Source organism: Lygodium microphyllum, chromosome 7 (assembly GCF_053477565.2).
Source record: "Lygodium microphyllum isolate KBCC chromosome 7, Lygodium_microphyllum_v1.1.10, whole genome shotgun sequence".
Taxonomy (NCBI): Eukaryota; Viridiplantae; Streptophyta; class Polypodiopsida; order Schizaeales; family Lygodiaceae; genus Lygodium; species Lygodium microphyllum.
Genome location: NC_141141.1, coordinates 23,199,332 through 23,343,510, shown reverse-complemented (window position 1 = coordinate 23,343,510; position 144,179 = coordinate 23,199,332). Strand labels below are relative to the sequence as shown.

The 144,179-nt window shown below is 42.5% G+C and overlaps 1 protein-coding gene, 1 non-coding gene and 1 pseudogene across 5 annotated transcripts; 1 reads left to right on the top strand and 2 right to left on the bottom strand.

Moving 5' to 3' along the window:
• The first annotated feature begins 74,832 nt into the window (after positions 1-74,832).
• On the top strand, positions 74,833-133,972 carry LOC148033269 (cilia- and flagella-associated protein 99-like). 4 transcript variants are annotated; one of them, XM_087681156.1, is made up of 14 exons: positions 74,833-75,374; positions 99,025-99,188; positions 99,432-99,549; positions 99,689-99,753; positions 99,867-99,993; positions 100,077-100,265; positions 111,623-111,700; positions 111,797-111,925; positions 112,384-112,491; positions 132,419-132,562; positions 132,728-132,868; positions 132,967-133,146; positions 133,291-133,522; positions 133,609-133,972. In XM_087681156.1, exons 1-13 carry the CDS (start codon positions 75,132-75,134, stop codon positions 133,414-133,416), a joined length of 1,812 nt encoding a protein of 603 aa, XP_087537282.1. In that variant the 5' UTR covers positions 74,833-75,131; the 3' UTR covers positions 133,417-133,522; positions 133,609-133,972. The 4 variants fall into 4 exon arrangements, with proteins under 4 accessions (XP_087537282.1, XP_087537283.1, XP_087537285.1 ...); XM_087681157.1 differs by having other exon boundaries at positions 133,602-133,972; XM_087681159.1 differs by lacking the exon at positions 100,077-100,265.
• Positions 87,214-89,905, bottom strand: LOC148033271 (uncharacterized; annotated as a pseudogene).
• Positions 90,148-90,346, bottom strand: LOC148033270 (U2 spliceosomal RNA). Its single transcript, XR_015691530.1, has one exon. It is a non-coding gene; the product is annotated as a U2 spliceosomal RNA (small nuclear RNA).
• Positions 133,973-144,179: the final 10,207 nt, after the last annotated feature.

Here is a 144,179-nt window from a genome sequence, read left to right as displayed (position 1 = left end):
ATCGCAATGCAATCTCACTCTGCTTTCTAGCTGTATTTCCAAGTCTTTCAATAGTTTTATCAACCAAAGTGCTTCGCAAGCCGCTAAGGTAGCTCCTCTGTACTCAACTTCTATACTAGACAATGCAATAGTAGGCTGTTTCTTACTCTGCCAACTAATCATATTGTTGCCCAATCCAAATGCATAACCACTGGTTGACCTCCTGTCATAGGCACAACCAGCCCAATCAGCATCAGTAAACCCTGTCAAGTCAAGAGATTTTCCATATGCATAAAATAGCCTATAATCTGTAGTACCCTTTACATATCTCATGATCCTCCTTACTGTATCTAAATGTGGTTTGCGAGGCTTTTGCATGAACTGACTAATCAACCCCACTGTATAACATAAGTCAAGATGGGTAATTGTTAGGTAATAATCAAGTATATCAAGCTACCCACCATATGTCGATACATGGTCACATTCTCTATGTCATTTCCAACATCAATCTATAGCTTGACATTCTGATCAAGAGGTGTCTCCATAGGGTTGCATTTAGCAATACCATACTTTTGTAACATGTCATGAGCATACTGCTTCTGTAACAGCCATATACCTTGAGGCGTAGAGACTACCTCAATCCCAAGAAAATACTTTAGTTCACCAAGGTCTTTAACTCTGAATTCAGCCTTTAAACATGATTCAATTTTAGCAATGCCCTCTTCATCATCTCTAGTGATGATAAGATCGTCTACATAAACCACTAGAAACATATATCCATGATCTGTCTTCTTCATGAACAGACTGCGATATGCATTACCCAATCTAAATCCATGTAGCTGTAAATAACTACTGATCTAAGCATTCCATGACTTAGGTGCTTGTTTCAAGCCATATAAAGCCTTTTTCAGCTTACATAGCCTTCAGCCTGCTCCATATATACTTCATCAACCAAATCACCATTCAAGAAAGCATTCTTGACGTCCATTTGCCATAATTTCTAGCCTTTGCATGATGCCAAAGTAATGAAAATTCTAACTGTTGCCATTTTAGCCACCGGACTGAAAGTCTCCCCATAGTCAAGGCCATATTGCTATGCATATCTTTTTGCAACCAGCCTAGCCTTATAGCGTTATAACGAACCATTTGACTTGCACTTAACCTTGTACACCCATTTGTAGCCAATAGGGACTTTACCTTCAAGAAACTCAACCAATTCCCATGTCTCATTTTTAGAGAGGGCTGCATACTCCCCATCCATGGCAGCACACCAATTATCATCTGTAATTGCATCATCAAACTTTGTAGGTTCTTTGTAACATGTCACACTAGCCATATATGCATAATGGCGGGCTGAATAACTAGTGTATGTAAATCTATCAACTGGTTTTCTGACTCTCTCAGATCTCCAAAACTTTGTCTCACTCTGAGCTTGCCTCTCATGAGGCGGCACATAATGACTCTGCCTTGCTCTAGGCGCCATAATAGATAGAATGCCCAACTCACTATCCAAACTATCATTGTTAGATGACTCATAACCTGCTGTAAGTGGACCTGTCACACCCTCAAGCATATTTTCTTTTCCCTTATCCAATCTCCCCCTCACTAACATATCAGTGTCAGTGGATGTAGGAGTACGACTCCGCAAGCATCCTGACCAAGGACTTACTATAGGTGACCCATCACCTATAGGACGACTCAAAGATGTACTCACTGTAGGTGTATTTTCAGCATTACTAGTGCTAGCTGATCCATCAGTAGCCACTGCAACAGGATTACCATACCACGATACTAGCTCATCAAAAACAACATCTCTGCTAATCAATGTCTCATGTGTAGATGGTACATAACACTTGTAAGCTTTCCGGTCTTGTGCATAACCAAGGAACACACTCTTGATTGCTTTAGGATCTAATTTCTTTCTCTTTTCATCAAGAACATGCACATATGCAATGCTGCCAAATACCTTCAAGTGTGAAATGTTAGACTTATGACCATACAACCTCTCAGACATATGGAGTTACATTATGAGTCCCTGCTGTAGGGGTTCTATTCATCACATAGACATCGGTCACTACTGCTTCAGCCCAATAACCATTTGGCAAACTCTTCTCATTCAGCATAGCTCTTGCCGATTCCATCAGTACCCTATTTTTCCTTTCTGCTACACCATTTTTCTGTGGTGTATAAGTGCAAATTAACTGTCTTCTAATTCCATGTTTAGCAAGGTACCTGTCAAAGTAATTAGAGACATATTCTCCACCTCCATCTGATCTAAGACATGAAATTTTACAGCTCAACTCATTTTCAGCGTGCTTTTTGAAGTCCTTGAATGCATCAAACACATCATCCTTATGTTTCAGTATGTAAAGCCAAGTATACCTGCTGAAATCATCAATGAAGGATACATAGTAACGAGCACAACCAAACGAAGCATTATGAGACAGACCCCATACATCTGAATGTACCAGCTGCAAGGGTTATGAGCTATTATGTACATGTCTCAAATGGAAATCGTGCTTGCTTTCCAAACTGACATGCATCACATACATGTCCAAAGTCATGATACTTGAACTTAGGCAGTCCAAGCACAATCTCCTTCTGTTGCATAGAGCTCAGATTTTGTACATTCACATGGCCCAACAATCGAGTGTTTATTGAGCTAAGAAGCAACATTCTATCCATTTTGAGTGGATGTAGAATATGTTGTAGAAGTTGTGAGAAGCTATGGAAACTTGACAACATTTATATTTTTGGCCATAACTTTTGCATAGGATATCCAATATAGGTATTCTATAGCTCAAAATGGAGTGTGATGAGAACTATAGATCATTGTGCTACATGGTTATATTGATGCTTGACATTGTTGTTTATGCTCAGACTCTACAACTTGGATTTGAGCTCAATTTATTAAACTTGGATGGCTATTTGCTTCAATGATTTCCACTTGCAAGCTTGAAACTTTTTGAAGGTTTATGCTCCCAAATGTTTACATTATGTACTTTGGGCACCCCCATGCTATGAACTCTATGCGTTGAGCTTTCTTTGCTACTTTGGATACTCTGGATTTTCTCCAATGGAGTACTATGGTATTTTTTATGTAGAGCTTACTTCATGTGAGTCAGTGGGAGACTCTTTTATTCTCTCTTAGATCCCTTAAGGTGATCAAGAACTAGTTGGGCTCTAGTGGTAATACTCAAACCAATCCTAAGATAGGGAAAGAATCCTTGACAGGCATAGGGTACGAGACTAGTGCATTGGAGGAAGAGTGGACACATGGTGGGAAAAGTTCTATATGGAAGTTTCTCTCCTATGCAACAGATTACCAAGGTTCTCCTCATAGTTCGTCCTAAGATGGAGAAGAAATCTCTACAAGTAAAATGCAGTGAGCATCAAGAACCTAGGAATTATGGAATGGTTATTGCCCTAAAGAAGAGAGTAGATTTTTATAAATTTTATTAATGATGCAATTGTTTTAAAAGGATTGTCTTCATTGCTCTCGAGTTGTGCATAATGGAGACATGAAACAAACCTAGTGTTAATAGGAATAATTAAGGAAGCTACTTTTAAATATCAACCCACATGTTAGCTTGCTTTGTTTACAAAACTAAAGAAAACCATGTTTAATTAGAAAGTAGGCAATTATCTTTCCCCAATGGAAAATGATCTTTGGTTGAGTCGATCCAATCAGTTGGGTTCTTTCCTCTTATGGAAATTTTAGGGCAAGAGCTGAATGTTGACTTTCTTAGGATCTGTCTTAGATCTCTATCATGCACTATTTTAAGGGAACTGATATGAGACTTTTCCTTATGGACAAAGGGGTAGAGTTTAGCTCCCCCTCCTCTCTCATTTACTATGAACCAAGTGTGGCAATGGACCTGCTCTTCGTCTTGTAAAGTCATAATGTGATCAACTCAATTGAGCACTAGAACGCTAATAGAGTGAGAGCTGGAGTTTAGGAGCGGTTTTGAGCCAATCTGGAAGCGGTTCGGGTCGATTTTGAAGCAGAAACATGGCCGGGATGTGTCAAAGAGTCAATTTTCATAAAAAATCAAATGATGGCGGATGGCTAAGCTGGAGTTTTCCTAGATGCATTTCAACGTGGGGAATCCAACGCAAGTCTCGATTCGTCCAATCGGAGGTCGTTTGACCCCCCCATTTAATCCCCGCAAGGTTTGGTATTATAAAGTAGCTACTAGATCTGGGAGCCATAAAGTGTACAATGAAGGCTAGGTTTATAGATTTCCATGTTGCGAAGCCGCCTGTCTAAACGAATCTTGAATCCAAGTCTGTTTGCCCATCCTAAACCGAAATATCCACTTGCGAGATAGTGTGAATACAAAAGGCTGAACTGGTTATTTTAATGTTTTAAACCATAGGCTTAATAAGAAGCCTCAAATTAATGCAAAAACAGAGAGGGAAGCATCAATGCGCCTCCTCAAATTTGCCCAATACACATCCGTCTGGAGAGAGAGAGGGAGATCCTCGATCAGGACGACAAAGAGAGGAATGAGATGGCTCTAAGCTTGTCCAATTTAATGGAGGATTTAAAATCTGATTTTCTAGTCTTTCTCTCTCCTCTCTCCTCTCGTGGGTTGTTCATATGCATCAATGAAAGAGAGAAGGGGATGGGGGGTGATGACAATTTTGAAGCAAACGATGTTGATGGAGTGGTAGAGGGCATAGATCGAGGCTGGAGAGTGTGTCAGTAGAAAGAGGGAAGCGTCAGCGGCCTCTCAATCTTGGGATACGCACCTTGAACACGCGCGTTTATATGAGTAACTGTTCTTTTTCTTTGTTTGATGAAAGATAATTTAGGGAAATGATTGATGATGATTGATCTTGGTTGCATATGTTGATTATCTCTAAAATGAAATAAAAAACCAAAAAATTTGATAACATAATACTTTTTCCTCAAAACATGTAAAACCCGCAAAGTGCGGTTTTTGAAAAAATCATGAAAATTGGGGGTTTTAGTGAGTGTTTTGAGTTTCCATGGAATAAAAAATGAATATAAAAATGGGGCTGAGTGCCTTTGATCAGTGAGAGTTCACAATTTTGATTTTTCATAATTTTTTAAAGAAATAAATTGAGAAAAATGGGGAAATTTAGGTTTTTCGTAATAAATAATTAGGAAAAATATGATTAATGTTTGTGAATGTTTAGCAAGGTTGAGGCATAAGATTAAGCCTCATGCCAGTCTTGTTTTTATGTTAGAGTGCAGTTTTGTTGCCTTGTACATGAAAAATGACATAAAAATAAACCCTACACCTATGCAATGTTGCAAAACCTAAACGGTTAGGGAAAAAAGAGATTGTAAGAGTGAGAGATTGTTGAAAATACATTAAATTTTGATTCATTTGGTTTATGCATAGTATATAGTCCGATAAAAATTTAAGTTTAAGGAGACTAGTAGCATGAAGAAATTCAGTGCTAGCCTCTAGCAATGCAACAACAACGAGTAGGTTGAAAATCATTAAAGGATTGTTTGCACACCACATGACTGATTTTCAATCATAAAATGGTTTCGCACAATGATCATACACTTCGGCATTTTACATGCCACATGGTATAAAACCTAAACGATTAGGGGAAAAAGAGATTGTAAGAGTGAGAGATTGTTGGAAATACATTAAATTCTAATTCATTTGGTTTATGCATAGCATATAGGCCGATAAAAATTTAAGTTTAAGGAGACTAGTAGCACGAAGAAATTCGGTGCTAGCCTCTAGCAATGCAGCAACAACGAGTAGGTTAAAAATCATTAAAGTATTGTTTTGCACACCACATGGCTAATTTTTAATCATAAAATGGTTTCGCACAATGGTCATACACTTCTGCATTGTGCATGCCACATGGTATAAAACCTGGATGCATAGCACTTGATTACCTAATAAATGGCCAACGCGGAGTGTGTGAGGATTCATAGGCTGTAGGATAGATGAGCAGTTCCTTGGGGTACGTTTAGTGAGGAAATATCAACTCTTGGATCGTTTGATAAATCAAAGAGTGGAGCTTGTATGTTTGTCCTTTATGTTGGAGCATTGCATCAAGGGGCCAATCCTCGATATGTAGGAGAGCTATAGTGGGGCCACGGTGTTTCAATCGAAAGGTTGCCTCCTATGTATGTGATACATGGTATATTATACTAATGTGTATGGGGTCTCCCTCTGAGGAGTAGGGGAAGGCAGACATTGGATTGTGTCATATTACAAACACAAGATCGATATTAGAGTTTAGTGTAGCGTATCCCTTAGATGCTCCTAGCCACGAGGTCGTGTGGGGTGTCTTGTATGTCTTAGAGGTGTGGGTAGTGCTAGAAAGCCAGTGTCACCTGTTTTAGGTCTAAAGTGGTGCGTTTGCGGGGAGCTACTTATAAGTGGTAGTCTCCGTATCTAGGTCATGAAGGGACCTATGTTTATTGTGTCCATTAGGAGTGTGCTAGGCTGCCCATATAATGGGGTTTGTTCAAGGATGGAAAACCATAGCTTCCCCTATACAAAACTTACTGATGGACTTAGTTAGTTATGTAGAGCATGAGTCCTCTGCAGAATATAATTTAGGTGATGAGAAGAGTAACCAATTAGTGGTTACCCCATACTCTAATGCGATGGCATGGGCCGAGGTTCGCCTTGGTGTGGTCTCTACCCAAGAGAAATCATGTATAACCATCCATCAACCTAGAGGGCATGGAACAAGTATGTTGGAAGCTATGGCGGTCATGGCATCAACAAGTGATTATGCTAAAGCTGTAGTGCCATGGGAAAAACTCGACATAAAGTGGAGTGTAGTTATGGATGAAACATCCCATGTGGTGGGGCATCGTGCCAAAATTTTAGGTATCACAAGGATGTTAGAAGCCCTAGCTGTAAAGGGAAAATCGTTGCTTAAAAGGAATGGTCCCCAAGTCCTAAGTGCTAAGGATAAGTTTTCTTTTGATGAGGGGCAGAAGCTCCTAGATAAAGCCATCATGGAACTGCCTAGGAAGGGGCAAGATATGGAAGATCCTCTAAGAAAGGATCGAAATGACATGCTAAGAGCTTTAGGCCTCCCTAGACCACTTTATGAGTTGGCAGAAAGGGACATTAAGGATAGTATTAACGTTCCTACACTAGTAGAGGTGGAAACAAAAGAGGTCAGAGACCCTAAAAGGATGGAACTAGGTCATGACAAATATGAAGATTTTAATGACCTAGTGCTGATCCCAAGAAAGAGAACTAAATGCCCTCCTCCTTATAGGGATCTCCAAGTGTTTCATGGGCTGGTAAATGAGGACCCGATGTTGCACTTAAAGGAATACCGCCTAAAATGCCTTGCAAGTGGGTTTGATGACACACATCGGATGCTTGTGTTCTCTAGCACCCTGAAGGGAGAAGCTAGGAAATGGTATTGGAGCCTCCCAAGAGAATCGATTAAATCCTTTGATGAGCTATGTGATAAATTTTTAGATGAATATGAAAAGAAGGTGCCTATGACCTAGGTCTTAGGGCAACTTATGCAGATATAAGACGAGTTTTACCCTTCTACTAAAGAATATGCTAAAGCATTTGACGATATTCTTAGGCTTTGGCCAAGAAGGACTACTGTATTGCCAGGTGATGTGCTACGTGATATATTTATGAGCGGCTTAGAGATTAATACGCAAATCCAAGTGAGGATGCAAGATCCTAAGTCATTAAATGAGGCCAAGGGGCATGTAATTGACTATGAGAAGTATATCCAAAGATGTTCGGAAAACTTTTGGAGTTTCCCCCATTTAGTGCAAGTGCATCCAAATATCCAGCCTTTTCTACAAGGAGAAGATTCATTTGCTAATACCAAGACAACCTTGGCAAGGGATCTTGGTAGCCAGAATCTGCAAGCAAGAAATGGCAATTTGATGAGTAGTGATAATATGCCTCTTGGGGATAAAAATTTTCCAAGCCCAGCAAGTCCCATCAAGGCTTGCAATGCTTCCATGAGAGGTAGTTGCAATGGTGGCATTGATAGGCTATCAGGCCTATGAGTATGGATAAGTGTGCTATGAGTGATCCTAGTTGTGTTGCTAGTAAGGCTCTTCAGAAGCCTTTTCAATTTAGTGATGAATCATGCTTTTGAGTAGATGCTATTCCTTTTAGTAAAAGCATGGTTCCTATGGCTAAGCAGTTCAGAGTGGACAAAGGAAAGGGAAGACATCTCATATGAAGAAGATGTACCATGCCCAAGGTCCACCTATGCTGAGTAGAAGCCCTAAGGATGTGAGGCTATCTGACTATAGCAACAAGTTCGCTTTGAGTCCATTATACCAATGCGGAAAAATGAGGCAGTATAAGAATATAAAAAGGAATATGAGATGGGTTTCGAGACCCAAAATAACTAAATGTATGGTTGTTGTGTCAGATGAGGAACCAAGAATTCCATGTGGATATGCCTTGATGATATCCCAAGTGGATGAGATCAACGGCCATAATGACACATCTATCAATATGCACAGCCCTAAGCTACATCTAAGTGATGGGCCTAGGGTTGAAGTTCTACCTAGTTTGGGTTGCAACATTGACCTATGCCAAAATCCAAACAAGGAAGGTTTGGATGAGCACAAAGCTATGATTCAATGAGGTCGTTCATTTAGCTCATAGTAGCCGAGAAGAGATGGCCCTTATTACTGAGATATCAGTAGAATGGCTTAGGCTAGTGGATCTACAAAAGCCCAAGATCAAGCTTTGAGCTTATGTGGCTAGCCCTCACATCTCATGATATCTTTGGTCTCGGCTAGCCAGATAAGATGTAGTATATATGCCAAAAGGACCATCCATTAGATGCAGTCGAATGAGCTATTTCATTAGGCCAAGATGGCCAGTTACTTTGCAATGAAATGTTCTATTTCATTAGGCCAAGAGAGCCATTTGTCTGTTTAGTGCGGATGCGTTTTATGGGTTTTTTTTTTAGTGCTGTGCTAGACAGATTACCGGGAACCTGGGGGGAGCCTTTGTTGCACTAGAGCTTCTTGTGGCCCAATCCACAGGTGATATCTTTCATTTACGATTACCTTATTTTTATGCTACATATGTATGTGTACTTGTAAGGGATTTCTTTTGTTGGGGACCAACAATTAAGGCATGAAGTCCCATGTATAGGTCAGGTATGTCCGAGGGAGGTCTAAGCAATTGTTGCCTCCTGCAAAGGCATTTTCAGGCACTAAAAGACCTAGTTTAGAAGGTAGTTCTAGTTACCATATTCTGCTGACCTACTAGTTAGTTGTTCTAGGGGTTTCTGCTAGTTGTGAGGCAGTTAGGAAAGCCTACTAGAACAAGTATATGCAAAGAAGTAAAATCCCAAATAGCTGAAGAATAAAAATATACGGAGGTGTGTAAAAAGGGGTTCTAACCCCTATAAAAATAGAAAAGGAAATAAAGAAAAATCCTTGAGTAGTTATTCATCACCTTGTGAAGGCCTAGTAGGTTCCTAGGGACAAGACAAGACTCGAGGCCGATGCCTTGTCTTCCTAGGGGTGGAAACTAGCTGAAAAGCAAAGAAAACTGAGGAAGGTTGGAGCGAAAATAAAAGTGATCAGTAGATGAAAAGAAAAAATGATTAAGTGTCACCTTGCAAGGGCTTGGTAGATTCTTGGATACTGAGACAGGACCTAAGACGATGCCCTGTTCTCCTTGGGTCACTATGCTCAGCTCCCTCCTTTTTACACGCCCGAGTATGGAAAATAAAGGTCTAAAAGGACAATGTGCTAAAAGATAATATTTCTTGATCATGCTATAGGAGCCCTCGCCTAGGAGGAGCTCTTGGTTGAGTTGTCCTTAATTAGGAAGGTAGTTCAAACCACCACTTAGGATCACCTCTTTGATAGTTCTTTTTAGCTTGGCCATGTTGGAGCAGTTGGTTAGTGAATAGCTTTGGTATTTTTGTCAGATTATGCTAGGCCTACTCCTCATGGATTTCATGCCTTGGTTTTGACACAGGGTAGGGTGAGAGTTGTGATGTGTTTTGTTGTGTATTTTTTGTATCAGCTTGATGCTCTTTATGGTTGTGTTTATGTGCAGGCTTGTTCGTGGGATTCGACGGGCTGTGAGTCACCCTATCCCATGGTCACCAATGAGAGATGGAGTTTAAGAGTGGTTTTGAGCCGAAGCGGTTTGGACCGGTTTTGAAGCAGAAACATAGCCGAGACGTATCAAAGAGCCAATTTTCATGAAAAATTAAATGGTGGTAGATGGCTGAGGTAAAGTTTTCTTAAATGCATTTTGACATCACGAATCCAACGCAAGTCTCAGTTCGTCGATCGGAGGTTGTTTAACCCCCCATTTAATCCCCCCAAGGTTTGACATTATCAAGTAGCTATTGGATCCAAGAGTTGTAAAGTGCACAATGAAGGCCGGGTTTATAGATTTCGATGGTTTGAAGTCGCATGTCTAGATGGATCTTGAATCCGGGTCCGTTTGCCCATCCTAAACCAAAATATCCACTTGTGGGACAATGTGAACACAAAAGGTTAAACTGGTAATTTTAATGTTTTAAACCTTAGGTTTAATAAGAAGCATCAAATTAATGCAAAAATTGTTGAACAAAGAGGGAAGCATCAATGCACCTCCTCAAATTTTCCTAATGCCTCTCCAATACACACCCGTTTGGAGAGAGAGGGAGATCCTCAATCGGGACAATAAAGAGAGGAACGAGATGGCTGTAAGCTTACCCGTTTTAATGGAGGATTTAAAATATAATTTTCTAGTATTTCTCTCTCCTCTCTCCTCTTATGGGCTGTTTATATGCATCAATGAAAGAGCATCAGCAGCCTCTCAATCTCGAGATACACACCTTGAACACGCACATTTCTATGAGTAAGTGTTCTTTTTCTTTGTTTGATGAAAGATAATTGAGGGAAATGATTGATGATTATTGATCTTGGTTGCGGGTGCTGAATTATCTCTGAAATGAAAGAAAAAACCAAACATTTTGATGACATAATACTTTTTCCTCAAAACACGTAAAGCTTGCAAAGTGCAGTTTTTGAAGAAATCATGAAAATTGGGGGTTTTAGTGAGTGTTTTGAGTTCCCATTGAATAAAAAATGAATATAAAAATGGGGCTGAGTGCCTTGATCAGTGAGAGTTCACAATTTTTATTTTTCATAATTTTTTGAAGAAATAAATAGAGAAAAATGGGGAAATTTAGGTTTTTTGCGATAAATAATTAGAAAAAAAATATGATTAATGTTTGTGAATGTTTAGCAAGGTTAAGGCATGTGGATTAAGCCTTTGGTCAGCCTTGTTTTTATGTTAGAGTGTAGCTTTATTGCTTTATACATGAAAAATGACATAAAAATGAACCCTACACCTATGCAATGTTGCAAAACCTAAACGGTTAGGGGAAAAAAAGATTTTAAGAGTGAGAGATTGTTGGAAATACATTAAAATTTGATTCATTTGGTTTATGCATAGCATATAGGCCGATAAAAATTTAAGTTTAAGGAGACTAGTAGCACGAAGAAATTGAATGCTAGCCTCTAGCAACGCAGCAACAACGAGTAGGTTGAAAATCATTAAAGGATTGTTTTGCACACCACATGGCTGATTTTAATCATAAAATGGTTTCGCACAATGGTCATACACTTTTGCATTTTGCATGCCACATGGTATAAAACCTGGATGCATAGCACTTGATTGCCTAATAAATGGCCAACGTGGACTGTGTGAGGATTCCTAGGCTGTAAGATAGATGATTGGGGTAAGTTTAGTGAGGAAATATCAACTCCTGGATCATTTGATAAATCAAAGAGTGGAGCTTGTACGTTTGTCCTTTATGTTGGAGCAGTGCATCAAGGGGCCAATCCTTGAGATGTAGGAGAGGTACCATTGGGGCCATGGTATTTCAACCGAGAGGTTACCTCCTATGTATGTGATACGTGGTTGTTTACCGCAACACAGAGGAGTGGGAAAATGGAAGAAGAATATAACCGAAAGGGCACAGGACAAAGGAAGGAAAAAGGAACCCTGGATGGAGGTCAGACCCTGAAAATTTTGAATGACAACCTCTCCAAAAGGCCTCAATGTCGCCTCGAGAAAAGAAAAGAGTAAAATCGCACCATTAATTGTGAAAGCGCTCCCGAATCCTTGTAAAAGAGTGCCAGGCTCACTCTTGTGCAAATTGTATGCATCAATTGGGAAGGGGATAAGTTAGAACGATGGAAAATAGGAAAAGAGGGCCTAGGCTAATGGTTGGCCATGTAAAAAGTGGGGATGACTGCCCAAAAAGTAGGGCATATATATAAAGTTCAAAAGTGAATGAGAAGCTCATTCTTGTGTGTGGCCAAAGCTTCTACTTCTTCTTCTTCTCTTGTTTCTTACCTCCTTGCTTGTGCTTGAGTGAGGGATTGAGAGAGTGTAAGGGAGTGAGTGTGTGAGTGTGTGAGAGTGAGGGATCGTGGAGAAGAAGCTCCCCATCTTCTCTTATTCTCTTCTCTTGCGCGGATATGGAGGATGGAGCTTGACGGAGAGGGTTTGAGGTTTCTTGAGCTTGCCACAAGGATCGTGGAACTACCGGAGTGCAAGGGAGAGGAGGGAACTCGATTGAGCATCAAGGTAAGCTCAGTACACCCATAAGATAGGCATTGCACGTCGGCTATGTGAGAGGTAGCCATGGCCGCTCAGCTTGAAATGATTGATCAATAGGCGGTCCATAGGTCTCGGGGTAGAGCTCCATAGCTCCCCTCCATTTTGGTTCCGTTTCCGGGATCGACGGAATCGAGCCGCCGCGTGCATCGAATCGAGCATAGAAGTAGGGTTTGCAGCCCAAACCGCTGCTCGAGATATTTAAGAGATTTAAGAGGTTTTAATCCTTGGAGCAAGTAAGTATTTTGATTTGTTGTTGAATATTAGAGTAGGACCATCCATCTCCATCTCTGGTTTTGATTTTTGTTGCATTAGGTTAAGATTAGGATAGGAAAAAGAAGGAAAACAGAAGGATTCTGCTGCTGCTACTGGAAACATGGACATAGGGGCACAGATTCAGATTTCTGGCTGGAAGAATGTGAGGGATTAATTTCTGAGGTTACATCAGGCTGGGATGGGGCAATAAGAGGACTAAGGAATCATGAAAGACCACATTTGACATTCTGCCTTGTGAGAAGAGAGTGAGCTTGAGAGCGAGGGAGAGAGAGAGAGAGAGAGAGAGAGAGAGAGCTGCAGGGAGATCTTTGAAGTGCTGATCAATTCAAGCACCACATTGATTCCAGGTATTGACTGGCATTTCCTTGTATTGTTTTGCTCCTATTTGGAAGGCACAGGATGATTCCATGGAGTAGGCATTGACCTTGAAGCATCATGCGCAACCCCGGACCGTCGTCTGCACCATCAGACCAGTCCGTCCGACTCCTAGAATAGGACCACCCGATTTCTGGAGTCGGACCATCCTAGACACTGAGCAGACCAAATTTAGAACTTGACTTGACTTTCGGTTAACCAACCAACCAAGCCCGAAGCAGAATAGAGAACGCAGCATGGACTTTCAGTAAGACCTTAGATCAGCCAAAACCTACGCTTAGAGCCATATCAAGCTACGAACGTGAGGGGAAGAGTGGAGTTTGCATTAAGCATTTCCTACATCTGCACCACCTCACTTTTGATTTTATCACCAAAGGTGCACTACAAGAAAAGAAAAAGACTATTTTCGCACTGAGCACTAGAAAGCACGAAGCACAACTTGTGAATAAGATTGACAACTTCTTTCCATAACAAGGAACTCATCAGGAGATATAATAACATCAAGGAACCCACTATTAGGAGAAGATCCCAAAACATAGTTGGGTGCCTGAGAGCCCCATCAGTAGGACCCTAAGAGAACACGAAGATCCAGAAGGTGACAACATAGAGGATTGGTTGTTATCGGAGCTACTCAAATTGATCAACGATCTTGTGGAGTTGGAAATGGGAGCTATGTCAGGATCACGAGGCGGACAAGGAGAGGACCGACTGGACTTGGGAGAATTCCGAGTCTTAGTACATGAGTTAGTCAATGAGTATGACTTGTTGACTAGGATGGTAGTTTAGGGCAGACCATTAGAGGAAGTGGTAGCAAACCTAGAAGAGGAAAGAAAGGCGATTAGAAAGGCGCTAGAGAGCATAATTGCCTATAACCATGAGCAAAAGGCTAGAAAAATCCAATAAGACATAGACATGTACAAGGCCCAGCATGTGCTAGCCTTGGCTCGTGCAACCAAAGCAGGGCCAAATGCAGAGAGAGAACGAGCAGTAGAGGCTGACTTATCATTGAGTGAGCTCGTAGCCAAGCGGCTCATGGAGAATACGTCTGTTGAGCAGAGCGCAACAGTCTTAGCCACAGCATTACTCTCGAGATTAGGGGTCATGCCACAGGGGGCAAAGGGGCAATCTAAAATCCCTATTGTAGCAAAGTAGCTAGACAAGTATGAACCTAGCAATGACCCATATAGCTTTGTGGAGCAATTTGAGCAAGTTTGCAAAGCAAACGGTCTCATGGACCTTGCACAATGCTCTCAAGCTTTCGGTCTGTGCTTAGGTGATAAGGGGAGAATTTGGTACATAGTCTAGATGTAGCTGAGCGCATGAACTTTGCCCATCTTAAGGACCTCTTTATCAAGAGATTCTCTAAGGCAGGGTACTCTGACAATCTCATCGTCCGGTTGATGAATGTCAGTCATTCAGAGGGAAAATGAAGACATGAGGGACTATGTCACTCATATGCGTAGCCTCTTCAAGAGGATCCCTACCAATGAGCGACCTAACGAGAAGGTTGTGTCTACCGTGTTTATAAATGGAATTCAAAGCGAGGACCTCTACAAGGCTTTGGCTAGTAACTCCACTCTACACCGAGATGTGTTAGCTAGAGTCTTTGAAGAGGCAATAAGGGTGGACGATCAGCTTAGGGAGCAAAGCATGAGGAACACCAGTCGGGACATTACAAGCCAGCGAGCTCCAGATCAGTCAACAGTTTCAAGAGAGAGAGAGAAATCTAGCATACAGGAGAAGGGAAAGAGTGTTGACCAAGACCAGGAGCTGGCTGAGGTAAGAATGGAGCTTGCACTATTGCAAGAAAAAATGAGGAAGCATGTGCGGTCGCATGTGCAGTGTATACACTGTGGCGGTAACCACCTCCCAGCCGAGTGCCAAGATCCTAGATCCAGGCTGTGCTCGAACTGTGGTAGGTTCGGTCATGATGCATTACATTGCATATTTCCAAGGAGATTCCCATATGCGCAGCAATACAACCCTCCCTACTTAGGCAACAGGCCACCTAACCTCCTTGGCAGGGGAGCCCAGTTGGCGCTTCCAACACCAAATGACGCAAGACTGGCCATTCCTAGGCTAGAGATAAACCCAACAGGCATACCCAAACCACTAGGGCCTTATGTAACCCATCCACCGAGTGACGCTCCTGTTCACTATGTGGAAGAACCTAGTGAAGAAGAGACCTACGTGAACCCATACATATCCTATGATGAGGAAGGCAATCCAATCCTGATGGACTACCGACCAGTACCGGTAATGGTGCTAGGTAGAGGAAGAGGCAGAGGCTTTGGAGGACCAAGCCAAGATCCAATCTCATGCTGGACTTGCGGTCATCCAAGCCATATTTCATCACGCTGCTCAGAAAGGGAACAGGAAAACAAGGACAAAGTTGACCTTCGATGCACCAAGTGCGGAATCACACACCTATTTCCTGACTGCCCTAGACGGAAGCCATCAACTAGTTCTTTCAACATGCCCTCAGTACCCTTGGAACTATTCGGTGTGGAGACCTTTGGTAGTGAGGATATACCCATCCCACTACATGTCATGATGCAAGCATAGACAAAACAAACAGGCATCTCATTGCCTGGGCCAAGTAACCTGGATGCAGCCTCGTTGGGAAAGAAATGCCAGAGGAGAAGGAGAAAGAGAACGGATGCAAAGATTACCCTTAAGACTGAGGAAGCTACAACACTAGTGACAGGAAAGAGGGTCACTGATGCAGAGGCAGAGACCTCAGCTCCTAAGAGAGCAGAACTAGGGAGTGCCAAGGTAGGAGAATACCCCCACCCCAGATGGCAACTCGAGGCTATAGCCAAAGTCAAGGAGTGGGTCAAGGATGCCCAGGAACACCTTAAGGATGTGGAGCCCATACTGGAAGACCAAATTGAAGACCTCTCCAGTGTGGGTACACCCGTTTCACCATCGCGACCTCAATCGGGGAATGCACCCACACCACATGAAATGCCACAGAGGCAAGACCAGAAAGAAGTATGTCAGCAAGCTAACCAAGACATATGGCCAAAGAGTGCTGACCAAGGAGGAAGGCAACCACCCAGCAACCTCCTCACCACTTTAGTAACCACTCGAATAACCTTGAGCCTAGGAGATCTACTTCGGCAGCACCCTTCCTTATGGCAAGAATTAAAGCACTGGGTGGAGGGAAAAGAGGAGCACACTGCCGCTGACTTGCAAGAGCAGGACGCAGTCATGCACATTCCAAGCCTAACACTACACTCAGTTCCAAGGTCAATGCACATCAATGCTTTCTAGGAAGGCACTGAGATGCATGCATTCTTACCTATCTTAGCCTTGGGGGATGTAACATGAAAAGGAATCGTAGACACAGGCGCTGATGTTAGTGTCTTGAGCCACGCAGTTCTACAGGCCTGGGGAAACCCACCTATGGAGACGGCTAGGTTCAATGTCACATTGGCCAACGGAATGAAAGTCAGACCATTCGGGGTCCTAAAGAACTGGCCAGTGAAGGTCGCAGGGGTGCAATTTTCCGTGAACTTCATTGTCATGAAGGGAGTGGGCTATGACATACTGCTAGGTCGACCCTGGATGAGGAACGCACGAGTTATTGAAGATTGGGGTAACAATCTCATCTTCTTGGGGAATAGAACAGAAGCGGTAAGGGTTGACATGGATACCTGGAAGACTACCCTAGCCGACCTTGATGCTATCTCAACCATGCTAAAAGGTGATGCACAGGCAAGCAAACCCTATGGGTCATTGACCAAGTACATCCCTTGCCCTGAGGACGAGTGGGATTGGATGCACGTGTTGGCAACCATTGACCTACCGTTCTCAGATGAGGAAGAGCTATATAGGCAATCTGCTAAATCCCCAAGCATGCTAGCAAGGGAGCCCATTGTGCCACTCTGCATGATGGCAAGAAGCTCACGTAACCCAAGGAAACCGGTCTCGTTCCATATCCCCACCAACAAACTCAAGCTTCAAGGAATCATAGAGTACCTGACCAATAAACTGAAGGGCAACATGGCTGCCAATCTAAAACCCCTAAGTGATCTTTTGGCTAAGCCTGAGTGGAAATGGACCAAAATTCATGATCTTGACCTGTTATACAATTGGGCTTTAGTCACTGACGAAAAGGAGATTGGAGAGGAAAACCTAGGGGATGACGAGCAGTCAAAGGGGCAAGAATCTGATGATGAGGAGTATGAGGACTGTCGCTCTATTGGAGACGAGAGTGAAGAAGAGTTAGACATGATAGAATATGACGCTGAAGGGAGAGCGATCGAATAGATCAAGGCAGACTCTAGGCCTAGAAGGGAAAGGGCAGGCTGGAATGAAAGAGGAGTCATGCAGATGGAGTGTGATAGATCCTGGTTGGAGCACATAGGAGCCATGGATTACGAGCAGGCAGGGGTGGCGCAACCATTGGTAGTTCTAGTGCTTAAGACGGATACACCTACTGAATTACGACCCCCTGGCAAAACTCCTTCATCAAGCGAGGGATGTGAGTTTAACTCGGAGTCAGAAATCAGTACGGAGAGTGATCCCGAAATACCCCAACCCTCTAAGGTTAGACACACCAAAGGAGACTTGCCAGTCCACCTAAGGTGCAGACGGCTAAAGGAGCAGGCCAGGAAGGGAACTAAGGACTCAAAAGCAGAGATGCAAAAGAAGCCGTAGGATCTCCCCAAATGGTTCACGAAGTTTAAGAAGGGTGATAGAGTGGTGATTCTGCTAGGAGAAAAGAGACAAGGGCAAACCAGTGAGCCAATTGAGGGACCCGCCAAGGTCAAGGAAGTCAACTTGGCAGGGGAAGGCGAGAAGCCTCGACCTATGTTCATTGCTCACGACTTGACCAAGGATGAGGAGGCTGAACTTGTTGCTCTCCTACGAGAGTATGTCGACATGTTTGCCTGGTCCTTGGAGGAACTTAAAGGAGTCGATCCTAGGGTTGTGACCCATAATATCCCAATGGTTCCAGATGCAGTGCCAACAAAGCAACGACCTTACCCTATGAATCCCAAACATGCCCATGCAGTGAAGGAGGAAATCAATAAGCTCATGATGGCGGGATTTATATATGAGATTGAGCACACGGATTGGGTATCACCTATAGTGATCATTATGAAAAAGAATGGTAAAATTCGAGTGTGCATAAATTACAAGAAAGTTAATGCCGCTATGAAGAGGGACAACTATCCCTTACCGTATACCGAGCACATGTTGGAGAGGGTAGCAAGCAAAGAAGCCTACAGCTTCCTGGATGGCTTCTCTGGCTATAATCAAGTGCAAGTGCACCCTAACGACAGGCACAAGACTACCTTCACCACGGAGTGGGGTGTATTTCCTACATCGTTATGCCCTTTGGGCTAATGAATGTGCATGCAACCTTCCAACAATTAATGTGCACCATCTTCAAGGATATGCTTAGACAGGAGTTAGAGGTGTTCATAGACGACTTATGCATATACTCTAGTTGGGCCGGAACACTTAGAAAAGTTGAGAGCTGTCTTTGAATAGTATCGGTTATACAACCTCTTGTTAAACCCCTTAAAGTGCCAGTTCTGGGTGAAGCACATATGTATCCTAGGGCACGTAGTGTCAAGGAATGGCATTGCCACCAACTTCTCAAAAGTCAGGGTCATTGTTGACCTACAACCACCCATTAACTACAAGGGCGTTCAGTGTTTCTTAGGCCATACGGGATACTATCGACGCTTTGTATTGAATTACGCACTGATTGCTAAACCATTGTACAAGCTACTGATTGTATTCGAGTGGATTGAGGAATGCCAGCGTGCATTTGAAGAGTTGAAGAAGGCTTTCACCACTGCACCAATCTTACGAGCCCCAAACTAGAGCATAACATTGCATGTACACATAGATGCCTCTAAGTTTGCTATTGGAGCTGTTCTATGTCAGCCTGGTGAGCATAAACTAGATTACCCCGTGAGTTTTTCCAACAGGCAGCTCACTAAAATGGAGATGAACTATTCCACTACAGAAAGGGAAGGGTTAGCCATGATGTTTGCTGTAAAGAAATTTAGGCATTATATGTTGGCCATCCCCTTCGTCTTTTTCGTTGACCATCAAGCCTTACTTTATCTCGTGAACAAGCCGTGCGCTACAGGTCACATAGCTAGATGGTTACTTCTCCTGTTGGAATTTGATTTTTATGTGGTTGTACATAAGGGAAAGAAGCACTACATGGCTAATCACATGTCCCGCATACCCACAGGAGAAGCTGCTGGACAAGGCATACTTGACGACCTATCGGACGCTCATCTCTTTGGCCTGTCTAGCGAAAGAGACTTGTTTAGGGTCGATCTGACGCCATATTGGGCCGCCGATGATGTAGTTCAAGTGCTAGAGAATGGTCTGCCTGAGAGACTTATTGAGAAAGCCAAGCTAAGGAGACTTATCTTAAAGATCCAGCCATACCAACTGATCATCGGCCAACTCTATAGGCTAAGACAAGATGGTTTGTTGCGTAGATGTGGTGTGAGCACGAGGTGCACAATGTATTGAGAGAAGCGCATGGTGGAATAGCTGGAGAACAATTTAGTGGGGATATAGCAGCCCATAAGGTGCTACAATCCATACTATGGTGGCCCACCCTATTCCATGATGCTGTTAAATTTGTAAAACACTACGATGAGTGCCAGAGGACTAAGGTGCATGTGCGCAAGGATAAGATGGAGTTGACCCCCATAATAGCATGACAGCCCTTCGAAAAATGGGGCATTGACTTCATTGGACCTATCAGTGTTACGGCACAGTACTCCCAGGCACGCTACATCATTGTGGCAACTGATTACCTGACGTAGTGGGCAGAGGCAAGAGCCACTAGGAAGAACGATGCTAGAACCACTGCGAAGTTCTTGTGGGAGCAGGTCCTTTCACGTTTTGGTTGTCCAATTGAACTAGTAAGTGATCAAGGCACGCACTTCACTAATGAAGTGCAAGAAAATGGCCAAGTAGAATCCACGAATAAAATCCTAGTCAACGTGCTTATGAAACTAGTATCCACATCACAAAGTGACTGGGATAACAAATTGATGGCAGCCTTGTGGGCCTATCATACAGCTTATAAAACGACTGTAGGATAGATGCCCTTTAGGCTGACTTATGTAAAGGAGGCCATTCTACCCTTAGAGTTCTTTGTTCCTAGCTTAAGGATAGCAACCCAGGAGCGTTGGGAGGGAAGAGAGGCTTGGATCAACCACTTAGTGGAGTTAGAGCATCTCACGGAGACTCAACTCTTAGCCACCCACGCTCTGATTTGTGAGAAGGCACGATGAAAGATGTGGTTTGACAAGCATGTCAAACAGCGCAACTTTGATCAGGGGGACCTTGTTCTACTATACTCTGTGAAGGGTCACAAACAGAAAATAAAATTTCGAGGACTAGGACCTTTCCGAGTACGTACAATTAGTAGAACAAGCAATGTTGAGTTGGAGATGCTCGAAGGTGAAGGAATAGGCTTCTTCAATGGCAGTCGCATGAAAAAATAATATCCTCCTTCCCATCCATTGCACAAGCCACCTATGTTTGAATCCCCTGTCAACGTCTACATGGCCACAATTACCGAATTGACAGATCAAGATGAAGAAGCAGTAGCACCCGCCTACCTATGAATCACGGTCACTGCTGCAGAAGGGACGTATTCTTTTGATGCCTTGATCGACAAAGGTGCCGACTATAATATCTTGATGCATGACCATTGGACATGCATTGGTCAACCTAAATTACATCCTACAAATGCTAAACTCAGCCCATTTGGGGGCAACACTTACTCACTCTTAGGAAAATGCAAAGTGGCCATCTCTATCGAGTCTTAAAGTATACCAGTCTTCTTTTATGTATTGCCAAACACTAAAGGGGCTGGTAATAAGGCACTACTAGGTCGCACTTTTAAAAAGCAGACGAACTGCAATGTGGACTATAATCTAGATCGCATCCATCTTGCTATAGGCAATGTGCGCATAGTGACTACTTTCAGCAAGGGTTATATTGATCCTTCTACAATTGCAAAGCCACTGATAGAGACCCCTACGACCACGCCCATGACCAAGCCTAGGGAGAAGGGCTGTGATATCTCAACCCACGCTCAAACTGCTAGAACCAAGCCCACCAAGGCCATTCACAAGGCCAAAGAGCCCACGCTCATATGGGTGCCCAAACGACAAGGGCCACCTCCTTGTAAAAAACCACAAAAACGTGCTTCTAAACGCAAAAACTATCAGTCACAGCCTAAGAGGCAGTTCAGACGCTATCAACATAAGCGCACTACTACGCCGTGCTGGATCCCCAAAGATCTCTTGTGAGCACAAGGATACTATGAGGGCAACCCCTGGATATGGGTGCCTAAAATTGGACATTCAAGAGGCTCAACTCTAAGCAACCTCACTCCAGCTAGAGAGGCTTGCACATATAGAGCCTAGGCTGCAGAGCAAGCTGGACCAGTACCGATTGTGATTAATGATTCCCAACACATTTATCGTCCTAAACTAGATGCCCTTGCATTATCCAAGTCAGAGGAGTTGAGCACCCCCATGCCGACTCAGATAGGATGCAGCACACCTCCTATGCCATTGGAGTCCCCTGCAACATCTCGAAGTGCTTCTGAGTGCAAAGTCCCATCTGTGACGCCATCAATGGAGTCACCACTATCCAGCCCAATTGCACCACCACCAGCAGCAAGTCTTAGGCCTTCGTATGAAAGACGTTCCTTTCAGTGGCCAAGGATCTTGTTGAGACCTCGGGAGATGACGTAGTGACATGCATCAAAGAGTTAGATAACACCTTCACCACATTCGCTAAGAGCTATGAGAGGCTTGACCTAGAACTTCTTGATAAACCCCTTGCTTCTGATGTTCATGCGTTGCCACGCACTTGGGAAGACTACGAGTTTATGACTGTCGAATTCCCCAAACTTGCTGCCAAATTAATCGCTAATGGAGAAATATCAAAGGTGCAAGCTGTTCTCAGAAGACTGATTACCTCGTACCGCAAGCCTGCTCGCTCTACACCTGAACAAGAACTGGAGGAGCTCACACAACTTGCCAGCTCTACTTCTTCATTCTTACAACTGTGGTATGCCTTGCGACTCCAATGGGAGAAATAAGGCTATCGTATCATGACCAATGCCGAGCAAAGAAGGGCAATCAAAACAATTGAACACGACCCTACTTGTGTGGCACCTCTTTCATTTAGGGTTTTGGCCATTACACGCAACATATACTTAGACAACCATGTGTTAGCCGCCCACCCTTACATTGACCAATTCCTCACGGAAGAGGAGTCGCACATTGCTAGTTGCCTCAACTCTGGGGACATCTTTCATGATGTCTTGACCTATATCACCCAAGCTTCCATACGACCATGTGAACTTGATCGTCATGCCCAGCTTGAATATAACCCTAATCTCTATACTTGGCTGTTGACCAAGTAACTCGCCCCACAAAGTCCATGCAAGCCCTCCTTCTCCCCTTGCTAATCCTAGGAAGGATTCCCTCAAAACTTAAGGAAAGGGGGGGGGGAGCAAAGTGAGAGCCAAGTGATGTAGCAAGATGTATAATGGATGAAAATGATCAACTAAATTCAAATAGGAAAGAATGCAAGGAGGAAATAGATGTTGCTTTTGAATTATTTCCAAGTTTCATGCCTTTGAATCAGTACGACAAATTGTCACATGCATTCTTTCTTGGGTTTTTGTTAGTGATGAGTCAATTCATAATGCTAATGTTGGCATGGTGTGATGACCATGGCAGGACAAGGTAAACTTCCATTCACTGAAGAGGAGCTGACAAAGTATGGAATCAGCATTGAGACACATGGATTTAGCTAGTTCACGTTCAAGCATACCATGAATTTAGATGAAGCCATCCTGGAAGAGCCGGCAGCGAAGGAGTTGGTGGACAAATGCAACCTCCGAAAGTACATGGAAAAGGTTGGACAGGCTATGGATTACAGCATGTGCACTGACTTCTTAAGGAGCTTTGATGAAGGTAGGAGCTGTGGCACGGTCACAGTAAGAACTAGCGACCAGGAAAGAAGGGTGCAAGTGCCCCTTAATGCAGTTATTGTCGAGAAAGCCCTAGGGCTTGTGTCCAAGAAGGAGAGGCGCCCAAAAAGAGATGTGTATGCCATGATGGGAGTCAAAAAAGAGGACGTGCACATGGTGGATGGAATCAGTTTGGCTGATATTCCAGACCCCGCAACAAGGATGCAGGCTAAAATGGTCCACGCTCTTTTCTCAAGACACAGATACAACACTTTAATGAACAGGATCGGGGCGCTATTGCTAGAAAGTATCGCTGTAGGAGTTCCAAAGGAGGTGGATTGGAACGACTTTGTTCAGAAAACTATCAAGAGTTCAGCCGCACTCCTGGCTCTAGCCGCAGCATCAGCTGGTGGGGAATCTCTAGCCTCTACTGCACAATCCATAAGGAAAAAGCCTGCCACAAAAGCCTCTACAATCAGATACGAAGGTGTCCTGACGGCATTCACCGATGAGGCTATTAAGGATGCCGATGTAGAGGAAGAATGAGCTGTGCACCGAAGCTCACCTCACCGCAAGGAGGAAGGCTTGAGTGAAGACACAATAAGTGACAAAGGAGAGCCGAAGGTACCACCCACTCAAGAGGCTAAACCACGGAAGCAAAAGAAGACTGACAAGAGCGAGAAGAAGAAGGAAGAAAGATTAAGCAAAAAAGAGAGAGCTGAGATGAAGAGGGCACAAGGAGAGTCAAGGAGGGTGGAGGAGGAATGAAGGAAAAAGGAAGAGAAAGAACTTGAAAGAATTAGAGAAGAATCAAGGAGGGAAGAAGAAGAGAGGCAAAGAAGGGCAGAGGAGGAAGCCGACAAGCTAAGGATGAAAGAACTTGTTGAGTTGGCAGAGGCCACTTGTAGATTGGTCGAAGAAACCCATGGGGGAGGAGAAATTGACCCTTTGAGTCCCCGCCATGAGGCTGAAGCAAGTGGCAGTGTGGAAGTGGCCCCAATGGCTGTAGGCAAGGGCAAGTCCCTGTTGCACCCCGTACCTTCCTCCTTTGTACCAGTGCCAACCAACACCACAACTGCCCCGCAACCCACGCCCTCTCTAGGCACAGCCCAACTGATGAGCATGATGCAGATACTTGTCATTAAAGTAGCTGAGATTGTACCAGAAGCCGGAGCGAAAAGGCCCGCTGCCGCAGATGCTAAGTCCAGGAAAGATCCAAAATGACAAAAGCTAGAGGCATCAACCGCTATAGCCCCTACTCCAATGCCGCTTGGTGCTGACTACGACCCTTATGTGGCTTAGCTTCTAGCACAGTTGGACAATGTGAAAGAAGAAAAGAAGGTGGCCCTGGTGGAGCTAGAGAAAGAAAAGGAAACTTCAGCAGCCTTAAGGCTAGAAGTTTCAAAGCAAGGAGCCAACTGAAGAAGGGAGGTGAAAGCGCTATAAGATCAACTGGAAGAAAAAACCAAGGAAGCCCAAGACAATGAGACCCGCCTAAGACAAAGGCTGGAGGATGAAGAGCAAAACCTGGTGGCAGAGCACTGGAGCTTAAAGTTATTAGTGCAAGAGTATGCTGACCTGGAACAAAGAACGGCCAAGCTGGAAAGGTACAGACAGGTAGCAACTTAAGAGGGCGAGCCAAGCGAGCCACAAGAGGATGCCATAGCTTTTCAGCTATGGTATGGACTTGAGAAACAAGACAGGCTGGAGAGAGAGATAGAGCTCCTAGCACAGGAAAGGCTAGCAATCCCCGTAGCAGAACCACAAAGGTTGCAAAATGACACACAACGACTACAAGGTGCATTGGAGATTGCCAAAGGAGACATAGAGGCCCTCATGGCCACGGCCTTCACCCAAAGAATATTGCACCTTGCAGAGATCCAAAGTCATGAGCAGCTTGTGCAAGAAAAGTCAGAACTAATTGCTAAGGCAGAACAGAGATTTAGCATTGCAAATCAGGCAAAAGAAATTGCTGAAGAACAGCTAGCTCGGAAATCTAGGAAAAGGAACCAACTCTAGTTTTTAACAAATGAGCAACAGCAGGTTGTGACAACCGTGGCAAGTGAGCTGGAGGAGGGAAGAAAGAAGATGGACAAGAAAGCCAGTGAGTGGGAAAAGAACAATTTTGAAAGAGTTAGGCATTTAACAGAACGCTTGGCAGTGGTGGCTGAGTGCAAGAAAGTGCTTGCCGAATCCAGGGCAGGGGCTGTTGATGTATGTGCCAATGCACAAAGGCAAGCCTTCCTGAGCACAGTACTACATGTCACCTAGACAGAGGGCAATGATTCAGTGGAGAATGTAAGAAGGAAGCTAGAACTAACTACCCGAGTGCTAAGGTATGGCCTTCAAGAAGGGGAGCTTCCAACAGGCACAAGAATCACAAAAGAGTAGCAATTTCACTACCTACACCGTGCCGGCCTCTCCACTGTTGAGCTTAAGGAACTTGGGTTCGAAGAACATGAGCAGCCGCCACCACCACCACAAGCGGCCCCAGTAGTTGCCGAGCTAAATGTCGAAGAGGGTCCAGACTTTGAGCAAGATGCTGAAGAAGAGCAACAAAAAATGCCCAGTCCGCCTCTACCAGACCTCCCGCCTGAAGAGCCCGAAGATGCCCACATGCCCGAGCGCATTGTGGTAGCCAGAAGAAGAAGACAGGAACTAGTAGAGGAAGCCCAACGTAGAGCATGGTCATTGCCAAGACAATTCCCTAAAGAGCCGGTGCCACTACAAGGGGATCCCAATCCTATCAATTGGCCTCAGGAGTTGGTCATATGGCGTGAACGGGAGTTCCAGATGAGGCCATTTGAGCTTTCATTTGCTTATCCATGCTCTCTCGGCCGTGCATTGCCTCTAGGCATTCTAGCCAAGATCAAGGATCTGGCTAATGATCTTGCAAATAGGTGGATAGAGGAAAGAAGCCTCACAATAACCAAATGGAGGCAAGAGCCTGCAGACTACTGGTAGGACAAGGTAAACAGGGTTCCCAAAACCGTCCAAGGCTACGAGGCACAGCCGAAGTGGCGTAGGAGGATTTGGGATACCAATTTTGACGCCTAGACTGCCTTCTGCAGCTCGCTCCCTGAAGAACGCAACGACCCCATCTACATGCCCTACCCCCGTAGGCATGGAGTTGACTATGATCGAAACATTCATGGGGATTTTGACTTTCCTAAGATATATAACATTAATGCCCAGAGCCCCGAGGAATGCCTAGTCTTTAGGTTAGAGGATCTCCTCCCATCTATCAACCGCTTCCTTGCGGATTTTTCTTCTTGCCCCGATCTAGCCTTCTTAACCACCTATAATTATCTTAGGCTTATCAAGTTCCTATTAATGCAGAGACCCATAGCCGAGGAAGTCCACCTCCCTCCACTCTTTTTTGACATCAACATAGGGATAGATAGTAGATCCATAACTAGATTAATGATGAGGGAAACCCTGCTTCCCTCCTTTTGCCTAGAAATCTTAGAGGATATTAATTATACCCGCTTCACGAGGTGCAATCATCCTTTCTTGTCATCCACACCTCTGAAGGCCTGGGCTGCTATTAAAGAATATCTACAAAGTCACGCATTCCTATCCCAATGCTTGCAACCACCTCGTAATTAGGCTGAAGGTGATAGGCATTAGCCAGGACATCCCCTTGTATGCAATTCTTCAAAAAAAAAAGAGAGAGAGAAAAGAGAAGCACGAGGGCTCACTTCACTCACTACACCTAGGGTTCACACCTAGCCCCTCCCCCACTTCACGCTTAGGGCACATCAAGGGCAGGACTTCCAGACCTATCACCCTAAGTTTTGCACTGCACCTTCAACGACACACGAACTGGGTCCTCAAGTGTGGGACATTACCAAGGGCTTACCCAAGGCTAGACCCATCTCCCAATTCCACTACACATACACTTACACCACACCATGAGACAAACACACCCCTTAGGGAGTGCACAACTTTCACTTACAGGCTATGATGGCGACTCAGTTAATGGCTACCTAGCTAAAGAAGATCATCCATGACATCCACTAATACCCAAGAATTTTTCTCTGAGTCGGACAACACACCGCTACAACAGCTTCAGGAATAACTTCTGCATATTTCAATGGTTGGATGGACTAACATGCTTGATGTAGCCGACCATCTGCCTGTTGATGGCTACCATGACTAAACCGAATCAAGCAGAAGGAAAAATCAGTGATGGACCCACCATTGTCATAGATCTTGGAACCTCATCTTCTCCAAATGATTAGAGATCCCCAGGTTTAACAGCCGTCACAGAATGGGAGCTACAACTGTGTGACAAATGCCAAACATCTTCATGAAGTCTAAAGCACACCGGAGTCTCTCCCGGTCATCGTTAATCAAACTCCATCACCTCTCATTCACAACAACACCTTTTGATTGTGGTCATCTACCCACTAGTTCCACTTAGCAACAACCCCAACTATCCCACTACTCCCCACCACAGTGCCATGGGACTGGCACTTAGCTAAGAGGCGGTAATATTTACCGCAGCACAGAGGAGCGGGAAAATGGAAGAAGGAGATAACTGAATGGGCACAGGACAAAGGAAGGAAAAGGCACCCCGGATGGAAATCGGACCCTGAAAATTTTGAATGACGACCTCTCCAAAAGGCCTCAATGTCGCCTCGAGAAAAGAAAAGAGTAAAAGCGCACCATTAATTGTGAAAGCGCTCCTGAATCCTTGTAAAAGAGTGCTAGGCTCACTCCTGTGCAAATTATATGCATTAATTGGGAAGGGGATAAATTAGAACGATGGGAAATAGGAAAAGAGGACCTAGGCTAATGGCCGGCCATGTAAAAAGTGGGGATGACCGCCCAAAAAGTAGGGCATCTATATAAAGTTCAAAAGTGAATGAGAAGCTCATTCTTGTGTATGGCCAAAGCTTCTTCTTCTTCTTCTCTTCTTTCTTTCCTCCTTGCTTGTGCTTGAGTGAGGGATTGAGGGAGTGTGAGGGAGTGAGTGTGTGAGAGTGAGGGATCGTGGAGAAGAGGCTTCCCATCTTCTCTCTTCATCTTCTCTTCTCTCGCACGGCTATGGAGGATGGAGCTTGACGGAGAGGGCTTGAGGTTGCTTGAGCTTTCCACAAGGATCGTGGAACTACCGGAGTGCAAGAGAGAGGAGGGAACTCGATCGAGCATCAAGGTAAGCTCACTACACCCGTAAGGTAGGCATTGCGCATCGGCTATGTGAGAGGTAGCCATGGCTGCTTAGCTTGAAACACTTGATCAATAGGCAGTCCGTAGGTCTCGGGGTAGAGCTCTATAAAGTAGCTGCCCTCCAGTGGTATATTATACCAATGTATATGGGATCTCCCTCTGAGTAGGGAATGCAAATGTTGGACTATATCCTATTACAAACGCAAGATCGATATTAGAGTTTAGTGTAGCATGTCCCTTAGACGCTCCTAGTTGTGAGGCTGTGTGGGGTGTCTTGTGTGTCTTAGAGGTCTGGCTAGTGCTAGAGAGCCAGTGTTAGGCCCATTTTAGGTCTCGATATAGAGACTATTAAGTCTTCTAGAAACCTTTACATCAATCCTCATGGGTAGAGGCAAAGTTCTTCACAATGAGGTAAAGTCAGGGCTACCCAGTCAAAATAAAGTCTGATTTTTCTTATGAAGTTCGAACGATGGTAAGGGGATATTTCTTAGATATCAGGTTGTAGGTGAGAAAAACTATCATCTTTGGGATACACAAGCTCAAAATTTAATCCATAGCCATGATGTTATCTTCCATGAGGATAAGATATCCATGAGACCAAAGTAGGTGATTGTTATACAAAGGGTGATATTTCAAGAGAAGCCTCATGTCATTGTACAATTGGTCCTAATGAGACACCCTACTATTATTGTTGATTATGTAGTGGCCCAAGATCCACATATTCTGCAAGATCATGATGTTGGACAGAGAGGACATGTCATACAAGCCACATAACCAATTTTGAGACACTTTTCTAGAGCTTCATGTCCTTCTAAAGGTTATGCGACCTCTACAAATTATGTGATGGTGAAAGACTCTGCTAAGCCACTTACCTATGAGGAGGCTATGCACAAAGGTGATTCTCATTCTTGGGAGAGAGTATGAAGTTTGAGTTTGATTTGATGCAAAAGAACCATACACGGGACTTAATTTTCTTTATTGATGGAAAGTTGCATTGCCATGCAAGTGGGTGTACAAGTTGAAGAGTATCCCTAATCACCGTAACCTAGCATATAAGACAAGATTCATTGCTAAGGGCTTTAATAAGTAGGAAAATGGAGTTGATTTTGATGAGATGTTCTCTCCTATGGGTCAAGATGAATACCCTAAGCTTGATCTTGGCCTTGAGCAACCATATGGATGTTAAGACAACTTTCCTACATGGGGACGTATACAAGGACATTTATATGTAGCAACCTAAGGGCTTTGTGAAGAAAAATAAGAGTCTTTATGGGCTTAAGCAGGCACCTAGGGAGTGGTGCTATATGTTTAATGCTTTTATGAATTTGCAAGGGCATTCTTGGAATGATATGGATTTGTGTTTATACACAAAGAAGGCCCATGATGGTAGCCTTATTATCTTGGTGCTTTATGTTGATGATATGTTTATAGCTGGGAGTGCTCATGTTGAGTTGCATGCTTTAAATACTCGAGTCAAGAAGAGCTTTGAGATGAAGGACATGGGATAGACCTCACACATACTTGATATACACATTACATGCAATCTCTCCAAGAAACTTCTCTAGATGTCCTAGAAGGAGTACATACATAGAGTACTTGATTGATTCCATATGCACGACAGTAAGCCTATTATTATCCTTTATCTTCTCATGTGAAGATTAGTCAGGATGAATTTCCATATTTAGATGATGAGAGGGCCAATATGACCAAGGTTCTATAGGCATCCATAGTGATTAGTTTGATGTATGCCATGGTAGCCACTCATCTTGACATAACATTTGCAGTGGAAGGTGATGTAGTTTATATGGCTACACCTGGCAAGCGACATTGGGACATTGTGAAAGATATCATGAGATGCCTTTAAGGCACTATAAATATGTGCATTTGCTATGGTAGCCAGGATGCAGGAGTTGTGGGTTACATGATTCAAATTATGTAGGACTTACAAATAATAAAAAGTTCACCTTTGGATATAACTTTACCTATCATGGAGGTTATGTCTCTCGGATATCCAGGGTACAGAATTAGATAGCCTTATCAACTACTGAGGATGAGTACATTGCAGCCACTAAGGCTTGCAAAGAGGTCATATGGTTAGGTTGTCTAGTTGCAAATCCTAGTACGACCATGATTCTTACACTGCATTCAAATTTGATGAGTACCATTCAATTAGGCCGTAATCCAGTCTTTCATATATAAAGACAAAGCATAGTGAGGTAAACTGTCAATTTGTCAGAGAGGAAATAGTAGACAAGTCCATTGAGCTTGTCAGGATACCTACGAATACAAATCCTACAAATGTGCTCACTCAAAGTCTCCCATTGGAACAATACGTCTTTCTTAGGAGGTTGATGGCGTAAGATAAGATGTCATATTTCTTTATCCTATTGTACTCTATGTACATGTTGTATTTTTTCTTCTTTTTTCCTTCACTCCTCATTGAGGCACATTTTCCTTTAAGTGGGAGGTTGTTGAGGGTTAAAGGTTGCATGTGCCTAGGTGCCTACAATTACTTTTATATAGACCCGCACACATGTACACTACAAGTGGCACACACCCATTACTGTCACTTTATTATTTATTCTTTTTGTGACAAATAGAAGAAGGGAAGGCAGATCACACATTGTGACTATTGAAGTTTCCACATACTAGTCTCTCTCTTCTTGCTTGAATCTTCATAGCTCTTGCACTTTTCTTGCTTCTACTCATGCTTCCACCTTTTGCTCACCTTTCATCCTTCTTTGGAAAATCATCATCCTTGTCAACATTTTAAATTAGCACTTGTATTGATCACTTCATTACCAAAATAGGAAGGGAAGAGATTCTACAAAGTGTTCTCATGATGAGTGTTTTGCATGTCGCCTTGTTTGGGTCATTTACATCATTGCAAAAATCATCACCATGTTTTCCACCTAGAAATTAATGATAAGAACTCATCATATAGTTTTAATAATATGTGGAAGTCTACCCCCATCCTATTTATTGTGTGGACCAATGAATAAGTTGTTGTTAGTTGATGAATAGGTGACCCTTGTGTAGATGATTCCATAGAAAAGCTGATTCTATAGATACTATGCTTATCTTGGGAAAAAATTCACATTATTGCTATAAGTAAGATGCAAAATATAATATTTGACTATATTTTGGGTGAAATATGGCTATAATCTAAAATTGTTGAAAGGTTGTATCACCAACAATCACCTAGATGACCATATATAAAGGAGTATATGCAAGAAATTGATTCTTCTATTCTCTATTCATTTTTCACATCAATTTGGCACAACTTGAGGTACCATCTTTATTTTCTAGGACATTGTATAGCTCATTTAGTAGATACAAGTAAGAGGGTTAAAAATATTGTAAGAGCTCATATAGAGTATGAACACACATATTTTAGGACATTGTATAGCTCATTTAATAGACACATGTAAGAGGGTAAAAATCCTTGTAAGAGCTATATACTTAGTATCCACTTATTTACCTATTTTAGGACATTGTATAGCTCATTTAGTAGATCATGTATGAGGGTAAAAAACATTATAAGAGCTATGTATCGAGTGTCTTCTTATACATTTTCTAACCAAGGATGTAAAGGTAAGATTGGATAAGTTGTTAATTGTCTTTTATATTCCATTCAAGTCTCATTCTAGGACTCATTGTGGTATGTGAAAGTGTATGAAAGATTTAAAAAACCTCCGATTAGAGAGGGGCCCCCAACCTACGAAATGAAGGGCTTATTACTTGTGGCTTGATTGACATTGCCTATGTGAGGCTTGGAGTTGATGGAGCTACATGGAGTGTGGATAATGCACAATGATGGATATATAATATATACACAGAGACAAAGAGAGAGAGAGAGAGAGAGAAGATGTTGCATATATGGTGCCTCAACAGCTCTCATGTGAGCAATACCTTATTACCTTACCATTTAACATATAAAATATAAGTATATACGAGCTTTGTCATGGTTACTGAGTGAGATGGGCAATGTCACATTGGCCTTTATCCCAACAACCTCCCACTTAAAGGCCAATTTGCCTTTAAGGGAGATAGAAAATAAAAGAATATGTGAAGTACCCTCATCCAATGCCCATTAACTCCTTGTTAACCCCAAGTCAAGATGGCAGAAAAAGGAAGGAAAAAGCAGAAAAAAACATGGAAAAAGAGCAAAGACACGCAGGCAACCTCCAAAGCTAAGCCGGGGCAAAAAACACAATTTTAAATGAAAGGCGCCTCAAAAAACTTGAAAAACTCTTGTAAAAGAGCGCCAGGCTCCCTCCTGTGCCAATTGTAAAATATTAGATAGGTGTAGGCTAGAGGCATAAGGCTAGAAGAGGGAAGTGGAAAAAGGACCTTGCCACAATGGCCGGTCATATAAAAAAGGGATGGGCGCCCATGGGGTTTTAGGGTTTGTATATATAAAGTTCAAAAAGTGAATGGAAGCTCATTCTTTGGTGTGTGGCTAACAAGAGCTCTCTTATTCTTCTCTTCTCCTCATCTTCTTGCTTGTGTGTGCTCTTGAGAGAGGGAGTGTGAGAGTGTGAGGGAGTGAGTGTGTGAGAGTGAGGGATCAAGAGGGTGAAGCTCTTCACCATCTCTTCTTCTCTTCTCTTCTCTTTTCTCGCACGTGCGGCTATGGAGGATGGAGCTTGGAGATGGAGGAGGCTTGAGGATGCTTGAGCTCGCATCTAGGATCGTGGAGCTATCGGGGTGTGCGAGAGAGGAGACAACTCATATCGGCATCAAGGTAAGCTCACTACACTCATAGGATCGACGGCGCGTCGGCTAGGTGAGAAATAGCCATTAGAGCTCGCTTGAAATGCTTGAAGCAATAAGCGGTCCATGGGTCTTGGCCGTTGAGCGTGAGCTCCCACTACATTTTGGTTCCATTGCCGGGACCAACAGATTCAAGCTTGAGCACTTCCGCGCCTCATATCGAGCATCGAAGTAAGGGATTCATCCCCGAAACGAAGCTTGAGATAGGTAGGAAGTTTGGGTGTCTTCGATCTTCAAAAAAAGTAAGTATTTTGGGATATTTTGTTTGTTTGATGATTGGGAAACATGGAGAAATGATTTCAGTTTTTTGCTTTCGATTCTTGTTGCATTTAGCGTAGGTTAGGATTAGAAAATTGCACCGGAGAAGGGTAGGGTTTACTGTTGCAAAACAGGGCAAAACAGGGCAAAAATCGTGCAAAAAAATGGTAAAAAGCTCGCTTGTGATACCTAAGATTGGCAAGTGAGTGATTGGGGGCATCAACACCATACCCGAGAAGGGGTATAAGAGCCAAGAGGCCAAGGGAGAGCTCATTTGTGATCATTTCAGTGAGAGAGAGAGAGAGAGGGGGGGAGAGAGCCATCGCACGATTCGATCCGATCGCACCATCGACAAGCCTACCACTCTATTCAAGTATATGAATCCCTTCCCCTATCCCCCTAGATAGGATCTGGAGGTTTATGCTTGCTATGATTGATTAAATTGCAAGAATCAAGTAAAATCGACCTCTCGCTGTCATCATCGCGCCGCGTTCGGCCCATCTGAGCGGTCGCTTCTCGACCGAGTCCCAGAATCGGCCCTCGGCCCTCTTTCGTTCAGCCCACTCGGCCCGAAACCCTAATCGGCCCTCGGCCCAGACCTACTCGGCCTGTCCGAGTAGACCATTCGGACCATCGACTAATTCGGCCCTCAGCCCCCGTCTAAGCCATAGGATTCGGCCCTCGGCCACGTGTCATATTTGGCCCTCGGCCCAAGTGCCTCGGCCCATTCGAGTGACCTCGTCCGAATTGACCATTCGGCCCGTCCAAGCCAACCTGTCCAAGCAACTTTGTCCGAGTCTACGCCTCGGCCCGTCTGAGTCTACCCTGTCCGAGTCACGAATTCGGCCCTCGGCCCATGTACCTCGGCTCGTCCGAGTGACCCACTCGGACCCTGCAATTCGGACCAGCTAGGCCGAGTGTAATTTTTTATCAAATTCTCAAAAATTTGATCTGACCCCCAGCTAGAGCTCAATAGCCCAAACTGTAGAAAGTCCTTCTGACGCTCAGAACTTGATTTTGGCACACGGAATAGACAAAATCATAGGGAGCATTCGCTTAGCAGCTTGAAGTAGGCAGTAACGAGACCCAGAGACCTAGACGCAAAGCGTTGAGCAGTTAAAACCTGATTGACAAAAAAAAAACGAGGCAACATATTAGAAAAACCATGAACCCTGTCAAGGCAGCTAGAAAATTGACCAACAAGTCTATCAGGCCCGAAACAAAGTGAGAGTGCGTAAGACGCTTCGAGATTGTTTGCTACACTCATCTTGAATTTCCACACTTGAATGCACTTAAGGAAATTGAAAGTCTGATTGAGCACAAGTGCACGAGAAGTGACATGCACACTGAGTGACCATAAATTGAGGTTTGTATTCAATAACTGAAGGAACTCACTCAGATAAACCACTCAAGGAACCCACCAGTAGGAGAGGACCCAAGATGTAGACAAACCATCAATGCACGAAGTAGGACCAAGCAGGTGGCATCAATGACATGGATTTGACAAATCTACTCAACCTGATCGACAACTTGGTGGTGCACGACAACACGACTATGGTAGAAGGAGGCTCTGACCATAGGTCTAAAGAGGAACTTGACTTGAACGTGTCTCGGAGGCTATTCAGCAGCAGCTGGTCAGCAGCTACGATGCACACGCCCAATACAAGCACCACGGTAGGATGGCACACGCTATCATCACAAACCTAGAGAAAGAGAGAAAACTAGCCCACAAGGCTTTGCAAAGCATAGTCAAATACAATAGGGACCAGCAGGCTAGGAGCCAAAGGCAAAGCACGAAGTTGCGTGAGGTACAGTGAGTGCTGAACTTAGCAGGTAGAAACCGAACAGATCACGAAAGAGCCCTAGAAGGAGACTTGACGTTGAGCAAGCTTCTCATGAAGTGACTGCTAGATAACACGGCAGTAGAGCAAAGTGCCGCGGCACTAGCGACATCGCTATTCGCAGGATTAGGAGCGAACCAAGGCTCAAAGAGCCAGTCTAAAATCCCTATTGTTGCCAAGCAACTCGACAAATACCAACCCCACGACCATCCATACAGCTTTGTAGAGTAGTTTGAGCAAGTGTGTGAAGCCAACGGCCTCAACAACCTAACTCAACGCTCTCAAGCATTCGAGCTCTGCTTAGGTGACAAGGGAAGGACTTGGTATACAAGCCTAGATACCGCAGAATGAGCCAACTTCAGTGGCCTCAAGGATCTCTTCATTAAGAGATTTGCCGAGCCTGGATACTCTGACAATCTGCTAGTGCAACACCTGGCTGTGGATCCCTAAGGCCTACATGGCCAAAGACACTACTCATATGCCGCCCTCAAGCTTGATCAACCCAAGTCCCATAAACCCTCCAAACCATAAGCCACAGTGCTCTCCAGAACCACAACCATCTGACTCATCCACGCCTAAACCCAAGAGAGTCACACAAGCCTATCGACCCAAACAACAAACTCCATCACAAGAGTCATCACCCGACCAAGTCAATCCGACTCCCCAAATCCAACCTGAATGCAGCAATCCATCCATCATGGCTGCTCCTAATCCACCCATAATCTAAGCAGCCCAACCGCAGACTCAAGAACACTCCCAACTGCAACTCTTTGTTGTCCCAGGCTCTAGTTCTAGCAAACCTCGACCACCCGTCAACCTTACGCCCTCCTATAAACACAAATCCTTTTTAGCGCTGGCCGCTGACCTCGCGGAGGACACTGGGGATGACGTGGTGGAATGCATTAAACGACTAGACACCACCTTCATGTCGCTAGCACTAAGCTATGACCGCTTGGACTTAGGACTATTGGAGGAACCCTTTGCAACTGAAGTTAAAACGATGCCATGCTCCTGGGAGACCTTTGAATTCGCATTTGCAAAAGCTTCTCGCTCCACTGCTGAATTGCTCAACAACAAAATCTCCAAGGAGCAAGCCATCAAACAGCGCCTCATCACGTCATATGATCAGCAAACCACTTATGCTATCACTGATCAAGAAATCACAGCATTATCAAAGCTCACTGATACTGACTCCCCGTTCTTGAGGCATTGGTACACTCTTAGGCTGCAATGGGAAGTTGAAGGGTGCCGCATAATGTGTGGGAGCCTTCGCTCAACTGCCAAGACCCACGGACCGCTTATTGTTTCAAGCATTCCAAGCCGAGCACTAATGGCTACCTCTCACATAACCGACGCGCCAACCATATCTAAGGGTGTAGTGAGCTTACCTCCGTGCCGTTCGAGTTACCTCCTCTCCCGCACCCTCCGGTAGCTCCACGATCCAAGTACAAGCTTCAAGCAAGCTCCATCCTCAAGCTCCACGCTCCAAGCTCCATTTCCACGAGCAAGACAAGAGAAGAGAAAAGAAGAGAAGTAGAGAGGAGAAGATGGAGAGCTTCTCCTCCTCGGTCCCTCACCCTCACACACTCACTCCCTCACACTCTCACACTCCCTCTTTTAAGCACAAGCTCAAGCAAGTAAGAACAAGAAGAAGAAGAAGAAGAGGCAAGCTACTTTTTGCCACACACAAGAATGAGCTTCTCATTCACTTTTCAACTTTATATACAAAACCCTAAATCCCTTTTGGGTGGTCATCCCCTTTTCCCCTTTTTTACATGGCCGACCATAGCCTAGGCCCTTTTTCCTATTGTCCTTCTATCTTCCTAGCTTCCTTTCCACGGCCCGTCTACATTTACAAATTGCACGGGTGAGAGCCCAGCGCTCCTTGAGTTAAACCATGATGCGCTTGCGCTCTTTTACAAAAGTTTTGACTTGCGCCTTTCTCCCTTATTTAGGACTCTTCTCCTTGTGCGTCTTTGTCTTCCATTTCTCTTTGCCTTGGCCTTTGTCTTTGTCTTCTGCTTTAGCTTTTTCGGATTTTCCACCTTCGTTTGTTTGAGGGTTAACATTACCCCCTCCTAGACGAGTGCCAGCCCTATGGCACTCACCGTTGTAGGTAGCAGGGTGTAGCATGCACCGAAGACGTGGGTGACAAGGACGCCTGTGGTTTCCGGGGAGGAGTGTTGGTGGTGGTGTGGAAGAAGGTCCTGGGGGCCTGTTGGTGGCCAAGGTGGCTGGTGGAAGGTTGTTGGAGTTGGTGGTAGGGCTATTCTGTGTTGGGAATTGCATTGATGGCCAGCACAAGTGTTGGTTTGTTGGGGATGCTGCACATGACGATTCTTTGCGGGCTTGTCGGATGGTAAGGGATAAGCATTCAGAGTTGGGTGTTGATGAAGAGCGAACGACACTTTCGTTGGAGTCTTCAACACCTGCAATTGAAAACCTCTCATGTGGTCTCTCCCTAAGGGTTGTCAAGATTGTGGGAGAGAAGGAAGGAGTCTCACTTGTAGCTTTCTTGCTTGCACAATGGGGGAATACACACAAGGGTGGAGGCTGAAAATAGTTTTCCTCTTCTTAGTTGTGTAAGCCAAAAGAACTCTCATACAAAGAAATAGAAGAACCCTATATATGGGTCTCAAACCAAACTCAACTAACTAAGGTGGCATACTAACTGAGCCACGAACTAGAGTAGATAAGGATAGCTATCATGTAGCTATTATTCATGGGCGGTGTACCAACCGCGTCTGCAACTGACAAGTCGGTGACATAAATACACAACGGTCACCCTGGCGTATCACGAGTGGAGCTCGATATCTCAACACTCCCCCTCGAGCTCAATCCCAATTCCTGCACACCAAGCAGGTCTCTGAACTTGCGCAGCTTCTCTGCGCCCAATGCCTTCGTAAATATGTCAGCTACCTGATCCTCTGTGCTGACATAAACTAGATCAATAAGACCTAGTAAAACCCTCTCCCGCACATAGTGATAATGCACCTCAATGTGCTTTGTTCTAGCATGATAGACTGGGTTATTTGCCAAGTGTATACTACTCATGTTGTCACAATAAATGACAACTGGCCCATCTGTAGACTGATGCATATCATAAAGTAGCTTATGCAACCAAGCTACCTCACATGCAGCCATTGCTGCACCCCTGTACTCAGCCTCTGTGCTCGACAAGGCAACTGTAGGCTGTTTCTTGCTGCTCCAAGTGACTGCAGCACTCCCAAAAGAGAACACATATCCACTGGTAGATCGTCTATCAAAAATACTACCAGCCCAATCAGCATCAGTGTATCCATGCAGCTGTATCTGAACCCCAGTCTCATAAAATAGTCCATACTGCAATGTGGACTTCACATACCTGAGTATGCGTCTAGCCGCATCCAAATGCGATTTCCTTGGAGCCTGCATAAACTGACTTACCAATCCAACAGCATAGCTCAAATCTGGCCTGGTAATGGTCATATAAATCAAGGTTCCTACTATGCGTCTGTTGTACATAGTAGGGTCTTCCAGAAGCTCACCTGCATCTGCGCTCAGCTTCACATTCTGCTCCAAAGGAACTAAAATAGGCTTACAGCCTGTCATCCCATATTTGGACAGCATGTCCAATCCATACTGCCTCTGCAAGAGCTGTATCCCACTTGGTGATCTAATCACCTCAATGCCCAAGAAATAACGCAGCTCTCCCAAATCCTTCATCTCAAACTTCTGCTTCAATAGCATTTTCACATGAAGGGTATCTTCATCACTGTCACCTGTCATAATCAAATCATCAACATAAATGACAAGTAGCATAATACCTTTCTCTGTTTTTCTCACATAAAGTGAGAAATCTGCCTTGGAAATCTGAAAGCCAATAGTGACAAGATACTGTCCTATCTTGTCAGACCATGCTCTAGGTGCTTGCTTCAAGCCATACAAAGCTTTCTTCAACCTGCAAACAAACTCAAGATGAACAGCATGCACATAACCTAGTGGCTGCTCCATATAGACCTCTTCTTGCAAATCACCATGCAAGAAGGCATTCTTTACATCCATCTGATGTAAAGACCATCCCTTTGATGCAACCATAGCAATGACTGCTCTTACGGTTTCCATCCTTGCAACCGGATTGAATGTTTCTTCATAGTCAATGCCATATGTTTGTGCATACCCCTTGACTACTAATCTTGCCTTGTATCTGTTTACAGAACCATCTGCATTGTGCTTCACCTTATAAACCCACTTACAGCCAATTGCATTCTTATCTTTAGGCAAAGGTACCAATTCCCATGTAGCATTTGCTTCCAAGGCATCCATTTCTTCATCCATGGCTTTCTCCCATTTTTCTTTTCCCATGGCTTGCTCAAAAGAAGTGGGTTCTGGTTCCTGTATCACCTTGACCATATATGCATAGTGAATGGCTGTAAATCCATCATATTTCAGCCTATCCACAGGATACTTAACTCTGGTAGACCTGCGCAAAGTGGGTTCACTCCCAGGTGCTCTCAAAACATCCCTGGTCTTCCTTACTCCAGGTGTAACAATAGAAGGAATACCCAACTCATCATCAATGCTCTGTTCTGAGCCACTAGATTCACCATCCACATAAGAGTGACCTGCATTCACATCAAACATGGGCTGATCAACCTTCTCTTTTCCTTTTCGTGATACCTGCATACCACTATCTGCATTACTTTGAGAAGATTCTCCTGATCTCAATCTGCCTGTCCATGCCGAAGAATGTGAACCACTGCTAGAGGACGCTCCAGGTCCACTAATATTTTGTGACTGCTGCTGTGAATTCTGTGCAGCATTACCATTTTGTGCATCTACATCATCAATCACATTTACTGGTTTATACCAGCTACTCATCTCATCAAAAACAACATCTCTGCTCACTGTAAACTTACGAGTAGAAGGGTTATAGCATCTATATCCTTTTTGCTGTGCAGAGAGTAACCAATAAAGATGCACTTCTCAGCTTTTGGATCCAACTTGGATCTCAACTCATCTGGCACATGTACATAGACAATGCAACCAAAAATTTTCAAATGAGAAATATCTGGTTTCCTACCAGTATACCTCTCCTCTGGAGTCATTCCATGTATTGCTGCAGTGGGAGTCCTGTTCATTATGTAGACTGCTGTAGCAACTGCTTCAGCCCAATAAAAATCTGGCAGGTCTTTTTCATTGAGCATGGCACGAGACACCTCTCCAATATGTCTGTTTTTTCTTTCTGCAATTCCATTTTGCTGTGGGGTATGACTGCATGAATATTGCTGCTTTATGCCATGCTCCTGCAAGAACCTTGCAAACTCATTTGAGAGGTACTCTCCCCCTCCATCTGACCTTAGGCATTTTATTTGCAGGCCTGTTTCTTTTGCAACCATAGCTTTAAGAGTTTTGAAATGCCCAAAAACTTCACTTTTCTTTTTCATAAAATACACCCAAAATTTTCTGCTATAGTCATCAATAAAAGTAACAAAATAATGACAGCCTCCAAGAGATGCAGCTTTAGTAGTCCACACATCAGAGTGGATTAATTCCAATGGCTTCTTACTCTCTTGAACATGTCTAGGAAATGGTTTCCTTGCCTGTTTTCCAAACTGACAGGCTTCACATACCTTATGCATTTCTGCAACCTTGAATCTAGGCAATCCTGCAACAATATTTTGGGCCTGCATTGATTTAAGTCGCTGTACATTAACATGACCAATGCGTTTATGCCAGATATCAATATCTGCAACTACACCGGTCCCATGTGCAAACATTGCTGCACTCAATTCAGACATGTCTGCATCCAACGTAAACATTATGCCCTTCTTCTTTCCTTTTGCTATCAAGCGACCTTTATTTTTCATATCCTCAACAAAGCATCCATGAGGATTAAATCTGACCTGCAAGCCCTGTTCAACCATTTGACCAACAGAAACCAGATTCTTGGTGATATTCGGGACATGAAATACATCGGACATGTATTTCTTTTTCCCATCCTGCATAGACAAAGGAATTTTTCCAATCTGCATAATCGGATGTACAGTATCATCACCAGTCTCCACAAATCCTAGTTTTTCCATTTTTCTTGCATCCTCCATCCATTCTGCATGACCTGTCATGTGGTTTGATGCACCTGAGTCAACATACCACACATCGTTGCTTTCTTTTGCACTTGTCACAGAATTGTTCATGTGCTGCACCATAAACAAATGCTCATTTCTGTCATCACCCTGTCTACTAGAAGATGCATAATTTCCTTGTTGCAGTTTTCCATTCATGATGTCATTCTGCTTTTTATAGCAGTCTTTAGCCATATGACCCATTTTACCACAATAGTAGCATTCAACATTACTGTTTGCATTTTGGCCTCTTTGCCATCCACCACGACCTCTTTGGCTCCCCCTGCCTCTAGAGTTACCACGTCCTCCTCCATAGGACTGGTTTTCTTGAGTTTGCTGCATATTCTGATTTCTACCACGGCCTCCAAATCGGCCTCCAAATCGGCCTCCTCTACCTCTGCCTCTACCTCTTCCAGCATTTGAGTAGAAGACAGTTTCTTTTGAAGTTCCTCCTGAAGAAGATGCACCACCATTTCTCTGCTCCTCAGAAATTAGAAGAGCAATCAACTCCTCAAAATCAGGAAATCTTTCATGAACTGAAATGGATGTCCGAAACTGTGCATAATCCTTTCCTAGACCATTCAAGGTCACAGAAACTAAATCATCATCTTCCACTGGCGACCCAATGGAAGCAAGTGCATTTGCAATCTTCTTCACCTTCATGTGGTAGTCATTGATGCTCATATTTTCTCTTTGCACATTGTGCAACTCTTGCTTGAGCTGCATTTTCCTGGCTTGCGTATTTGTGCTATACATCTTTGACAGAGTATCCCATGCCTCCTTTGGCGTACTTGCATCCTGAATATGCACAATCATAGAGTCTGAAATGCTGATAGATAGCCAGTACATAACTTTCCTGGCTCTCTCATGCCATGCTTTGAATGCCTACATTTGCTGTTGATTAGGAACATCAGGAAGAACTGGTTCTTCTTCATTTCCTGCAACAAATTCCCAATATCCTTTTCCCATAAGGAAATTCATCATTCTAAACTTCCATGCCTGGAAGTTGTTCTTGTCAAGCTTTTCAGTTACAATCTGTGAAAGAGAATCAGACGCCATTACAGAACACTGCGAAAAATTCTGTCACTGCAAAAACTCAGCTTCACCCTCACAAGGGCAAATCTACAAAACTGGCGAAAGTGGTATTTGACCACACAGTCACTTCCTAGTGACGATTTTGCATAAACAGGAACCAAGGATGATTCTGAAACTCCCAATGTCTCTGCGCACAAGCATACGATGCAATTTCTACAATAACTTTTCACCGACCTGTAGAACAGTGGTCGCACAGCATAAAACAGGGCCTTTTCCTGAGTGCGTGCAGAAAACTTCCTCCTCCAAAACAGGCCCCGAAATGGCCTCAAATCAAAAAAATAGGGTCGCCAAAGGGCTAAAGCCCTTTTCCGCAGCATATACTGCCCTCTTGCTTCACCGCGAAGGGCGTCTCAACCTGAGACAATGCACTCCTGCACTTTCCGGCTGTACTACCTGCAGAGATCTGCTCCCAAAACAGAAAATGAAAGTAACACTGCTCCTCTTACCAGAACACCGCGAGCTTGGCTTGCTTTCTTGAGCTCCTTACCATGAACAAGGCTCTGATACCATGTCAAGATTGTGGGAGAGAAGGAAGGAGTCTCACTTGTAGCTTTCTTGCTTGCACAATGGGGGAATACACACAAGGGTGGAGGCTGAAAACAGTTTTCCTCTTCTTAGTTGTGTAAGCCAAAAGAACTCTCATACAAAGAAATAGAAGAACCCTATATATGGGTCTCAAACCAAACTCAACTAACTAAGGTGGCATACTAACTGAGCCACGAACTAGAGTAGATAAGGATAGCCATCATGTAGCTATTATTCATGGGCGGTGTACCAACCCGTCTGCAAACTGACAAGTCGGTGACATAAATACACAACGGTCACCCTGGCGTATCACGAGTGGAGCTCGATATCTCAACAAGGGTAGTGCTAGTCTTCTCTCTTGTGCACAAGACGTAGTGCAATTAGTTTAGGAGACAGGTCGAACTCTAAGCAAGCTGAGAGTATTGTCCTGCACTTGAGGACCCAAACTGTGTATATACTTCAGTGCAGGTATTATGTGAGTGCTTGTCCATACTTAGATATTACTTAGTTAGAAGATTGTCGGCCTGGTTCCTTGTATAGCAATGGGTCAGTGAAGCAAGGGGCTAAGTTGATGGAAAATTTTGTCGATGAAGATGGGGAGTACACTTGAAGATTGCTTGAGACATCATTATGGTCATGTCAAGGCCATGTAGCATAATTGAGCTCCTTGATGTCTAGCTCTTGGTAACTAGTGACTACTTGTAGTGCTTGAAAAGTATGGTGTACTTTTCCATTGTCTTTCATGTCTTACTTACCACTGTTGATTGTAATGGCATTGAGATGGAGTGCAAAAGAAATGGCAAGTGGTTCAGGGGTGACAGGTCTAACCATAGGCGAGACAAGCTCCCTAGGTATGTCCTGCCCTTGATGTTCCCTGAACAATTGTGGGTGATGCTAAAGGGCTAGGGGACTAGGGACGGAGCCAGTCGACCAAGGTCACTGGACGTACCTAATTTGAGGACCCCTAGGTGATGTGCTGTGATCGTGGGTCTTCTTATCTTTTCGTTCGTTTCTTTTTTTTCTTTCTTTCTTTCTTTCTTTCTTTCTTTCTTTTTGTTTCTTTTTCTTGTGCTTTTTTCTTTCTTTCTTTTTTGTTTCTTTTTCTTGTGCTTTTTTCTTTCTTTCTTTCTTTCGTTCTGTTCTTTTTCTCCTTTTTTTTTTGGACTTGCCTGAGTACAACCATTACAATATGTTGAGGCTATCAGCCTTTCAATGGGTTGAAAAATGTCAAGCTTCGAAGGCTCAGGAAATGGATATTACAGTGATGATTGTGCCCTAGCCTCGTTGTTAGAGAAGCAGTTGTTGAGATGGGGAGATACACTTGAGATATTGCAAACCTCCTTGTGACACACGCGATGTTGATACAATTGAGGTAACGACTACCATGAGCCAACTATAGAGCTTGACCCAGAAAGAGAGCGTAGCCCATGAATATGCTTTGGGCCATGCGATGTGGGCGGTCGGCAAGGGTGATTTTTGCTTTCGGCAGCGTGGCTTTGCCGTGGCTCTTTGTGGGGTCGATGGTCTTGTGGTGATCGGTTTCGCACAAAGACCTGCATCATCCTGCATCCACTCGTCACTTCATGAGAGTACATGCATGGTATATGCCGCAACTATAATAAACCAGTTCAACACAAGGAGACATCACTTATCTAAATTCTAAGGTGTTGACTTAGATATTTATCACCTGCGCTTGATTAGCTTTTCCTTTTGCTAAAGACATGAAATACATTAAATGCAGATATGAAAAGTTCGTACAATTGGGGAACATGTCAACACCTAACCATTTGAAGACAAAGAGTCCTAGCCAGGTAGCTTTTAATAAGCCTTTATACAACATGGGGCTACTCTATTTGTACGAGGCGGGGCGAGTCTAGGTGGTCGGGCATTTGGGGCTCTGCTGGTGCAGGGCTCCCGTGGGGTTGGGCAGGGAACATGTCGGTCGGGACATGAATGGTGTAGTCCCGAGCCACCACCATTTCCAAAATGCCTCTAAATAGTTCATTGAATTCTTCCCTATCTCGAGCTGCCCTTTCTGCCCTTGAGCATCTGGTGCTCGAGCGTACGTTGGGGGTCCGTGCCACTGGTGTTGCCACATTGTGTGCGCCTCCTTGAGCGTCCGCTCCCCTGGCCTACAGCTTCTTCGGCCTCCATCCAGGGTAGTGTCACTAAGGGCCGTGTTTCTTGGCGTACCTTTTAAGAGTGGACACGTAGCGCACCGGCGGAGAGGCGTGTGCTGCATGTTCCGTCGGCTGCGGAGAGCATCCTTGCAAGCTAGCTGCCCTTGGTTCTCCATGTTTTCCTCGCGGGGGGCTTGTAAGATGCGAATCAAGGATTAGGATTTTGTCACATGATAAGACCATTGATAAGACCATTCATATGTAAGGGATTATAGTGCAGGTTATCAAGCACATAGGACGAGAAGGGGAGGGGTGGGGCATGCAGTGCTTGTTGTAGAGGGATGGTCCCCGTGATGTATATTTAGCCTCCTGCCATTAGCAAATCTTGGTTCACACCGAGTTACATCGGCTGGCAGTCATGGATTTAGGCAGGGCTCCTCCTCGAAAGGATAGATCGAAAAGGGAAGAAGGTGTATAGAAAGGGACTACAACCTGTCTACACCATCAGAGTTGTTGGTCAAGGCTTCCTATGTTGGTAATGTGGGTTGCATGCCCTTCACTTGGAGGTGGGGATGGTCACACGGCTTTTAAATGCATGATGAGAGGAGGACTTGAGAAGCTTATCCTGTCAGACCCAACTCTTCTCCCTGCGCTTGACTATCATTGCTTGTGTGTGTTGATATTGTTTATACACGGTGACACAAAAATCAGTGTTTATTTATATACATATTTATGAATCCATGTCACTTCACAAGGATAAGAACCAATTGTAGAACTCGGGGTTGTACTGGAGCGTGGCATACGCATCCAGCACTCGTGTGGCAGCTTACTTAGTACCGATAGATATTTTGCCACATCAAGTAGCATGGACCCTTGTCCGAGTCTACTGGCAACATGTAGCTCCTCCTCAGTGAGAACCTTATCAAACAAAGAGTTTTCTTGGCTAGGTTCAGCCAAGTCTGTACCCCGAATGGCAGTCAGCACGAAGGGAAGTTGGTGCCACATACGTTGGGTCCCTTTGGGATCGCCATTTGGCCAATTGCTCCTCAGAGATTGTCATGATCTGAGCCCCTAGTTCGGTAATTGCAACGCGGTTCTCACACCAACGCTGTTCAAATTGACTTCGGCCCTTTGTTAGTTGCTTTAGTTGCTCTATCTCTAAGAGATTTGGTTGGCAGAGCACATCATTGAACGTGACAGTTAAGCGCAGTTCGTCGGCTTCCTCGTCAAAGATGAGTCGCATACGTTCATGTAGGAGCCTGTCGTAGTGCTCGTTAAGATGTTCTTGCTCTTCCCAGGATAGAGAAAAGGGGAAGTAATCTCCAAGCTTCTCCTTGGGGATTGTGCCCACGTCCGCAAGGATGTAGACTCATGTGAACACCTTGAGCTTAGCATCCAACTCAGCTAAGCATTCTGCGATACTTCTATGTTCAACGAGGGCTTGCTCAGTTGCCATCTCATGCAAGGTTCTAGGAGTTTGTCTAGGCTTTAGCATAGCTGGGGGTTCAGGCCTATATGAGCAAGATTGGTCAATGCTAGGATTGCTCATGCTCTTGGGGTTTCCATGTTTCTCTTGAGACTTCGTTATTGTGTCATGGTTCTCCTTGGGTGTGACTGGTGTGAATTCGTCATCCCGTCATGACAGTGTTGTATCCACTCTTGATTGGTCGATGTGAGTTCTATTGTCAGTGGATTGAGTGTTGAAAGCAACTGTTGATGGCAACGGCTGCTTTGATTTTTCAAAGCACACGGATGTGTCTGAGGTTTCCCCAGCTCTCCAGCGCTCTTGGTCTCAACGTTCTTGGGGTCCACAACCACCTGTGATTATTGTTGTCTTCGTTGTTTTCTCCTCTTTTTCCTGGTCAATGAAGGTGCATCTCTCAACGACTCAGGACCCTGGGCTAGGTCAACCGTTGATGTGCTTGGTTGGGCCTCAGCATTCTCTTTCTCTAGTGTGTCCTTATGGGACATGGCCGTGGCCTGCTGAATAGCCTCGCTAGGTTCTGAGAGCACAATTATCTCCCTTTTCGAAGAGTCTAGCTCTTCAGCCAACTCCCTTGAGTTTAACTCCTCCAGCCTAGGCTTTAGGCACTTTAAAAGTGCTGGAGTTGTCGAGGAAGTTGGTTGCAACACCTCCTCCACAGGTAAACCACTAAGGACACGTTCCACAAGGGGTGTTGTCATGGCCAAAGATTGTGACTGCTGTGGTCCCTGATTGAAAGTAGTGGTGGCTAGTTCAATGGATTGGCTACCATTGGTAGATTGCGGTGTCAAGTCCTTAGGCAAATCAGAAGTGGTCGTGCCTTTTGTTACCCTTTGCACATTCACTTGTGTAGGTTGAGCAGCGGCACGAGGTTGCTGCTGCCGTGCTTCCTGTGCCCATTTAGGTGAAGAGGATGTAGGAGATTTGGGACTCACACCTGGGCTTGGCACTGACTGGAGAATTTACTCGTGATTGTTAGATGATTCTATCATTAGCTTTGTTGAGCAATCAGCCTCATCCTGAGCAATGTTGTGCCTGTGGTGCTCATTATCCTCTTGGGAAGTCAACGGCTCCCTGGGCACTAGTGGACCTTGTGCACGCTCGACGGTTACCTCTGATATCTGCTTGCTAAGTACCCTAGACTGGGGATCCACTTTTTGATAGGCCATGTTTGGTTTCTTGATTTCAATAGTGAGGGGCTCAATCACTCCAATATTTTTGGTTCGAGACTTGGATTTTCGTTTAGGTTTCCTCCTACTCCTCTCTGCTTTGGACATAATTTGGGCTTCTGACAGAGGTAGTTTAGTAGGGGGTTTTGGTACCCAAATCCATCGATTGCCTGCATAATACCCTTGAGCACGAAGCAACGCCTTGGATATCCATCGTGGCATTGTGCTAGCTCTCCATCGATGCCTTCGTCTATAAGGCTTGGGCTTCTTTCGTGGTCTTCTACGATATTTGTAAGTCTAAACCCTATCCATGGCCTTGTCTCCTGACCTTTTTGTTTCAAGTATGGCCTCACTCACTGGTTCTCTTCGTTCAACCTACGCTTGCATCAACTCCTCCCATAACTCCTTGCTCTCATTACTAGGCTTGGTTGTTACGTCAGCGCCTTCCTTGCCTTTCCCCAGAGGTTTGATGAGGTCACCCTTGCTAAAGGTTGTGACTATTCTCACACTCGGTAGCATCAGGTTTATCCTCTGAGCTACGTAGTCAGCCTCACATTTGGTCGCCCTTTTGAAGGGTCTTCCTAGGAGGGTTTCTTTCCTGCAGCTAGCACTATTTGGAGGCCGTTTCAATTGACGCAAGGATTTTGCACTTCCCTATGAGTGCTTGTGGGTGTCCCCCATAAGGGCTAAGAGTTGCACTAGTCGGTGTGAGCTCTAGTTGGCCTAGCAGGGTCCATGATTCATAGGTCAAGATGTTAAAATCTGCTCCTTCAGAGCATCGATAGTATGCTCGCTTTTCGGGGTGAGTTTGACCCTAAGATAGGCAGGTGGTACTATGTCTTCATCTTTCGAGTCTTGGCTTGTAAATTGAAGCCTTCTGACAGATGCCTTTGAGTCCCTAACTGCACAGTCAGACGTGGATTCTCTACTGAGGTCTTGGGTCATTTGTGCAACGTTGCTCAAGGTACATCTATCGTCAGGACTGTCATGTCTAGTCATCCTCGCATTGATAGCTTGATGATGTTGCATTCTACTTCGACTAGACACAGTTTGAACACAATGTACATGTGTTCTTGTGGTGTGGCCTTTTTGCCCTGGATGGCTAGATTGGCCTGTTGAGGTTCTAGGATCTCTATTTCTCTCTGTTCAAGTATGGGCTTTTGGTTGCTCTTTTGCAAGTGAGAATCCATGCTCGTGTAGAGCCATTACCACTCTAGGGTCCAATTTGGAGGACCTGTCATGGCGCGCATTTTCTCTCCAACCTACTTGGGGGAGGTGCGGAGGGGGCAGGGTCGGTCGGACGGACCGAATGAGTTTTTGGGCCGAGTCGGCCGAGGCCGAGGGCCGAATCAGGTGGGCTGAGTCAAGTGGTCCGAGTGGTAGTGGGCCGAGGGCCGATTCTGGGACTCAACCCAGAATCGCCGTCACTCGGACGCGCCGAGCGCGGCGCGTTTTTTGCCGACGTGATGATAAATCGTCCGAATCACACGATTCAGGTCATAGCCTATCATACATATCTCCAGATCAAAGCTATGGATGGAGGGAAGAGTTGTATATACCTGGAATAGCCAATAAACTCCAAAATGCAAATTGGCAAGCAAATCAAACCCTCTTTCCCTGTTTTGACAACAGAAATCCTAATGCTGATTTTCTTTGTTTTCTCCTACTCTAATGCATCCAAATCACAAAGTAAATACCTACACTACTCCATCTCACAACATAAACCTCAAACAAAACAAAAAACCTACTTGCCAAGGAGATCAAATACCATCTTCAACCCCCTCACTTCCTACCTATCTCAAGCACCGGTTCGGGGAAACTCTTACTTTGATGCTCGATTCGAAGTGCGCAAGCACTCAAGGCTTGAATCTGTTGGTCCCGGCAACAACGGAACCAAAATGTGGGAGCCTTCGCTCAACCGCCAAGACCCATGGACCGCTTATTGTTTCAAGCATTCCAAGCTGAGCACTAATGGCTACCTCTCACATAACTGACACGCCATCCATATCTAAGGGTGTAGTGAGCTTACCTCCGTGCCGTTCGAGTTACCTCCTCTCCCGCGCCCTCCGGTAGCTCCACGATCCAAGTGCAAGCTTCAAGCAAGAGCTCCACGCTCCAAGCTCCATTGCCGTGAGCAAGACAAGATAAGAGAAGAGAAGAGAAGAAGAGAGGAGAAGATGGAGAGCTTCTCCTCCTCGATCCCTCACCCTCACACACTCACTCCCTCACACTCTCACACTCCCTCTCTCAAGCACAAGCTCAAGCAAGCAAGAACAAGAAGAAGAAGAAGAGGCGAGCTACTTTTTGCCACACACAAGAATGAGCTTCTCATTCACTTTTCAACTTTATATACAAAACCCTAAATCCCTTTTGGGCAGTCATCCCCTTTTTTACATGGCCGGCCGTAGCCTAGGCCCTTTTTCCCATTGTCCTTCTATCTTCCTAGCTTCCTTTCCACCGCCCATCTACATTTACAAATTGCAGGGGTGAGAGCCTGGCGCTCCTTGAATTAAACCAGGATGCGCTTGCGCTCTTTTACAAAAGTTTTGACTTGCACTTTTCCTTGTGCGCCTTTCTCCCTTATTTAGGACTCTTCTCCTTGTGTGTCTTTGTCTTCCGTTTCTCTTTGCCTTGGCCTTTGTCTTTGTCTTCTGCTTTAGCTTTTTTGGATTTTCCACCTTCGTTCGTTTGAGGGTTAACATAATGACCAACGTTGAGCAACACCACGCTATCAAAATAGCGGAATACGACCCCACATATGTCGCGCCAACCTCATATAGAGTGTTAACCACTCTTCAGGGCCGACCCATGGAAGAACACATCAAAGGACACCCCTACCTCGATCATTTATTGACTGAGGAAGAGTTACACATTGCTAGACATGTCAACTCTGGTGACTTCCTAACAGATGTTCTCACATACATTACGCAAGTGGGGATTCGACCCTTTGATCTGGACCGTGAAGCTCACTTAGAATACAACCCCCAGTTCTATGATTGGCTCCTTCACAAGTAACTCCTACACCACCATGCCGAATGCCCTTGCCCTTCTGACCCTAAATCCTAGAAAGGATTCTTCTCAAGCTGGAAGGGGAGGGGGTAAGGTGAATCAAATCAGGCCAATCAAATCAAAATTAGTGAAACACATAAACATATATTATGAAAAATGGATGGGGTAGGAAAAAGGGCCTGGAAACTTTGAAGTAAAGGGCAAAAAGTCAAAGTCTGAAAAGGAAAATCTATATTGGTTCTTAATGAATTCATTCAAAAAGCATAGAGTTTCTCTTTTTCAGCAATCAGCAAATTACTATGTGGAAAGCACTAATGAAAATTACGGTTTATGACAGGAACATAAAATGTCACAACAAGACCGTGCCCACCGACTCCCGTTCACGGAGGAGGAAAGAGCGCAGTATGGCATATCCCTAAAAAACCGTGCCTACAATCAACTGAAGTTTCGGACCATCCGGAACATTGAAAAAGTAGTGTCGAAGGAGGAAGCAGCCAAGAGAGTCATCGAGCAGTGCAACCTCACCAAGTACCTAGAGAAATTTGCACAAGAGCCTAACCACACGAAGTGTGTGGAGTTTCTCAGGACATACGACCCCGACTAGGAGTGCGGCACCGTGACGGTGGGAAGGGGAGAAAATGCTAAACAGGTATAGGTGCACTTGAACCCAGCCTTGGTGGAGAAGGCATTGGGATTGGAATCGAAGATAGAGAAAAAACTGAAAAGGGATGTCTACACCATGCTGAAAATGAAAAGAGAGGAGGTGCTAACCGATGACAGTATCAGCATCCACGACATCCCTGATGCTGAAGCCAGGCTACAGGCAAAGCTAGTGCATGCGCTCTTCTCTAGCCAGCACTACAACGCCTTAATGCGTCGAATCAGCGTGCCTGTGCTAGAGAATGTAGCAACCCACACCTTATATGAAGTCAACTGGAATGGGTATGTCTGCAAAACCATCGACTAGGCGGCTAAAGCACTAGCTTTGGGAAGTATGCCAACAGGTGGAGAGTCTCCAGCTTCCAAGGCCACAGAAAGGAAGAAGGCCTCGTCCAAGGCCTCATTTATCGGCTATGGAAGCATTTTGACTAAGCTCATCCAGGAGGCAGTAAAGGAGACATAGAATGCAGAAGAAGGAGAAGGAGAAACGCCGGATAGGTCGCCCCCTCACCAGGACAAAGAAGGGTCCATCGACAGATTCGAGACCGAGGAAGAAGGGGAAGAACAGAAAAGCAAGAAGACGACCAAGAAACCCAAGAAGAAAACAGCCCAAAGGAAGAAAAAGGATGACGAAGGCCGCAAGAAGGAGAAAGAGGACTTGGAAAGGGCCAAAAAAGAATCCCTTAAGGAGGCCAAGGAGAGGGAGAATAAGAAGAAACAAGAAGAAGAAAGGAAAATGAGGAATTACAGAAGGCAAAGAAGGCGTCAAAATAGGAGGCTGAGGAGAGAAAAAACAAGGAAAAGGAAGAAAAAGACAAAAAGGAGGAAGAACGTCGAAAAACAGAAGCGGAAAGGCAAAGAAAAACCGCTGAGGAAGAAGAGAAACTAAGAAGAAAGGAGGAAGAAGACCTGGCTAAGGCTACACGTCGGTCTATCGAACAACAAAGCAGGGTAGATGAATTGGGAAATTTGAGCCTGCAAAGAGAAGAAGTGCCTAGTTCTAGCATATAAGTGCCAAAAATCGTGCCGCCCGCTGTCATTGAGGGCAAGGGCAAAACCCCAATTCACCCGATTTCTCCCCTCATGGTGCCTCCCACCGAACCAACCACCATCACCCCAGCATCCCGACCAGTGCGGATGTTTCGAATTTTGTGTCATGGATGCAATAATTCATCAACAAAGAAATGGCCCAGGGACAAAGCACCAAAACTACGGCCACAGGGCAAAAGAGGCCAGCCATTGATGCAGAATCAAGGCAAGACCCTAAACGGCAGAAGGTGGAAGCCTCGACATCACCAATCCACACAACGATGATGCCATCAGCTAACTGCGACGAGTACGTCGCCGAGCTCCTCTCCCAATTGGAGAAAGCTAAGGAGGAACGAAAGATAGCTGTGGCTGAGTTGGCAGCTGAAAAGGAGTCAGTAGTAGCTGCCTTCCAACTCGACAAAACTAGGATGATAGCCATGCAGCAAAGGGAGATCTCGGATCTCAAGCAAGAAATGAAGGTTAAGGACGATAGGGAAGAGCACTTGAGGCAGTTACTAGACAATGAAACATAGGAACTTGTGAAAATGCAGAGAGAACACAAGCTCCTGATCATGCAGTATGAGGAGCTCATTGCAAAAACCACCAAAGTCAAAGCACTTATGGGTAAGCTCAATGCCAGGGACAAGTAAAGAAAACAGAACATGGAGCAACAGCAGCAGAACGAGATCGAGCCCCTGATCAATTAGCTAAACTCCAAAAAAGAAGAAGAGGAGAAACTGGTCAGAGAACGGGAAGACCAAGAACAAAGGCTCACCCTAGCTCTAAGGCAAGGAGAGAGCCTAGAAGAGATGAACAAGAGAGCAGAGGAGTGGGCCACGCAGAATGAAAGAAGGGTGAAAACATTGGCACAACACCTTGCTCTGGTGGAAAAAGAGAAGATCATCGCAGAGAACAAGGCAAAAGCCACCCAGGTGGCCTTCAATGCCCAACAAAAGGCCTTCCTCAAGACAATCATGGACACCACCCACCCAAAGGAGGGAGAATCGTTGGAGGTGGCACAAAAGAAGCTTAACATTGCACGCAGAGCCCTGCATGCAAGACTGCAGATGCCACCCTAACCTGCGGAGGTTAGACTGAGCCTGGAAGAGCAAAGGAAATACCTACTGCTGGCCAGCCTAACCCCTCAGGAAATAGATGCCATAGGATTTGAAGAGGGAGCAAAACAAGGAGACTAGCAGGGGGAGGAAGCAGAACTCAAATTCGACATGGGTAGATTCAGAGAGGATGTGATCCCACAACCCCCCTCGCCGCAGTCTCAAGAGCAACAACAGGAGGACCCATCTGCGGAGAGACAAGCCGCACTTAAAGAGAGATGCAGGAAGTTAGTCAAAGAAGCCAGGAAGCAGTTAAGGGCCAAGCGAGACGTGCAGCCGTCCGCACCCCTCCCACCTTGCCCTGATGACATCCCAGCTGGATTCCACACAGAGCTAGTGGTTTGGGAGAGACAAGAAAAAGAAAAGGATCCATTCACCTTTGGCTTTCTCCTACCCATCAGCCTGCGGAGGGTCTTGCCGCTTAAGGTGATGGAGAAGGTGATTGCGATTGGTGGCCGACTAGGGCAAAAGTGGTTAGAAGAGAGAGAGAAGACCCCCACCTCTTGGGGAACTAAAGAGGCTGACTACTGGCAAAACAAAGTTTTTGAAGTTCCACATACAGTACATGGCTATAAAAGCCAACCCCTGTGGAGGAGGCGAGTATGCGACGTTAGTATGCTTGCCTGGATGGTGTTTTGTAACACACTACCCTTTGAGAGGAACAACCCCACATACATGGCATACCCTCGAAGGGTAGGTGTGGATTTTGATGCCACCCTCCACGGGCATTACGACTTTCCCATTATCTATAACTCCAATGTAGTATCCTTCAAACATGCCCTCCTCTTTAACTCAAAAATCCTAGATGACTCTATGACGTGCTTCGCCGCAGATTTCTCTTCATGCCCCGATCCAGCTTTTGTAACTACATGTAACTACCTTAGATTACTTAAGCTATTACTTAAGCAGGACCTTCACAAGAGCGCGGCCTGCCTCCCCTCTTCTTCGACCCTAACGCCATTGACAGTTGTGCCATGGCTCGTCTAATGATGAGGGCTAGTCTCCTCCCCTCTTTTTGCCTAGCCCTCCTAGAAGACATGAATGATAGCCAGTTTACTAGATGCAATCACCCTTTCCTCTCCACCACCTCTCTCCACGTCTACATGAATCTGAAAGGATACATGCAAAGCTACTAATTTTTTAGTAAATCCATCCGACCTCCTTCCCACTCCTCATTCAGATGAAGAGAATTAGGCCCTGGCTGTCATTCCACTGCTGTAACTACCAAAAAAAAAAGAAAGAAAGAAAAGTAAAGTAAAAGCGAAGAAAAGAACAGCATGAAAGGAAAAGCACGAAAAACACTCTCCACTAACTGGACAATATAGCCCACTTGCAGAAGCACTTACCACCACATAAAGCACGATCACTGCACCTCGGGGTTCTCAAGTTAAGCATGCTAGGTGGCTTCGTTCGGCTGGCTCCACTCCTAACCCCCTAGCCCTTTTGCTCCCCCACTTCATGCTTAGGGCACATCAAGGGCAGGACATACCTAGGGAGGTAACACGAGGTAACACTCACCTATGGTTAGATCTGTCACCCTAAGCCACTTGCACCGCATCTCCCTTGGCACAAATGGGGTCCTCAAGTGTGGGACATCACCCAGGCTTGCCTGCGGCTAGTTGCCTGTAGCTAGACCCACCTCCCCATTCCACTAGCACGAGCACAATGCACTAACACAATGAGGTAGGCACTCCCCTTAGGAACAACACCACACCTTCTCCTTTCAGGCATCACAAAAAGTAACAAACCACCAACTTTGGAGGCCCCCATCAACCCCACAATATCCATTTGGCCTCTCCGACAAAAATCATTTCACAGCTTCCACAAGCACCTGAGTCTCCAAGTGGCCCTCACCTTTACACCACTTGGCCAATTGCTTGCCAACCTATAACAACAAAGAAGTGCTATGGGACTGGCACCCGTCTAGGAGGGCGGTAATGTTAACCCCAAGTCGAGATGGCGGAAAAAGGAAGGAAAAAGCAGAAAAAAACATGGAAAAATAGCAAAGACACACAGGCGACCTCCAAAGCTAAGCTAGGGAAAAAAGTGCAATTTTAAATGAAAGGCGCCTCAAAAAACTTGGAAAACTATTGTAAAAGAGCGCGAAGCTCCCTCTTGTGCCAATTATAAAATATTAGACGGGTGTAGGCTAGAGGCATAAGGCTAGAAGAGGGAAATGGAAAAAAGACCTTGCCACAATGGCCAGTCATGTAAAAAAGGGATGGGCGTCCATGGGGTTTTAGGGTTTGTATATATAAAGTTCAAAAAGTGAATGGAAGCTCATTCTTTGGTGTGTGGCTAACAAGAGCTCTCTTCTTCTTCTCTTCTCCTCATCTTCTTGCTTGTGTGTGCTCTTGAGAGAGGGAGTGTGAGAGTGTGAGGGAGTGAGTGTGTGAGAGTGAGGGATCAAGAGGGTGAAGCTCTTCACCATCACCTCTTATCTTCTTCTCTTCTCTTCTCTTTTCTCGCGCACGCGGCTATGGAGGATGGAGCTTGGAGATGGAGGAGGCTTGAGGATGCTTGAGCTCGCATCTAAGATCATGAAGCTACCGGGGTGTGCAAGAGAGGAGGCAACTCATATCGGCATCAAGGTAAGCTCACTACACTCATAGGATCGACGGCGCATTGGCTAGGTGAGAGATAGCCATTAGAGCTCTCTTGAAACGTTTGAAGCAATAAGCGGTCCGTGGGTCTTGGCCGCCGTTGAGCGTGAGCTCCCATACACTCCTAGTAGTGTGCAAATTTCTCAGAGGGTAGACTCTTAGTGAGAAAGTCCATAAGATTTTAATTCATATGCACTTTGACTAGCCCAACATGGTTGTTCTCAAGCACCCTAACAAATGAAGTGATATTTCCCTTCAATATGCTCATTCTTTGCATGAAACACAAGATTATTTACTAGCATAACGTCACTTTGGTTTATCAGTGCGCAACAATGGCATGTCTTCACCAAGCCCAAAATCTCACACTGGACAAGTAAGCCATATAACTTATTTGCATGCCTCTATAGCTACTACATACTCTATGTCAATGGTAGATAGTACCACACATTTGCATAATTAAACTGCCCATAACTAATGCATAAGGAACCTTGACCATTTCAACTTTTCCACATTTTGGATCTAGCACAATTATCAACACTAAGTTTCACATATGCTAGGAATAGAGTACTTGTTCCCTCCTCCATATTGAAATGCTACAACACTTTGCTAACATAATGCTTTTGGGATAGGTAGAGCAAGCAATCCCTTTGTTCTATCCTTGATTGTGCACATACTAAGGAATGTCCCAAATCCTTCATCTCCAAGGTTTTCATTAACCTTTTCTTTAGGGCATCAATCTCATACTTGTTTGTCATGGCAATGAGCATACTATCCACATATAAGATCAACACTATCAAATGACCATCCTTAGCTTTTCTGGTGTATAAGCAATTATCTATTTGTTGAGAAAAAGGGCATAGACTAGGTTGTAGTCTATGTATACGTAAATAAAGTAGAGGTTGTGTGTGCAGAGACTTAAAGATCAAAAGGTATCTATCATTGTAGAGGATACTTTGTGATGCATCAATTGACAATGAGAGAAGGAGAAGAATGAAGAAGAAGAAGAAGAAAAACTATTGAGCCTCTACATCTTGTTTCTTCTTTCATTTTGAATCCTATTTTATTCATTGTAGTTAGTATTAGAGTCAGAATGGAAGATCAAAAGCTTGGATCAAGGATCCCATCTAATCAAGGTCTACATTAAATTGAAAGATTTCTATCTACAATTAAATGAGGTACTAATTGTCAAAAGAGTGGATCTAGAGCATGGCGATGGTGGCTTGAAGAGATAGAGTGAACTCATGAAGACATAGAGTTGAATATAGAATGTCACACAAGTGAATTAGGTTACAAGATTGAGACTTGGACTCATAAACATAGTCTTGTGTGGTTGGACAATGACTCAAACTCTCAACTGAAAGGACAAAAGTACCATCATATTACATTACTCATCTTGCAAGTACAATGCTTTATAGTAGTTGGGTTGTTCCACTCTCCTCACTGTGCATATGGGATTCAAGATCTCTTCCTAGAGCATACATCATTTGTCATTTCTCAACACCCCCCTCAAATGATGAGTTCCTACATTTGCTGGCTTTTGCCCCCCCCCCCCCCCCCCCCACATGATAACATGGTTCGGGAGACTAGCTCATAGGCAGCCTAGTCAAGTTAAAGCTTGAAACTTTACATCTTTGGTAAGGGTTTTTTTAACAAAGCAAATCCACTAAGGGAAACAAAAAATCCACTATGGGAGAGATAATTTCCTCAAAACAATCTATTAGAGTTGTTGTTGATGGTGGAAGCATCTTCTTCTCTTTCATTCATGAACTGATTCTAGTGGTTACCATTCTACATCTGTTGTGCTCTTTTATGGTGAAAACATTCACTAGCTATATGGCCAGTCTTACCACAATAATGACATGTCATCCTATCTTTATTGTTGGTGTTGAATCCTTGACCTCTTCCTTTGGGTCCAACAGCTCCTTTGGTGCATAAGAGATTTTCCCTAGGTGATGGGACACCATCTTTTGCATTCTTGTTCTTCTATTTATTCTCTTCATCAAGAAGAGAGTGCTCAATATCTTTAAGTAAGAGACTTGAAACATTACTAAGGATGGACACAAGATTCTCATATGGATCCTTATTTACATTTGCAAGTAGTACGGCTATTGCTTCATCTTCATCAATATTCATCTTAAGAGTTGCAAGTTGGGTTTTTAGGCTCTTGAACTTGTTAATGTGTAGGGTCATGGAAGCACTGTATTTTATATCCAGTTTATAAAACTGCATGAGTAATTTTACCTTTGAATTCTTTGCTTGGGTATCAAACATCCGGTCAAGTTCCTCCCAAGTAGTTCTAGCATCTCTGATGCCAGAGATATGATGTAGCACATCATCACTTAGTCCCTACGCAATGATGCCTAGAGCCTTGTTGTTCATCTTTTTCCACTCCTTTGTCTTGAGTTGGTCTTCTTCAATGAAACCCGTCTTCATCATCTTCCTTCTTGCTATCTGCATCATCCTCAAATAGGTCCCACAAGTCCTTTTGCATAAGGTGGTACACGGTCTTCTCCTTCCAGACATGAAAGCTTTCTCCATTGAACAGTTTGGCTATTTGCTCAAGTTCAGACCTTTTGAAGGAGATCTTACCATGAGTGTACTTGGGCAATGTCTATCCTTTTACAATGAGATTGAAGCTTACAAGATATTTAATCAATTGGGGATTCCACATTAAAATTCTTTGTATTTTTCATTGCAAGACTGAAGTAGAACGAATAATTGAATTGTTCTTGGATGTGTTAAGAAACACATGTGTCAAGAAGCACTAGGTTAGTATCAAGAGATACTAGCTTGATTTCAGGCTTGATGTTGCCTAATTTTAGGTGGTTTACTTGAATTAAGATGAGTTGCTCCAAATATTCTTCTTAAAGGTTTAAACTTGATGGAGACTTTAGTGCTTGTAGTTGAGTGATTAAAACCACTATTGATAGCTTCAGTGAGAGGAACCAATGATAAATGTCAAGCTTTTGAGGTTTTGGCTATGGAGTCTTTAGGGTTTCTGACAAACCTGATTGGTTTTTTTTATCATAGCACCCTTTAGAGGCAACCAATTGGTGAGTCCTTTGATGGGGAGTGAGCTCATTACCCCACCTTTGATTGCCATATGCTCGCAGAGGGAATCGTGGCTTATGCGCACAGCAGCAGCAGTATGATCAGAGTAGATGTAGTTCTGGACATCAAGCGTGAATTTCTGCAATGCCATCTTGTAGAGGGGATAATGTTGAGATATGATGTAATACAAAGAAGCTCCATGAGGTTTATATGATATGTCTAGAAGGAAGATTTAGTAGATATTGCTTGGTTTGGGAGATCCAGAGGATCCAAGGTAGGTAGGTACTGTTGGCTATGGCTGCCATAAACTATCAAGTGAAGATAGAGATAAAAAATGAGGTCATAAGCTAGCATTGAGTTGGACTAAAGTTGAGAATCCTTGAGAGAGCAGAGAGGAGAGATAGATTGAGATGGGCCATGCTCAGCTCAACTTTAATACCATGTCAAAAGAGTGGATCTAGAGCATGGCTATGGTGGCTTGAAGAGATAGAGTGAAATCATGAAGACATAGAGTTGAAGATTGAATGTCACACAAGTGAATTAGGTTCCAAGATTGAGACTTTGACTCATCAACACAGTATTGTGTGGTTGGACAATGACTCATACTCTCAACTGAAAGGACAAAAGTACCATTATATTACATTACTCATCTTGCAACTACAATGCTTTATAGTAGTTGGGTTGTTCCACTCTCCTCACTATGCATATGGGATTCAGGACATCTCTTCCTAGAGTATACATCATTTGTCATTTCTCAACACTAATCTTCAACCAATCCACCCAAAATAGGTACACTGATTCAAGAGCTACAATGGCTCAAATTTGGAAGTTATTGAGCTAATCTTGAATCCATTTTTGGAGCCATGGAAGGATATAAAAGGATGTATGCTAGCAAGGTTTGATCAATTTTCAATTGCAAATTGGATCATGTATCAATTGTCAAAAGGTAGGGGGTTGCTTAAGCTCAAGCCTAGCTTAATTAGGGGACTTGCTTATGAAGAAAAAACATAGGGATTACTTGTGGAAAGCATAGGGCCTACTTTGAGAAGAAGAAGCAAAGGGTTTGACTCAAAGATAGTGAAGAGAAAGAGGAGCTTATATGCTTATTACTTAGTGACTCTAGAAGAGCTTTATGTCTAAATTTCATTGCCTCGCACCCAAGTATCGATTCACACTAATTGACGGCAGCAAAAATGGCCTCAAGACCAATTTAAGAACAAATGTGGTAGCTGAAAATGACATCTTGTCATCTACAATTGCTAAATTAAGCTCCTTTAAAGCTTAATTAAGGTTTAGCCTTAAAAAGATTAATCCCCTTTTACACTAGTTGTGAATCTTTGAGCTAGTTTAGGTTATGTGTTCACACTTAGAAGAGGTGAATGGGTTATTTTGGACAACTATGTTCACATCATCAAATGATTGAACTAGTCTCTTGGCGGTTCATTGTTGGTCTATTCACACTGCAAGGTTTGAAGTACCTTGGTTCAGGGCTTAAAGGCTGGTTTTATGCCATTTTTGGATGCCCATTCAAAAGGGAAAAAGTATCAAAAATTTTCCAAAAATTTAGTGTGGGTTGATCCATACATAATTTTCTTGATACTTTGCTATACTTACTGCCTCCTCAAAGGTATTAGGCTTCTTTATCTCTAATTTCACTCTCCAATCTTCTAATTTTAACCCATTTAGAAAACTCAATATCTTCAACATACTTGGGGATATCTCACCTTCTCTCAATGTCAAACTCCATCATTCCCATAACCTTTCAAACTCCCTAGCAAACTCCTCAACACACCAATCCTCTTTTTGCACACAAACTTCCATCTTTGCCCAAATCTCACTCTGGCTTTCTCTCTTTTTAAATCTCATTCTGGCTTTCTCTCTTTTTAAATCTAGATAAAAAAGTGGTTCTAGTGGTCTCATAGTTCAACTTTTGTGAGAGTCTTCTCAATTTCAAGCTCGTCTCAAAGTCAACAATCCAATTTTGAGCATCTCCCTACAATTGATACCTAAGTATTTGGAGTTTATCCTTAGGGTCCAAAAACATAGTATTTGGAGTTTATCCTCACTCTTTGGATCCAAAAACATAGTTCTATTTTATCTAAAATTATTTGGGGATCTTCAATCTGATTACCATGAAACTTAGGAAAATCATCAACCATCTCAACCAATCAACAATCATATTCAATCGGCAAAAACAAGGTCACAAATAAAGTCCAACAAACCAAGATAAAGTCAAATCGGCACTTCTCAGTGGGGGCAACAAAAATGATGTTACATGAATGGTGATTGAGGATAATCCTCACACACAACTTGAAGACATGATGACAAGGAGTGCTGGTTAGGACGTATGACTTTACGTAGGCACTAAATTTGATTGGAAATTCCAACAACCCATGGCCAAACACTAGCAAACCCAATCCACCAAACAACAAGGAAACTTCTTGTAGCCTCAAAAACACACCAAAAGTAGAGCATTAAATCCATAAAATAAGACACACAAGGTCTTAAGTTCAAATTTTTAAAAAAATTCGCCACACATTCATAACTCTAGAATAACAAGGCCCTCAAGCAAACTATATCTCTTGTGAGAACAAGTCATCTATGTCTCATCATACAATACATATAGGAACTCAAGGTAAAAAATCATTAACTATTCTATATGTTAAAATGTTGATTCAAAGGGTTTAGAATAACCTTACAAAAACTCTTTGTAATTGGTATGTTTTTATACCACCCCAGACATCTATTCACTAACCTTGCAAGCATGTCCTCTCTCCCTCCTCATCAGCCAGAGGCCTCAAATTTCTTGTGAATCAGTCCACATAGGTCCCAAAAATTGTAGATCCACTCAGCATAATCATGCTACGTCAATTTGTGGAAAGGGGGGGGCATTATCAATTGGCCTCCCCTACATTTATAATATTTCGTGACTTACGTTGTAATAGCTTTTTCAAAGCCTTTTCTTTTCATGCTTTTCATCGATATCTTTTCAAATTCGGTCATGACTCAACCCGTTTGCATTTGTTTAGATTAGTGGCTAAATCATGAAGATACCATCCTTCACACTTCTTGCCTATACATTTTTCTTAGCAAAGATATCAATGCCACTTATTTCCCTTAGCTTTGCCATGCTCTATGCCTTTTCTGATGTGACATATTGCATGTCCTCTCTAAATCCTTTAAATATGTTGTTTCTTTTCAATTATTTCACCTGTTTGCGAAAAGAGTTTCCACCTCTACTGGGCTACTCCACCAAGAGCTCTTCTTTCTTTATGTTAGTGCAACTCATAACACGCAATCCAACTCCATGATCCTTGTTGATGTAGTTCTCATCATCTCAAACTAGCACACTCTCAACTAGATTGTGCAGTCTAGCTTATTTCAATGAATTGCATATCATTATCCAGCTTTTCAATACTACTACCAATCCCTCTAGCATTTGCAATGTGGATTCCTTCCTTGCCATTCTTGCTCGAGACTTCACCCTAACCATGTAATTAGCTCTCCATAATCGCCTCTCCTCGAGAATCAAGGCTATGTTTGCTATGACCACCATCTTTCTATCAAACATGCAAATAATCTCTATGTGCTATGTTCCACCCATATGCAATCAATGGGCTCTCCAGGTTTTGGTACTCTTATGAGATTTTGTTTCTCTCTCATCATGATTCAACACAAAGGTTTCTCCTTCACAAAGACTCCCTTTACTCCATAAAATAGCCATACTTTCATCATCAAAATATTCGAGCTAATGTGACATGCAAACTCTTTGAACCTCTAATAATCATGGAGTTTTTCAGTATTTTGCTTCTTTTATTGCTCCACCTCATACTTTATTGCAATATCTGTCTGACATACTTAAGATTCCATAGTGCATTATCAACAACCTCATAGCATTACTAACATGCAAGAAGGGCCATTCCATGTCGATTGTGATGATTAAGAGCCTCTTCATTTGGATCTATACAGCCATTAGTTTACGTAATGGCAGTTCACCCACTGCTTTATAGAACTCGATTTCCTCAAATCTCTTACATTCTAGAAATTTTCCAGGTAGCTCAAAAACTTCCCTAGCTAGTTCTTTCTCTGCTTTGCATCTCTAGTTTCCCTTGCTTTCTCCAAGCTTTTGACTTTAGTGTGTACACTCCTTGAATCTTCAAAACTTGATATTTTCTTTAGATATACCTACTTTGTTACCATGCAATGTGTTCTAACTGAAGCCACGCTTTGAAATTGAACTCCATGCTCAATCACACATGATTTGAAAAGAAGTGCCAAGTCAGAACCCATGCCATGCAATCACACAATCGATGCAAGATGTGAAAAGATGAATGCACTGAAGAGATCGTGCCGAGCCTGCTACAAATGCTTGTACATCATGCAAAGTGCTAACATAGTTCCTTTATTAATTAGTTTCGTAACCTTGCTTCTCATCTCTCAGTGGAAGGAAGAAATGTTACACTCCACTCCAACCACCCAGATCTCACAATCACTCCAAAAAATAGCGGTCCTCATGATGTTGACTAGGTATGTTGGGGGTAAAGGCGCCTCTGCCTAGCCGCCCATGTATTACTACACTGACAGTCACAGCCACTGCACACTGCAGGTGGTGGGTGCCCATCACCGTCACTTTATTCTTTATTCTTTTAGTGACAATTTGAATAAAGAAAGGCCCGGTCACACATTGTGACTGTTGGAGTTTCCATTTCTAGTCTCTCCCTTTCTTGCTCTTGCTCTCCCGCCATAGCTCTCGAGTCCAACCTTCGATCTGTTGCTCCCTTTCAACTGGTATCAGAGCTTTGCTTTTCGACTCTTGAGCTTGGTTCGTGGCATTCTCAGCATCCCATTGACTCCCTACTTGCATTGGGTCTCCTTCCCGGCAGCCATATCCGACTCCTTCGAGCTCTCATCACTCCTCGGCTTCTCGAGCACCTTCCCGGCATTGTTGGGTACCTTCAGGGCATTACATCAGAGGTATTTGATCATTTTTTTTAGGGTTTACTTCAGTTCTTAGGTCTCACAGGCTGTAAACAAGTTGTCGGCAGCCATAGCTCACACCTCTTGGAGCTTCCTTCACCTGGATCTTGCTTCCAACCTATCAAGGCTTGCTGAGGCTTGGTGTAGGCCTTCTTTGGCCCTCATTTGTGCCCCCTTTGGGCCCCATTGTTGACACATGGGACAGCAGACCCCTAGCCAGCTCACGTTTTTTTTGCGCCTGTTTCAAAATCTGGCCCAAAAATCACTCTGCTTGTCATATCTCGGGCGTTCGGAAACCGATTCAGGCAAGGTAAGAGTCTAAGTTGGGGTTTTGGCACACTTCGGACGCGATGGTGATGTCAGATTTTCCAAATTCTGATGACAAAATCTTCTGCAACAGATTTTAGGTCTGAGACAGCATGTATTTGTATGCCTATGCTTGTTTGGGCATGACTACATAACCGGTTTGATGCCTATTGCATCCCGATTGATTGGGGGATTGAAGCTACATGTAATCCGATGATTTGGGCCTGATTTTGGGGCTAGAAATACACAGTTTATAACAATAAATGCATGTTGAATACTCTTGGGCTGAAGCTATCTTTCATGTTTTGACATATGCCTATTGGTTATGAATGTATGTCTTGGGTTATGCTATGATGTATTGATCATCAAGGGACGACTTTGAGCTTGTCATTGAATTCGGATGCTTATGGAAGCTTGAGCTTATTTCAGGCCTCCCTTATTGACATTGGTATGTGCTTTGAAAATGATGCTTCTTGGGTTTATGCATACCCGTTGCCTGCGGCTTGATGCTCATGTCACGGTTAATTACCCTACGCATACGTTGAGCTTGAGTGCTCATTGAAGCTCCACTTTGGATGAATTTTGGATTATCTAGAGTAGTCTTGGATATTACTTGGCTTGTCAGAGTTTGGATTGGGATGTATTTGATGTTTACATGCTTACAGATACTACATACGGATGCTCTACCGCCTACATGTTCGGGATGTACTGTTGATGTATTGTCTTGGACTTATGTCATTGGCATTGTGTCTTGCCTTGGCTTGAGCTCTTGAGCTCATACATACAACTTTTGTGTCAGTGGGAGCATTCTTGAATGCTTATCAGACATTGAGCAGGCGGTACTTTTATACATTGAGCCGTTACATGCCATTTTACAGGCACTTGAGACTTTGGGACTTCTTATCTTTTGGGATGATACATCATATGTCTTGGTTCACTGTATGCTTACGAGCTAAGTCTCAGTTTTGGATCCATATCTTTGTGAACTGACACCTACTTGTGTCAAGTTTTGGTAGTGGCCGGAACACTTTGCCCCGTTGACTGGGGGGTGTACCTACTTACTGGGGTAGATGTTTGCATGACATACTTGGGTGTTGGATTCATGCTTATCGACCGTCATATGCTTATGCTATGCCCTCATGATGCCGGCTTTGGTCTTGGCAATATCTGATTGCCTTGGGATCCGATTTTGGCAATGTTAGCTCTCTTTTACTGAAATCTGAAATTTATTACAACAAGCATATATGTATGGATTGACATGGATTTTTCATGCTAAAACACTCTGAAATGATATACTTTCACTAGTACTTGGTGGGCAGCAGCTTTGGTTCCACTTTCTTCGCCATTTTTCCTCGATTTTGGTGATTTTTTTGTCATTTTTTGCAGTAAACAGCAAGCAGTTTTGAACTGTCTACAATCTTCCAACTTGCATTATGGCGAGTTCGTCCACTAATCATGCTATTTTCAACATCACTAAGCTTGATGGCACGAATTACTCTTATTGGAAGATCCAGATTTGGCAGGTTTTGGTGCAAAAATCACAGATTAAACCTTTGAGGTTAAGCAGGCATCCGCCTGCAACTATGCGAGATGAGGAATGGCTTGAGCTTGATGAGTTATGCAAGTCCACCATTGTATTGTCTCTCACAGAACAGGTTCACTACAATGTATTTGAGGAAGAACAAAGTGCATGACAATTGTGGGATATAATCAAGAATCTCTATGACAAGAAAAGTCCAGCGAGTCAGATGTATTGGTTGAAGCAGCTTATGGATCTGCGCATGAAGGAGAATGTGGCTATGTCTGCTCACTTGAGCCAGTTCCATGCTATACTCAAGAACTTGACTTCGCAGGACATCACTTTTGTAGAGGATGTCACTCCTCTTTTCTTGCTTGGTACTCTTAATGAGTCATGGGATGTATTCCGCACTGCATTATGTGCCTCTACTGCTACCTTGAAATTATCTTAATGAGTCATGGGATGTAGAGTGCTCTTCTGCATAGGAAGAGGTTAACCATAAGAATTTGGATGCCTCTCGTGTGTCTCATGCTATGACAATTAGAGGCAGGAATGATGGATATGGAAAGCATGGCAGTGGTAGTGGCTGTGGACGGGATTCTCGTGTGTCTTGTGGGAAGTCACGTAGCAAATCTCGTGGCAGGAATGCAGATGTTACTTGTCACCATTGTGGGAAAAAGGGCCATATTAGGCCACAATGCCATGAATTGCGCAATGAAAGGCGCAAAGATAAGGGGAAAGACAAAGTGCAGGATAAGTCTTCTGATCGCAGCATAGTACCTGCAAAGTCCGGTGTTAAAATTGAAGAGATCAATGTTATGCAGCCTAAGAATGTTGATGATGATGATTATATCCTAGCAGCTTCTTCTAGTGCTTCGCAGATGACAGAGATACACTCTATGTATGCACAATGTTTGCTCTTTGACTCAGGTGCGTCCTTTCATGTGACACCTTGCCGAGAGTGGTTTCATTCATATCGTACTGTTTCGGGTTTTGTGCGCTTGGGTGATGACAGCTCTCTTAATATTGTGGGCATTGGTAATGTTAGGCTACAGTTTCCTTCTGGCAGCAATTTTGTTATGCAGGATGTACGTCATGTACCTGCTTTGACACGCAGTCTCATGTCAACTAGATAGCTTGATAATGCAGGATATCATGTATGTTTTGGAGACTCTGCATGGAAGATCACTCGTGGCAGACTTGTGATTGCGAGAGGTGCCAAGGCTGGCAGTCTCTGCCCCTTGATTATATCAGCTTCTTCCCTTGATCATGTTTTGTCTGTGGGTTCTATCCCACATGTAACTCTTTGGCAGGCCCATTTGGGCCATATGTCTTTGAAGGGAATGAAAATGCTTTCTGGTTTGCAGTACTTACCGCCCCTTGATTGTGCATGTTTTGATTCATGTGAGCATTTTCTTTATGGCAGGCATACTAGGTCTACGCATAAGAAGTCTGGTAGGCCACGCATGAGTGAGCTCTTGGCATTGGTACATTCGGATGTCTGTGGGCCCATGCCTTGTCAGTCTATGGGTGGTGCAAAGTATTTTGTTACGTTCATAGATGATTTTTCATGGAAATTTTGGGCTTATCCCATTAAGCTGAAATTCGATGTCTTGGCTGTGTTTCAGAGATGGCTTGCATTGGTTGAGAACCAGTCTGGGTATAGGCTAAAATGCCTAAGGATAGATAATGGGGGTGAGTATGTCTCACGTGCTTTTGAGCAGTTATGTGATGAGAGGGGTATTAAGAGTTAGTTGACCGCCCCCTACACCCCCCCAGAATGGTTTGGCTGAGCGGATGAATAGAACCATCCAGGAGCGTGTACCCAATATGCTTAGTCATGCAAGCCTACCACAGAGCTTTTGGGTTGAGGCAGTTAGTACAGCTGTGCATGTCATAAATAGATCACCTTCTAGTGGTTTGGATTTCCAGGTTGTAGAGGAGGTATGGACTGAAAACCCCCCTCTTATGCGCATCTCCCTGTCTTTGGATGTGAGGCATTTTGCCATGTGCCCAGGGACAAGAGAAGTAAGTTGGATCCCAAGAGTATCAAATGCATTTTCCTTGGTTATGGGGATGCAAGCGAGATGGGTTACCATCTCTGGGATTTGCAGGCGTGGAAAGTCATCCGCAGTCATGATGTAGTCTTCCATGAAGATAAGATCCATAGGCAGCCTGAGAGAGTTGTTGAGATCCACAGGGTCATATTTCAGGAGGAGCCGAGAGCTCCCGCATAGCCTGTTGGATAGCCTATAGCTGCAGCAGATACTCATGGTCAGGGTGTTGGACAGGCGGTTGGGTAGGCAGCAGAGCCTACCGTGAGACGATCTACTAGAGACAGACATCCACTTGATAGATTTCAGCCCTCGATGCATTATGTCTTGGTTACAGGTGCAGGAGAGCCTTTCACTTATGATGAGGCTATGCGTAGGGGTGACAGTCACTCCTGGGAGAGGGCTATGCAGTCTGAGATAGACTCCCTGCATAAGAATGACACTTGGAATTTGGTTTCCTTGCCTACGAGCAAGAAGGCTTTGCCATGCAAGTGGGTGTACAAGCTAAAAAGTACCCCTGGACACCCCAAGCTGGCATACAAGGCTAGATTGGTAGCAAAGGGTTTTAAGCAGGAGCATGGTGTGGACTTTGATGAGGTCTTTTCTCCTGTGGTTAAGATGACCACCCTGCACTTAGCCTTCGCTTTGGTTGCTCAGCTTGACTTGGATTTATACCAGATGGATGTCAAGACGGCTTTCTTACATGGGGACTTGCATGATGAGATTTATATGGAGCAGCCTAAGGGCTTTGCAAAACGTGGCAAGGAGCACCTAGTGTGCAAATTGAAGAAAAGTTTTTATGGCTTGAAACAGGCACCTAGGGAGTGCTATCATAAGTTTTATGCCTTTATGCAGTCACAGGGCTACAGCTGGAGTGCTGTGGATCCGCATCTTTACACGAAGAAAGCCCGTGATGGTTCTTTATTGATTTTGGTACTCTATGTGGATGATATGCTGATAGCAGGGAAAGCTCATGATGAGGTAGATGCTCTTAAGGCTTAGCTTAAGAAGAGCTTTGAGATGAAAGATCTGGAACATGCCGCTCACATACTTGGTATGTGCATTAGATGCGACAGGCATCAGGAACTCCTCTACTTGTCACAAAGGGAGTACATTCATAAAGTCTTTGAGCGCTTCCGCATGCAGGACGTAAAGCCTATTGGCTGTCTTATGTGAAGGTATCACAGGCTGATTGTCCGCAGATAGAAGAGCAGAAGGCCGAGATGGCCAATATTTCCTATGCATCCGCAGTGGGCAGTCTTATGTATGCCATGATAGACACTCGTCCAGATATTGCCTCTGCAGTTGGTGTTGTGGCATGCTGTATGACTACACCTGGCAAGAAGCATTGGGATACTGTGAAGGGTATCATGAGGTACCTGAAGGGCTCTGTAGATATGTGCATATGCTATGGCAGCCAGGATACAGGAGTCATGGGGTACACTGACTCTGGTTATGCAGGACATGCAGATAGTAGGAAGTCCACTTCCGGCTATGTATTCACCTATGCTGGAGGTGATGTTTCTTGGATGTCCAGGGTGCAAAAATGCACGGCCCTTTTCTACTACAGAGATTGAGTATGTTGCAACCACTGAGGCTTGCAAGGAGGCCATTTGGTTGGGTCGTTTAGTTGCTAACCTTGGTATTGATGCTATCCCTACACTGCATTCGGATTCTATGAGTGCTATTCAGTTAGCCAAGAATCTGGTCTTCCATGCGAAGATGAAACACATTGAGGTGAGGTATCACTTCATACGTGGGGTCATTGAGGACAAGTCTGTTGATCTTGTCAAGATCTCAAACTGACCAGAATCCTGCAGATTTGCTCACGAAAAGCCTCTTTACAGAGCGCTTTACCTTCCTCAGGAGGTTGATGGGCGTGGGATGAGATGACATCTTTCCTCATCTTGTTGTACATGTGTACACGTTGTACTGTCTTTTTCTTTTTCTTTTCACTCCTCACTAGGGTAGATTCGCCTTTAAGTGGGAGGTTGTTGGGGGTGAAGGCGCCTCTGCCTAGCCGCCCGTGTATTACTACACTGACAGTCACCGCCACTGGACACTGCAGGTGGTGGGCGCCCGTCATCGTCACTTTATTCTTTATTCTTTTAGTAACAGTTTGAATAAAGGAAGGCCCAGTCACACATTGTGACTATTGGAGTTCCCATTTCTAGTCTCTCCCTTTCTTGCTCTTACTCTCCCGCCATAGCTCTCAAGTCCAACCTTCGATCCATCGCTCCCTTTCAAGGTAAACAATCCATCTCACAATTGAAGGAGTCCTTTATGACCCTCAAACTCACCCAACCACCTCTCCTCTCATCATGAGGTTCCTAATTCCATGATGTATATCCCAATTCTCATGTGTACAAAGAACAGTGTGTGCACAATAAAAGGTGCTCTCTCAAGTGCATGTGCATCTAAATTTATTGCATATAGCTGCAATGGGCATTATGCAGCGCTAGTGCTCAATGATGATGCAATAAGTACATCGACCCAACCCATGGCATAGAAGTAATTGAAAAAATTTAAAAGACGACCCCCAAGTGTAGTGTATCCAACAAGTGCACTGTGAACTGGTCGTAAACCCGTAATCCTTGTGTTGCAAACATATGGGCAAGGAAATATACCTGATTTAGGACATCCAGCAACTTCAATCAAAATCTAGCTCCAACCTATCCAAGAAAATACCAATCTTGACCAAGACTATCAAGTTTTCAAGCACAACAAATCCAAAAAAAAAGACAAAAATAAATCCTAGTTTGATCAAACACAAAAAATTTAGCTATAAAGCAACAAGACAAACATTCATACAAATGACTAAAATAAAAAACATCCTACGTATCTAATGTTTCGCTAGGGTTTTTCACTTTATGTGATAATGCTTGACAACACTTAATACTCCTCTAATCACAAAACTACTCAAAGGCTTTAGATATGTACTTGCTCCCATTGTTAGATTATGTAGGCATTTGAGCTTATATCCAGACTAGTTTTCAATAAAAGATTGAAATGTAGCTAAGACTTCTGATTTTTTCTTTATGGGTTATACCCAAACCTTATGCGAGTAATCATAAATGAAAGTAATAAAATACTTCACACCACCTAACAACTTGTAGGGAATAGGTCCACAAACATCGGAATGAACAAGACCCATATGCTCACCTATGCGTATAATGCCAAACTTCTTATGCGAATTATGAGTTTGCCATAAATACAATGATCACAAGAATCAAAACACTTATAGACAAGGGGTGGAAGATACTACAAATGGGTAAGTATTTTCATTCCCTCTAATGACATGTGTCCAAGGCAGCGATGCCATAATGATACATGTGATACTATAGCCGCTGCAAAAACATGGTCGATAGACCGAGATACAAGTAATAAAGAGTGCACCTCGTGCTAGGACAAGATTTCCATGGGTAAGCTTCCATGAGAAATTACCAAAAGATACAATATAACTTGCATTATCCAATAATCCAGGTGACAACAGGCTTTTGGTCAAAGCTAGAACATGCATGTGTACATCATGCAAAGTAAACATACTGTGACTAAAGGAAACTATAGCTGAACATCTCCAATATCAACAATATCCAATGCCAAGTCATTACCCAATCTAGTAGATCCTATCATACTGCGATAGGATTGGAACCATTGTCGATGAGGGGTGACATGAAAGGAAGCCCCTGAATCAAACAACTAACATTGAGCATAGGTAGATGAGGCATCAGTCGACTATAAAATATCAAGAGAAGAAGCTACAAGTATATACTCATAATCAGAATTGGTTTGCAATGCTGCAATCATCATTCTTTAACTGCACATTTTCCTTTTATTTGCACCTATCATTAGAATTGGTCTGCACAACATTAATCTCTTCAATCTTGACATTGGACTTGCTTGCTAGGGATAATGTTGCGATCGTCATTCTTTAATCGTACTTTATCCTTTTCTTTGTGCCCGTCATTATGCATTTTATGACAGTGGCTAAATATGACCCTGCTTCCTACAATAGTAACAAGTCAATGTGAACTTACAGCCATGGGAATTACCACAAGATTATCCACATGACTAAGAACAAGACTGCTAAGAGTCTCTCCCATGGTAATCATTAGCGCTTCTACCATTATTACCCCTAATGGTCAAAGCATGAGAGGTGTGGGAAGAATCTACATTCTTTCTGTTAACCTCTTCATTCAATAGAGCACCCTCTACATCCTGCAATTTCAACCCATCCAACAAAGCATATGTGTAGACATAGCAGTACATAATATGTCTCATGACTCAAGCAATGTAACCAAGAACAAGAATAAGGGAGGAAGATTGTCCTTAATTCAATTCCCTGTGAAGGAAAGTGACTGAAAATAGAATGAAACTCATTTAAGTGGGTGGATATGAAAGTCCCCTCCATACAGAAGGTCCATGAGTTGGGCTTTGCTTATCATAGACATTGCAAATCTTATCCCATAACTCCCATGTGGTTTGCCCATCAGAGACAACATTATAGTAGACGTGCTTAGAGAGTGACAAAATGATTGTATATTTATATAACTCATCTAGTTTAGCCCAATTCTCTACATCAAAATGTTTGGGCTTTACATCATCATGTCTTAATGGCTTAATTTGTAATCTATATACTAGATCCTGCTAAATTTGTGCCTCCTAATAGCTGTAATTTGTGCCATTTAACTTCTCAATGTTAAAGATAGCACTATCATTTTATCCACCAGCCATAATGCAAGAGATGAAAGCACAATCCAAGACAAATAAGGTGATGCAAATGATAGCTAAACAGCCCAAAATCACAACCAAAACAAAGGCTAAGCAAGATAAATTGCTAGAAGGATGAGCTCTTCACTAACTAGAATTGAGTAACTATCAAATCCAAGTGATTGCCCTAAGATAGAATGCATAAAAGTGAAACGACAGGCTACTGTAATAAACTATAGCAATATCCAACAATTGAGTATGAGCAATTAAGAAAGAAATTCTAGGAACAACCGGCAATGAAGGCTATCATAAGTGTAGTGTGTAAGTAACCATACATGCGGTAGGCATATACATAGGAGATCTCAAAGTAAAGAGAAGAGAGTTGCCAAATGCATAACCCTATGAGCAAATATCAATATATATAACCTAGAAGCATATAAATATCACTGACAACACACTGATAGACATAAGTGTTAGGCCCAAAGTAAGTGATCAAATCAGCCCACTATACGAAAACTACATCCAATACATATCAAGAGAGCATGTACATGAAGTGAGTGTCCCACTGTCTCAATGGAATGAGCGCAAGCTCAACTCAATAAATTCAAAGCTCTATGTTATATCCAAAGTAGCACATGTAACTCCCACTGGAAAAAAATTGAATGCCAAATGAGCAATGCAAGCTCAAAACATTAAGTACATGACATTCAAGTATCCAAGATATATGATATATATAAGCCAAGAGCATAAAACCCAATAGATTCTTCAAGCATGTAACTGCATAAGCCACTGAAATGACCAAGGCATATAACCATAACCAAGCTTTCAATAATACACTCAAGTGCATAGACCAATGCCAAGCATTAATACATTGATATGAAGTACAATAAGCATTTAGCTTTTCTTGATAAAAGCTTACTGCCCACTATATTACAATAGTGAAATCTTTGCTAAAATTGAGCCAGTGCAAGCTCAATACATCCCATAAAGCATCTCAAGACATGTCCAAATGATATACCGAAGGTTCAACATCAAATGAGGACCGAGAGACATCATTAAGAGCTCCAAAACTCTGAGAAATGGGATGTGCCAGAGGTATTACAATAGACTTGTCATAAACAATGAGACAACAATCGATCCTAGGGGCTCCAAATGATGCCCAAACTCATGCCAAAGGTGATGGATACAATGCCAAGTGATTGCCCAAGATCGAGAGAAAGTGCCACAAGCTAGAGATGAGGTGGATGGATCAAATTGATTAGGAAAGGGGACGAGCTTATCAGCACAAATCACGCATGTTGTCCTGCAGGCACTACAGTAGCAAGAGACCATAGTAGAAGCTCAAGCAAGGCTCAATAGAGACGCGGGGAGGTCTTGGATAGGGTGGGATAAGTTGGAAGCAAGTGGGAGTGTCAAACTTTACCTACTCAAAAGGGATTGCTAGTTTGGTGTTAGTAGGGTGAAGGAGATAAGGAGTTTCTTATTGTTTGGGTAGCAACACTTTTTGTAGTCAATTTGTTAGCTCAATAAGCGGGACCCCAACCCTACTAAGGCAAGTAGAATGCTACTGCCTCCACTAACCTTGGGTCACACCATTTGTGTCTACGGGGAGTGTGGCTATGTTAACCCTTACCTTCCCTTGCTAGCACCTCCTCAAAAGGGGTTGCTTGCTCAATGTTATTTTTTATTGGTTGGGCAACAACACTTTTTGCTGTCAGTTTGTCAGCTTAATAAGCTGACCCAATCAGTTTGATATGTTTACCAATATACAATTTAAGTAGTTCCTGTCCTAATGCTCGTGTGATCGCCATGGAATATGTGTGCGTTTGTTCACGTTGTGCGTTTGATCACCTTGACTCAGGCTAGTTACACACCAAGTGATGGACGACCAACCCCCGCCCAGAGTGTGGGCATGCACTTTTTGAAACTGGTCGTGAACATGGGCGTCTATCTTTACACACCAAATGGACATAGTTTGTAAAAAAGAAAAAAAAGACACATACTTTTTTTGATTGGTTGTAAATGCATGGTCGCGCTAAGTGTTACGCAGGGTTGCCCAAACCCCCAGCCGCAAACGACCGCGCTTGACCTGGACGAGAGCGGTTTCAGCAGACATCAACCAACTGTCACATGAAACGGACTTCCGGGGAACCCAAGGAGGGCTTAGGCTTTAGGGTTTTGGGGATTCAATCCATCGACTTTCTGGGGCCATGTCTCTGTGTTTCTTATCAAGGCATCCTTCGCTCGACCGGAAAGGGCATGCCATGGACAGATAGTTGCCTCCTTGTTTGGCACAAGCAGAATAAGATCGGACCCTCCCGACCCCAGAAAAATGGATGAGAACAGCCCCTGCCCTACCTTCCTCCACCATGGAGCCGCTTATCAGTCCCGCCTCTACTCTAAGCGCCATAAGAACAAACGATTCTCTGCGCTTGACCTGCTCAATGCATGCGTCAGACTTGTAGACGACTACAATTGTGAAGCTCTTCCAGACATCGCCCCTGACGACCATGCCAAGGCGGTCTTGCCTACCCTAAACGTTTCACATCCACAGGATGAGATCTTCTTGACACAGGCAAGTGTGGGATCATGTCTCTAAATTGGGAGCTTGAACATTACTGTTTTCCTTGCTTTGTTCGATGGGACGTGAACATCGGGTCATATATGCTGTAGAACTGCATTTCCATGGTAGATTATGTACTTATTTGACAGGAAAATTAGATGTGTAGCTGGCAGGAACTAAATGAATTTTCCTGTTGACTTGTGAAGCTTTCTGGCACATACTCAATTCATGTGTTGTCTGGCCGAATGTCGATCCATTTAATTGATGTTTAGTCCCCCAAGAGGTGGTCCGCCTTTGTGGCTTTGACCAGGAGCTTGTTGGTTAAAATACGATGTGTAGAGACATTCTGCCTTCCTTGGGAGGGTCGTACTTGTGGCAGTTAATGTATCCATGGTGGGTATGGCTTTAACTTCTATACCCAAGAGGATTCCATTGGACTTCTGGGCTCATTTTGTTTGTGATCAAGTGTCACTTGTCTTAGAGGATCAATGCTGTGCATGGTGGGCATCATTCAGTTGAAAAAACAAAATCATGAGTTGTTGGAATCAAGGTTATGGTGGATTTTTTTCAAGGGAATGCAGTTGTTGAAGGCTCGGTTTTGCTTTCATGTGTGAGAAACACTCATCGGACATGGGGGAGGGTGGCTAATTATATGAGACAGTTTTTAAAACCTGGAATGAATTGAAGAGCTGAGTGCTATACCAGGAAGGTTGCTAGACATGCAGTTTTCTGAGCAGGCGTAAGAAAATTGGAGATTTTGTCTTCTAGACCTGTGTTTTAAGGTGGCTGACTATGTGCCACATTTTCAGCATTTTTGCTTTTGTGGATACTTTGAAGAGACATAATTACAGGTTTAGCAAAACCCTAATTTTAGTGGATCAGCACCCCTCTCAAACCCAAAAAGGCTGGGCCCAAGACAAGATAATGGTCTATCTCTACCCTCTTCTCAAAACTTGAAAAGGCCCACCCCAAAGCAGCCAGGGCATTAGTCCAATGGTGTCCCCTTTCACCATTGGATAGTGGAAGGGAAAGCTATGCGGACCTCCTATACTCATCATGCTGATATCAAATGGGGAGGGAGTATTGATTCTGATCCATGGAAGAAGATAATATAAGACTCAATGATTGACTAGTTTGGTTAAGATGTTATTGAAGTTATCTAATGATGGCACAAACTCTAGGTGGATGGGGCCTAGCTCCACCTTCTCTATGGTGAAGTGATGCACTCCAATGTCTTTGTCTTTGGGCTGATGATGGGGTTGCCAGCAAGTGCTATTGCACTTTGGCTATCGGAGTAAATCACTAATGGAATGGAACATTGAAATTCAAGCTCTGCAACAAGCCCTCAAGTAGATGTCCTCCGTGATACCATCATAGAGAGCTTGATATTCAGCCTTGGCAAAAGATGCAGCACCGGTGTCTTGTTTATGGCTCGAGCAAATGGTTGGAGCCGAGCCAATGGATAATATCTAGTCACCATGGGAAAACCAAGCATTCGAATCTCTGGCCTAGTTAGAATCAGTGTATCCCTACTAGGTTAGTCCTTTGCCAAAATGCAAGCCATAAGCATAAGTACACTTCACATATCTTAACACACATAAGATTATGGCTTGACCAAACGATTAGAGCTGAGCCCATGGAGCTAGGCCCAAGGAGAGCATACTAACCACCATGGGAAATTCATGTGTTCAGGTCTTTGACCTAGTCAAATTTAGTGTATCTGTACAAGGTTAGTTTGTTGTGCCAAAATGCAAGCCATAAGCATAATTACACTTGGCATACCTTAACACATATAAGTAACAAATTTAGTGAGACATATTTGGTGCATTGAAGTACCGATTGAGTAAAGAAACAGAGTATGCTAAGTCTCGCCTAGTGCCATAAGAGCTTTCCCACTTCCAATGGTGGGTGGGTATGGTTGTTGAAAGGTTCTACATGGGGATCCTTTGAAAGGTTCACAGTGGGGTCTAAGAGAGTGGCTACATGCGGTGTCTCATGTGCACAATGCTGATTTACTAATTGAAGGGCATATTTCTGCTGGGATACAAAGATCCCATCCACATATTAGACAATCTCCATGCCCAAAAAATAGGATAATTGACCAAGGTTGGTCACTTTAAATGTAGATCAAAGTTGTGCCTTAAATCTGCCAAGTATTGGAGCATGTAATGAATAGCTTATCAATATATAGAAGCACATAGCTGACCCCCTCTAAAAAGTTTTTAATATAAAGGTTGGGTCACAAGGGATAGAATGGAGGCTGTGAGATCTGAGAAAATCATCCATTCCATAAAACCATGGACATAGTGCTTGCTTCAGTCCATAAAGGGCTTTCCACAAATGAAAGACCTTGTCTTTATGATTTGGAAGAGTAGACTTGGGACGCTGCTCAACATAGACTTCCTCATTCAAATATCCATTTAGAAAGGTGCTTTTGATGTCCATTTGATAGATAGGCCAATGATGATGAGAGGCCAAGGTGACTAATAGGTTGAAAGATATCAACCGTGCTGTAGGTGCAAAGGTTTCTTTATAATTAACTCCTTTCTTTTGTTGAAATTAGCTCCTTTCTTTTGTTGAAACCCTTGTACCATTGTCTTGTATTAATCCAATGTTTCATTAGCCTTTAGTTTTCTACAGAAGATCCATTTGGTCCCTATGACCTTCTTGTGGCCTTGATGAAGTACCTTTCCAGCAATGCTCTCTAGATCCTTCTCCATGGCTAATTGCCATTTGGGATGATTTAGAGCCTCCTGCTAACCACTCAACTTAGAGTGCACTATATAATCTGTTGTAGAGATAGACATAGATAAGCTAGTAGGTGTGAGCATAGGAGATCTTCCAGGGCCTTTCAGGATTGTATCTAACGGAAGGATCCCTGAATCCTACATGATCTACTGATATCAACAAGGTAAGGGTCCTTGGAAGGGGATGTGGAAGTCAAAGACTCTGCAGATGGGTCAAGAACAAGGAGAAGGCCAGGCCTAGATGGTAGTATCTTAAGAAATGTATTTTATGGGATAGATAGAGAGCTCTCTATTGATGTAGTAGGCTGCGGATGTCCCTTTCGTCAAAGATGACCTCTCTTCTTTCTAGGATATAGTTTGTATGAGGATCATGCAAATGATAGGCCTAAGGTTTATAAGAGTAGCCTAGGAAGATCAAGAGCTTTGCTTTGATATGAGCTTACCAATGTGTTGTAATGGGCCTAGGTACACAACTTGATCTAAATTAATGAGGCATGTGTCAGATTCTTAGAACTTATGGGACCTTGTTCAGGGGCTGGAACCCTTGCCAAACCCTCATTGAGCTCCCCAAAGGTTGTTTGCTCTTGGAGAGCCTGTAATGCTTTAGTGAGTTGATACAAGGTCCTTTACCTAAATTTCACTCTCAATTACAACACTTGACCTAGCATTTGAGCAATGGGAACACTTGATTAACCGCTATGTGGGTCAACCTAGGATCCATTGTATCAATCTTGACCATGAGCTCCAAGAGCTCAAAATTACGGATTGGGATGACAAATTGCTCCCAAAATACTTAAACTTCATACAGCAAGTCATCTCATCACAATCGACCGTGTCTACTTTCTATTTGCTAATGGACCAAGTGTGACCATAGTCAAGGCCTTGATACCAAGTGTGGTTTAGTAATTGCTCACTATGAGGTATAGCCTACCTTTCAGTGATTTTTATGTGTTTGGATTGAAGAATGGTACTTTTTCAATGTTGGTGTGTCCTTTCTGAGCTGAAATTTTCGGATCCTCAGCAGCATCTTACCTAGGCTGTTGTGCACTTCCCTATGTGTTAAAGATGGCATCATTTGGATGGCATGATGTAGTAGTATAGTTTGGTTTACCAATAGATGCTTGCCCTCATCCTAATGACTTCAATGTAATGTTGAGTAATAATTGCATATATCATTTTGGTAGGATGATTTGGAAGGTTAGGGGCATTTAAAATTTCGAGGGGTAGTTCCTAGTCTCTTTGAGCCTCCATGAAAATGGGTATCACATTGAAGAAGTTAGCTCTTGAGGATATTCCTTTGGTGATTGTGAATGAGACATCTTCCCGTTTTGCATTCTTACTTCTTTTCAATGTCAAGCTTTTAGGTCAAGGCTTATGTGTTTGTGTGTGTACCTAGCTATGATACCATGTAAGAAATGCTTGAACAGAGAATGAGAACTCAAAATGTACGAAAATAACATAATGAATACATTAAACTCAAAGTAAAGAGAGCTTAGAATGACAAGAGAATGAATGAGTGGGTTAGGCTATGCTGGCATGATACAATGGGCTCAAGCCTCTATCTTTTGGGTGGATTGGGGATGAGGTGAGCTGGAAGAGGAGTTGGAGACAACGATGACAGCTCCAAGAGTGTGTACCTTGAAGAGATCTCGAAACGCAGTAGGCAGTCTCTGAAGGTGATCAATAGCTGAAAACATAGATCAATCTGTGAAACCTGTCCAAATCTGGCTGCTGACAGAGGAAAGCAGCAGGGCAGCCTGCTGGCTGCAAAACACATTGTGCAACTGGTCCAAAACCATCCTGGCTGCAAAATGCAGATCAGGCAGTGATGGTGACAGCTTCTAGAGGTGATCTAATGGCTGGGTGCAGCTGGCAGCTGAAAACACAGGTGCTGCAGTCCTAGATAGGCAGTCGACAGCACCCAAATAGGCAGGTGGCAGCTGGAACAGGCATATGCAGGTGTAGATGGTGACCAACAGCCGGAGATGATGCCGAACAGGTAGGTGACAGCTGTAGATGGGTCACCTTAGCAGTAGAAGGCTAGCAACAGCTCTAGTAGCACTCCAAGGACTCCATGAACTGAGGTATCAGCTAGTAGGTGTGTAGATAGAAGTGGAAAAGAGGAGGAAAGTGGGCGCCAATTGTAGGAATGATCAAGGATGTAGAGTTGCACTCACAAGGTTCCTATTTGTAGAGGATTGGGGGTGCATTTGATCTACTGCCAAAAATAAGCCATTTAACAAATTAGTTCAGCATTTTGTGCTTTTGCTATTGGTTTAAAGAGGCTTAATTATGGGTTACATAGAACCCTAATTTTAGTGGTTGAACACAGAGTATAGTGTCATGAGGATGTGAAATTTTAATTGCTTTACTTAACATTTGGATTAATTTTTAATAAAATGTTTAAATATGTGTTATACATGTGAAGTGTAATTGAGATTATTTCATATTTACGAGTTGAGGACCCAAGGAAATTAGTGTCAGTTTGGTGACACTAGGGATTTGATATTTAATGATACTTAGTGCCAAACCAAGGAGTAAAGAAGACTCAAGAACACTTGGGAGATGAATTTGCCTAGCTAGTTTAATTGTTGGCTGGTAAAACTAAATTTTTGGATGCTAAAATAATTATTAAATTATTTTTCAGAATTTTGAAGTTGAAAAAAGCTGAAAATTAATTTAGTTATGTTAGATGGGTGGTTACTTTGGCAGCAACCAAAGGTTGGAGTTTGCAGCAGATGGATGCCAAGAATGCCTTCTTACATGGTGAATTACAAGAAGAGGTGTACATGGAGCAGCCAGCAGGTTATGAGGATTCAGAGCATCCCACATATGTGCAGATTAAAGAAGACACTCTATGGGCTGAAGCAAGCACCTAGAGCATGGTTTGACAAGATCAGAGAGTATCTTGCCAATATTGGCTTTTATATTTTTGGTGCTGATCACTCACTTCATGTGAGAAAGGAAGATGCAAGTTTGGTCATTATAATCATCTATGTGGGTGACTTGATTATTAGAGGTGATAATGACAATGGGATTACTAACGTTAAGGACTTTTTGAAGAAAAAGTTTGATATGAAGGATTTTGGTGAGCTAAGATACTTTCTTGGTATTGAGGTGATGAGGTGATGCGATGTGATGATGGTATATGGCTATCCCAAAGGCAATATGGCTTGGATATGTTATCTAAGTATGGTATGACAACATACTTTCTTGGTATTGAGGTGATGAGATGTGATGATGGTATATGGCTATCCCAAAGGCAATATGGCTTGGATATGTTATCTAAGTATGGTATGACAACATGTAAGCCTATTTCAATACCATTGGAGCAAAATGTGAAGTTGAGTTCTGATGTTGGGGATGAGATAGAAGACCTTACTATGTTTAGGAGAATAGTAGGGAGTTTGATTTACATGACTATCACAAGGCTAGACTTGAGCTATGCTATTGGCTTTATCAGTCAGTTTATATAGATGCCTAAGAAGCCTCATTTGGATATAGGCAGATGCATATAGAGGTATGTGAAGTCCACTTTACATTATGGACTTTTTTATGAGGCAGGTAAAAATGTACAAGCATTTAGATACACAGATGCATATTGGGCTGGTAGCATGTTAGAGAGTATTTTGCCAATATTGGCTTTTATATTTCTGGTGCTGATCACTCACTTCATGTGAGAAAGGAAGATGCAAGTTTGGTCATTATAGTCATCTATGTGAATGACTTGATTATTACAGGTGACAGTGATAATGGGATTACTAACGTTAAGGACTTTTTGAAGAAAAAGTTTGATATGAAGGATTTTGGTGAGCTAAGATACTTTCTTGGTATTGAGGTGATGAGATGTAATGATGGTATATGGCTATCCCAAAGGCAATATAGCTTGGATATGTTATCCAAGTATGGTATGACAACATGTAAGCCTCTTTCAATACCATTGGAGCAAAATGTGAAGTTGATTTCTGACATTGGGGATGAGATAGAAGACCTTACTATGTTTAGGAGAATAGTAGGGAGTTTGATTTACATGACTATCACAAGGCTAGACTTTAGCTATGCTATTGGCTTTATTAGTTAGTTTATATAGATGCATAGGAAGCCTCATTTGGATATAGGTAGACGCATATAGAGATATGTGAAGTCTACTTTACATTATGGAATTTTTTATGAGACAGGTAAAAATGTACAAGTATTTGGATACATAGATGCAAATTGGGCTGGTAGCATGTTAGAGAGTATCTTGTCAATACTGGCTTTTATATTTCTGGTGCTAATCACTCACTTCATGTGAGAAAGGAAGATGCAGGTTTGGTCATTATAGTCATCTATGTAGATGACTTGATTATTATAGGTGATAGTGACAATGGGATTGCTAACGTTAAGGACTTTTTGAAGAAAAAGTTTGATATGAAGGATTTGGGTGAGCTAAGATACTTTCTTGATATTGAGGTGATGAGATGTAATGATGGTATATGGCTATCCCAAAGGCAATATGGCTTGGATATGTTATCAAAGTATGTTATGAAAACATGTAAGCCTCTTTCAATACCATTGGAGCAAAATGTGAAGTTGAGTTTTGTTGTGCTAAGAATTGCTTTTAGCCAATTAAACAGTCCCAAAACATGCTTATTTTAGGCTTATTTTAGCCAAAATCCTAAAAGGGGGAGCGGATTGAGAGAGTTAAGTGGAAGAGGATCTAGAACTCTAATTTTCTATAAATTGACTGCCAGCCCTCCACTCTTATCCCAATCTCGTTTTTGTAGGTTTCAAGTGTTATCAGCTTGCTGCCCACAACCCGTTCGCGGAGGACATCTCAGCCCTTGTTTCCAACCCTCCACACACTGATTGCTGCTATTTTTACCTGGCGACTGACTGCTGATCCTCTGCACTGTTGTCGTACAGTCTGCCACGTCAGCAAACTGCTGCGTTTGCAGGCCCCAGCTGCCGCCCTGACAGTTTTCTCTCCTGCTGCAGTCGCTGCAGTTTTTCTCTCTTGCAGGCTGTCCTGCATGCGTTTTTAGTCTTTTTCTCACCTGTTGCCTGCGTTTTAGTCTTTCTCTCTCTTGCAGGCTGTCTTACCTGCGTTTTTTGTCTTTCTCTCACCTGCTGTCTGCGTTTTTAGTATTTCTCTCTCCTCACTGCTGCCCGCATCCAGCTTCTCACTGTTGCATTTGCTGGTGTTCAACACATGTGAGGTAGGCAAGGAGGTCACTTCTAGAGGTAGCAAGAACTGACACTAAAGGAATGACTGGTGGAATTGTCTCTGCTACACGCTTCAAGTGCTTTCACTGAATGACCTACGGAGGAGGAGAGTCAGTATTCTCTATGTCAATGGGTTTTGAATCTTCTAAAGGTGGAGGGGAAGGACTATGGAGACAGCTTTTGTGGTTGTCTAGACAGGGCAGCAGACAGTTGATTTCGTCCACTTTCTTGCGATGGAAGTTGAATTTTCTCTTCATTTGGCATTCTCTCTTGTTTTTCAGCCATTTCCCAGACTTGCTCTGAAAATGTCAGCATTCTTATCCTTGGAGGTTGAGAAATTGTATTTTTCTTTGCTTGTAAACCCTACTTTATAGGAGAAATTGGGGTTTGACAGCAACCTCGAGAAGCATGCCAGGAGATTCAAGCCTCAAGACCTCAATTTTCATGGCTGAGAATTAATTCTCAGCAAGCGAGGGACCAACCAACATCCAAAACTGGGGCAAATTTCATTTCCCATGGAGTCGGTGAATGCCAATTTCCCGAGCAAATCAATGGAAAAATAAATTTGAAGATTTGCTGGTCATTATTAACAACAAGAGGCTTTTGGATTGTGAAGGGGATTGAAGGAATCCCATTGTATTGGAATTTAATTGCAATTAAAGATAAAGAAATACTAAAAGAGGTGCAGTTTTGGAGCCAATAGGGTGTCCAAAGTCGAAGATTGATTGGGAAATGTTTGTGTTTCAGCATTTCATTAATTATTACTCGTTGTAATTAAGTTATAATCAGGTTATTACCATCCCTTCATGAAAGGAAGGTTGGTTTCATGGTTCCATTGCTGGGATACCATCAAATCCTGTGAATTGATGCACTTGAGGCACCTAACTGCAAGTCAGAAGCTTTATAGTATTGCTGAAATTGTACTTAGCTGCTCTTGATTATAGCAAGTATGCCTTCACATGGTGATACTGTTAGCAGATTAGTTAGTTCATGATTGCGTCTGTACATGTGGTACAACATGCTGGGCACAAAGATATTTTAGGTATTTTATTTGCCAACATTTATTGTGTTTTGGCATTATTTCCAACCAATCGGTCAGCATTTAATGATGGCCGACTAATCATATTTTGGTATTTATTTGGCCTATATATTCTCAGGCTCCCTCCTCCACATTCATTTATCACCTGACAGTTCTTGGAGAGAGGGAACATGTGCCAGTGCCTCCACAACCGGTGACTCACATTGCTTCTGTACTGTCTCATGTCTTGGTATATGGATTTCATTTCCTGAGTATACATCTGAGTTCTAATCTATATTGTGTTCTTTCTTTTCCTTTCTCTTTTGTCTTGTTTTTTAGTAGTTTATTACAATTTATGTTTACGCTTCCATTGCTGCACCACTTCTGACATGGTATCAGATTTCAAGATTTGTTTTCCTGCTGTTTTTTCTGGCTGATTTCAAGACTTTTCACCCTTGCTACTTAGGTGGCTACTGCTCCAACCAGGCGACCTGTTTTACCTGCATTTTTTGCTGACATCAGCATCCGCATAGCCTGCGTGTCCGTTTCAGCCTGCGTTTTGGTGTTTGTGCATCTCCTTCTAGCTGGGCACTTGCATTATCAGGCCGTTCTTACTGTTTTTGGCAGTTTTTAACAGATTTCTTGACTTTTTACAGCGGCTTTTGTCTTATTTTGGTCAGATTTTGGGTCATATTGTCTGTGAACTCTTGTTTTTTCGCAGTTTGTGCTCGTGTTTTGACTGTGTTCCCTCTCCAACTACCTTCTTTTCTCTACTTCTCTTCTACATCCTCCATAGATGGCTCCTCCATACACATCCATTGATGATACACTACATGGGAATTCCAGTGAGGCTTTTGCAGCTTGAGAGAGGGGTTCGAAGACAAAGAAGTCGAAGGCCCAGTGTTACCACTGTGGCAAGAACGGTCATTTACTAAAGGACTGTAAAGAGTTAGTGGCTTCCAGGAGGAAAAAGGAGTAGAAGTGCCTCCTCTATATCTCTATACAAATGCACAAGATCCAGAGAGAGACATTCCTGACGTATCGTCTGGCAGGTACAAATCTTGGAGCTAGGATTGACATCTAGGTTCATGATGGGCTGGTTATTTGACAGAGAGTGGGTGGCTTTCGTCTGGAGTTCACATGAGGGGACACTTTGGCGGTCTGGTCAAAGAAGGGGAATCCATAGTCATTTATGCAATGCGGCATTGGTGACAGGATGGTCACGTGAGCTACATCAGCGGCATTGTTGACAGACATTGAGAGTTGCTATGATCTTCTTTACCTTCAGGAGCTGGTACAATCGACATTGACATGAGGTTCTCTCTAAGGCACCTTGGTGGTGGCTTGTGCACCTATTGTGCTAAGAAATGCACTTGGCCACTTAAATAGCTCCAAAACATGCTTATTTTTTGCCTATTTTAGCCAAAATCCTAAAATGGGGAGCGGATCGAGAGAGTTAAGTGGGAGAGGATCTAGATCCTAATTTTCTATAAATAGGCAGTCAACCTTCCACTCTTCTCTAATCTCGTTTTTGCAGATTTCAGGTGTTTCAGCTTGCTGCCCACACCCCGTTCGCGGAGGACATCTCAGCCGAAGCTGTCCATTGCTATCTCCATCAGTTGGTGCCTGATTTCCAACCCTCTTCACGTAGTTTGGAGCTGATTCCGGCCAGGTGATTGCTGTTCCTATTTAGACCTATTGCCGTACAGCTTGCCACGTCATCACAGTCCTGCTGCCTGGGTTTTTAGTCTTTCTCTCTCCTGTAGGCTGGCCTGCCTACGTTTTTAGCCTTTCTCTCTCCTGCAGGCTGTATTGCCTGCGTTTTTAGTCTTTCTCTCACCTGCTTCATGCGTTTTTAGTCTTTCTCTCTCCTCATTGCTGTCTGTATCAAATCCAGCTTCTCACTGCTGTGTTTGCTGGTGTTCGACATTCAGAGGCTGCCTTGCTGCGATTCGGGATCTTGTTCGAAGTACGACACACTCTCTAGTTCATTACCTGTGTCCTGATCCTTGAGATACAGGAGTTCGAGGTTCAGTATTCATTCACTACATAGTGTGTTTGCTTCATGAGTATCGTATTATTCAGTAGTTATATCACTTCATTTATTTACTGTGTTCATTGTCTCTAAGTTACCCTAACCCTAACTGTGTTCTTTTATCAGTCTGTGCTTTGTCGTACGGTTTCTGTTTATGTTTCTGTGTTAGGGCATTTCTTTACAGCACCCCAAGGTGGTTCCATACGTAATGTACGGCACGTATAGATACGTACTATACGTCGTTTTGTATGGATAAATTTTTTATGTACGTAAAAATACGTACCTTTGTAAAAAAATAATAAACAAGAGGATATTTTAGGGTGTTTCCCACTGTACATTAAGCATAAAGATATATACATTCCCTACTTAGTACTTATGACCATGTCACATCACAATTGAAACCTTTAAGCATTAAACATTTAACACGTGCATAACACTGAATAGTGAAAAGTGAAATTTGAGACTATCAAACTAACATTGAGGAAGTCTACATGATAAAGAGCCAAAACATAACACAGTACACTGCATCAAACAACGTACAATTGCTAACAAGGAAGTTAGGAACAATCCACCAAGGTGACAAATGTCAAGTCAAGATGGCTCCTAATAGAGTATACATATGTCATAAATAGAAACATCCAACTGAAATATATGAAAATTCAAAATTTTTAGATCTGACTGTAGTCACTAGTGCCCATAGTCCACTGCCTAGGCTCTAGCAAAACTCATGATCAGAAGAGGACGATGATGAGGCTGAAGAGAGCATGTCTCCACCCGCCATGACATTGCCATCGTCGCCAAACTTTGGCTCTACCATCACAGGGCCTGTAGCCTGGACTGCATCACCTAGATCCTCCTCCTCCTCAGTGTGAATGAGACGAACTGCCTCATTCGCACGTCGCCGAGGAGTCCGAATGGGTAGCTTCCCTCTGCGAATGCCTTTCTGTCGAGCACTCTCTGGATTTGCAGCTTGCTCACGTAGTGGAATGCTATAAGCACGTGCGCGTGACCTCGTTACACGCCTATCCACCTCCTCCATCTCTCTATGAAGCATACGCAAAATCTCCTTCTGTTCGCCCCTAATATGCTGGTCCTCATCTGTGATTGGATGATTTGGATCAGCCACCAGCTTTATACGTGAGGGATTAGCCTGTTCAAGATGGCAACATAGCATACATTTGTTAACATTGAACAATAATGTAAATTTTAAATACTAATATAGAGATATAATATTTCAAACATGTAAATAGCTACTAGTTCGAACCTACTTGGGTGTCCCCAAGGCATGGTAGGCGCGCACAAGCCTCATATTGGCCTTGCAATACACTAACTTCTCCAATTGAGAAGTGCTAAGGCGATTCCGGATCTTTGTATGAATCAAAGAATAAGCACTCCAATTGCGCTCACAAGCACCCACTGAGCAATCGTGCATTTGCAGGTGTCATTGGCTTGATAATTGCCATTGCTACACTTGAGAGAGTGAAAGAGAGAGAGAGAGAGAGAGAGAGAGAGAGAGAGCACAGAGAGTGAGTTACCTGTGACAGGATACGTAGAGCCAAATAAGTCAGATGTGGAAGACCTTGCCGACCATAACTTTGCCACCATGTGAGAGGAAGACTAGTAGCCTCCGAACGCAATGCCACCGCCCGTGAAAATGATGGTCCCAAGTTATTCATGAAGCTGCACATCTCTGCATCTATTTGAAGCTGCTCCTCCTCATCAAAGATATGTGCGATGAACTTGTCTTTCAGTTGCATGAGATGCTGCTCATGGAACAAGCTTGGGGTCTTGTAGAAAGGATGGAGTAAAGCAGCTATCCCATGAATGGTATGACTCATAAACTTCCACCGACTCTCTACAAGAGTCAAGATATCATCTCGACTGCAAAAATCAGCAACATCAAAGTTTAGACACATTGCAAGGCCAATGCATGTGCTGTACTATATAGCCTATGCATTAAAATTTAATAATAAGTAAATAGCATATGCAAGCAGCCATAAAGAAGTACAAGAACAAAATCTAGTACTTACCGCTATTGGGACAAGGCTTGGCATGCTGTGTTATGGCTCTTCATCTGCATGAAGAGGTGATAAACCAGACCCAATGTGGAGCCCTCCATGTTCATGACTCGTAGCATCACATATATGGGCTGCAAAGCCACTGTCAAATCCTGCACCTCTGTCCAAAAAGACTCATCTAGGATACGCCTTTGAATGGCTTTGGTCGCCTCTTTTTGTGCATGAGACATGTCCCTCCACTTTGGGTCCACAACTGTTTGCAAAAGTGGATCCCTAAGCTTGAAGAGCCTTTGCAACACCAAAAACATGTATGCAAATCTGGTCTTGGAGGGCCACACCATATCTAGATTACTGTGGCTACGAAAGATGGCTAAAGCCTGATGCTTCTTTCGAAAGAATGTGGTCATCCTAGTAGCATCTGAAACTGTGGGCTGCACCAAAGGTAGTTTGCCTATGTGCTCCATAAGCAAGTCTAGACAATGGGCTGCACATGGAGTCCACACAATGTGTGGGAACTCCACCTTCACCATTTTTCCCATTGCCTTGCAGTTGGATGCATTATCTGTAACAACTTGGACCACATTCTCTTTACCAATCTCCATGATGGCTGTACGAATATGCCCATAGATAAACTCACCCGTGATCTTCTCTCCTACCTTCCCTGCATCTACAGCGCGCAAGAAGTAAGTACCAAGACAAGAGGAGACAAGTATATTTATGATGTGACGCCTGCGTATACCACTCCATCCATTAGAGATGATGGTGCATCCAAACTACTGCCAGCCAGCTTTCACTGGGACCAATGCCTTATCTATTAAGGCCTTTTGCTCGTCAAGTGCAGTGGTGCGCATTTTTTTGTAATCCAGCCCACACCATGAATATGTAGCACTAGCACCCACTTGGGCAATGACCCTGACCATCCTCTTCCACTGCTCAGTCCTTAAGACATTGAAACTGATGTTGCACTCAATGAGAGTGCGAGCAATCTCCATCTCAGCCACCTTCTGACGCTCTCTCACCCAAGACTGAGAATGCACACGTGAAGGCAAGGTGGTTTGCCTAGGCACATGCACATCATTAGAACCTTCCTCCTCCTCCTCCTCCTGCATGACACGAGCCCTCTTCCTACTAGTAGATGGCTGCTCTGAGGCAACGGGCTGAGACACAAAACTCTCCTCTACCTGTGTAGGAGGATCACCAAACTCCCTAATAAGAGCATCGTGCAAGGCGTCTTGTGTTTTCTGGGATCCTTGGCCTTTTGCTGCTGCCCCCATTGCTGGGAAGTTCTCAACAATCAACTTCTCTCGGACAGCTTTTGGCACCTTCTTGCACACGCTATAGTTGTTTGTGCAATTGATGCCGGCCAAATGCTTCACCACACGCGTAATTGTACTGGTCAATGTCAAATTACAGAATTTGCATGACCACCTGCGACTACCTGAACCATCTTGCCCGGGAGTGTTGACGATATGGAGTATATTGGTATACTCCTTCCAATAGGGATTGACTGGTTTCGGCATGATGGCTCCTGGAGCAAGATAAGAGAGAAAAACATCAGTAAATATGTGCGCGCGCGTGCATAAGAATCAACGCGAGCGAGCATGCGCATGCGCATGCGCGTGCGCGAGAGAGAGAGAGAGAGAGAGAGAGAGAGAGAGAGAGAGAGAGAGAGAGAGAGAGAGAGAGAGAGAGAGAGAGAGAGAGAGAGAGAGAGAGAGAGAGAGAGAGAGAGAGAGAGAGAGAGAGGCTCCAGCATATAAAAGAGGGGTGCGCCTGGCACTCCGAGACAGTGCAATACGAAGGCGATGCGCGCAACCCCGGGCAGCAAGCTGCCGGATGGGGTTGCCCCCATGGGAAAAATTCGGTTAATATCGCAGTGACCCGATGGGCCACGTATCAGATATTAAACTGATAAGAACAGATACTACACTTGATCTTAGCCAAAAGGCTCCAGCATGCATGAATGTGAGCCCATAGAGAGAGAGAGAGAGAGAGAGCGCAAAGAGAGAGAGACAGAGAGAGACGAGACGTACCTGGTCTGTGCACGCTAGCGCCTTCTGTAGCTCACGTAACCTACAAACACTGAAACAGTGAACATGTTTGGGGCTTTTGTCTCAATTTGCCCAGGAAAATCCACAAATAACCAAGCGATGTAGAAATCATTAGGCACATCACGTTTTGGGCCCCAAATTTTACATGAAAAAAATGATCACGTTTTTTATGTTCCATACGTGCACAAAACGTACGATCAGTACGTACCGTACGGTAATGATCCGTACGTACGTACTGAACCTACCTTGCAGCACCCACTACTTGGGTATCCATGGTTCTACTATGATGGACATTGTTGTATGTACTATGATGCGACATTATCATTGTATATTGTATTGTATCAGATTACCCATGAACTGAGAGAGGGTGTTAGTAGATTAGTTAGTTCATGGTTGAGTTTGTACATGTGGTACAACAGGCTTGGCACAAAGATATTTTAGGTATTTTATTTGCCAGCATTTATTGTGTTTAGGCATTATTTCCAGCCAGTCGGCCAGCATTTAATGTTGGCCAACCAATCATATTTTTGGCATTTATTTGGCCTATATATTCTTAGGCTCCCTCCTTCACATTCATTCATCACCTGATAGTTCTTGGAGAGAGGGAGCATGTGCCAGTGCCTCCACAGTTGGTGACTCACATTGCTTCTGTATTGTCTCGTGTCTTGGTATATGGATTCCATTTTCCGAGCATACATCGGAGTTCTTATTTGTATTGTGTTCTTTCTTTCCCTTTCTCTTTTGTCTTGTGTTTTAGTAGTTTATTACAGCTTATGTTTACGCTTTCATTATTGCACCACTTCTGACAGATACGGGATCAAGTGGTGATGATGCATCTCAGGTTGGTCATTCACATGGTGAAGGGGGAAACACAATGCATGATCTTGGATAAGGTTTTTAGCATGGATATCAAGTTGAAAATGTACGAAATGAGCAAAATGTAGGAACTTCCATACCTCAAGATATTGATGACTAGCAAGAGGATGAAGAATTTGATGATAGGTTCAAAGATGGGGTGAGGACAGCAACAAATCTCTTTGTTGAATTGGCAAAAAATCCTTTGTTTATTCAATTCTTGAATGGCCTAAAGAAGGATAGCAAAGGCAAAGAGAAGAAGATACATTCTAGAGCTTTGAGACAGCTAGAAGAACAGAAGGAAATGGTTAAGCCTCCATTGGAAGAGCCCAATGTTGATGATGGCACAAACAATTGGTACCTATGGAAAAAACAAGTGCAAATGCATGGCCAACTTGGTATTGCTAATCCATGGAAGTATGGTCAGTAGGGTAATCATGCAAATGAAAACATGGAATAACAAAGATACATTGGTGGTGGCACCATTTTTCATGCAATGGTTGGCTAGGGATCACATATGGGAATGTATGGCATGAATCCCTATGGTATGCAGTATCCAACACATGGTTCTCAACACCCAATGTATTTGGGTATGTGAGGTGGTATGCACAATCTCATGTATGGCAGCATAGGCATGATACTTGGGGCACAAAGTGGGCCATATGGAAATGCATTTGCACCCTTCGGGGTTGTTGGAGCACAAGGATTTCATGCTGGTCATGCAAATGCATTTGATAGTGCTAGCTATCATGGAAATGCAGCAAGTGCACCCTTTTTGCAGCAGCCTTTTTATGATGATTTGACTCACATAGGCCCATCAAAGGACTATGATGAGGGTGGCAACAGTGTGAAGTTTGAACCTTTTAGTGGTGCACAAGACAGGCTGAAATTGCCTCCACACTGGCGGATACACAATGCCTTTTATCTGAGCTTACTAAGGACTTTTCATGGCGATGTACCAAGTGATGTATCAGCTGAAATTCAGCTTGAAGTTGAGGAGCTAGATGAGATATTGGTACCTGAGCATATATTGGCACACAAAGAGTGAAGATTAGGGGTAAGGTTTCCAAATGGTATTTGGTGATGTTTTAGAACTATATGAATGCCAAATGGATGGAGGAGAATGACTTGGTAGACCATCCTCACTTGTTGTAGCTTTACCTTGATGCTTTCTAGTTAGAGCTAACTTTGAACCGGGCTCAGTAAGGTTCAGCAAAGCAGGGGTCCAGAGTATTACTTGATGCTTGTGAGGGAGCTAGCACCTCCGCTCCTTAGTGATGGACAACTCTAGATATAGTGGATCTCAGATTTATTCAGCATACATTTAGGGTATTGTAGCTCATAGTATGTTTGCTAGGGGATCACTATTTAGTGTACTAGTCACTATGTTTAGTATGCATATGGTATCGTTTATTGTCTACAGCTTTGGAACTATACATTTGCATCATTTTATGCTGGGTGAAGCCTCGGCTATGATCGCATTGGATTATTGGTTTTTAATCATTACAAACTATTTATTTTATATTGATCTGCGGTAAATGCTCATTAGTTTTCATATGTATTATGATGCCATTGATGTTTCAGCCATGGTTTATGCTAAACTATGGTTTGGTTTTGCTAGATAAGTTACGCTCATGAGTAATCGATGCATCCCATGATATTCTTGCAATGCTTTTGAGATTCTTTGTGAATCTTATGCTAGGTTATGCATGTATTTGATAGTAGCCTGGTTTGGTAGTAGATGCCAATGTTGTCTTTATGATGCCTTGTGGAAATTCTAGTGCTACAGTACTTTACTTTTGATGCATCCGATAGTGCAATCAAGGACAATTGCAAGGATTTCAAGGGGGAGGGCTGTCACAAGGACATGAAATTATGATTACTTTACTTAACATTCGGATTAAGTTTTAATCAAATGTTTAAGTATATGTTGCACATGCGAAGTACAATTGAGATTATTTCATATTGATGAGCCAAGGACCCAAGGAAATCAGTGGATGCCTAAGGCAAAAGTTGTCTTAAGTAATGTTGCACAAATACTAAGTGGTATCTGGTGCGAGAAATTGGCCTAAGATATTTTATTAGCCATAAGTGTCAGTTGATGACACTAGGGATTTGGCATTTAATGGTGCTTAATGTCGATCCAGGTGCTAAAGAAGACTCAAGAAAACTTGGGAGATGAATTTGCCTAGCCAATTTAATTGTTGGCTAGTCACAATAATTTTTTGTGCACTAAAATAATTATTAAATTCATTTTCATAATTTTAAGGCTAAAAATAAATATAATAATGCAAATAATGTTGGAATAGGGGATTAGAAGGCTGCCACTCGGAAAAGCTTGTTCATGCAAGTGGGAAAGATGTTTTTGAGGCTGGGAGAGAGAGAGGGTCATTCCAACCTTATGCAAGCTAAGAGAGACAAAGAGAAGGCTGCCGTAGCTGCCACAACACTTTGACAGGTCATTTCTAGCTACCAAGAGACCCTCTCTAATGAGAAAAGGCTCTAAACACAAAAAATACAAAACCAATCGTAAAGTATGAACTGATAACATAGAACATAGTTAGGGTTAGGGTAACTCAGAGACAATGAACACAATGGATAATGAAGTGAATGACTACTGAATATACGATGCTCATGTAGCAAACACACTGTGCAGTGAATATTGAACCTTGAACTCTCGTGTCTCTAGGGTCGAGGTAGAGGTTATGAGCTAGAGAGATTGTTGTACTCTGAAATGGATCTCGAAATGCAGTAAGGTAGCCTCCATGTGTTGAACACTAGTAAATGCAGCCTAGAAGGTTGGATCTGATGCATATGGAAATAGAGGAGAGAGAATATGCAGCAAACGCAAACTGTGGAGGAGATAGAATACCTAGTGGCAGCTAGAAAGGCATATGCAAACAGTTTGTTGTGGGTGATAGGGTGTAAGATGCAGGAGATAGTGTGGAACACCTTGTGGAGGAGAGAGAAGATCAAAATGCAGGCCATTAGATGTGGGCAAGAACACTTGGATGATGACGACAACTCTAGAAGCCCCAAATGACAGTAAATGCAGCATGGATGTGGTTGCCTATAGTTAGAAAGGAACGCTTGACAGCAAACGCAAGTTTGGCAGTGCCGAGATCAACAAGCGACATTTGGATGTGGATGATGGAGATTGAAATCAAGCACCGAATGGTAGCAAACAGAAATGGGAAGCTTTGACCGCGATGTCCTCCACGAACGGGATGTGGACAACAGAGATACAACTCTTGAAACTTGCAAAAGTGACATTGAGAGAGAGTTGTGGGCAGCAAGCCTACTTATAGAAAGTTTGGGGGCACCCAAATTAGGGTTTGGCATGTGGGACACGGTTACTCTCTAGGATCACTTAAAAAAAAAAAAAAAGGTTTCTTCACTAATTACGTGTGTCTTGGGGCGTTCACTAATTACGTGTGTCTTGGGGCTGCTTAAGTTAGGCTAATGCATTTTTATCTCAATGCCTCCTCTCAGGCCTAAAACTGAGCCATGAGAAGTAGACTAGCCAAGCCCTTTTTGTTATTGTTCTTTCACCCCAAGGCGTTCCACCATAAAGTTGCCAGGGTATCGGGCAAAGGGTGCATTGGGGCTGCCCAGTGATCTACTAGGACTACAGAGGTGATGGTTATCTTACCAAGGGAGCCCAAGTGATCACCCCAAAGGGTCAGGGCATTAGACGAAGGGTGCTCATCGGCTTCTATCCACAAGCCAAATAGGTATTGATTAGCTCAATGACCAGGAGCTGGTCACATGCCCTAAAGAGACTACAGCAGTAGGTGATAGCAGTTTGAGGGCTATCTCGGTCAAACAAATATCATATTCGATGTATTCCATCAATGGAGATAGCTTTCATGGTTGTCTAAATAAGGCAACAACTAATTTCTTTCATTCTCTCGCGATGTAGCATGCTCTCTCTTTCTCTAGCCATTTCCCAACCTTGCCCTAAAGATCTCATCATTCTAATCCCTGGAGGCTGAGAAATTGTATTTTTCTTTGTTGTAAACCCGTAGAAATTAGGGTTTGACAACAATCTCGGGAAGTATGCTAGGAGATTGAAGCCTCAAGACTTGAGTCTTTAGGGATGAGAATTCATTCTTAGCAAGATTCAAGTGAGGGACCAGCCAACATTCGAAATTGGGGCAAATTTCATTTTCCGTGGAGTCGGTGGAGGCCAATTGCTTGAGAAAATCAAGGGGCAAATATATTTGAAGACTTGCTGGTCATTATTGACAGCAAGGGGCTTTTGGATTGTAAAGGGGTTGAAGGAATCCCATTGTATTCGAATTCAATTGCAATTAAAGATAAAGAAACACCAAAAGGGGCACTAGTTTTGAGGCCAACAGGGTGTCCAATGTGGAAGATTGATCAGTAAATGTTTGTGTTCCATCATTTCATTAATTATTGCTTGTTGCAATTAAATTATAATCAGGTTATTACCACCCCTCCATGGAAGGAAGGCTGGTTTCAATATAGAGATGCTTGTATGGTTGCCCATGATGCTATTTGATTTAGACAGATGTTGGCTAATATTGGATTTCCACAGCCATAGCCTACAACTATTTGTGGTTACATTCAGAGCTGCTTGGCCAAACCAAGAATCTTGTGTTTCATCCTTGCATGAAACAGATTGAGATCCAATGTCATTATGTTCAAGAGTGCATCCAAGATGGAGAGATGGAGCTAATTTACTATGCCATGGTGAGTTTTTCCTTTGTCCCTATTTAAGGCCTCATCCATCTTTTTGGCATGCGACGCTGTTCTAGAAGATTTGGTCACTATCCTAGAGGATTTTAGGTTAGTCTTGTGTATTTACACGCTCACCTGTAAGTCGGTGAAATATCACTTGAGTCATTGACTTCTTCTATTTCCTGCCCTTTCTCTCCCAGCGCCCTCCCTACAACGACGCCTTGTTGTATGTGAAAGGTTTGAGCATTGTACCAATGCCCTTTCATTATTCAGCTGAGTTTCTCTTCTTGCCTTTGTTGTTCCTCATCTTTCTCATGTGCATCCTCTTTTGTTGCTGCTCTCATAGATTTAATCTAGAGTGATCACGATCTTCTAGTGAGTCATCAGCAAGATCACAAGCATGGGCATGTAAGTGTGAATTGGTGGTTCAATGAGCCAGACTAGTATTTATGGCTACTTAAGGTCAAGGATGATTGTGATTGTCATGGATGACTGGGCAGAGACGTGCATTTTGGATACATAGTGCAGGATAGTGCTTGTTAGTGCACAACTTGGGCTCTCATACATTTGGGACTTAGGGATGAGGAGTTAATGTAAACCTATTGATGTTGACTACTCCCAAGTAGTGGATCATGAGAATAAACAAGATGTCTCTAAAACTGAATGTGATAAAAAATCAATGTATGATGAACAACATGGGATGTGCAAGATCAACATGCTACGAGTGTAGCATGCGTTGTGCTGATGATCAGTAACGAGAAGACTGCCATATAGGGGTGTCGGTTAGCTCTAGAGTAGCATAAGCAGCAATATAGTACCGTCTAGGCAAGATGCCAATGTGATCAAAGGCAGGCTCCTTGTCAAAACTTACATACTTGGTCTTGTGTTGTGCAACACCATCTAGGTAAGATGGTGGCAAGATCCTCGTAAATGTTGACACACTTGATGAGCTATTCTTTGGTCAAGACACCTAGAACCGCCCAAAATACACCCTTTCATATGCTATAGTCATAGAGACAAACAATGCAACTCATTTTTTGTGTCATCCTGCTCCTCCTTGCTCTTAGCCTTCTTGTCCGTCTTGTTGTCCCCCCTTGAACCTGTAGTAAAAGCTTCGATGGAGGTGGATCCCCCAGTTCCAATCTCCTTGTGTTGCGCATCTTTTTCCAAAACAAGCAGAGCAAGCTCCTCCCAAAGAATAGTGTCATTGACTTTGGAGGTGAGTAAACTGGTGTAGAAGACATCATACTTTGGAGATGGAAGATGAATAATGCATAGCCATATCCTCAGATGATATTGTCATGGAGACGAAGAATGTGACTCATCCTTTGTGTCATCCTGCTCCTCCTTGTTCTTAGCCTTCTTGTCCATCTTGTTGCCCCCTCTCGAACTTGTAGTAAAAGCTTTGATGGAGCTGGATCCTCCATTTCCAATCTCGTTGTGCTACGCATCTTTTTCCAAAACAAGTGGAGCAAGATCATCCCAAATAATAGTGACATGGGCTTTGGAGGTGAGTAAACTGGTGTAGAAGACATCATACTTTGGAGATGGTAGATGAGTAATGAGAATCATAGCCATATCCTCAAATGATATTTTCTAGCCAATGCTCTACACACATCGATGAAGGTCCAAGTAGCACAAAAATTATGTGATCTTCACGACAAATTTGCATCAAATAGATAGAGTGTGGTCTCCTCTTTTATAGAACCTCTAGGTCCTCTCTTTTGGTGGTGATACCATGTGAGAGTGCACAACAGAAGAAGAAAATGAACACCGAGATAGAATGGAAGAGAGGGATTGATATAAATGTAGAAGAGAGAAGGTAATACTGCACTCATATGAATAGAATGTTGAATATAAAGTAGAATGATTAGTCCTTGCATGTAGCCTGAAGTGTCAGTTAGGGCACCAGATCAGGCTGATGTGAGAGAATGCACTGGATGATGGAGAATATCCACTGGATGACAGAGAGTGTGCAGCACCTTTAAAGGGGGAGAAAGAAGAATGAGCAGCCAAGCGTGGGGGAATGCCTTAAATAAGCAGTCCTCCCCTAAACTGGCCAATCTGCTGCATCACCATGTCGAGAACCTGTCCATGCTGGTTGGCTGTGGTAGAAAGGTAGCTGCATGATGCTGAAAGCTGCATTAAATGCAGCAAGTCCTGATTGCCAGCATCACACTGTGAACACAGGCAGTGGGCAGCATAAAATCGTAATGCACCTAGGTGTAATTAATGCTTAGCCAGTATGAATACACTCCTAGTCAATCCAAAACTGTAATGCACTCAAACAGAAGGCTGGAAAAAGTGAGAGCTACTTTGTCTTTGTGAGACTCTTATAGAGCTCACAACCAGGAGATGACAGCATCCGCCTGCCCATGCTCAAGTTTTTCCCTTTCTCTTTTGACTCTTCCCTCTTGTGCCTGGCTGGGTAGCAAAAAAAAGAGAGAGAAAACATATTAAGGTAGAGCTTATGCAACCACGACATCTTGAGATGCTGCATATCAAGATGAAAATAAGCTTTTCCTCTACAAGTAGCCTTAGCTTGGGGCATTTTGTGGCTCGAATGCTCATTACTTGAGAATTGTGGCAATACATACATCGCAATTCAAAGCTCATAGAAAGTAAGGAGCATGATCCTTAAATCAGTGTGCTAACAAAAGGGATAGTAAGACAGCTACATAGAAGAGGACTAAGGAGCTTAATCACCTTAACTGGAACCTATGACAATCCTTTGAAAATTTTTGGGGCTAGGTAATTCCAAAGGATGTTGGGTGACTGGAATGATCATGTAGGCAACATATAGCAAGGTCTCAAAAGTAGAGATTCTAGTTGAAACTTTGATTTGTAAAGGGAAACCAGCACTATCATGACATCCATGATAACATGCAAAGTAAGAGCAATAGGATGGTATAGAAGTTTAAGAAAAACTGATCATGATGTGGGTGATGTATGAATTATTGAGAAAATGTGGATAATACTATGGAGAGCTAGATCACAGAATTTTGTTGAAATAAATACATTTTGTGCAGGTTCTGTATGGTTGTTGCAGGTACAAGCAACTTCTTGAGATTTTTACAGCTAAACTGTTTTCATTCAAATCTCCCAACATTCAGTGCATTGACAAAACACTCTACACCATTTTGGGTTACCTTGTATTGATACGTCTAGAAGAGCTTAGCTTTACCAATTTCAGGTTTTTCCCAATTCTTTTAGATGCTTTAAATTTTTCAGAATTAGTCTGCATCTCCATGTGGATCACATATTGCAAGAAAATTTTTGAAATTATTTTGTGGCAGTAAAGAACTGGCAAGATATCTGCAAAGGATGATGACCTGGATGATACTAGTTACTGCTGTCTAGATTTGGATGCTCAAGTCATTTGATTCCTGGCCCATATTTTAACTGCTACTAAATGGTTACAGGCATTGTTTTGCAGGAAGCTTGTACTTTCCCAGCATCCTCAAAAGGTACTCCCTTTTGTTCAATTTGTGTTCAACCTAGAAGCTATTGCATCACTTTGCAAGCCAGAATGGATCAAACTTTATGATGTACAGGTGATTATTTCTTCTTGAATTGTCCTATAAGTGTCAATTTCAGTTATGTTGTGCAACAGGGATCTCTTCAGAAGGGTCTTATGGTGGCCTTTTTTTTTGGGATGTTGGATCTTTCCCTAATATCTTTATGTTATTTTAGTATGTTGAAGATCTTATTTGGAGGTTAGCATCATGGAATAAAGAGGCAGCAGAGCTATCCAAAAGGTAACGTGCTTTTGCCTCATGTATTCAACCTTTTGTAAGCTGAAAAAAGTCATCAATTTTTTTTCGTGCATCTCATTCTTAACCATACACATTAATACTGTTCGTTTGATTAGATTGGAGGACAAAGTAGTTCTCGTGAAACCCCAAGATAAATATTGTACTGCTTTCAAACCCTTCAATCTTTCAACAACAAGAAGAGAAAATACAAAGAAAGAGGAAGAACAAGGGGAAGAAGTTAAGGTATTCTATATAAACATTATTTAGATTATGATTTTCTTAAAGTTTTTTGGGTGATTCTGGTCAGTATTGATGACTTTGGATAGATAAAACCTTTCAAAGCAAAACCACCCCCCACTTGGAAAGAAGGACCAACACCCACTCAAAAGGCTTTAGAGGCTCTTTGTAAAGCATCGCGTGAGAATCTTGCTAAGTTCTACTCACATCCGAAGAACCAACCATTTAACTTGCATACATTGGAAAGGCCTTCAAAGTACGCAGCAATAAAAGAGAAGGTAAAGTTTAATGTTTGATTTTGTTGCAACTAAACTACTGTCACCACATGGATATTGTAAATAAACTCATGTAAGACTTCCAAAAGTGGTCCCCACTTGAGAGACCCTTGTGTTGAGAAATATAGGCTTTATGGAGAGAAGCGTAGAGTGCATAGCTAACACTGTGATAAAGAAAACTCAAAAACAAAAAAAGAAGAATGAGGAATGATGAGCATTGAATCATGTTGATACAATGGAGTTGAGCTCAAAGATGACTTCATTGTCTTGATTAGGCGGTAACACTTGGAAGGGATCTACACTGTGAAGGGAGTGAAATGCACTATGAAGGGAGCAAAAAATGTAGTCCTTTGGGTAGAGGTGTCGATGATGAGAAAAAGAGCTTCTCTGTGGATGGAGTGAAACACATTTCTCTAGGCAGTAGAATATTGAAGTAGACATTGGAAGATGAAGGACAGTAGTAGAGGGTACAAAATGTAGTCTTCACCGGCAATCAAAGAAGAGGGATATGCTGAAATTTCTTTAGGATGATGGTGCTTGAAACCAACCTTCCTTCCATGGATAGATAGTAAATCCTTGATTACAGCTTAGTTACAGCAGCATTTATTACAAAACTAAGAAATGCAAATTAACTTATAATCTTGGACAATGGACACCCTGTTGGTCCCAAAACTGGCACCCCTTTTGGTATTTCTTTAAGTTAATTGAAGAAGAAGTTGATGTACAATGGGATTCTCCCAATCTCTTTTGAGATTCCAACTCCCCTTGTTATCCAAAATGACTAGCAAGTCTTCAGTCTGATTTGCCCCTTGATTCGGGCAGTCAATTGGTCTTCACCCACTTTGATGGAGATGGAAAATGCCCCAAATTCATTGATTTATTGGTCCCTCCACTTGAATTTGACTGAAAACAGCTTCAGCCCTGTTGAATCCAAGTCTTGGAGGTTCCAATTTTTGACATGCTTCTTGAGGCTATTGCTAAACCCTAATTTCTGTTGCAAGTTTGGGTTCATAGAAGTGAAATCTGAAATTTCTCAGTCTCTGGCGATCTCAATGCTGTAATCTTCGGAGCAAGGATAGGAGATGAGAGAGAATGCCGAGAAGAGAGAAAATTCAGACTTTCTTCATGAAGAATTGAAGAAAATCAGTCATTTACTATTGCTGCCTTGTCTCAGTAGCCTATAGATGATGTCTCCTGTTGTTGATTGGTCTTCTCCTGCCCTTGGTTGCCTCAGAAGGTCCTCCAATGGCTGTAGATCAGACCGGAAATATCTTCTCTCTCTCTCTCTCTCTCTCTCTCTCTCTCTCTCTCGTAGGATGAATGTACTAAAATACCTCTCTCCAGCCTCTAAAGACGTTTTCCAGTCTTGCATGGGCATTTTCAACAAGTGGCAGCCTTCCCAAATGGTTTTTTCAACATTATCCATAATTAGATATCAATTGTTAGTCTTTAAATACTAAAAATGAATCTAATAATTATTTCGGTGCCCTGAAAAAATAATATGACTAGCCAATAATTAAATAGGTTAGGTAGCTTTAATTCTTAAGCGTATTTGCACTATCTTTGATCATCAGATTGGTGTTAGGTACCATTAAACGCCACTTCTCTAATGTCACCAAAACTGATACTTATGGCTAAATGAATGACCTAGGTCAACAACTGGCACCAGATACCACCAAGTATCTATGCGGGATAACTTGTAGCAACTTTTGTCTTTGACATCTCATGATTTCCTCGAGTCTCGAGCTGTTAAGTGAGGTTTTAAAAATACATGTTCTCATGATAGCCCTCCCCCTTAAAGTCCCTACAAATTGTCCTCGATTGCACTGCCAAATGCATCAAAAGCAAAAGAGTGGACTGGAATTTTCACAAGGCATCATAATTAACACAACATTGCGCATTATTGTTCAACCATTCCATATGCCTAATACATGCTGAAAATTACCAGCCAATCATAACGTAATATAAGACCCATGTAGAATCTAAAAAACATTGTCAGATTATCATGTGGCATGTCTATTTCTCATGAGCTCAACTCATCTGGCAAAAGAAAACCATTGAAAATTGAGCATCATTTGACCGTAAACTGATCACTTGCTGATTTGAGAACTGATCACAAACTACTGCAAATGTGACCCCAAACTAATCACAAACTCATTACAAAAACTGACCAGCAATCATTGCAAAAAGTGATCCCAAAGTGACCATAAGCGGTTCTCAAGTTGATAAAAAATTGAGCTAAAAATGATCAAAATTTTTGTCTCAAAATTGAGGCAAATTTCATGCCAAATTTATCATAAGGTGATGCAAAAGTATAGTTCGAGTACTCGGGTGAAACTCATACTCATTTGCATACATCTCACAGTGACTAAAGTAGTGACCTCATGGCAAACATATTGTCAGCATAGTACCTTGGATGCATGTTGAATACATCCGAGATCCACTACATATGAGAGCTATCCGTAACCGGAGGAGTGGAAGTGCTACTTCCCCCTTGAGCATCATGCAATACTTCGGGCCCTACTCTGTTGAACCTAACAGAGCCCGAACTAAAGTCGGCTCTAATTGACAGGTATCTAGGTAAACTTGCAACAACTGAGGATGGTCTACCAAGTTATCCTCTTCCATCCATTTGGTATCCATTGGTGAATAATTTTGAAATTTTACTAAGTATCTCTTGGAAACTTTACCTTCTACCTTTCTTTCCTTATGTGCCAAAATCTGCTCGGGTATCAAAATCTTATCCAATAGTCATATCCTCTCTAACACATCACCATGAAAAGGCCTCAACAAGTTGACATGAAAGGCACTGTGTATCTGCCAATGTGGAAGTAATTTCAGCCGATATGCCACATCATTGATATTCTCCAACATCTGAAAGGGCCATAGTATCTCATACTCAATTTCGGATATAATCTTTCTCTTTCTTTTATCTTTTTCAACCTTGCCTTTTCAAAACACAACAATACATAATCACCCTCTGTAAACTGCAAAGCACGTCTGTGGCAATCAACTGCCTTCTTTTGCTTTTCTTGCGATCTTTAAAGTGCATACTTTATCTTTGCATAGGCTACATTTAAGTTTTCCTCATAATGATCAACCTCAAAGATCTTATCCCTAGTTTGTAGAATAGGTGGTAGATTCTTGCCACCCTTAACTACTTCAAATGGAGCTTCCATGGAACTATGTAATGTGTTGTTCTAAGTAAACTCAACCAAGGGTAAATATTGCTCCCATTGTGTCTTCTGGTTTGAAACATAGCATCTCAAAAGATCTAACACTGTGGAATTTTCTTTCTCACACTGACCATCTGCTTGTTGCAGATGGAATAATGGTGAGAATTTCAGCATGGTACCCATATTCTCAAACAATCCCTTCCAAGATAAACTGGTCATCTGAGGGTCTTGATCACTAATATTCGACTATGGTATACCATGATACTTAAAGATGTGTTGCAAAAACAATCGTGTCATATGATCAGCCTTTATTTTCTTCCTCATTGGAATAAAATGGGCTTGTTTTCTAGACCTGCAAATGATAGTGCATATCCCATCATTCCTTGTGGGTATCCTAAGAAGCTAAAAAATAAAGTCCATTGTAATGCTTTGCCAAGACCTATCTAGAATAGGCAAGGACTGCAACAAACCCATTATCTTTTGCCTATCATGCTTTATCTTTTAACATACGATGCATGTCCTAACAAGATGTTCTACATCATGCCTCAAAGCTGGCCAATAAAAGAAATGCTTCACTGCCTTGATCGTGGCATCAATACCTTTGTGTTCTGCATACGGAGGATTATGACTTTTAGTGATAACTCTGGGCCTTAATTGCTTTGTGACACAGTCACCCATACATCATCAGAAATCTATCTCTTAGCACAAAATATTCATGTCTTTGGCCATTGCAAAGCTAATCATAAACATTAGCAAAATCCGAATCAATAACATATTGCTCTTTCATGGCATTCGACTCAATGTGATAAACCATGCTGATGGCTGAAATTTGTGGCTTACATGACTGTGCATTAGCCATAACATTCTTTTCACTATCAATATATACAATTTGAAAGTGAACCATAGAGAGAAAATTTTCCCATCTTATATGCTTCTCTGATAATTTTATCTGTGTCTGAAAGTACCTCAAAGTTTGATGGTTTGTTTGCACTATAAAATCAGCCCTCAACAAATAATGTTTCCACGTCGACAATGCATGAATTACAGCCAAGAGCTCTTTCTCATAGATCTGCAAATTCTTTTCTACACTGTGGAGAATTCGGCTCTCATAAGGGAGAACTCGAGCATCCTGTATAAGAACAGTCCCAATGCTATTACCACATGCATCACATTGAAATAGGAATGACTTCCTTAGATCGGGCAACACAAGCATAGAATCTGAAGTTATCTTTTTCTTCAACTTTTCAAATGCTGAAATTTCCACTGCTGTCCATCTAAATGGCACATCCTTCTTCTACAAAACTTGCAATGGAGATGCAATTTCAGCAAATCCGCATACATGCTTCCTATAATAAGAACATAAACCCAAAAATCTGTGGATTTTATGCACATTTCTCAAAGGTGGCCATGATCGTATTGCCTCAACCTTTGCAGGGTCCGTGCGAATACCATCAGCCGATATAATATATCCCAAAAAGTGGATTTCATGCAAGAAGGATTCACTTTTCTTTCATTGATAACTAGCCTATGCTCACACAGTTCATTGAACACAATGTCCAAGTGTCTTCTATACTCTGCCTTGTTCTTTGAATAGATAATCATGTCATGAAAGAAAGTGTCCACAAATCCTTTATGTGGTTTGAAGATGGGATCCATCATGTAATTAAAAGTGGCAGGAGCATTCATAAGTCCAAAAGGCATAACAAGAAACTCATACAATCCAAAAGACAACTTGAAAGTTGTCTTAGGCACATCTTCCGGTCTAATGCATATCTGATGATACCTACTTTTCAAATCTATATGGCTAAATATGACTGCCCCTTGCAATCTATCCATAACATTGTTGATGCGAGGAATTGGAAAGCGATTCTTTATCGTGATATTGTTCAGAGCATAATAATCAATGCACATACGCCATGAATAATCTTTTTTCTACACCAAAAGCACCGGAGAACAAAAAGGAGATGAGCTGGGCTGAATCAACCCTTTTTCTATCAGCTCATTCACCTAACTCATAATCTCCTCCTGTTAGGTAGCAGACTCTGTATGGTGGCTTATTAGGTGGGCTACTTCCATAGATAAGATCTATATCATGATCTTCTGGCCTTTCAGATGGTAGTTGCCTTGGAAGTGAATGAGAGAAGCAATGAGTGTATATTTTTAGAAATGACATGCAATCCTTCTCTAACTTAAATATGTTCCCAACATTCTCACTATCATCTTTATCCTTAGTAAAAACCAAGTACACTGAAAGATGATTTTCCATTACTTTTGAAATGGCAGCTGTAGATACAATAGGGATAGATTCACCTTTCAACTTTACATCAAGTGTGAGTATCTTTCCCTTATGCTGAATAGTGATCTTTTTTACACGAGAATCAATCACTGCATGCATACGGTGACACCACGTCATACCAAGCAATACATCACAACCCTCAAGTAGAGCAATGAAAAACTCTTTGCTGTCTACATATCCTTGTATATGCAATTGATGCTTTTCAATGAGCGGTGTGACGGGCTTTGCATGGCCTTTACATGCCATTTCAACTTTTCCCATGGGTCCCATTTCATTCTCTCTGATGCCTAGATGGGATGCCATGCCAATAGAGAGTGTCTACCTTTTGAATCTTCGAGGACTCGGTGAAGTTCCCCCCTGAATAGATTGCATCAAATTGTTGAATGAAAGTCAGAGCTTTCAATCTATCTTGTGCACCATTGAAAGACTCAAACTTCATTGCCACCCTTATCATAGTCTTTTGCTGCCCCTTTGGGTGTCAAGTTGTCATACATTAGCTGTTGCAAAAAGGATGCATTTGTTGAATTTACATCAAAACCAATGCCAAATGGAGCATTTGCATGACCAACATTCATTCCTTGAGCCCCATAAGGAGTCGGGGGTACAAATTCAATACCAAGCATGCTACTTTGTCCCCAGGCATCAAGCCAATGCTGCCATACATAGGGTTTTGCATATTTCCAGTCATACCCGAATACATTAGGCCTTGCACACCATGCATTGGTTGTTGCATACCATAGAGATTTGTGCCATATATTCGTGTATGTGGTCCTTGTCCAACCATAGCATGAAAAATCGTGCTTCTACCAAAATATCCTAGCTGCCCCATCATAGTAGGCATGTCCGGCTGCCCAAATTCCATTGGATTGGCACTTCCATGATGGCCTTGCATTTGCATTTCTTGCCCTATAGGCACCAAGTGTTTAGTTTCATTAGCTTCTTTGGGAGTTTGAAATGAAGGGTTTGTTGGCATCGGCTTCGGTGCACCTTGCTGTCCCGAAGGTGTTAAAAACGTATTCTTCTTCTTTTTGCCTTTGTTATCCTTCTTTGGAGTATTTAAAAATCGGGTAAATTGAGGATCCTTTGCCAATTCAGCAAACAGATTTGTTGCTGTCCTCATCCGATTCTTGAACTGGTCATCAAATTCCTCTTCACTTTGCTTGTCATCTGCCTCCTTATGCCTTGAAGGCCATGCATCTTGTCCAACAACAACATTTACAGCTTGCTGTCCATTTGAGCCTTGTCCAAGGTTAGGCATTGCTTGCATTTCCTTCATTCCCATGTGAATGTTCATACTGAGAGGCATCATCGCTGCTTGAGTCCATCTCACTGTATGAAGACATATTGCTGTAATTTCTCAGCTAATAGTAAAAATCAGCACTAGCACAAAGCTTTGGCTTGCAATTAGGTGCCTTGGTTCCACCAAATCAAGGGATTGAGTGGTATCCTGGCAATGGAACCATGAAACAATCCTTCCTTCTATGGATGGGTGGTAAGTCCCTAACTATAGCTTAGTTACAGTAGCAACATTTATTACAAAGCTAAGAAATGCAAATTAACTTATAATCTTGGACAATGGACACCCTGGTGGCCCCAAAACTAGCGCCCCTTTCGGTATTTCTTTAACTTAATTGAAGAAGAAGTTGATGTACAATGGGATTCTCCCAATCCCTTTCGGTATTCCAACTCTCCTTGTTGTCCGAAATGCCCAAAAAGTCTTCAATCAAATTAGTCTCTTGATTCGGACAGTCAATTGGCCTTCACCCACTTTGATGGAGATGGAAAATGCCCCTAATTCTGCTTGGACCAAGGCCTCAACCACCATGGATGATGCTCTCAACTCAGCTCTGATAATCTCATGTGGGGTCGAGCTCTTTGCTTGTATCATATGTGCGATCATCATGACTAGTGGTCTTTCCATATGCTCCCACCCATCATAGTATTCCTTCTCTGTTCCATCCTGGTCTCCCAAAGGCTGTCTCCTTGTGTGGAAGAGACTCACACCTCAAATAGTTGCCTCATATAGGAGTGTGGGTGTAACCAGGGTGTCAAAAAGCCACAGTTTGGTGTGTGGTTCATGAAATTGTATATGAGCACATTGCCTCTTCAATGCACCTAAGGCTGCATATGCTTTTGCCAAATGAGCCTTTGATATCTCTCTCCAAGAGAACTGTGGTCCCTTCAATGTGACCCCCAAATAAACATATTGCTTGACCATCTTCACTGGCTCTCCATCGAAAGTAAATTGGTGCTCAACTCTCGTCATCCAAGCAGCTGAAGTGTTAAATACCATAACTTTAGTTTTCCCAAGGTTCATCTTAAGGTCTCTATCTCTGCAAAAAGCTTATAATGCATCCAAGTGTCTATTTAGTCCCACAGGTGAGTCAGATATAAGTACAATATTTTCTGCATAAAGCAGTACTGGTATCAGCACTCCAACTAGGTTGGCTCTGGCCCCACCAATTCTATCCACATATTCTGAAATTTCATCTATGTACAACCCAAACAATGTCAGTGAAAGTAGGCAACCTTGTTTTACCCAATGGTGCTATTGATTGTATTTGAGATGCCCTCAAGTGTTTGTACTCAGCCTGTCATTGTCTCATACAAGGCATAGATACTCCACTGTAGCCCTATGGACATATGAATGTCTTTCATTCTTCTCATGAGTCTAGCACATGGAGTTGTGTCAAAGGCCTTGCAAATGTGGACAAAATAGCAGTAGATCTTTTTCTTGAATGCCTTGTCTTCTTCGATGATTACTCGCAATGTAAAGATGTGGTCTAGACTTGTATATCCCCTCTTGAAGCCAACTTAGCCTTTTGATCTCAGGCCATGCATCTCGGCCCATTCACTCAATGCTTGCTCCTCAATAGAGCCATATATTCTAGCCAGCATGTGTCCAATCATGATGGTTTGATAGTTACCAAGTAGCGCGGGGTCTCCACTCTTAAAGAGTGTCACAATAGTATAGTCTGACCAACTGGTGAAATAGAGAGAGAGAGAGAGAGAGAGAGAGAGAGAGAGAGAGAGAGAGAGAGAGAGAGAGCTCTTGCAAGTATGACAAAGCTGAAAAGGTTGATGGGATAGATGTTGATCAAAGTACAAGTGATAGGGCTTGAATATATAGCCTGAGGTATCCACCTACACCCTTGACCCATATTTAATGCTAAGTGGTGTAAAAGGTGTTCACACCTAAATACGCACTTTTACATACAATAACATGTGTTCACACATGGGGATAAATAAACGTAATAGTTTCCCTGCTTCTTATTACTTTGGTATTAGTCTTCAATATGTTCACATTTGTGACAGTTATTACATAATAGTTTTCATTTGTTTCTCATGTCCTTGCATTCGAATGTAAGTACATAGTAGTCTCAATCTTTTCTATCCTTTTCCTCTTCCTCATGTCCTTGCATTTCACAGTAAGTGCATATTGGTGTCAATCTTGAATATCCATGTCCTCTTTCTCATTGTTGTATGGCTCCTCAACAAACACTTGATTGGTGCTCTTGTCTTTAGTGCTGATTCTTTGAATTTTCCCTTAAGCTTTTACTCATGCTCTAAAGTGTAGCTTGAACATTTCTCTAATTCATTGTTATTTGATAGGATGTTCACTGTCTTTATGATATGTATGCCTTTCATAACTTGATATAGCATTACTCTATTAGCCTCATTTTCTTGAAAAACACTTCCTATAGTTGAAAGTTGTTGCTTGAAGCTTTTGTACTTGCTCATGCTCATGTGACTTGTGAGATGATTGCTTTTATTGGGATCATTGCTTTCACTTGAGTGCAATGCTTTAGTGCCAAACAACCCATGTAATCATCCCTATGCTTCTTTCACAATTAAAATTATTTTGATGTGATTTATTACACCATTTTTAAGCTTTAGGAAAATCAATGATCATACTTCATCTTTTCATCCCATAAAGCAACTTAACTTCCTTTTGTTCTCTTCCTATTACTATGCCCCACAGGTTTTGATCTTTCTTATCAACCTATACCTAATTTTTGCCACGTGGGAAAACCTATCCCATTGAGCTTCTAATTGTATATGTTGATAGAAGGAAGGTGGTCTTATTGTGATTGTTTGGGCTGTGCTTGAAACCAGTCTTCCTCCTCGGATAGGGTTATAAATAACCTAATTAAGGACTAATTACAACAAGTATAAAATTCATATAAACTGAAAATGCATACTTTACCACTTTAATCTTGGACATTGGACACCCTATTGGCCCGAAAACTGGTGCACCCCTTGCGGTATTTTTTATCTTGTATTACAAATGGAAGGAGTATAATTGATATCCTTTGATCTTCTTTGCTAATCCAAGTCCTCTTGTTGTCAAAATTGACTAGCAAGTCTCCATACCAATTTGCCGCTTGGTTTGCTTAGGAATTGGCCTTCACCCTACTCCTTAAAAGACGAATTCAATCCCAAATCTGATATTGGTTGGATGGCCTCAATGTGGAAGTCACATTAGCACGTTTGATTAACTTTTAATCAAGTGCTAAGCAAAGCAATAAAATTTTACATCCTCGTGAGAATGTCCATGCCATCACGTGTGCAAGTCATATTAGTACGTTTGATTAACTTTTAATCAAATGCTAAGAAAATCAATAAAATTTCATGTCCTTGTGACAATGTCTATGCCATCAACCATAAATTAAGCTCACGTTAATGTTTCTTGGTAATTAAGATGATTAGAATGCCTCAAATTGGCTAGGTTGGTGGTAGCACTTGAACCAATGGTTTAATTTTGACTTAAAATTTCATGAAATATAACTTTTAGAGCTCTCATCTCAGCTACCTATACTCATCTTGGTCATTTGCAGGAGTGACATATAATTAGATTCTATGTTCCACAAATGGTGCTCGATAGGATCCCATTGTTGTTTCTTGTATGTGCACATGAAGATCTTTCTTCATAGAAAATATCCACAGGAGTCTCCTTGTATCGAGCATTTACCAAATTTTGGCACTCTGATGGTGGACCTGCTTCGGATGGAGTAGAAGCCCACTCATAAGCCTTCATGATTTCCAGCATATAATAGAATTACCTTCTAGAGTGCAAAGCCAAGCCTCAAGAAGTAGTTCTACTTTTTCAGTTGAACATGTCTTCTCTTGTATCCCTTATTATTTGTAATCCATTTTCAGTTAGTAGCATATATGAGCTTGGCAGTTGGCACATGGTTTCACTATGGTAGGCTTTTAGTATGGGAGATGTGGAGGGCCAAGGAGATGTGCTAGAGAGCCTTCAAGATGGTGTTCATGGTACTAGTACATCTATGATAGTGACTTGGGGGGCAATAACATGAGGGACCAGCAATCAGTTTTTGGTTAGTACCACATAGGAGCTTGGCAGTGGGCACATGGCTTGGCTATGGTAGGTTTCTGGTACTGTGTGAAAGGGATCCCTCAAGAGGTGTTCCATGGTCCAACTAAGATTATCGACTTTCTCTGTGGGAGATACTGTAGAGTGACTCTGAGCATATCAGGAGGAGGAGAGATGCTGTTTACTTGACCCTTGTATCTTGGAGTACTTTGTAGTCCTTTACATGGGTTATTTTGTATTTTGTACTCTTATCTTGAGGAATGTTTTTCTTGAGATTTTATCAAGGATACTCTCATTGAAAAGAAATGGAAGACTCTTGGTGGTGTACTACAATATACAGATGGAACTTAGTGGTGTTACAGTTCCCAGTATTGACTATTGTGTACCCACATGACCTGGTCACACCAAATGACAATCTATAGGATGCCTTGAAAAGATGTGCTCTTTCTTATAGTGCAAAAGATAGCTGATTTGTTGCCAACTATTACAGTAACATCTATTAAATACATAATTCTTTGCCTGATTCCATTCATTTTTTTTGTTTGGCCAGATAGAGTCAATAAGGAAGCTAGAAACGGAATATATCTCACTCAAGCCTCGTCCATGTCCAGAGCCTCCAACCAGTCAAGTAAATGCATTGTGCTCAGAACAATTGCTTAACATGAACAGTATGTCAACTATTATATAAAACTTAGGGGTAAACACACTATCTAGTTTGTTGCAGGTGAAATTAACAGCATCAGCTGTTTTACGAGAGCATGCCTTGTACCAAAAACAACTGGATGAAGAGCGGGCCAAAGTCAAAGCCTTTGAAGTAGATCTCCGAGATGATTCTGATTTCAAGTCCTGGCAGGTTTGTTTCCAGGTCAAATACTTAAATATGATAGTTTGAAAAATCAAGTATTTCTCTAATCTGTGTTGCTTGGTCACTGTACAAAGGCTGCCAAATTTTTATTGGGAATTCCACTGATTCGATAGATCAAATTTTCTCTGTGAAGATGCTCTAAAAAAATCACTATGCTTATTGATGCTTCTGCATCATTGTGACAGCCTAGAGGTTTGTATGAGGGTTTGATTTTTCTTATTCATGGAAGCTCCAATTCTTATACATCTGGCAATCACTTTTAAAGATATTGGCTCATTAGAAGTAGACTTGTACCTTAGTAGATTTTTGATAGAGATTGCTAATATTAGACATGATCTTGATAGAGATTGGTAACCTAAGCATGTCATCATAGTTCCTTCACAACCATTTATATAAGGATCTTTTGTTTTAAAATAATTAATCCTGTGGTGTTTATTGGAGCTTAGGAAGAAATGAAGGCAAGAGATCAAGTAAGAGAAGAGCTGGAGAGGAAATTAAAAAAAGCAGCCATTGATGCGTGTGATCAAGCTGGTGCTGATGCCAAGAATGCTAAGGTATGCCATGTCATTATAGAGAAATGCTATGAGGAAATTTCCTTAAATCTTTCAATACTCCTGGTTTCTAAGAGTGGATTAGTTTTTAGTGACGCTTTGTTAACACTAGTCTTGTAAGAGAAAACCACTTTAGTCGCAATTTGGACCCTCTAAAAACATTCATTTTCTTCTCAAGGGTGAAGATTACAAAAAAATGTTTTAGGGAAAGGTTACCAACACAAGAATCAAGATAGTTGTTGTAAAAAATAGAAGGGGTCAAAAAAAGCTAGAAAGTCTATATTGTCATGGGTACCTTTGAGACTCTTTTTGCAAGTAGGAAACATTTAGTATTCTTAATCAAAACCATGTCAAAATTGTTTTGATCAGGCTGAAACATTATTGAAAAATACTTTGATAATAAACACTGCATTCTTGTTAAGAGAATCACAGTTAGGTCAAAACATTAACTTTTTTGGAACTTCAAATAGTGTTGTTGAGTGCTGTTTTGATTTATTTTCATGTACTATGAAAATTCAAAATTTTTAGTGAGGTTTTACTTGAAACTTTTCCAAACTTTCAATTCTACCATCTAATACCTTTGGTGAAGTCCCATTACATTGTGACATCATATTTACATGCTATTTTTAACATAGTGGAATAGGGCCTGAGCCATATAAGTGGCTTGCAGCCACTTGTTATAGCAAATTACAAGACTAGTGTTAATGCATACATTGTTGATTAAGAAGGTTTGGCTTCCACCATATTAAAAACCATTGGTTGGTAAATGCTATACTGAAGATTTTTTTGAAGATGTGGCATTTCTTCCAACATGTGATAATTATCCATATGGTACATTGTCTTCTTCTTGTTACATGTCATTTTTCAGGGTTCCTTGCATAAACAGTGTGTAATGGTCAAGGGATACACTCTCTTTCTTCTTTCTTATATGTAGCAAGGCTTGTTAGGTAAGCACAGATCATGCATGCATCCTCCTTCCCAGGTAGGCAGGAAAATCCTCCCTCTTCACTGAAAACCTTTTTGTATAAATTTGTCATCTAGTCTTTCTAACATTTCCACTGGAGGAGTAGCATTATGCAGCTTTTTCCAATTGGAGTTGGTGTGAATGAAGCAGAGAACACTGGATTCTGGGTAAGTTCAAAAGGAAATTCAGCAACTGGAATTCCACCTCATGGCTGCTCCACGTGAAACTCAAGATCCTTAAAATTTTCATATTCCCAATGCTGAGGTTTTATCTACTTATTGTTTGTTGGAATCAAATGCTGCAAAAGGCCTGGGATGCCTTACTTGGAAATTTCTTGTGAAGCAAGCAGGGGAAGACAAGGTACATGTCCCCCGTTAGCATGGACTGTTTGAAGAAAGATTGGCTGAGTGGGGGGTTGCACCTGGTGAGAGTTGATCTTGAAGCTGATGCACTAAGGGCAAAGATTTTTTAAAAATGCTGGGAAAAGGAAGAGCCATGCCCGATAATGTTGCTTGAGATTGTGGAGGCCAGGAATGGCAATTTGTGGTAAAGAAACTGCTAAGCATGAGGATTGTGGAGATGAAAAGGGCAAGGAATGCATGGGGACTTGAAGCATCCAACGAAGGGCTGGAGCTCATCCTAAAAGGCATTTGGGCTTTGCAGTTACGCTTCCAGGACAGGGTGTTTGCATGGAGAATTGTAATTGGGGCTATTATCACTGCAAGTAAAATTGGAGATAGAGGCATCTCGAATGGCAAATGTGTGTGTGGACTAGAGGAGTTCACGAGGCATCTATCTTGGGATGACTGCATTAGAGCCCATGCCTCGAGAAATGTCCTTCTGTGTAAATATTTTGGAGTTCAAAGGGATACAATCGTGCAATTCTGTATATTTGGGGAGGGTGGGTACCATGGCAAGCGTAAGCTGATGGCTTTCCATACAATTAGGCTGGTTACACACTGTTCGGGGCAGTGCAGAAAAGAGAATAAAAATGATCACATGGTAACAATCCCTTAGGTTCGGTTTGTCCATCTGTTTGTGGATGATATGTGGAGGAGAAGCACGGTTGGATTGTCAGATGGGAGAGGATCGAGGTGCAGCTGAAGTGCAGTAGACAGTGTGAGAGTGAGAGACAGAGTTGAGCACGACACCCAATGCAATAGTACTGAATAGAGTGTTAGCTGAAAGTACAAATGATAACCCTTATACCTTAGGGTTATAAGGGGCTGTTCACACCCGAACACAGTAAGTGCCCGTAAGTGTGCACCACAAGCACATACAAAATAGTACACATAATCTGGGGGAAAAAACCTCTCCTACCGAGAGTAAAAAGTGCCCCAGTGTCCTAGTGATCACCCGCACACTCCCATATGAGCGTAGGCGTAAGTAAGGCGTGTGAGATACCCAACAAACCCCCCTGGAGTGAAGAGTGATCAAGTGTACAAGGATCATCCGCCACCAAAGGGCGTCAAATTCAAAGCATCGCGAAATGCTTCAAATTTGTCTCGTGGAAGAGCTTTGGTGAAGATGTCTGCCACATTGCTGGTGGTAGGACAGTAGACAAGGCTGATATCACCTGCATGTAGCCTCTCTCTGACAAAGTGGTAGTGAATCTCTATGTGTTTCGTGCGAGCATGAAACACAGGGTTCCGTGCCACTGCAATGGCACTCTGACTGTCAGTATATAAAGGAGTAGGCTCCGTAACAGATACATCCAAATCAGCAAGTAAGCGTCTAAGCCATACGCACTCAACTGCAGTAGTGAAGGCTGCCTTGTACTCAGCTTCACATGACGACGTGGCAACAGTGGATTGTTTCTTGCTAAGCCAAGAAATGCATGACGAGCCAAGAAAGAAACAATTGCCACTAGTGGAGTGACGAGTATCAAAATCACCAGCCCAATCAGAGTCACTGTAAGCATGTAACTGCAGTGGTCCCCCCTTGGCATAAAGCAATCCAAGAGCTCTAGTACCCTGCAAGTAACGAAACACACGCTTCACAGCTTGCCAATGCGACATACGAGGCTGATGCATGTACCTGCTCAAAACTGAAACGGCAAACTGTATGTCTGGCCGAGTGTGGCATAGATAGATGAGACATCCCACTGCTGGAGCATAAGTATGGATATCAAACAAATCACTGTCATCATGTAATGACAGTTTGAGCCCAGGTTCCATGGGTGTACAAACTGGCTTGCAATCCTGTAAGCCAAACTTCTCAAGAAGTTGCCCAATGTACCTTGACTGACATAATCCAATGCCTCTAGCATCATGTACAAACTGGATGCCCAAGTAATAGTGCAAAATACCCAAGTCAGACATGTCAAAAGTTTGCTGTAAATTATTTTTGAATGCTGAAATCTGATCAGCACGTGTTCCAGTGAGCAAAAGGTCGTCTACATATAGACACAAAATCAGCATGGATCCCCCCTCTTTATGTACATAAAGGGTAGACTCAGATGGGCTGTTTACAAACCCCTGACTAAGCAAGAAGGCATCTATCTTTGCGTACCAAGCTCGTGGAGCTTGTTTCAAACCATATAGAGCTTTTTTCAGCTTGCATACTAAATTTTCTGAGCCTTCAACTGCAAAACCAATGGGCTGCTGTACATACACTTCTTCCTGAAGTTCCCCATGTAAGAATGCAGTCTTTATATCCAGCTGATGCACTTTCCAACCAAAATGTGCAGCCAAGGCAATCATAGACCGAATGGTCGTCATACGGGAGGTAGGAGCAAAGGTCTCCTCATAGTCAATGCCCTTTTTCTGTGCGTAGCCTTTAGCTACCAGCCGTGCCTTGTACTTATCTATGGATCCATCTGCATTCCTTTTCAATTTGTAGACCCATTTCGTACCAATGGCACGCTTGCCAACTGGCAAAGACACCAAATCCCAAGTATGATTCTTATGAATAGAATCCAATTCAGCTTGCATGGCTGCCATCCAATGCACACTATGTCGTGCATCCTCAAAACATTCAGGCTCCTCATTATCATGAGTACATGCTGCCATAACAAACTCCATGGAATGTGCTGAATCATGCAGTCGAGTTTGCCTTCGAGTACGACCAGCCAAGGGTGTTTCCAAATGACTATCTCTCATAGTCTGCGTGTACCATCTAGGCACCTGTCTTGCTTCCTGACTGTGTACAAGTTCCTGCTGAATTTCAGTTTCAGCAATGTGCTGATTTACTGCATGTTCCATAGGAGCAGCTGGCTGAACATTAGGTTCATTTGCTGAAGTACCAGCTGAATCACCAAATGTGATGGGCAGCAGCCCTTCAAAGACATCACGGGCAGCCTGATATGTATCAAAACCAGCCAAGGATAATTCTGATTTTTCATCAAATACAACATCCCTGCTGACAAAAACCTTCTTGGTCACGGGATCATAGAGTCTGTAGCCTTTGCTTTCGCTGCTATATCCCATAAAGATGCATTTTACAGCCTTGTTGTCCAACTTCTTTCGAAGTACCTGTGGAATATGGGCATATGCAAGACACCCAAAAGTACGGAAGTGGCCAACAGAAGGTTTGCGGCTGTGCCAAGCCTCAAAAGGTGTGACGGTTTTCAAGGCCTTGGTAGGGCATCTGTTCAAAATGTGGCAAGCGCACATGACGGCTTCCATCCAAAAACTATGAGGCAAACTCTTTGCCTTCAGCATACATCTGGCCATCTCCATGAGTGACCGATTTTTCCTCTCTGCTACCCCATTCTGCTGTGGAGTATATGCAGTAGTGTACTGATGGATAATGCCCTTCTGCTGCAAATAAGAATTCAGCATAGAGGACATGTATTCCCCCCCTCGGTCCGAACGGAGAGTCTTAATCTTGCAACCAGACTGAGTTTCCACAAGTGCACTGAAAGCCAAAAATGCATCATACACTTCTGACTTCTTTTTCAAGCAGTAGACCCAGCACAAACGTGTAAAGTCATCAATAAATGTTACAAAATAGTAACAACCACCCAATGACTGTGTCTGCATGGGCCCACAAACATCCGAATGCACAAGCTGTAATCTGGCTGTTGCTCTAAAAGCAACATCACGGGGAAAAGAGAAACGATGCATTTTTCCCAAAATGCAACCCTCGCATAAATGCTCAGGAGGTCTCTCCAAGAGAGGTAATCCATCCAACATCTGAGTACGCTGTAATAGCATCAAGCTGCCATAGTTTACATGCCCCAAACGAGCATGCCATAACTCTGCCTCTAACATAGCAGGAGTAAGAGTGGATGTCAAATATGCAGACTGATCTACCGAAAGAGCATCCAACTCATATAACCCATGACACAGAGAACCTGTCAAGACCAATGTCATGTGTTCCTTGTCACGGACCATGCAACGGTCATCATCAAAGGTGACCTGCAAACCACAACGTGCCATAGAAGAAATGGAAAGCAGATTCTTCTTAATGCCAGGCACATACAAAGCATCCTGTAGGCGGAGAATAGAGCCATCAATGGCTGTAAGCTGAATCTCCCCAATACCACGAACAGGGTATGATGCATTATTAGCACACTGAACAGACTTCCCAACGGGAGGTGCACCAAGAGAAGCAAACAAATCTCTACGAGATGTGATATGCCGTGAAGCACCACTGTCAAAGAACCAAGTGTCAGCATCTTCTGTAGAGCTAAATGCTCTATCAGCCCAAGAGACATCATAACTGCAAGTGTAAAAACAATAGTCCCTGTCTGCAACAAAGAACGCGGACTCACTAGCAGTGGAAGGAGCTGCAGAAACAGACATCCCTGACTCCTTCTTCTTCTCTTTGGCGATGCGCTTCCTGCACTCAGTGATGTAGTGGCCAGGCTTCTTGCAGTAATGGCATTTTCCTTTCTTGGCTTGCGTGCCCCCCTGTTTCTGACTTGTCTGTGAAGTGTTACTACTACCAGAACTCTGCGAAGCATTTTTCCCTTGGCTGTTTTTACCCTTCTGCCTTGACATAAAAGCCTGCTCAGAGGCTATACCATCCACACCACTGTTCCGTCTAGTTTGTTCCTCCTCTAGAAGCAAACTGACAAGCTGAATGAAAGTGATGGGCTCTTTCGAAATCCTCATAGTGAGGTTCAAGGCAGTATGAAAAGCCAAGTAAGAGGGAGCCAGTGAATTCAATGTCGTAGAAATCAGCTGCGCATCTGAGTAGTACTCATCCACATTCATGAGTTGCTCCCGCAAGTCCTGAATTTTGTTGAGATGATCCTGCATAGAATCACCCTCATTCATCTTTAGAGTCTCTAGCTCTTTCTTCAAGAAAGAGATGCGAGTCTCATTCTTTCCTGCAAACATCTGCTCCAATATCAACCAAGCTTCTTGTGAAGAAGCTGCTGAACGAATATGAGGAATGATAGAACGCTGAACTGCCAATGCAATCAGCGACATAGCCTGTGCATCCCGTGTATCCCAAGCTTTCTGAGCTGCAGTTCTTGGGGGAAGTGGCTGAGCGGGCTGAGGTGGAGGGGGCTGAGGTTGCCCTCTTGCACGTCCTCCTGGAGGAGGAGTAGCGGGAGCCACAACTCCCGGTCGTGCTTCCTCTCCACTGACATAATCCCACAAATTTTTGGCCACTAATACATTCTTCATCATGAAAGACCAAAGGGAATAATTGTTCCCATCCAATCGGTCTTCCTTGGACACATAGGTGAATACATCTCCTCCCTGATTTGCCATTATTTCCCAAAAGGTAATAGAGCAATGTCAATGCAGTACGGGCTGGAAATCTGCAAATTTCCAGAAATTGCAGCAAACACAAGTCTGCAATTAATGTGCAAAGGGTACTCTGTCAAAAAAAACTGTCACTGATGCACGCTTCCCAAGGTGCAATTAGTGCTCAGCAGCACTAAAACATCAAAAGCCCCAAAATTTTCTGCCCAAAATTTCTGTCACAAATGTCTGTTACAAAAGCCCCAAAATGTGCATTCAATGTGTCACAGACAGACACAGCACGTTTCCCAATGCTGAAAACTGAACCTGCTGTTCAGCACGTTTCCCAATGCTGAACCTGAACCTGTTGCACGAACTCCTGTGTAAAAGAAAAGTGCAGAATGTTACCTCTGCGTGTTGACGACGGGCACGATTCCCGAGGTAATGACTGCTGGGTACAGTCGGACTGACGCACAGGTACAGGCGTGCAGGTCCAGTGACACGCGCAGGCAGGACTGGGCGCGCGCTGGGCTGAGGAGGCGGCACCCAGGACTGGCTGGTGGAGACAGGTGGCGCGCTGGCAGCTGGAGCTGACGGCACAGGCTAGCTCAGCGCAGGGAGGCTGCGCAGGCAGACTGACAGGCGAAGGGGCACTCTGGGCAGACACAGGGCAGAGGACTCGCTGGGCAGGGGTGGCAGCACGCAGGTACAGGAGGCGCTCTGATTGTTGGAGCTGCACGCTGGGCAGAGGAGTCGTCTGGTGCTGCGCGCTGACGGACTGACAGGCGCAGGCAGGACTGGGCAGGAACAGGCGGCTGGGGCAGAATTGGCGGTGGCTGCAGACTGCAGACTGAAGACTGCTCTGAGCTGAGCTCTGATACCAAATGTCAGATGGGAGAGGATCGAGGTGCAGCTGAAGTGCAGTAGACAGTGTGAGAGTGAGAGACAGAGTTGAGCACGACACCCAATGCAATAGTACTGAATAGAGTGTTAGCTGAAAGTACAAATGATAACCCTTATACCTTAGGGTTATAAGGGGCTGTTCACACCCGAACACAGTAAGTGCCCGTAAGTGTGCACCACAAGCACATACAAAATAGTACACATAATCTGGGGGAAAAAACCTCTCCTACCGAGAGTAAAAAGTGCCCCAGTGTCCTAGTGATCACCCGCACACTCCCATATGAGCGTAGGCGTAAGTAAGGCGTGTGAGATACCCAACATGGATATCAAGGAGTTTGAATGAAACGGACATCTCAATTGGGCACGATCGCCGTTGGTTAGATTCCAGCAAAGAAGAGCTAGGCCACGCTTGGAGTTGTGAGTGGAGTGGCTGTTGGGATAAAATGAGCCAACTTCAAAAAGTAGTCCACCACCACCAGGACGGTGTTGAACCCATGGGATGGGGGCAGGTCTGTGAGAGAGGACGGCAGGATCGAAGCTCAACACAGAAAGCAGTAGATAGTAGAGAGTGAAGCACGACACCCAATGCAATAGACTGAAAGAGTGCAAAACTGAAAGTACAAGGTACAATCCTTAAACCTTAGGGTTGTAGGGGGGTGTTCACACCCGAACACGGTAAGTGCGTGTAAGTGTGTGTCATAAGCACATACGAAATAATACCATAAGTTTGGGGGGAAAAAACCTCTCCTACCGAGAGTAAAAAGTGCCCTAGTGTCCTACTGATCATTGACACTCCAATTTGAGTGTAGGCGTAAGTGAGGCGTGAGTGAAATACCCAACAGACCCCCCTGGAGTGAAGAGTGATCAAGAGTACAAGGATCATCCACCACCAAAGGAGATCAGATTTAAAGCATGTTGAAATGCTTCAAATCTGTCACGAGGAAGAGCTTTGGTGAAGATGTCTGCCACATTACTGGTTGTAGGACAATAGACAAGACTGATATCACCTGCATGTAGCCTCTCTCTGACAAAGTGATAATGTATCTCAATGTGTTTCGTGCGTGCATGAAACACTGGGTTCCGTGCCACTGCAATGGCACTTTGACTGCCAGTGAACAAAGGAGTAGGCTCCGTAACAGATACACCCAGATCAGCAAGCAATCGTCTAATCCATACGCATTCAACTGTGGTAGTGAAAGTTGCCTTGTATTCAGCTTCACATGATGATGTAGCAATAGTGGACTGTTTCTTGCTAAGCCAAGATATGCAAGACGAGCCAAGAAAGAAACAATTGCCACTAGTGGAGTGACGTGAATCATAATCACCGGCCCAACCAGAATCACTGTAAGCATGTAATTGCAGTGGTCCCCCCTTGGCATAAAGCAATCCAAGAGATCTAGTACCCTGCAAATAACGGAAGACACGCTTAACAGCTTGCCAATGTGACATGCGTGGCTGATGCATATATCTGCTCAGGGCTGAAACTGCAAACTATATGTTTGGCCTAGTGTTGCATAAGTAAATAAGGCATTCAACTGCTGGAGCATATGTGTGTATATCAAACAAATCATTGTCATCATGTAATGACAGTTTAACTTCAGGTTCCATTGATGTACAAACTGGCTTGCAATCCTGTAAGCCAAATTTCTCAAGAAGTTTACTAATGTATCTTGACTATGATAACCCAATACCTCTAGCATCATGTATAAACTGAATGCCCAAGTAATAATGCAAAGACCCCAAGTCTGACATGTCAAAGTTTGCTGCAAATTTTGTTTAAATGCTGAAATCTGATCAGCACGTGTCCCTGTAAGCAAGAGATCATCAACATAAAGACAAATGATCAGCATGGATCCCCCCTCTTTACATACGTAAAGGGTAGACTTACATGAGCTATTTATGAACCCTTGGCTAAGCAAGAAAGCATCTATCTTTGCATACCAAGCTCTAGGATCTTGTTTCAAACCATACAACACTTTTTTTAGCTTGCAGACCAAGTGTTCCAAGCCCTCAACTGCAAAACCAATGGGCTGCTGTACATATACTTCCTCATGAAGTTCCCCATGTAAAAATGCAGTTTTAATATCCAATTGATGCACAGTCCATCCATAATGAGTAGCCAAAGCAACCATAGACCTGATGGTCGTCATACGGGAAGTAGGAGCAAATGTCTTCTCATAGTCTATTCCTTTCTTCTGTGCATAGCCTTTGGCTACAAGCCTTGCCTTGTATTTATCAATGGATCCATTTGCATTCCGTTTCAGCTTGTAGACCCATTTTGTTCCAATGGCTTTCTTCCCAAATGGCAAAGACACCAAATCCCATGTTTGATTCTTAGTGATAGAATCCAATTCAGCTTTCATTGCTGCCATCCAATGCACACTCTGTTGTGCATCTTCAAAACATACAGGCTCTTCTTCATCAAGGGTGCTTGCTGCCATAACGAACTCCATGGTATGTGCAGTATCATGCATACGAGCTTGCCTTCTAGTATGACCAGCCATGGGTGCATCCAGATGACTATCTTTCATAGTCTATAAATACCATCTAGGCATTTGTCTTGCCTCCTGACTGTGCTTAAGCTCTTGCTGAATTTCAGTTTCAGCACTTTGCTGAATATTCAGATCAGCCAATGGCTGATTTTCTGCATTTTCCAAAGGAGTAGCTAGCTGAACATTGAGTTCACTTGCGGAAACTCCAATTGAATCACCAAATGTAATGGGCAGCAGCCCTTCAAATACATCACGGGCAGCCTGATATGTATCTAAACCAGCCAGGAACAATTCTGTTTTTTCATCAAATAGTACATCCCTACTGACAAACACCTTTTTCGAAACAAGATCATAGAGTCTGTAGCCTTTGCTCTCACTACTATATCCCATAAAAATGCATTTAATAGCCTTGTTATCCAACTTTTTTCTGAGTACCTTTGGCATATGTGCATATACAAGGCACCCAAAGGTACGAAAGTGTCCAACAAAAGGTTTCCGGCTGTTCCAAGCCTCAAAAGGTGTAATTTTCTTCAATGCTTTGGTGGGGCATCTGTTCAAAACATGGCAAGCACACATGACGGCTTCCATCCAGAAACTGTGAGGCAAGCTCTTTGCCTTTAGCATGCATCTAGCCATCTCCATGAGTGACCGATTCATTCTCTCTGCAACCCCATTCTGCTGTGGAGTATAATCAATAGTGTACTGATGGACAATGCCCTTCTGCTTCAAAAAGGAATTCAGCATAGAGGACATGTATTTCCTCCCTCATTCCGAACGGAGAGTCTTAATGTTACAACTAGACTGGTTTTCAACAAGTGCAATAAAAGCCAAGAATGCATCATACACTTTTGACTGTTTGACCAAAGAGTAGACTAAGCAAAATTGAGTAAAGTCATCAATAAAAGTCACGAAATAGTAACATCCTCCCAATGACTTTGTTTACATAGGTCCACATACATCTTAATGTACTAACTGCAACCTGGCTGTTGCTCTAAAAGCAACATCACGGGGAAATAAAAAACAATGCATTTTTCCCAAAATACATCCTTTGCACAAGTGCTCAGGAGGTCTCTCCAGTAGAGATAATCCATCTAGCATCTGCGTACACTGTAAGAGCATCAAGCTACCAAAGTTCACATGCCCCATCCTAGCATGCCATAACTCTGCCTGTATCATAGCAGGAGTAAGAGTGGATGTCAAATACGCTGACTGATCAACTGAAAGAGCATCCAATTCATATAATCCATGACATAAAGTGCGTGTCAAGACCAAAGTCATGTGTTCTTTGTCTCTCACCATGTATCGGTCATCATCAAATGTGATCTGCAATCCACAACGTGCTAAAGAAGAGATAGAAAGCAAATTCTTCTTTATGCTTGGCACAAATAAAGCATCCTGTAGGCAAAGAATAGAGCCATCAATGGCTGTGAGCACAATCTCCCCAATACATCTATTAGGGTATGATGCATTGTGGACACACTGTACAGGCTTGCCAACTGGAGCTGCATGAACAGATGCAAATAAATCTCTGCAAGATGTGATATGCCTAGAAGTCCCACTGTCAAAAAACTAAGTGTTTGCATCCTCAGTAGAGCTGAATGCTCGATCTGCCCAAGAGGTGTCATAACTACATGTGTAAAAACAATAGTCCCTGTCTGCAACAAAGGATGCAGACTCAGTAGCAGTGGAAGGAGCATCAGAAACAGACATTCTTGACTCCTTTTTCTTCTCTTTGGCAATGCGCTTTCTGCACTCAGTGATGTAGTGGCCCGGCTTCTTGCAATAATGGCATTTGCCCTTTTTGGCTTGCGTGCCCCCTTGTTTTTTGTTTGCCTGTGATGTGCTAGAAGTCCCAGAACTCTGCGGAGTATTTTTCACTTGGCTACCTTTGCCCTTCTGTCTAGCCATAAAAGCCTGCTCAGAGGCTATGGCATCCATACCACTATTCCTCTGTGTTTGCTCCTCCTCTAGAAGCAAACTGACTAACTGAAGAAAAGTGATTGGCTGCGCGGCAATCCTCATGGTGAGGTTTAAGGCCCTATGAAAAGCCAAGTATGAAGGAGGTAATGAGTTCAAAGTGGTAGATATCATCTGTGTATCCGAATAGTACTCATCAACATTCATGAGTTGCTCTCGCAAGTTTTGAATTTTGTTCAAGTGATCCTGGATAGAATCACCTTCATTCATTTTCAATGTCTCCAGCTCTTTCTTTAAGAAAGAGTTGCGAGTCTCATTCTTGCCTGCAAACATCTGCTCCAAAGTTAGCTAAGCTTCTCGTGAAGAAGCTGCTGAACGAATATAGGGGATGATTGACCACTGGACTGCCAATGCAATCAGCGACAAAGCCTGTGCATCCCTTGTATCCCATGCTTTTTGAGTTGCTGTTCTTTAGGCAAGTGGCTGAAGTGGAGTAGGCTGAGGTGCCCGTGGTGCATGTCCCCCTGGAGGAGTAGCTGGAGCCACAACTCCAGGTCGAGCTTCTTCTCCATTGACATAATCCCAAAGATTTTTGGCCACGAGTACATTCTTCATCATGAAGGACCAAAGTGAATAGTTATTTCCATCCAATCTGTCCTCCTTGGATACATAGGTGAAAACATCTCCTCCCTGATTTGCCATGATTTTTCAATTACCAAAAAAATGCAAAGAGCAATGTCGAAGCAAAACTTCACTGGACATCTGAAAATTTCCAAAAATTGCAGGAAATAACTTTTTGCAATTAGTGTACAGAGTTGCACTCTGTCAAAACTGTCTATTATGCACGCAGTCCAACGTGCAATCAGTGTTCAGCAACACTGTACCAGCAAAATCCCCAAAATTTCCTTGCCTCGGGTTTGACAAAACAATCTGTCAGTGACTTTAACTGCAGTGTGTATGCCAATGTTCCCAGAAAACATAAAAGCCCCAAACTTTTTGATGAATGTGCCCATAAAATTGCATCGAGCGTGTCCTTGACACATATTTTGAATTCTGTGCCTGTGCAGTGGGAACCCTCTCTTCCAGAAATTAATTCTGGCAGAAAGACGGTATTAAAAAAAATTAAAAATTACCTTGGAAACGACGAATCATCGCTGACGACAGGTGGGTGTAGGAGTGGTCAACGTTGCTGACGTCGCAGGCGAGCTGGCGTGGTGGCGCAGGGATCAGACGTCTGAGGCGTCACAGCTGACAAAGCTGCTGTTGGGCGGCGCAGAGGAGAGCTGGCAACTGTGGTGATTGAGGTGGATGCCGGCTATCGTGACAAACGGCACAGGAGCGCAGTTGACGGGCGGCTGTCGGGCAGCGCAGAGGAGAGCTGGCGACTGAGGCGTCAGACGGGTTCGCTGGTCAGGGGCGTAGCTGCAGGCACAGGTAGGCTGGCGGCCTCCTAGGCTGGCACACGGGCGCTACATGCAGTGCTTCTAGCGCTGGTTATTGCTGACGGAGCTGGCAGTCAGCTGACGTACAGCAGACTAGCGGGTTGCTCTCTCAAGAACAGGCAGCGTGGAGGAAACTGACGGGCTGTCTGACACAGCCTGACGAAGCTGGCTGGATGCAGAGCAAGAACTTGAGACCTGAGCAGAAGCTCCCGGAGGTTGAGCAAAGCTGAGCTGAATCTGAGCAGAGCAGAACCAATGTTCTGATACCAAATGTGAGAGAGGACGGCAGGATCGAAGCTCAACATAGAAAGCAGTAGACAGTAGAGAGTGAAGCACGACACCCAAAGCTATTATAGACTGAAAGAGTGCAAAACTGAAAGTACAAGGTACAACCCTTAAACCTTAGGGTTGTAGGGGGGTGTTCACACCCGAACACGGTAAGTGCCCGTAAGTGTGTGTCATAAGCACATACGAAATAATACCATAAGTCTGGGGGAAAAAACCTCTCCTACCGAGAGTAAAAAGTGCCCCAGTGTCCTACTGATCACTGACACTCCTATGTGAGCGTAGGCGTAAGTGAGGCGTGAGTGAAATACCCAACAAGGTCTATAATTAATTCCATGCTCACTACATCCCAAGGGCATGATGGAACAGATGTTGTGTGCAATGTGGACATGTTCAAATCTTTGCGCTTTCACCATTTGATAGGTTGGGCATATCAATCAAATTCCAAATCATTGGGGATGTAAATTTTGCCTCGTGTAGAAACTACCCTATCCATCCTTTAACATGTACATTCCCCATGATGTCTTTCCTACTGCTATATCTACTATTAGCTGTTGTATATCTACATTCTCTGATGTGACCTTTTGCGCCGACTTGACAAAATCTGCATTGGGGAGGAAGAGTCATGGCCTGAAACTTAGCTCTATGGTTGAGGGCATCAAGCATCTTGTTAGTGGAGATGGGCTTATGTAAGATCTCTATATCAAACTCTGGCAAAAAATCTTGCCGCCTGGCCTGTTTTGGGGTTAATTATGAGTTTGAAAATATTTGAGAGAAATATTAGCTGTGTAAACCTTGATGTGTTTATCCTGTACATAGTCTCCATTTTCTAAGACCACTACAAACCAACATTTTCTTTTCATGTATGGTCCATCTACTCTCTGCTGGAGTGAGCTTTTTGGATTTGTACCACATAGGGTGTCCATGATTCCTAAAAATAAGACTCTTCCTAGTGCATACTCTGAGGCATCAGTGTGAGTTTAAAAGTGTTTTGTAAAGACTGGCATTTTTAGTACTGGAGTGGAGCTCAAAGCCTGTTTCAAAGCGTTGAATGCTTGCTTCTCTTACTCTCCCCACTGAAATTTTGTGTTGCTGCTGGTGAGCTTAGCTAGCGACTAAGGTATGTGATATAGGCCTACATGTATTTTCTACAAAAGATGGTGAATCCCAGGAACTCCTGCACTTGTTTTGGAGTTGTAGGAGCTTTCCATTTTTGCACTGCTTCCACTTTCTTGGGGTTGATTGAAGTGACTCCTTTGACAATGAAACCCAAAAATTCCACTTCTTGAACCGCAAACTTGCCCTTCTTGGGCTTGGCATATACTTTGTGCTGTTGCAAGTGCTAGAGCAACTTGGTTACATGTTCCATATGTTCTTCCAAAGTTTTCTTAATACAAGGAGATCATCAATCTAGATCACTAAAAATCCATCCATATAGTCATTGAATGTGTCATCCATTTGAGTACAGAATGTTGGTGGAGCACAGCCATCCCAAATCCTAGCACCAGCTACTCAGAGCTCGCATACTTCACATGGAATGCAGTCTTTTCCACATTGCTTTCTGCAATTCTGGTGGTAGCCAGATCGAAGATCGATTTCGGGGAAGTACCTGACACTCTCAGAGCTTGGTAGTCCACGTATAGGCAAAGGGTGTTGTCTCTTTTCATGACAAATAGGACTGGTGCTCCATAAGATGAGCAGCTCCTTTGGATGAAGCTTGCTTCCAACAGTTCATTTTGTTGTTTTTCAATTCCACCAGCTCTTCATTAGTCATGCAACATGGAAACCAGGAAGCAGGAGTTGAACCTAGAATCAATTGAATGTTGTGTTCCACGACCTGCTTAGGTGGTAACCCAAGGGGAGTTTGCTAGCATAACATCTTGGAAGTGGTCTAATATTGCTTCCATAGCCAGGTCACAAACCACATGCTCTTTTCTAACCTCTTCCATAACTTCTTCCACTCACATAATGCATAGATGCATTGAACCAATCCTTTTTCAACTCTTTTCTGCTTGCTTAGTACTACATAAGCCCCAGCTTCTGTCATCTTTGTTGGAGCTGTCCTGGGCTGTCATAGACCGCATGCTGCCACTTGAGGTAAAGAGATCATTGGCTTTACTCTTTCCCTTTATAACCTCATCCAGTTGGCCAATAGTAAGATAACCTAAATCATTCACTTGCTTTATCTAGTTTGATTGCCAAACCATGCTTGTTGAACCATGTGAGGCCCAGAATTGCCTCAAATCCATCCAGAGGCACTATGACAAAATCCAGTTGATGTTTGCAGACTCCAAACTGTGCCATCACATCAAAGGCCATGTGAGTGTTTGAATTGCACCCCTGCTCAAAATTCAATGCAAAGGATTCGGGCTTTCCCACCCTTACTCCGCGCTTCTCTGCTAACTGTGCAGTCGTAGAATTGTGAGTGGATTTCATATTGATCATCAGCCCCATTGTGCTTGAGAGTCCACATGGATGAGCTTGATTGAGGGGAGCTTTGCTGCCATGCAGTGAGGGCACACTTGCATTATTCCCACCTTGGGTTGTTCAGATCCATCACTAGCTTCTTGGGTTTCCTCATCCAACTCTTGTATCCTCACTGAGTTCTGAGCCTCATTGTGGTACCCTTGCTCACTAGTGCAAACTGCAGCCATCTTGGAGCTGCTAAGCCTGTTTAGCTTAGGGAAATTGCACTGGAGATGCAGCCCATCATAACGAAGCACTTGATGGGAGGGGGAGGCCCCCATGCCCCATCACTCCCTACTGCTGCTGTTGAAAGAGCTGCTGCTTGCCAATGAATTCCCGCTCCTCCAACTTGGAACCATCATACCTTAAGGCCAACTTGGTCGGGCTGAACCTATGCTATCACTAGGTCTCAAGTTTGTTGAAGTTTGCTTGTACCTCTTCTGGCCTGTAGATCTGTGATTTGCTCAGCCATCATGAACACTTCCTTCAGTGACAGGGACTCTCACTCTTCAATTTACTTCGCGACCCAGTCTTGAAGTCCATATAGGAAACCATGCAGTTGGGTGAAAGGGCCCATGTCTGAAAGCTGGAGGTTGAGCGCTCTATCCTTGGCCCACATAGTATCTCATTTTGCCCAGCTGCATTTTTAGGCCTCTCCATTCATCCTTCAACTTGTATTTTTCATTTTGTGGAACAAAGTAGCAGCTCAGACCAAGACATCCTGCCTAGGCCTGACTCTTCCTTTTTCCTTTCTTTGGCCAGCAACCAGATGGCGGCCTGATCACAGAGAAAGCAACTTGCCACTTCTCCGTGGCATGCCTTGACACCTTCATCATGCTCATGCAATGGCTCTTAGATCAAAAAGCCCCTCTCTCCTTTGAGCTGGGCTTGTACTTCCGAATTCATCATCAAAATCTGACTAAACCTTCCTTTTGACTCTATCCTTTTTACTTTTCCATCTGTCCTCTTTTCCGTTGCACATGATGTGTTGAGTCCTTTTAATATTTTGGCCACAGTCTGCTCAACAATGGCCTGCATTAATGGGTTTGGCAAATCAATATAATCCTTACTTGTATCGCAGTACACTCTCTCCTTATCGAAGAGGTATTCTTCAACATCGGTCTTATTGATTTCATCTTCAGAGTACTCCTACCTACGACTTGCCCCTAGGGATCTTGCCTCCCCCACGTTGTTGTGATGCTATGCGGACACAGTGTGAAAAAACATGGAATGCATCATCATCCGACTTTCTTATTGATCAAGAGAGGCAATGTGATACGAGTCATTAGTACTAGTGTGAGTGGCATGAATGGTCCAAAAATACTAGATTTTTAGACAATTTTAGCCTATTTTTTATATTATTTATCGTAAAAAATCTGAAAAAGTTAGAAAAGCTTCTAGATTAGGATGGCTGCAAAAAGCAAGTTGCTTTTTCAGCCAGGATTTTTCACAAAAGATACAGATTGACAAAATCGCACGCGTCGCGATCCTTGTTAACAGGTTGAAAACTGCACTTTGAACTGGAAGAGGAAGAAGAAGTGATTTGGGAGATCTCTAAGCAGGCGTCCTCGGGTTTTACCTCCCTTCTGAAGCCAACGGAGCCATCAGATTTGGGTTCCGAGCAGCAAAGGAGTTGTTATTTTGATGCACGTTTTTGGTCTACGAAGGAGCTCCAGGAGATCTAATGCCTGGAGATTGTTTTTGAGTAGTGCCAGACAAATAATTTCAGGTTCTGTCAATACATATTGATTCAATTCATTGTGCTTTGTCTTAATCGTGTTTACATCTTGTCTATTCTTTTTCTTCTCTTCCATATCCTATCTCTACTTCCTTCTACCTCTAATCCCCGGTAGATACGACCTTTCGACAAAAGCCCCTCCGACAACGTGATGAAGCCTGCTAGCTTCACGAGAGGTGAGCTTTGATACCAAGTGTCATGGACCTTCCTTTTTCAAAATAAGCTTTCACCTTCTAGGATCTTGGCACAATCCAAATCAGACACTGCTCTTTAGTCTCCTCATAGGCGAGGAGCCCACACCTTATTTCATGGGGCAAAGTCTGGCTCTTGTGGGCCCGACAAAGGGCAACCCTACCACGGAAGGCTATGTCCCCTTACCTCTCACTCCAGTGGATGATGAGCCCATCCCCCTTTCTGAACTCTCAATGCACTTACCAACCTGAATGCTGCTAGGTACTAAAGCCGATGGGTAGCTCAAGGTTGCTGAAATATACCCAAGTGTGTGTAGGGCAAATCAACCCTTGCACAGCCTGGAAAGCCAAGTCTGAGTCCATAAGGAAATATGGGAGACAAGAAATAGGCTCCTTTTTAAAGGGAATGGAGGAGAAGTTAAGTGGAATAAAATTGCAACAGAAGTCTGGTGGTTCTGGAGTCTTGCATGTGTAATGGGTGACCTAGGGATAGAGGAACTGGTCTCTTTTCTTTTGCTGAGCTAGCCTGGTTCTAACTTTTTATGCAAGCAATATTTATTATTAATATAATGATTTAACATCCAAGAAAAGTTAGATAAGCACAGATCATGCATGCACCACCATTCCCAGGTAGGCAGTAAAAACATCCCCCTCAACTGAAAACCTTTTTCTATGTAATTTGTTATTAGTCTTATTAACATTCCCATTGAAGGATTAGCATACACAGCTTTCATATATAAAACTACTGAAATTTTAAAAATTACAACTGAGCCCAAAACAAAAATGAAGAGTACAGAAAGTGGGGAAAAGAACAGTCTCCCAGGCTGCCAATCTCAGAGGATAAGGTCCTGTTGTACAGGACCGTGCTTGTGGAAAATAGTTTTCATCTGTCAGAGCTCCACAAGTAGATGTATTGTATACCATATGTTGTATTTGAGAGGCCATGTAGATGTATGGTGAATAATTATACACTTTGTGAGGCCTACAAATCGTGGGAGCTCCCTGAACCGGCCTCTGCTGCAGGTAATCCAGCTTTCTTAGGACTTGACTATGAACACAAGTCTTGTCCCTTTATTTGAAGAGATTGTCTGCTATTGCAAAGGTGGACCACTTGGTGAGATGTGATATGCACCTTGTATCCACTTCTTCTTTTCTCTCCTTGGGCCTGCCATGCATGGGCTTATACCGCAGCTCCAACTTACCTCCTTACTTCTGGCTCTTCCATAGCCACCCAGACCAAGTGGGTCACATTGGGTGTCCAAAACGTTGGGCCATGTGTGGGGTAAAAAGGTTTTCCCTTGTTTCAAACGCCACATCTTCCTCTCAAAAGGTTTTCCCTTGTTCCAAAAGCCACATTTTCCTCTCAAAAGCTCATTTCTTTAAAATCATGTCCAATCAAATTCTTTGAAATTATGACCATCGTATTTTGTATTTTCATATGAACCATTGGTGTCTTTCCTATTATCAAATCTCAATTTGCACCTAAAGGTATTGTTATCTTTACTTCATTCTTGGTTGATTACCATACACTAAAAGTCCAATCCAATGAATTCTACAAGTGAACAAAGTCATCCTTTGGAACTCAATCTCTGTGACTTACATGTATCATGTGAAAGAAAAAAATTGACTACGGGTTAATGATGTGGTAGCACGCATAGGAGGTTTAGTAGGATATCAGTAGTGCAAGCATACTGTGCTAACATGTTCATTGGATGTTAGAGACAAGCACGTGTAAGATGAGGTCTAGACCCACCAACCAGTATTCAGATGTTACGGGGTTTCATGGATTGAAAATTCTGAATCTTTGCATGTTCATTCTGAATATCACCTTAAGAAGAACAGTGTTTGGATCCAATAAGAATGTGTTCTGAGTGTATGATTGAGGTGCAGGCCCAGGAGAATCGGGAGATAGTCAAGAAACTGAAAGAGGAGGCAGAAAAACTAGATGCTTTAAAGGAGGAGTTCTTTGTGAATTTGGAGCTTTTTAATCGACTTCGACATGAAAATATAGTGGAGGGTCAGCAAGCTGTGAAGGTACTAGCTTCCTAAATTGATGATTATGAGTGGGTACTTGCTAGTTAAAGACACTTAGAGAGATGGAGCAATCTTGTTTCCATTACCTTTGTGAAAAGAGACATCCAGTGGTGGGTATGGCAAACATGTTAATGTTGATAATGTTCCTACTCTTATCCTGGGCAGTTGGCACTTATTAAAGTGGCTGAGTTGAAGAAGGCCAGAGCTCGGGAAATACAGGAAGAAACAATGATGTTGGCATCAAGAACTGCAAATGAGCGTTCGATTGAGCTTGCAAAGAAAAAAGAAGTTATACAGCAGCTGCATGTAGGTTCTGGTTCTTGTGGATCAAAATGCTTCTGATGTGTCACATAATCCTTCATATTTAGAAGATGTGAAATGTAGATGTCTTGTGGTTTGTGCAGACGTTGGAGACAGAATCAGCACAAATAATGAAGAAATTTGATAGAGATTCCACTGCGGGACATGGGCTGTTGGGAGAGATGTCCATCTCTGAGCTTCAAGAGCGCTTGGCCTCTGTAAAGGAAGCCATAAAGAAGGAGGAAGAGTACCGGCGAGTACGAGTACATGCTTCAAAAGATGAGGTTTGTAGCAGAGTCCAGATATCTAGCTTTTTATCATGTTTAAACAGTTCAAGCATTTTTTTCATCATGGATTTTGGCTCTCCCACATACTGCTCAGTCCCACCAGATTTCAGGAAGTTTAAAACATTCACTGTACAAAAGCAGACTGTCAACAAGCTTCGTGAGAAGTCCTCGCTTGTGAAAACGATGAGGCAGCTAGCGTATGTTAGAAAGCTTGCAAGGAGAGAAGGCAAACAGACGGCAGCTGGCCAAGCAAGTGATGCAAGATAACCATGGCGGATCATTACCACAGCCCCAAATCCACCTAGTCATGTGTACTTCATGACAGCTAAATGCATAACTACGTGGGTTGGATTGTGATTCCGGGATTGATCAGGTAACATATTTATCGTGAAGTGACATATTTGTATGATTGTGCCCTGTGCTGTGGACAAGTCCTTATTTCCAAGGTTTAGTATGTAGGTTCTCTTGTGGCGTTATTTACCCATCAATGACAAGCTACAAACACAAGAAAGCCGGAGAATTCTATGACCAAATGAAGTGGATACAGGAGTAAACTCTTAAGGAATGGAACAATTTGAGAAGTTATTCATAACTTTGCATAATATCAAGACAAAATCCGAGCACAAACATAGCATGTACTCAAGCTTGTAACCACTTGATGTGTTGGGCATGTTGGCACTTTTGGAATCCTTTAGCCCTTTCTCTCACTTGCCTTCTTGGCCTTTTAGGATTTGCTCCAAGGAAAGATGGCAATTTGCATTATTATGAAGGCACAAGCTTTGTTGTAGTAAAAGTTTCACTTACAAAATAAAATTTGGATAAATGAGTTCATCTTTTTTGAAATTTTGAAAACCTTCTCGATGAGGAGAAAAGCCTCATACTAGATAGAGAAGATTTTTGTATTTCAAAATTTGACGATAGGTTTGAAAAATATGGAAAAAAAGACATACAAAGTTTACATCACAACTTGCAAACGGTTGAGATTGAAGGTTTTTAATATCCATGAACTTTGGTAGAAATGTGTTTTAACCTTCTTAAAATCTTTTAACTTTTGACATCTACCTTCTCTTCATACGCTTAAATAGTTAGGTAATGATTCATCAAAGATTTTGATCCAACCATTCCATGGCCATTTTAAGGAGTGCTATGTGTGTGTGTATATATGTGTATCTCAATCTCTCTTTTTCTCTCTCTCTCATATGGACACCTATATCTCACATGGGATCAAGTTGGTTGTGTACCTCTTCATACTAGTTAGAGTTTTGAGACTAGCAGATACAGATCGATACCACCAGAGGTGCGCATGTGCTAGATATGATAGCTAGAGATAGAGGTAGGAGCACTATATTTGTGGATGCCGATCATATCGTGAGATTTGAGGCCATTTCTATTGTCTATTTATAGATGGGTTTGAATCACTATCTAGTGTCATGGATTTCAATAATTAGGGGTCTCTTGGTCTCTTTCTTCTCGAGATACAATGGCTTTGAGACATGCTCCTTAGGGGTATAGAAACAACATGACATCGAGGCCCTACCTAGAGACAACTTAAAGATTTCTTTGTGAGGGAGACTCGTGAAGTTTCAACAAAGTTGTAGCCTCAATCATGTGCACATACACATGGAGTATTGATTAATCAAGCTATCCAGCTTGGCTGATTTAGACGCCCTAGACCTCAACACAGGCGTCAATGGCACTTCCACAAGCAGCTACAAGAGATTATTGCACGGTGGGCTAGAGTCAAAGGACCCCTACATCTCCATGAGATTGTATCAAGTAGAGATCTTTATTCATTAGAGCTAGAGTTCTTCTTACTTATAGCTTGTAGCTTTCTTCATAGTACTGTTTACTATATTTCAATTTACTGTTTTTTTCAAACAATGGTACCATCATATAGATGATTGTAACTCATGTTCTCATAGGTCATTGTGGCCTTTTTTAGATATTAATGTCATATCATTTCATTCCATTTTATATATATATATATATATATATATATATATATATATATATATATATATATATATATATATATATATATATATAGAGAGAGAGAGAGAGAGAGAGAGAGAGAGATCTGATATACCATTGGTCACATTCGTACTTCATTGCATTAGCTTTGGATGTAGGTAGGGCAATATGAGGTATCATGGTAGACGATCAAATCTATTATTTATGTGAGATAGGAGTAGACTTAAGAGGAGCATTACTTATATCGTTGCATTGTCTAATATAGAATTAGAGGGAGGTACTATTGCTTGTTTTGGGAGGGTTTTGCATTCTGTAGTCAAGGAGTGAGGACTAAGGAGAGTAGTACATCTAGACCCACCTAGATAGAGGTTGATCGCAAAGTTCCTCACACACCACTTATTAGGAAGGCTCCTTTTCTTTCGATCAATTAATACCTCCTTAGATGTAGTAAATTTATCTTATGAGGGTTTAAGTTATATCCTTATTTTGAGCAAAAGTTCGCAACCCTTAGGGTGATAACCTAATCATCCTTATATGATAGGTAGGATCCCATCGAGATATATTCAAAGCCCCCTTGTATTGGAGTAGGTATTGTTGTACCTTATAAGGGAGATATTGGGATGAGTAGACACCACATTATCTTTAGATTTCTAGATTTTCTTAGTTCTAGATTTATTTCTTTGAATACTTAACTTTAGTCTAGCCATAGGTCTTAACATACATTTGATTTTACTTTCCATTGCACTTTTTTCTAGGACATCACTATTATTACAAAATACGTTCGAGTCTCGTATGCCACGTTTATTTCTTGTGGCACTTCATTCATCTCTCTCTCTCTCTCTCTCTCTCTCTCTCTCTCTCTCTCTCTCTCTCTCTCTCTCTCTCTCTCTCTCTCTCTCTCTCTTGCGGGGTTATTCCATGTGTGTATTGAAGATGTTATAATTCTCTGTCATGTCATTGATTTGCATGTAGTTTTAGTAAAGATCACTAAAGTAGAAGGGGGATTTAATCTTTCAATGGCAATGGAAAGGTGAGATGTTGTATGCCATACAATGTTGTATAATGAAATTAGATTAACAAGGGAATACATGGGTGGACTTAAGCATTGGTCCATTGTAGGTTTCATCTTTTCATTTATAGTTGTGAGAGGCTTTATTTAATGCCTTTTAAAACTCAATGTTGGAAAAATAAATGTATGAAGTGAGAAAGGAAATTCCCAAGAGCTCATGTGAAAGAAAAACCCATAAAAAGGTGGTCTTGCTTTGTCCAAACCCTTAGCAATGTGATGTAATTTAATCAAGAAGCATTGGGTCATTTGAACTAGTATAATAGCATATCCTTATGGAAAATGCAAACAAATGCAACTTCATGTCAACTTACTCAAAACACACTATTGTACTAGCAAGGCAAAGCATAGTGGTGATATTAGTAATGATGTACATGCCACTTGAGTTTATGCAATTATTATTCATGAAAAATCATGTTTGTTAGGGGATGTTCTTTCCTTTCTAAAGAAAATATGTCAAACCACTCATAAATGTCTTTGTGATAAAGTTTGCAAGCTCTTTGGAGACCTTGAGGGACAAAATTCCAAAAGATGGATACAAAAGAGATGGAATCAAACCCTATGACCATTGGGAGCCTATTTCAAAGCCTCTCTCTTTGGTTCCATACAAATTTCTAAGCTATGTTTTTTGTTGTGAGGTCAGATGGGTGGGACTGAGGTTGATGGCTAGTTTTTCAAAATTTTGAATTTGGGCTAGCTAGTAAGAGAGAAATTGGTTTGCAAACATGTACAACATGAGGCAGCATTCATTAGAGGGAAAGAAGACTCCATACATTCATTTGGTGCTCAATTTGTATAGCACTTCATCTACATTGGTGATGCCAAGGTTCCAAAATTATTTGGTTCATTATGAAAACATTCATGGATACCTTGGCAATGCCCCTTGCTTGACTATTCGTCGTCCAAACAAAGTTCTAGCTAGAGATCCTATAAACTAGTAGTCAAAATCATCTCCACATAAGAAGGAATATCTCCTTACACTATTGCTTGAAGGAAAAGGTGATGTATCTAGTTCAACATTTCCCTCTTGATGGGCAAAAAAAAGGTTAGGGCAAGAGAGGAAGAAGGGAGGCGAACTCCCTAAGGTAGTAGGTAGACTAACTAGAGATCATCCAGGGGCTAGAGCAAAGGAATGATTGAGCTGCTTTGTGCAAGAAATCACCAAGGGAGGTGAGGTAGCTTTTAAAGGGACTAGACTTGGGGTAGTAGAAGGTGTTGTAAGAAGTACATGGTGTTGAGAATCAGCAATCACACTCAAACAGCCTCTTTGTATGGAGTCTCAGGGTCAAGGACATGCAGGCTAACTTATCCCATATGCACAATGGTGCCTACTGCAGTTTCCTACTTTCCTATAAAGCATTGTACTTGCTTCCTTTCTTATGGCAATGATAGTACTCTTTTCATTTCAGTAAAGTGTCAATGTCATTGTCCACATACACAAGATTGTGTTTATGAGTCCAAGTCTCAATCTTGGAACCTAATTCACTTGTGTAACAAACAGTGTCCTTTCCATCATGAGTCTACACTTCTTTTTCCATCCTCCATAGCTTCCGGTTTTGCCATGCTCTAGATCCCGCATTTCTAACATGGTATCAGAGCACAGACGGGCATGGCACTGCTCCTCCAACTCCAGCTCACTATCATCTAGCTCAGTTTGAGCTCAGTCCAGCTCAGGCCAAGTCTAGGACTTCATCTCCTACTCTTTCTTCTCACTGCCATGCTTGGCAGCCATAGCTACACAGCACATACCCTGCTTTGAACACTTATATCTCCTCATAGAGACCATATCTCTTCACGATTCCTTCTGGGGGAATCTTCCCCAACATAAAGTCCTCCTCCTTGGCACCTCACACCTAAGCATTATACACCTTGGAGCTCAGCATTGTCAATCTTCTCTGCTTCTGTTTTGGGTGTCCTCCATAGCCAACAGGACCCAGCTCACTTGGAGCTTCTTGATCTCCCTCCACAGGCAGAATTTCAACACGATTTCTTCTGGAGAAATATTCCTTGGCTCAGGGCGCTGCCTCCTGTCACTTTAAACACCAACATTGGTGATCTACAGCTCCAGCATTGCAGAAATTCGCTGTCGCTGTCCAGATCTGCGCCGTGTCTGTTCGAGCTTCCTGCGTGCGTCGTGCTGTCCGCGATCTGGACGATTTCCATGGGGCTTTGATAGCCCATGAAGTCAGCTTCCTATGCATGTAAATTTTTTTTAAAATGATCAAGTATAGCTCCTGCAATGTTGAAAAAACCAGGCCCCTGTCTCAGAAACCCTAATTCCACCATAGCCAAAAGCTTCAAAATCTTGACATTTTTCACTGTTTTTCTCACTGAAGTTATCAACAGTGATTTTGATCACTGAGCAATACTCTCTGAAGTTCATTAAAGTACTGTCACTCAGATCTGAAGGCATCAGCATCAAATCAAGAAGGGGAAGATCACTTGGATTTTAAAAAGAGTAAAAGACCTTTTGCAGATCTGGTATTCATTGACACTCAGCTAGTGCTTTTTAGCACTTGTGTCTCTCAATCAATTCTTCTGTTGCTCAAATCAAATAAAGTCTGAAGTTGATTTGCTACCGTTCCCGTAAATCTAACATGGGCAAAGACTCTCCAAATGCTCGATTCAAAGGAGTCGGGTTTCACACCTGGCAAACCCGCATCAAGCTCATCCTGATGAAGAAGGGTCTCTGGGCCATCACAAATGGCAAAGAGAAGAAACCTCGGGACGCGGACCTTGCAACTACTTGGCAAAAGAATGATGACAGAGCCCAGGCCATTATCAAATTGGAGCTAGACGACAGTTATATCCATCATGTGGATAACTGTGAGACCTCACAGGATACATGGAAAAGACTTGACACCCTGTTCGGTGCACAATCTAAATCATCAAAGTATGGCCTCCTGATTGAGTTCTTCAGGCTTGAAATGAAGTCCAGCACATCACTTGCCACACATCTTAATTACATGGAAGGACTCCTAACCCAACTTGCAGGAATCAACATTAAAATGGATGAAGATGTTTGCATCGGTGTTCTACTTAAGAGCTTAACATGCCAAATCCTGAACTTGTTGATATCCAGGCATCACTGTTAGAAGAAGAAAAGAAGCTAAAAACTAAAGAAGAACCAAGTACCTCTAGAGATGAGCATGCATTATATGTTGGCAATAGGTACAAAGGCAAGAAAGATCAGCTCTTTTGTGACTTCTGCAAAAGGACCGGACACACCGAGAAGTTCTGCCACGCAAGAAAGAGATCCCAAAAGGCCTATCTAGTCGCAGTCAAAGAAGAAGAAGAAAATGAAGCAAAGGAAGAAGAAGATGAAGACCACCAGGATCGGAAGGACAAGACTCATCAGTCCTTGTACTCTCATAATTCTGATAGACTGTTTTAAATAGTCTTGTATTTTCCTTGCCCTAATGCTTCCTACCATAAGCTTTGTAAACTCCTTATGTAACTTGGCATTACAGTCCCTGTACACTTTATGAGGCCCCTGTTACAGCCTCTGGATGTCCACCATGTTTATGGTACCCACACTTAGCTTTTTCTGCAACAGCCTCTGGTGTTTTGCCATGTCTGTGGTATGCCCACACTTTGCAGGTGGTTCTCATTACAGCCTCTACACACTTTGTGCCTTTTCCAGTTGTGATTGAGGAGGGGTGTTGAGAATCAGCAATCACACTCAAACAGCCTCTTTGTATGGAGTCTCAGGGTCAAGGACATGCAGGCTAACTTATCCCATATGCACAATGGTGCCTACTGTAGTTTCCTACTTTCCTATAAAGCATTGTACTTGCTTCCTTTCTTATGGCAATGATAGTACTCTTTTCATTTCAGTAAAGTGTCAATGTCATTGTCCACATACACAAGATTGTGTTTATGAGTCCAAGTCTCAATCTTGGAACCTAATTCACTTGTGTAACAAACAGTCCTTTCCATCATGAGTCTACACTTCTTTTTCCATCCTCCATAGCTTCCGGTTTTGCCATGCTCTAGATCCCGCATTTCTAACACATGGGATACCTCTTTGAAGAGCAAAGAAGCTAAGGATGGAATATAGATAAGATCCATGTGACACATTTGTAATGGACCCTCTTGGAATCTTGTTAAATTTTTTATTTGTTCTTGAGCAAAGGTATGCACTTGATGATTCAACTACTTGACTTTTTTATATCATTCTAGATGTAGTAAAGAGCTCATTGGATATGCAATGGTTAAGTGCTTTCATAGGCTTGAATCTATCCTAGAGAAATTGATATAGTTACTTAAATAAAGGATTTGATATCATGGACGCAGACATGCCATTGGTAAAGAAAATCTTTGCTCATCATAACAAAGGAGTTGCGAGTCTATCTCTGAGTTAAAGACGAAATTGAGTTTGGCTACTACAGCATTGAGTATAAGAAGATGAGATGGAGGAGAGAAAATAAATAGAAAGAAGAGAGAGAAGATTGAAACTATCAAGAGAAAGAAAAGAAAGATAAGAGAGAAAGAGCAAAAAGCCATGAAAGTTGAGAAAAAGCTTTGAAGATGCAAAGGCTATTATTGTATTATGATATCATGAAAAAGAAGTATGTCTCACACATGTTTATATGCCCAAACCACTGTGGCTTAAGGCATACATCAATTATTATCAAAGTACAATAACTTGAGATGATTGCTAGTCCACATGAAGTAGCAAAGGTATCCAAGGAAGAATCCAAAGCATGAGCCAAAACTAGTAGAGGTGTTACAATGTGCAACTTCATCAAAGAAGGATAAATATTAAGAAGAGTGCTATCAAACCATCTAAAATCAATGATCAAAGACTTAAGACAATTGAAAATCTCTCCAAAAAGGTAGTAATTATCCAAATCAAAAAAACCTTTGTCACCCAAATAGAAATAGAAAATATAACAATAGCAACCCTCTTGTACAATTTCTAAATGCAAAAAACTAGATCCTAAAGGGATAAACAAAGAGCCACTCCATGAATAAAAATAAGAAACAAATGTGCAATCAAAGGCACACCCAAAGTCACTAAGACCAAGAATATTTCTTATCAATATAAGGATCCAAGCAAGCTTGCTAAAGAGATTTTTTCAAGAACTTGAGTTCTATGGATCCTTTGATCCTACTCCTATCCTTCATGATAACATCTTTGTATCTTTAGCAAAGAATCCAATCATGTATTGAAGGACCAAGCATATTGAAGTGAGGGAATACTTTATCATGGAAAAAGTGCATAATGGTGATGTAGTGTTGCATCATTGCAATACTAAGGAAAATTGTGGTTGACTTGTACTAAACCTCTAGGCAAATAACTCTTCTATAAACATAAAGCAAGACTTAGCATGATGGAGCTTCCCTTAAGGACAAGAATTTGAGGAGTAAGGAAAGCCTCATCATGGAAGGCTCCAAAGTCTTCCAATCACTACTTATCTATTTAAATTTCTTTCATCACTTTTACATTTTTATATTATATTCAGAGATGCTACTAACTTAAGGGAAGGTGTTAAAGTATGCAAGCTCATACAATCTCTTTACTAAGGTGTGAACAATGCTTTTGTGATAGCAAACATCAAGGAGGATATCACAATGGTAGTATGATGTAAAAGCATGTGCCTAAGGTCATAAAATTAACCTATGAAAGTACTTTTTGGTAGTATCAACACATAGGTATAAACAATGAAAAAGTCTCATTTAATCAAGGAGAAAATTTTGGTTACCATTTTTACAGGATGTAGTTTTGTGGGTTTGATATCTCAATCCATCCAATAAATTTTGAAGGTGTAACAACATGAAATGCTAACCTTTTTGAGTACTACAACTTGACTAGAGGAATCTTTAAGATCTAATTTCTACATTATTTTATACAGCCACAAATTTGGCTAGTCACCTAATTGTTAAAATTCAAGATTGCACCTACTTTTCTATTTAGGGAGCTGAATATCTAGAGTTGTAGCCATAATCTTGTGTTGGAGTATGAAGAAGAGTTGTTTTCCACTTTATAGAACATTCACCTACCAAAGGGAAGCTCAATATTCACTCATAGGAGAAGTTTATATAAGCTATTCTAAGTAGCTCAGCTGTATTTCTAGTAGTAACATAGTGCAGTCACAACATAGTCCAGTACAGTCCCGTTCTATGTAGACAACAGACAACGCAAAGTGTACTATTGAGTAGAGTTTAGTACGTCCTATACTCTCTATATTGTGCCTTCCTTCTTTGTACTAGTTTTGGGTTTGGGGATAAGTCCATCGCTTGTACTAGGCATCATAGTTGTTGTTTTTTTATGAATAAAGAGTTTAGTGCTATTATCAACCTTGTGTTCTATATCCATCGTGGGTTTGATTAAGACTTGTATTAGTTCTTTATTCTCATCTTAATAGATCTTACTACCATTCTTTACATTGTCAATTCTATTGAAAGTACTTTGAAGCACTACGAACCACTTTAAAGCATTGTCTAACCACTTTACAACAACTTTGTTCAAAGTACTTTGAAGTACTACAGACCACTTTAAAGCATTGTCTAACCACTTTAAGGTATTGTCTCACAACTTTAAAGAATTGTCCAACCAATCACTTTAAAGTATTGTCCAAGAATTGATTCAAGAAATAGTTAAAGCACTATTTAAGGCATTGATAACATGGTGTTAAAGCAATATAAAAGTAGTGAAAAAGTACTCCAAAACTACTATAATAGAGCTTATAGTTTTTGACTAGTTGAACCTTTTAGCTATCCACTCTTTTCACATTACTTAATCTCTTATTTCCTTAACTAAGAAAAAGAAACTAACCCACATACACAGAAGAACTATGGAAGGTTGGAATCTAAATTATGATCTCTTGGGAAACTAAGATAGGATAATAGTAGTATGGCCAAGAAACTCATCTTTGATTGCGGACTTGCTACTTATATCAAGGCCATATGTGGACTAGTGCAAATATTGGGGTGTGTGACCTTCATCCAAACCTTTGAAACAGAAGCCAAAATTGGCATTGTTAGCTTCAAAGAAAGAGGCTAGAAGAAGACTTTGCCTTGTGGCTCTTATACATGAGATAGTGGGACTTGCTTTGGATCTAAAAGAAAGAGAAGAAAGATATGAGGTAATAGAGAAAGCAATAATGGTAGTTGCTAGGTGGAACAAATACACATGGGTTAATAATGATGGAGTGCTATTTAGTGCAATTAGGAGAGGAATTGAAAGTAATGGCCCAAGTGTTACATATGTTTATTTACAATAAGCTATGTACATTAGTTAATAGAATTTTGAGGGGCCTCATGGAAGATATCTTAACTCAAAACATCACTAAACAAAATAAAAATAACTATTGGATTGACTCATCACTTATAAAGGCCAAGGGAATACTATCAAAGACCCCATGAACATTGATGGATATAGAAGAAAGGAATGACGCAATTTATGGGTCTACACTTACATACTTGAATTAAGCATAGAATATACCCCTATCGCAAGAAGGGTGACTATTGTTGTTGCGACAACAAACACTATTGTACATGATAGGGAACATGACAAAAGAGGGTAAGGGGCTTGGTAGAGAAAGTTATACCAAAATCAAGGAAAAGATCAAGGAAAGTAGAAGTTGAGGGTTGGTGCAAAAATAGTTGACACAATAGAAGGAGAAAGAAGGGTGAAAAGAACAAAGGCTCAATGATCCAAGCAAGGAGAGCCTAATCTCCAACAAACCATAAAGGAAGCTCCATGCATGCTTGAAGAAGCATGAAGGCATGCATTTATTTTATCATGGAGACTTGTGTAAGATAGAGGAAGAGTTACTTAAAAACAATAAAGTCCTATGCAAGAAAGAGGAGGAGTTAAAGAAGGTTAATGGATAGGAAGTATGGGGGGGGAGTTGAAAGTTTAAGCAAGGGGGAGGACAAATTCACAAAAAATCCTAAGGATCTACAACAAGAGCAACCAACTAACCTCCAAACCATCCAAGCATAGCTATTAGAGTTGAAGAAAGAGAGATTTGTGGAGGAAGCT

Coding starts and splice junctions, on each gene's coding strand:
- LOC148033269 (XM_087681156.1), top strand. CDS start 75,132: ATGGATGAGAACAGCCCCTGCCCTACCTTCCTCCACCATGGAGCCGCT. Junction 99,550..99,688: donor TCAAACTTTATGATGTACAG/GTGATTATTTCT, acceptor ATGTTATTTTAG/TATGTTGAAGATCTTATTTG. Junction 133,147..133,290: donor TACATGCTTCAAAAGATGAG/GTTTGTAGCAGA, acceptor GTACAAAAGCAG/ACTGTCAACAAGCTTCGTGA.